This window comes from Phoenix dactylifera, chromosome 2, assembly GCF_051530095.1.
Source record: "Phoenix dactylifera cultivar Ajwa chromosome 2, Ajwa_hap1_PhDact_Kaust_v1.1, whole genome shotgun sequence".
NCBI classification, from domain to species: Eukaryota; Viridiplantae; Streptophyta; class Magnoliopsida; order Arecales; family Arecaceae; genus Phoenix; species Phoenix dactylifera.
Genome location: NC_143191.1, coordinates 16,608,207 through 16,752,385, shown reverse-complemented (window position 1 = coordinate 16,752,385; position 144,179 = coordinate 16,608,207). Strand labels below are relative to the sequence as shown.

Sequence of the window (144,179 nt, the reverse complement as noted above, 5' to 3'; positions counted from 1 at the left end):
AGGTCTGCAAACTGCAGAGGTCCTTCTATATACTAAAACAAGCATCTCGGAGTTGGAATACTCGTTTCAACTATGTAATCAAATCATTTGATTTTATCAAGAACGAGGAGGAACTATGTATTTTATAAGAAAGTTAGTGGGAGGGCTATTGCATTCTTCATATTGTACGTGGATGATATCCTTCAAATTGGGAATGATATTTCCATACTAACTTAGGTCAAGGTTTGGTGTCTAAGAAATTCTCCATGATAGACTTTGGGAAAGCATCCTATATTTTGGAAATTAAGGTCTATGAGATAGATCTAAGAGGATGCTTGTCCTGTCACAGAATATGTATATAGAGGGAGTGCTGAAGAGGTTCGGCATGGAAACCTCTAAAAGAGGATAATTACCTCTTAGGCATGGGATAAATCTCTCCAAGAAGATGTGCCTCAACACATCTGAAGAGATTCAGCGGATGAGCAAGATCCCTTATGCTTCGGCTATAGGGAGCCTCATGTATACCATGCTATGTACGTGACTTGATATAGTATATGCTGTGAGTGTCACGAGCATATATCAGTCAAATCCAGGCAAGAAGCGCTGGATAGCTGTGAAGAACAGTCTTAAGTACTTGAGAAGAACTAAGGATATGTTCTTAGTCTTTAGGAGAAGATCATAGTTGAGGGTAGAAGGATGCACATATATTGATGATAGAAAGTCTATATCAGAATATGTGCAATGGTGGTTTAGTAAATTGGAAGAGTTCCAAACTACCGATCATTGTAGATTCTACCTTAGAAGCTGAATGTTAAGCCATCTCTAAGGGTGCAGTTGAAACCTTTTGGTTTAAGAAGTTTATTGCAGAGTTAGGTGTAATGTCATCAGATGCCATAACACTCTACTGCGATAACAAAGGCACCATAGCACTAGCTAAGGAGCCAAAGGTCTTACCAAAAGTCTAAGCACATGGAGTGGCGATTTAACCTGGTAAGCGACTACCTCGAAAAAATAAGTAGAGGATCAGAGAGTAGACTCCACAGAAAATGTGGTGGACCCATTCACTAAGCAGCTAAGTCGACAGAAAACTGAAGCGCATCTTGAGAAGATGGGGCTTAGGTTTATGGTTGTTTGGCTTTAGTGCAAGTGGGAGATTGTTAGAAGTATGCCCTAGAAGCCAATTTGGCTGACACATTATTAATTCTGGGACATAATTTTGTACTTGACTTTATTATTATTGATTAATAAATGGGCATTCTTTTCATTCATATTGTTTATGTGTCTATGAATCGTCCAAGGAATTAATAAGATGATGATACATATTCTCAAGAGTTGAGAATTTGAGCCATGTATCATTGGTGATTAATTTCTAAATGCTCCTGATCAATGGATCATCACGAGGACGGTGATCGATCCGATAAGATCAGTGCACAGATCGCTTTCCTTATGGATGGACGAGACTCGAGTCCACAGTGTAGGGACACTGAAGTGATAGTGCAGGTGCTTGTTAGAGAACAAGGGTACTGAGCGTGACCAAGACAAGAAGTCACTTGGATGTCTATCCACTCGTCAGTGACTTGCTTGATGTTGCAGTAGTGTGACTAGTCCTTTGACCTGCGGTGCTTCGGCTATTCACAGTGAAGTTGCTGTAGTTTGACTGCACGCATACATGGTCTCTAGCCATATGGGTCCATGTAGTGTAGATTGGCTGCAGTAGGTTCACTGTAGGAGTAGGGTATACGCCTACAAGGAATCTATCGACCTTGATAGATAAGGAGAGATCCTATGTGATTTATAAGACTAAGTTCGTAAGACCTCGGCCGGGGCAGTACATACAGTGAAAAAAGAGTTTTTCACTCTCGAACTTAAGTCGAATAAATCTTGACATATGACAGACGATGGGGTTTGACGAGTTATCCATGACCTCCGTTCTGTAGGGATCCATGATAGAAGGACTGTATCATACGATAACTGCACCTAGAGGTTCATCATTCCATTCTGCTGGGTAGCCACTACATGCTGCTAGGTGTCACTGGTGGATGGTGAGACTCAAAGGGACTATCTTGATGATCGATGATCCCTGGTGAGTTGAGTTGGAATTGTTCTAATCCATTGAAAGAAGTTTCAATGATATTGTGATAGAGATCGCAATATATCTCACTACCAGACAGAATAGAACCTATGGGGTCACACACATTAGAGGTATTGACCGATCCGATGGTTGAATTGTGATTTGGAATCACAAATAATTTATAATTATCAATTTGATTGATAATTGGTAAACCCACTAAGAGTTAGTGAGTTGAAGAAGGAATAATTGCAATTAGATTGCAATTTAATTGAATTTAATTGAATTAATTGGATTTAATTAATTGGACTTGATCATATTAAATATGAGTCCTACTTGCAGTAGGATTCCTAGAATCCTAATTAGATTAGGACTTCAAATTAAATTAAAGTCCTACTTGGAGTAGGATTTCTAAAGTCCTAATTGGATTAGGATTGAAATTTAATAAGTCCTAATTAGATTAGGATTTCTTAAGTCCTAAGTAATTTTAATCTAATTAATTAAAAGACTCCTAATTGGATTAGGATTGAAGAGTTCAATTGAGTCATGGTTCAATTGAATCCTAATTAGATTAGGATTTGAAGGGAAAAGAAAATGGGTGCACTCAATCCTCTTTGGAAGATGATTAGACCCACCTTGTACATGGCCCCACACCCCACTTAATTGGATTAAGTGGGCGTGCGTGAAATAGGGAGAAGAGGGAGGGGCTACGCCCCTCCTTTTGGCTGATTATGTGAAGAAAAGAAGAGGGGCGTACGCCCCTCCTCTTTTCTTAGAGATAAGGTGGGAGCTCCTAAATTTTGGGAGCTCCACATGCCATATATAAGAGACAGAAAGGGGGCAGCACCCTAGGTTTTTCTCCCCCTCTCTTTTCAGCCGTGAAGAACTATCTCCTTTCCTTGGGTTCTCAGCCGTGAACCATCTTCTCTTCTCTTGGGTTTTGAGCCACAAGCAACAAGGGAAAATAAAGGAGCCGTGAACAGCACCCTCCTTTCCTTGGGTTTTCAGTCGTGAACCATCTTCTCTTCCCTTGGGTTTTGAGCCACAAGCAACAAGGGAAAATAAAGGAGCCGTGAACAGCACCCTCCTTTTCTTGGTTTTCAGCCGCCAACAAAGAAAAAAGATGGGTGGCGTTGGGCTTTCTTCTCCCTTCCTTCTTCCATAAAAATAAAAGGCTGCAAGGGGTTGCTTCTCTTTATTATACTTTCTTCTCTTCTTCTTCCCTAAGAGAGAGCAATCAAAGATTTGGTTGCTGCAAGAAGAAAGGATTTCAGCCATCAAAGTTTTCTCTGCAAGGGAGCTAGTACCCCGGGGAGATTCAAAGACTTAGATCGGTCCTCTGCCTCATGTGGATACCCGTAGAGGCCGGACGCGTGTGCGGCTTCAAGCGAACCTTCCAACAAATCCACGATCATCAGATTTGCGGTGATCATCTACCCGCACAAGGTGAAGATCTGATCTTCCTAATCATATAAAAAGTATTTAATCCTAATCTATCTACGAACGACGGTTTTAAAATATGTTCATGCGATGAACGAGATCTCGCGCATGTCTTCCGCTGCGTGCAGAATTTTTTTTGAAATTTTCTGCGGCGTGCGAGGGATTCCAACACACCTCTGCGAAGAATTTGCTGATTTGATGCAGAGTGAATTTGAAATGAGCATGATGGGAGAGCTGAATTACTTCCTTGGACTTCAAATCAAACAATCTGAAGAAGGCATCTTCATCAGTCAAGCCAAATACATCAAGGAGATGCTCAAGAAGTTTGATATGGAGGGAAACAAATCAATCAACACCCCCATGAGCTCATCATGCAAATTAGACCAAGATGAATCAGGTAAATCTGTAGATCAGAAGCTATATAGAGGTATGATAGGATCTTTGTTGTATTTAACTGCAAGTAGACCTGATATCATGTTTAGTGTTTGCATGTGTGCAAGATATCAGTCTAATCCTAAAGAATCTCATCTAATTGCAGTCAAAAGAATCTTTAAATACCTAATAGAAACCAAGAATATAGGTTTATGGTATTCTAAAGAATCTAGCCTAAAATTAATAGGATACACAGATTCAGACTTTGCTGGATGTAAACTTGATAGAAAAAGTACCAGCGGGTCTTGTCAATTTCTAGGAGAAAACCTAATCTCATGGTTTAGCAAGAAACAAAACTCGGTTGCTTTATCTACTGCTGAAGCTGAATATGTTGCAGCCGGGAGTTGTTGTGCTCAAATCTTGTGGATCAAACAACAATTAGAAGATTATGGCATTAAACAAGACAAAATTCCCATTAATTGTGATAATACAAGTGCCATTAATCTAACTAAAAATCCAATTCAGCATTCAAGAACTAAATATATTGAGATAAGACATCACTTCATAAGAGATCATGTACTGAATGGTGATGTGACACTTCAATTTGTTTGTACTGATGATCAATTAGCTGACATTTTTACAAAACCCTTAAGTGAAGAGAGATTTAGTGTGCTTAGGAGGGGATTAGGAGTGATTGATCCATCCTAGTGGTAGTTTCCACTAGATTCATTGATTTTGATGATTAGATTGTGGTTAAAATAGAGTTTCTTTTCAATGATCATCAAATCAGATCATAATTTAGTGATTTTCCCTCATTCGGCACGAACATAGCATGATTTTTAGGTGCGTGCCAAAGTTCGAGACGACTCGAGTAAGTTTCAGAGTCGGCTCGTAAGGGGGAGTCGACTCGCACATTTACGGGAGTCGACTCGAGATCAATGGCCGCAGAGGGTGAGTCGACTCGCATACAGTCGGGAGTCGACTCGAGGTCAATAGGCGCATAAGAAGAGTCGACTCGCGCATATTTTGGAGTCGACTCGAGGTCGAGTCGACTCGCGACTCAGTGGAGTCGACTCGCAGTCGGGATCCGACTTTTTAATCCTAACTTCATCGCTTAGAAAATATTTCTTTTCACCGCCGCCACTGTTCAAAACCCTAGAGTCGACTCGTAGATCGTCTCCGGCCGCCCCTAGGTCCTTTTCCCGTCGATTTTTCATCGCCCATTAGGTTTTCATCCCATTCTAGGTCAACCATGCCTCGCAAATCCGTTGTCTCAAGTCGGAAGAGGCCCCATTCCGCGACCGGTGCCGAGCGGCGTTCCAAGGCTCGGAACGACCCCGTGAGGCCACAACCTCCGGCTCGTTCCCCACCGAGGGCGGTTCCCGCAAGGCCGTGCGCCGGAAAGGCGGTCTCCACCGGGAGATACGTCGATTTCGACTATCTCTCCCGGGAGGGCTTCACCATAGGTGAGAGATTGCGTGTCCAGGGCTTAGAATATTTCCTTACGTTAGATCTCCCCACATACCCTGAATTAGTTAGAGAGTTTTACGGTACCGTCCATCGGGGAGATGGGGGTATAGAGGGCACGGTAGCCGGTGTCCCTTTGTTCATTTTGGAGGATATCATTGCCCACATCCTCCACCTTCCACAAGTAGGGGTGGCTCCCACACATCCCGAGGATAGGACTGAGGCCCTTACGGCCATTCTAGGATACCCACCTCAGTCCCCCTTAGATGAGGTGTCCGCTAGCTCACTTCCTGTTGAGGTGCAGATCCTCCTGAGCATCTTGTCTAGGTCCATCTTCCCGAAGACTGGCCGCTTCGATTTTGTTTCTGAGAGGGACCTCGCCCTTATGTTTTATATTCTTCAGGACACCCCAATCAACTTCCCCAAACTCATTTATAGGTATCTATGTGAGCCACTAGATAGACCTAGGCTCACCCTCCCCTATGGCATGTTGTTCACCCTTATCTTTAGGGAGGTCGAGCTCCCTATTCCTGAGGGGGAACCCTCTCGCGCATTGCGATGGACAGATCGCATGCGTCCGGGGACCCTACACAGGATGGGGTTTCGGAAGGTAGAGGGGACCTGGGTTAGGAAGTCTTCCACCTCCACACATACCACCAGACATTCCCCTAGTCCTGAGCCAGACTCAGATTATCCTGACTTTCCCTCCACTTCTGCTCCTACCACCTCAGCCGGACCCTCCTCCTCAGCTCCACCACCCATGGAGGTCCGGATCGCTCCTGAGCAGCTCCTGGAGTTGCGGCAGGAGATTGTCCGAGACTTGCGAGATGATCTGCTTCGGGAGCTCCGAGGTTCAGTGCCTGCTCCCACTCCTGCACCCACATCTTCTGAGTTGGTCCCTTCCTTGACAGCCGTGACTGACATGACGGCCCATGTACGGAAAGAGATCTACAATGTCCGGAGTTTGGTCCAGGCTCAGTTCTCCAGTATGAGTGAGGTCACGGGCATCACTCGGAAGATGCGCGATGACATCCGGAAGGACATGAGCACCACTAAGGGGGCCGAGCGCTTGTCGAATGTGCTCATCGACAAGTTGGACGCACTTCAGAAGTCGGTGACCGAGCTCGACACGATGCATAGCAGGGCCACCTCGGCCATCATCCAACAGCTAGAGCACGTCACCAATGCGGTCCAAGCACTTGCTGACCGCATGCCTCGGGGAGCCACATCCTCTTCGAGGAAGCCCTAGATATCATTTTGTATTTTGACATGTATTGTTTTGCTTTACTTATTGTATTCTCAAATGTATTTACATACAAATCAATACAATGAGTAGACATGTTCTCTTCAATTCCTGTGCAATTTGATCTATGATTGATTGTGTGTACTGCTTACCTCCTTTTTGATACGATGACAAAAAGGGGGAGAAATACTTAAATACAAAAGGAATCAAATGAAAATTAAAGAAAATTAAAACATAATTTGTTCTTAGTGGATTTGGTACCTCGAGGCTCATTATCTCTCTATTGGGGCTCCTAATGGAGTAATCTCCAGAATCTATTCAAGGGATATTCGGAGATTAGCTGAATCCAACTCAAGAACAAATTGACAGATTTTCCCTCTAAAAACCAAAAATTTAAAATCAAAAAATTCAATACATTAAAAGAAAATTCAGAGAATCAAATCATAAGTAGAATGCATATGTTGAGGGGGAGAATCTGAATGTTTTTAAGAAAGCTAAATCATTAAATATATATAAGCCAAACAATTGATTGCATGATATGAAGGCTTATATAATTCCAAATGAAAGGGGAAGCTTTAATTCCAAAATTTATTGCTTCACACCTTTCAAGCTTGGATATATTAAATTATCAGAGATTTGAATTCATTTATGGATTTTATTTCCTTGTTTATTGAGCAATTCACTTTACATATACTCAAAGTTTTGTCATCATCAAAAAGGGGGAGATTGTGGAGTGATTGATTAAAACTCCTATTTGATTTTGATGAGCTCAAAGCATTTGAGTATATCTTATGTTTACTAATGAATTCAATTAAGTGTTTCAGTGAAAATCGTGTCTAAGTGTTTCTAGACTTGGTTCAAGATATTTTGGATAAGGTATGAAGTCAGTTTGAACCAAAGTTTGAGACTCGAGTCGACTCCAGGATATTACGAGTCGACTCCAAGCGTATCAGAATCACTGGCACGGGCTCGAGTCGACTCCAGACCGGTACGAGTCGACTCCGACTGAGAACAGACAGACGAACAGAAAGCATCAACTTAAAACCTGTCAGCGAGTCGACTCCTGAAGTGCGCGAGTCGACTCCGATGCTTACCGAGTCGACTCCGGAGTAATATGAGTCGACTCCAAGAAGCTACAGATAGAAAAGTCAGAGAGCGTTATTTCGACCCTGAGATTCGAGTCGACTCCTGTGGAACGCGAGTCGACTCCGATGGTTGGCAGGTCGACTCCAAAGAAAGCGAGAGTCGACTCTCAGTGGTACACAAAGAAAAAGTCAGAGAGGAGTTTTCGGACTCTGAGATTCGAGTCGACTCCCGCAATACACGAGTCGACTCCAAGGCAGCGCTCCACCAAAAAGACAGAAGGCCAAGTTTCGGAAACTGAGAGCCGAGTCGACTCCAGAGAAGTTCGAGTCGACTCCAAGACTGGACGAGCCAAAAGACAGAAGATCGGGAGTTCGGGCTCTGAGCGCCGAGTCGACTCCCAGGATTATCGAGTCGACTCGAGTGGGCCAAGTTGAAAATTGGCTCCGTGGATTTCATGAGATGAGCCGACTCCGAAAATGCCAAGTCAGCTCCAGAAGTTGGCGAGTCGACTCCGGGTCAAGACGAGTCGACTCCCAATCGAAGAGGCTACTTTAATTCAAATCCGGAACAGTTGCCGAGTCGACTCCAGAAAAGCATGAGTCGACTCCCGCTACAGCCGAGTCGACTCCTGATCGCGCGAGTCGACTCCGACCCCCCAACGGACATATTGTCAGGTTGTGCAGAGTGTGCAGAACGGGCAGAAAAAGGTGTCTAACGGCTAGTTTCCGTGGGGGATGGCTTAAATAGCCACAGAGGACTGTAGCAAGGTAGAGAACTACCACTCCATTCAAAGAGATCAAGCTTTCATTCTCTGCAAGTTGGTTTTCAACGAAAAGAGGGAAGAGCGGCATTAACTCAATCCAACTTCCTCTTCCCAGCATTTAAAGAAGCCTCCTCCTGCATTCAAGTCGACCAGACATTCAAGAGGAGACCTGAAGCTCAAGAAGCCCTACTCAACTCCAACTCAAACGTGTTTGAGGGCTTCTAACCTCTCTTCAGTTTATATTGTTATTTATCTGCTTTTGAGAAGCTTTGTTTTCTGTTTGTCCCTTTTATTTACATCTTGTCTTTGCTTGGTTCAATCGGGGGATTGAATCAAGGGTATAGAGGTTGGTTGGTGAGCCGAGTGTAAAACCAACGTGTGTAAGGGTTCGATTGTGATCCCGGGAAAACAATCGGGGTGGTTCTAGTCGGTGAGCCAGGGAAAACCGACCGAGTTCGTTGTGAGCTCGTAAAACAACAAGTTTGGTTGTGAGCTTGGAAAACAACCGGCTGTAATCCAAGGGGTTATAGTGAATTCCCAAGTGAGGCTTGGGGAGTGGACGTAGGAGCAAGGGTTAGCTCCGAACCACTATAAACATCGTGTTTGTGATTGCTTGTCTCTCTTTCTCTCATTCTCATTTCACTCAAAACACATAGCAACTAATTAATCACCTTGCAAAAGTATTAATTAGTCATCTACAAAAGTTTTAATTGTAAAATTATTTTAAAACCCAATTCACCCCCCCTCTTGGGTTGTCTATCTGGGCAACAGAAACCCTAATCCAAATTAGGACATATATAATTTTAGTCCTAATCCAATTAGGACTCTATTTGAATCCGAAGTCCTAATCCGATTAGGACTCTATGAATCCTACTCCAAGTAGGAATACAATTTTGATTCAAAACTCCTAATCTCATTAGGATTGCAGGAATCCTATTCCAAGTAGGAATCCCAGTCCTACTCCAACTAGGATTTCCAGTCCTAATCCAATTAGGACTCTAGGAATCCTACTCGAAGTAGGACTCTTGTTTCAAGTCCAATTAATTAATTCCCTTTGTTCCTTCTTCAACTGAATATCAATCGAATTGATTACTTGTGATTCATAATCACTTTTCAACCATCGGATCGGTCAATACTTCTAGTGTGTGTGACCCCATAGGTTCTACTCTGACTGGTAGTGAGATATATTGTGATCTCTATCACTATATCATTGAAAACTCCTTTCAATGGGTTGGAACGATTCCAACTCAACTCATTAGGGTTTATCGATCATCGAGATAATCCCTGTGAGTCCCACCATCCACCAGTGACACCTAGCAGCATGTAGTGGCTACCCAGTAGAATAGAAAGATGAACCTCTAGGTGCAGTTACCATGTGATACAGTCCTACTATCGTGGATCCCTACAGGACGGAGGTCATGGATAACTCGTCAAACCCCTTCGTCTGTCATATGTCAAGATTTATTCGACTCGAGTTCGTTAGTGGAAAACTCTTTCTCCACTTTATATTACTGCCCTGGCCAAGGTCTTAGAACTCAGTCTAACAAATCACATAGGATCACTCCTCTTCTATCAAGGTCGATAGATTCCATGTAAGTGCATACCCTACTCCTACAGTGAACTTACTGCAGCCAATCTACACTACAAGGACCCATATGACTAGAGACCATGTATACGTGTAGTCAAACTACAATAACCTCACTGTGAGTAGCTGAAGCACCGCAGGTCAAAGGACCAGTCATACTACTGCAACATCAAGCAAGTCACTGACGAGTGGATAGACATCCAAGTGACTTCTTGTCTTGGTCACGCTCAATACCCTTGTTCTCTAACAAGCACCTGCACTATCACTTTAGTGTCCCTACACTGTGGACTCAAGTCTCGTCCATCCAGAAGGAAAGTGATCTGTGCACTGATCGGATCGATCACCATCCTCGTGATGATCCATTCATCAGGAGCATTTAGAAATTAATCACCAATGATACATGGCTCAAATTCTCAACTCTTGAGAATATGCATCATCATCTTATTAATTTCTTGGACGATTCATAGACACATAGATAATATGAATGAAAAGATGCCTTTTATTTATTCAATAATAAATAGTCAAGTACAAAATTATGTCCCTAGAATTAACAATGTGTCAGCCAGATTGGCTTCTAGGGCATACTTCTAACAATCTCCCACTTGCACTAAAGCCAATCAGCCATAAACCTAAGCCCCATCTTCTCAAGATACGCTTTAGTTTTTCTGCCGACTTAGCTGCTTAGTGAATGGGTCCGCCACATTTTCTGTGGAGTCTACTCTCTGATCCTCTACTTATTTTCTTTCGAGGTAGTCGCTTATTAGGTTAAACTGCCACTCTATGTGCTTCGATTTCTGGTGAGACCTTTGGCTCCTTAGCTAGTGCTATGGTGCCTTTGTTATCGCAGTAGAGTGTTATGACATCTGATGACATTACACCTAACTCTGCAATGAACTTTTAAACCAAAAGATTTCCACTGCACCCTTAGAGACGGCTTAACATTCAGCTTCTAAGGTAGAATCTATAATGATCGGTTGTTTGGAACTCTTCCAATTTACTGAACCACCATTGCACATATTCTGATGTAGACTTTCTATCATCAATATGTGTGCATCCTTCTACCTTCAACTCTGATCTTCTTCCAAAGACCAAGAACATGTCCTTAGTTCTTCTCAAGTACTTAAGACTGTTCTTCACAGCTATCCAGTGCTTTTTGCCCGGATCTGATTGACATATGCTCGTGACATTCACAGCATGTACTATATCAAGTTATGTACATAGCATGGCATACATGAGGCTCCCTATTGCTGATGCATAGGGGATCTTGCTCATGCGTTGAATCTCTTCAGATGTGTTAGGCACATCTTCTTGGAAAGATTAATTCCATGCCTTAGGGGTAAGCGACCCCTTTTAGAGTTTTTCATGCTGAACCTTTTCAGCACTTCCTCTATGTACATCTTCTGTGATAGGCCAAGCATCCTTTTAGATCTATCTCTATAGACCTTTATTCCCAAAATATAGGATGCTTCCCCAAGGTCTTTCATGGAGAACCTTTTTGACAACCAGACCTTGACCGAGGTTAGCATGGGAATATCATTCCCTATCAGGAGGATGTCGTCCACGTACAGTACGAGAAATACGACAGCGCTCCCACTAACCCTTTTGTAAACACACGGTTCCTCTTCATTTTTGATGAAATCAAACGTTTTGATTGCGTCATCGAAACGAGTGTTCCAACTCCGAGACACTTGCTTTAGTCCATAGATGGACCTTTGCAGCTTGCAGACCTTGTGATCTCCATTACTGAAAGTGAAACCCAAAGGCTGTTCCATATAGATATCTTCATCAAGATATCCATTCAGGAAAGAGTTTTCACATCCATCTGCCAGATTTCATAATCATGAAATGCTGCAATGGCAAGCAATGTTCGGATGGATTTTAGCATGGCTACAGGTGAAAAGGTCTCCTGATAGTCAATGCCTTCGCGCTGACTATACCCTTTCGCCACAAGCCTTGCCTTATAGGTCTCTACCTCTCCATCCGAACCTATCTTCCTTTTGTAGATCCATTTGCATCCAATAGGTACAATACCTTCTGGTGGGTCTACTAAGGTCCAGACTTGGTTGGAATGCATGGAGTCTAACTCTGACTTCATAGCTTCCAACCATTTCTCGGAATCGATATCAGATATCGCCTCGTTGTAGGTTTTGGGATCCTGTATGTGATCCCTATCTCCCACTAGGAACATTTCCTCGGTATCCTCTTCTATTATACCTAAGTATCTATCGGGAGGATGGAAGATCCTACTAGATCTACGAGGTGGTCGAGGGACATCGTGTACTGGCTCTGTATGAATGGGTTCGATAGGATCCATGACTCGTTGCTTTTCAGAGACTTTCTCTTCAAGCTCAATTTTCCTCCCACTGTCTCTATCAAGGATAAACTATTTTCATGAAGATAGCATGGCGTCTCACAAACACTTTGTGATCCTTTGGGATGGAAAAATCGTATCCTAATAACTCTTTCAGGATATTCAATAAAACGAGCATTAATTGTCCTATCCTCTAACTTGTCCGCCTGTTGTCGCTTGACGTGGGCCGGACATCCCCAAATCTTGAGATGACCAAGACTCGGCTTCTTACCATGTCATATCTCATATGGTGTGGTAGGAACGGACTTTAGAGGGAATTCTATTCAATAAGTAAATAGCTAAAAATAGGGCATCTATCTAAAGAAACAAGGGTAAATCAGTAAAGCTCATCATGGATCGGACTATATCCAATAGAGTCCGATTCCTCCTCTCCGACACTCCGTTGAACTGAGGTGTACCAGGAGAAGTCCATTATAAAACTATACCATTCTCCTTGAGATAATCACGGAACTCTCCACTAAGGTATTTATCTCTTCGATCTGATCGAAGAACCTTAGTGAGTTTTTCTATATGTTTTTCTACTTCATATTTAAACTCTTTGAACCTTTCAAAAGTTTCATATTTGTGTCTCATAAGATACACATACCCATACCGTGAGTAATCATCGGTAAAATGAAGTAAAAAATTACAACCCCTAGCCTGCACACCGAATGGGCCACACACATCAGTGTGTACTAGGGTAAGTATTTCAGTGGACCTCCCTGTGTCCTACAAAGGATAATTTGACCATCTTTCCTTGAAGGCAGAATTCACAAATCAAATATGACTCGAAAGTCAATGAGCCCAAAAACTCATGTTTCTCCAATTTGTTTATTCTGTCTTCTCCTATATGGCCAAGCCTGAGGTGCCTTAAATACTTTAGATTTATCTCATTTTTGGATCTATTAGATCCTATGGTATTCACTGTTTGCTCAGATATATTCACAGATACATCCATATGTATGTGATAGAGACTGTCAATCTTAAAACCATGTTGAATCAATTTAATTTTTCAAATAAATAAAAATCTTTCTGTGCTAAATAAAATACAGAAATCAAATTTCTGCTAGCAATAGGTAACAGTCCCTAAGTATCCTGAGCATATCTGACAAACCTTCTGAAGGTCTGTCACCCTTCATGTTCTTTATGCTTCCCATGTATGTAGGACAGTTCCTCTTCCAATGGCCGTCCATTATGCAATGGAAACACTTTTCCTTGCAATTGGCCTTTTTCTTGGAACTTCCTAACTTGGTGTTTTCTTAGTCTTCTGCTTCTTCACAGGCTTCTTCTTCTTCCAAATAGAATCTCTCTTGAAAGTAGAAACCAACTTGACAGCGAAAACGATGCCCCTTGAACTTCTTCAAGGTCCCTAATTTAGTTACCAATTTATTCAACAATTCTATTTTGGTGCATACAATCTTGTTCATATGGTAATTTACTATAAACTGTTCATATGAAGCTAGAAGGAATTGTGGGATCAAATCCGTTTGCAATTCCTTGTGCATGGTCATGCCGGGCTTCTCAAGCTTCTTCAAGTCCTTTATCATGGTCAAACCATGATCGTGGACAGACTGCCCCTCACGAATCTTTGTCTTAAAGAGCCTCTTGGACACTTCAAAACATGCTGCGCGACTCTGATCACCATACAACTCTTGTAGGTGATTTAATATGTCCCTGGCAGTCTCATGTTCTCATGCTAGCATTGTAATTCATTGGACATGGATGCCATTGTGCAGCACCTAACTTTATTGTCATTGTTCGTCCACTTAACAAGCGTCTTACGCTGATCAGTGATCGGACGGATTGGTAACACGGAGATTCCATGGTCTAGCATATACCCGAATTTCTCACAATTCAAAACTATTTTTGAAATTTGCTGAGGCAATCTTTATAATTGGGTTTGGTCAAACGGTTGTTCTATAGGTTATGAGTTAAGAGTCTAGAAGCTGACTTTATAATCCTCAGAGAGTAAAGATTCTAGTTAGACTTTTGTACTTGATCCTAATCTGTTCTAAGGTCTTTTAGAACAAATGTAACTCCCACTATTTTCTCGAATTCCTCACACTCCCCTGGTAGGAAAACGGAAGTCCCACACGACTAGGGTTTCTAGTGGGTACTGCGGTCCCACCGATTTACATGCCACCTCACCTAACAGTTATTGGTGACACATAGATTGATGAATGTACAACTCTTGTACAATGCTTCTCAAGCATGTTGCAGTGTAACTTGGTCTCTAAGCCATGAAAACCTCACCTAACAGTTATTGGTCCCATTTCTTAGTTAAGTCAGACCCACCGTATAACCGTAGAAATAAAGTTGTCATTGGGACCTCACCTAACAGTTATTGGTGCCCAACCCCACCTTTACCCTACAACATCTCATGTCTATAGAGAGGTCCAGCCCCCCGATGCAACTTGACCACTGTATCCAGCCGAGACAAATCAACATCAGAAAGGCTTTAGCAGCTCTACTACAGTGGAAGACCTATTGACTTAATATTAGTTAATCAGGTCTTAGTGTTTGCAACCTTGAGCTTCTCATAAGAGGTAATCGAACAATTGGCCAGGTAAGCAGGTGGGAGGCTCCCCTTACTCAGAGAGTAAGGTCCTAATTAAGTAACCACCTTTCATGCTTTCCTAGACACCAATTAGATCAATTAATCTAATATGACTTGCTCATGTTGGTTCACTCTCGACTTGATTGAGGAGGTTTTAATTTAGGTCTCAATTGGGTTTGCTACATCACATGTAAACCTATCTACCCGACTCTCATTCACATCACATGCAAACGGCACATTGCAGGCAGTTATAATCGCAGTAATAATTAAAGCTAAACTTTAAATAGGTGATGATCATGGATTCTAGTTAGGTCGTATTACAAGCACATGCACGTCAATCGATCAACTGGTCTTCAACTCTTGAATTGGTTCCAAACCTCCTTGATCCGATCCTTGATCAACTCTTGATCCAACCGCTTAGATCACCTGTTCATCTCATGCCTAGTCTTCAACTTGATCGTTGACGTACATCACATCACACAAATACAACCAGATTGTAAAATAAAAATAAAAATAAATTACATCTCCTTTTAGGAGGCACGCAGGCCTCTCAAAACATCAAATAAGATGCATGCAAGCATCTGAAAAATTACATGACATTGCAGATCACATCGCAGGTCATTACATTTGATACCAAAAGGGTTTGAATCCTATGATCATCACCATATGCAACAATTATAATTTTCAGATCTGAAAACTAACTGATTATATCATGACATAGGTTGCTGATCATGCTAATCATGTTGGGAACCCGCCCATGCCGCTGATATTTCAAAAATTTTTCAGATGGCAGCGGAATCGGCATACACGGGTTCGACGTTCATCGCATGAACGTTGTTTCGAGACCTTTCGTAATTAGGTAAGAATTAAAATTTTTAAAAACTATTAGGAAGATCAAATCTTCACCTTGCGCGGGTAGATGATCACCGCAAATCTGAATTCGTGGTTTTGGAAGAGGGTTCGCTTGAAGCCGTTCAAACGTCCGGCCTCTACGGGTATCCACACGAAGCAGGATCCGATCCAAGCTCTCTATCTCACCGGGGTGCTAGCTCCCTTGCAGAGATAGCTTTGATGGCTGATGTCCTTCCTCTCAATCAACTCTTGATTGTGCTTAGAAGGAGGAAGAAGAAGGATGAAGAAGAGGAAGAAGATCAAATCCCTTCGCAGCCTTCTTCTCTTCACACGCGCTGAAGCCAAGGAAGAAGACCAAGAGGAGGGAGACGCCTCCTCTTCTTTTCCCTTTGCTGATGGCGGCTGAACCAAGGGAGGAGAGGGAGAGGGTGGCCACGGCTTGGAGAAAGAGGGATCTACTTACTTGGGGCCGGCCCTAGTCCTCCTTTTATAAGGAGTGGAGCTCCTAACAATTAGGAGCTCCAAGACAATCTTCCAAAGAGGGAAGGGGGGCGCCGGCCCCTCTCTTCATGCCGCACACAAGGAGAGGAGGAGGGGCGTGATCCCTCCTTCTTGTGATGCCCTAATCCTCTTCCAAAGAGGATTGGGTGCCTCTCTTATGGTTTAATCCCAATCCAATTAGTATTAGCCAAATTGGGTTCAATCTATGCTAGTCCTAATCCAATTAGGACTTGAATGAACCATGACTCAATTGAACTCTTCAATCCTAATCCAATTAGGAGTCATGTTGATTCATTAGATTAATAATTAATTTAGACTTAAGGAATCCTAATCTAATTAGGATGTATTTAATTTTAGTCCTAATCCAATTAGGACTCTATTTGAATCCGAAGTCCTAATCCAATTAGGATTTCTAGGAATCCTACTCCAAGTAGGAATCCAATTTTAATTCAAAATTCCTAATCTCATTAGGATTGCAGGAATCCTATTCCAAGTAGTAATCCCAGTCCTACTCCAACTAGGATTCCCAGTCCTAATCCAATTAGGACTCTAGGAATCCTACCCGAAGTAGGACTCTTGTTTCAAGTCCAATTAATTAATTCCCTTGGTTCCTTCTTCAACTTCTTATCAATCAAATTGATTACTTGTGATTCCTAATCATGATTTCAACCATCGGATCGGTCAATACTTCTAGTGTGTGTAACCCCATAGGTTCTATTCTGACTGGTAGTGAGATATATTGTGATCTCTATCTCAATATCATTGAAAACTCCTTTCAATGGGTTGGAACGATTCCAACTCAACTCATTAGGATTTATCGATCATCGAGATAATCCCTGTGAGTCCCACCATCCACCAGTGACACCTAGCAGCATGTAGTGGCTACCCAGCAGAATGGAATGATGAACCTCTAGGTGCAGTTAACATGTGATACAGTCCTACTATCGTGGATCCCTACAGGACGGAGGTCATGGACAACTCGTCAAACCCCATCGTCTGTCATATGTCAAGATTTATTCGACTTGAGTTCGATAGCGGAAAACTCTTTTTCTACTTTATATTACTGCCCTGGCCAAGGTCTTAGAACTCAGTCTAACAAATCACATAGGATCACTCCTCTTCTATCAAGGTCGATAGATTCCTTATAGGTGCATACCCTACTCCTACAGTGAACCTACTGCAGCCAATCTACACTGCATGGACCCATATGGCTAGAGACCATGTATGTGTGCAGTCAAACTACAATAACCTCACTGTGAGTAGCCGAAGCACCGCAGGTCAAAGGACCAGTCACACTACTGCAACATCAAGCAAGTCACTGACGAGTGGATAGACATCCAAGTGACTTCTTGTCTTGGTCACGCTCAGTACCCTTGTTCTCTAACAAGCACCTGCACTATCACTTCAGTGTCCCTACACTGTGGACTCAAGTCTCGTCCATCCAGAAGGAAAGTGATCTGCGCACTGATCGGATCGATTACCGTCCTCGTGATGATCCATTGATCAGGAGCATTTAGAAATTAATCACCAATGATACATGGCTCAAATTCTCAACTCTTGAGAATATGTATCATCATCTTATTAATTCCTTGGACGATTCATAGACACATAAACAATATGAATGAAAAGATGCCTTTTATTTATTCAATAATAAATAGTCAAGTACAAAATTATGTCCCTAGAATTAATAATGTGTCAGTCAGATTGGCTTCTAGGGCATACATCTAACAATCTCCCACTTGCACTAAAGCCAATTGGTCATATATCTTAGGCCCATCTTCTCAAGGTGGGCTTCAGTCTTTTGCTGACTCAGCTGCTTAGTGAACGGGTCCGCCACGTTATCTGTGGAGTCTACTCTCTGCACCTCTATATCATAGTCGCGTATGAAATGGAAGCGCCGCTCTATGTGCTTGGATTTTTGATGAGACCATGGCTCCATAGCTTGTGCTATGGTGCCAATGTTATCGCAGTAAAGTGTTATGGCATCTAATGACATTACACCTAACTCTGCAATTAACTTTTAATTAGAAGGTTTCCACTGCACCCTTAGATACGGCTTAACATTCAGCTTCTAAGGTAGAATCTATAATGATCGGTTGTTTGGAACTCTTCCAATTTACTGAACCACAATTGCACATATTCTGATGTAGACTTTCTATCATCAATATGTGTGCATCCTTCTACCTTCAACTCTGATCTTCTCCTAAAAACCAAGAACATGTCCTTAGTTCTTCTCAAGTACTTAAGACTGTTCTTTCACAGCTATCCAGTGCTTCTTGCCTGGATCCGACTGATATCTGCTTGTGACACTCACAGCAAGAGCTATATCAGGTTGTGTACACAGCATGGCATACATGAGGCTTCCCATTGCCGATGCATAGGGAATCTTGCTCATGTGTTGAATCTCTTCAGCACCTCCTCTATGTACATCTTCTGTGAAAGGCCAAGCATTCTTTTAGATCTATCTCTATAGACCTTTATTTCCAAAATATAGGATGCTTCCCCAAGGTCTTTCATGGAGAATTCTTTTGACAACCAGACCTTGACCGAGGTTAGCATGGGAATATCATTTCCAATCAGGAGAATGTCATCTACGTACAGTACGAGAAAAACGACAGCACTCCTACTAACCTTTTTGTAAACACACGGTTCCTCTTCGTTTTTGATGAAATCAAACGTTTTGATTGCGTCATCGAAACGAGTGTTCCAACTCCGAGATGCTTGCTTTAGTCCATAGATGGACCTTTGCAGCTTGCAGACCTTGTGATCTCCATCACTGGAAGTGAAACCCAAAGGCTGTTCCATATAGATATCTTCATCAAGATATCCATTCAGGAAAGCAGTTTTCGCATCCATCTGCCAGATTTCATAATCATGAAATGCTGCAATGGCAAGCAATGTTCGGATGGATATGGCTACAGGTGAAAAGGTCTCCTGATAGTCAATGCCTTCGCGTTGACTATACCCTTTCGCCACAAGCCTTGCCTTATAGGTCTCTACCTCTCCATCCGAACCTATCTTCCTTTTGTAGATCCATTTGTATCCAATAGGTACAATACCTTCTGGTGGATTTACTAAGGTCCAGACTTGGTTGGAATGCATGGAGTCTAACTCTGACTTCATAGCTTCCAGCCATTTCTCGGAATCAGATATCGCCTCGTTGTAGGTTTTGGGATCCTGTATATGATCCCTATCTCCCACTAGGAACATTTTCTCGGTATCCTCTTCTAGTATACCTAAGTATCTATCGGGAGGATGGGAGACCCTACTAGATCTACGAGGTGGTCGAGGGACATCGTGTACTGGCTCTGTATGAATGGGTTCAATAGGATCCATGACTCGTTGCTTTTCAGAGACTTTCTCTTCAAGCTCAATTTTCCTCCCACTGCCTCTATCAAGGATAAACTGATTTTCCAAGAAGATGGCATGACGGCTCACAAACACATTGTGATCCTCTGAGACGTAAAAATTGTATCCTAATGACTCTTTAGGATATCCTATAAAACGAGCACTTATGGTCCTAGCCTCTAACTTGTCCGCCTGTAGTCTCTTGACGTGGGCCGGGCATCCCCAAATCTTGAGATGACCCAGACTTGGTTTCTTACCATGCCATATCTCATACGGTGTGGTAGGAACGGATTTAGAGGAAACTCTATTCAATAAATAAATCGCTGTGAGTAAGGCATCTCCCCAAAGGAACATAGGTAAATCAGTGAAGCTCATCATGGACCTGACCATATCCAATAGGGTCCGATTCCTCCTCTCTGACACCCCGTTGAGTTGAGGTGTACCCGGAGGTGTCCATTGTGAGACTATGCCGTTTTCTTTGAGATAGTCCCGGAATTCTCTACTAAGGTATTCTCCTCCTCGATCTGATCGAAGAGCCTTAAGAGGTTTTCCAGTTTGTTTTTCTACTTCATTCTTGAACTCTTTGAACTTTTCAAAAGAGTCAGACTTGTGTCTCATAAGATACACATACCCATACCGTGAATAATCATCGGTAAAGGTAATGAAGTAAGAATAACATCCTCTGGCTAGCACATCGAATGGGCCACATACATCTGTATGTATTAGGGTAAGTATTTCAGTGGTCCTCTCCCCATGTCCTACAAAGGGCAGTCTAGCCATTTTTCCTTGAAGACAGGACTCGCAAATTGGATATGACTCGGAAGTCAATGAGCCGAGAAGCCCATCTTTATCCATTTTGTTCATCCTATCCTCTCCAATATGGCCAAGTCTGAGGTGCCACAAATATCTTTGGTTTATCTCATCTCTGGATCTTTTGGATCCTTTGGCACTCACATCTTGCTCGGTAACATTCACAGATACATCCATATGTAAATGATAGAGACTGTCAATCATGAAACCATGTGCGACTATTTTATTTCTCAAATAAATAGAACAGCAGTCTTTGTCAAATGTAAAAACATGACCTTCCTGTGCTAGACATGAAACAGAAATCAAATTTCTGCTAGCAACAGGTACATAATAGCAGTCTCTAAGTATTAAACTAAATCCAAACGGTAGTCGCAGATGGTAGGTGCCCACAGCCACAGCAGCAACTTTTGCCCCGTTGCCAACCCGAAGGGTTACCGCACCTTCCGCCAGCCTTCTACTTTCCTTTAAACCCTGCATGGTAGTGCACAAATGAGCACTAGAACCAGAATCTATAACCCAACTAGAAGTAGAAGAAACCGTTAGATTAGTTTCAATTATGAGCAAGTCTATACCTTCTGAAGGTGTGTCACCTTTCTTGTTCTTCAGGCTCTCGAGGTATGAAGGACAGTTTCTCTTCCAGTGGCCTTCGACATTGCAGTGGAAACATTTTTCTTTGTCGTTAGCCTTTTTCTTTTGAACTTCCTTCTTTGGCTTCTTGTCTTTCTTCTGCTTCTTTGCAGGCTTCTTTTTCTTCCAAGTAGACTTTCTCTTGGAACCAGAAGTCAACTCAGCAGCAAGGACATTGCCCCTTGAACCTTTCAAGGCTCCCTCAGCAGTTACCAACATGTTGATTAGTTCAGTCTTAGTGCATTCAATCTTATTCATGTGGTAGTTTACTATAAACTGACCAAATGAATCAGGAAGTGACTGTAGAATCAAATCCACTTGTAATTCCTTGTGCATGTCCATACCGAGCTTCTCAAGCTCCTCTAGATCCTTGATCATAGTCAGACCGTGATCATGGACAGACTACCCTTCGCGCATCTTCGTCTTGAAGAGCCTCTTGGACACTTCAAAACGAGCTGTGCGACTCTGCTCACCATACAACTCTTGCAGGTGTGCCAGTATGTCCCTAGCAGTCTTCATATTTTCATGCTGGCATTGGAGTTCATTAGACATGGATGCCATCATATAGCATTTTACTCTAATGTCATCATCCAACCACTTTTTATGCATCTCACGCTGAACATCAGTAGGACGTGTTGGTAGTGTGGGGATATCTGAATCGAGTATGTAGCCTATTTTCTCACAATCCAAAATAATTTTGAGATTTCTAAGCCAGTCCTTGTAATTGGTTCCGGTCAGTCGGTTGGTCTCAAGAATACGGGTCAAAGGGTTTGAAGCTGACATTGTATCTGCAGAGAGTAAAGATTCTAGTTAGACTTTTGTACTTGATCCTAATCTGTTCTAAGGTCTTTTAGAACAAATGTAACTCCCACTATTTTCTCGAATCCCTCACACTCCCCTGGTAGGAAAACAGAAATCCCACACGACTAGGGTTTCTAGTGGGTACTGCAGTCCCACCAATTTACATGCCACCTCACCTAACAGTTATTGGTGATACATAGATGGATGAGTGTACAACTCTTGTACAATGCTTCTCAAGCATGTTGCAGTGTAACTTGGTCTCTAAGCTATGAAGACCTCACCTAACAGTTATTGGTCCCATTTCTTAGTTAAGTCAGACCCACCGTATAACCGTAGGAATAAAGTCGTCATTGGGTCCTCACCTAACAGTTATTGGTGCCCAACCCCACCTTTACCCTACAACATCTCATGTCTATAGAGAGGTCCAGCCCCCCGATGCAACTTGACCACTGTGTCCAGCCGAGACAAATCAACATCAGAAAGGCCTTAGCAGCTCTACTACAGTGGAAGACCTATTGACTTAATATTGGTTAATCAGGTCTTAGTGTTTGCAACTTGAGCCCTTCATAAGAGGTAATCGAACAATTGGCCAGGTAAGCAGGTGGGAGGCTCCCCTTACTCAGAGAGTAAGGTCCTAATTAAGTAACCACCTTTCATGCTTTCCTAGACACCAATTAGATCAATTAATCTAATATGACTTGCTCATGTCGGTTCACTCTCGACTTGATTGAGGAGGTTTTGATTTAGGTCTCAATTGGGTTTGCTACATCACATGTAAACCTATCTACCCGACTCGCATTCACATCACATGCAAACGGCACATCACAGGCAGTTATAATCGCAGCATCAAATTAAAGCTAAACTTTAACTAGGTGATGATCATGGATTCTAATTAGGTCGTATTACAAGCACATGCACATCAATCGATCAAGTGGTCTTCAACTCTTGAATTGGTTCCAAGCCTCCTTGATTCGATCCTTGATCAACTCTTGATCCCATCGCCATCAACCGCTTAGATCACCTTTCATCTCATGCCTTTGCTTCAACTTGACCGTTGATGTACATCACATCACAGAAATACAACTAGATGTAAAATAAAAATAAAAATAAATTACATCTCCTTTTAGGAGGCACGCAGGCCTCTCAAAACATCAAATAAGATGCATGCAAGCATCTGAAAAATTACATGACATCGCAGATCACATCGCAGGTCATTACATTTGATACCAAAAGGGTTTGAATCCTATGATCATCACCGTATGCAACAATTATAATTTTCAGATCTGAAAACTAACTGATTATATCATGACATAGGTCGCTGATCATGCTAATCATGATTCTAAACTTTGTAATCCCATTAACAATGCAATTAGAATCATCTTTTTATCACATAAAAATCAGCATGCAAAAAATCAGCACCCCTGAAAAATCTGCATGCAGAATTTTTCAGCATGCATGATCATTCAATTTTCAGATCTAATAAGCCTTTAGATATTTAATTCTTACCTTAATCTACGAAGCCTAGGCTCTGATACCACTGTTGGGAACCCGCCCATGCCGCTGATATTTCAAAAATTTTTCAGATGGCAGCGGAATCGGCATGCACGGGTTCGACGTTCATCGCATGAACGTTGTTTCGAGACCTTTCGTAATTAGGTAAGAATTAAAACTTTTAAAAACTATTAGGCAGATCAAATCTTCACCTTGCGCGGGTAGATGATCACCGCAAATCTGAATTCGTGGTTTTGGAAGAGGGTTCGCTTGAAGCCGTTCAAACGTCCGGCCTCTACGGGTATCCACACGAAGCAGGATCCGATCCAAGCTCTCTATCTCACCGGGGTGCTAGCTCCCTTGCAGAGATAGCTTTGATGGCTGATGTCCTTCCTCTCAATCAACTCTTGATTGTGCTTAGAAGGAGGAAGAAGAAGGATGAAGAAGAGGAAGAAGATCAAATCCCTTCGCAGCCTTCTTCTCTTCACACGCGCTGAAGCCAAGGAAGAAGACCAAGAGGAGGGAGACGCCTCCTCTTCTTTTCCCTTTGCTGATGGCGGCTGAACCAAGGGAGGAGAGGGAAAGGGTGGCCACGGCTTGGAGAAAGAGGGATCTACTTACTTGGGGCCGGCCCTAGTCCTCCTTTTATAAGGAGTGGAGCTCCTAACAATTAGGAGCTCCAAGACAATCTTCCAAAGAGGGAAGGGGGGCGCCGGCCCCTCTCTTCATGCCGCTGTTAGATGTATGCCCTAGAAGCCAATTTGGCTGACACATTGTTGATTCTAGGGACATAATTTTGTACTTGACTATTTATTATTGAATAAATAAAAGGCATCTTTTTCATTCATATTGTTTATGTGTCTATGAATCGTCCAAGAAATTAATAAGATGATGATACATATTCTCAAGAGTTGAGAATTTGAGCCATGTATCATTGGTGATTAATTTCTAAATGCTCCTGATCAAAGGATCATCACGAGGACGGTGATCGATCCGATCAGTGCACAGATCACTCTCCTTCTGGATGGACGAGACTTGAGTCCACAGTGTAGGGACACTGAAGTGATAGTGCAGGTGCTTGTTAGAGAACAAGGGTACTGAGCGTGACCAATACAAGAAGTCACTTGGATGTCTATCCACTCGTCAGTGACTTGCTTGATGTTGCAGTAGTGTGACTGGTCCTTTGACCTGCGGCGCTTCGGCTACTCACAGTGAGGTTATTGTAGTTTGACTGCACACATACATGGTCTCTAGCCATATGGGTCCATGCAGTGTAGATTGGCTGCAGTAAGTTCACTGTAGGAGTAGGGTATGCACCTATATGGAATCTATCGACCTTGATAGATAAGGAGAGATCCTATGTGATTTATAAGACTGAGTTCGTAAGACCTCGGCCGGGGCAGTATGCACAGTGGAGAAAGAGTTTTTCACTATCGAACTCGAGTCGAATAAATCTTGACATATGACAGACGATGGGGTTTGACGAGTTGTCCATGACCTCCGTCCTGTAGGGATCCACGATAGTAGGACTGTATCACATGTTAACTGCACCTAGAGGTTCATCATTCCATTCTGCTGGGTAGCCACTACATGCTGCTAGGTGTCACTGGTGGATGGTGGGACTCATAGGGATTATCTTGATGATCGATAAACCCTAATGAGTTGAGTTGGAATCGTTCCAACCCATTGAAAGGAGTTTTCAATGATATAGTGATAGAGATCACAATATATCTCACTACCAGTCAGAATAGAACCTATGGGGTCACACACACTAGAAGTATTGACCGATCCGATGGTTGAAATCGTGATTAGGAATCACAAGAAATCAATTTGATTGATAAGAAGTTGAAGAAGGAAAAAGGAATTAATTAATTGGACTTGAAACAAGAATCCTACTTCGGGTAGGATAACTAGAGTTCTAATTGGATTAGGACTGGGATTCCTACTTGGAATAGGATTCCTCAATCCTAATGAGATTAGGAGTTTTGAATTAAAAATTGGATTCCTACTTGGAGTAGGATTTCTAGAAATCCTAATTGGATTAGGACTTCGGATTCAAGTAGAGTCCTAATTGGATCAGGACTAAAATTAAACAAATCCTAATTGGATTAGGATTCCTTAAGTCCAAATTAATTATTAATCTAATGAATCAACATGACTCCTAATTGGATTAGGATTGAAGAGTTCAATTGAGTCATGGTTCATTCAAGTCCTAATTGGATTAGGACTAGTATAGATTGAACCCAATTTGGCCAATCCTAATTAGATTAGGATTAAACCATGAGAGAGGCACCTAATCCTCTTTGGAAGAGGATTAGGTTAACCAAGTAAGAGGGGCATCAGCCCCTCTCATCTTGGATGGTGCGGATTGAAGGAGAGAGAGGGGCCGGCGCACCCCCCCTTTCTTTCTTTGGAAAACCATCTAGGGCTCCTACTTTGGAGGAGCCCTTGATGGCTATAAGAAGCACCATGAGGCCGGCGCCCTAGGTATTGGAGCCATCCTCCTCTTGCTGCCGCCACCCTCCCCTCTCCTCTCTTGGTTCAGCCGCAAGCAAAGGAAGAGCAAGGTCCAAGCGTTGGCGTCTTCCTCTTCCTCCAATCCTTCTTCCAACGCAGGGAAAAGAAAGAAGGCTGCAGAAGCTGTGTTCTTCTTCCTTGAGTTCCTTCTTCTTCTTCCTCCTCTCAAGCACTTTCAAGAGTTGAAAGAAAGAGAAGAGATCAGCCATCAAAGGAGTCTTTGCAAGGGAGCTAGCACCCCGGGAAGACAAGAAAGCTTTGATCGGTTCTCTACTTCGTGTGGATACCCGTAGAGGCCGGACGTTTGAACGGCTTCAAACGAATCCTCTTCCAAAACCACGAATTCAGATTCGCGGTGATCATCTACCCGCGCAAGGTGAAGATTTGATCTTCCTATTAGTTCTAAAAGTTTTAATTCTTACCTAATTACGAAAGGTCTCGAAACAAGCGTTCATGCGATGAACGTCGAACCCGTGCATGCCGATTCCGCTGCCATCTGAAAATTTTTGAAATATCAGCGGCATGGGCGGGTTCCCAACAGTGGTATCAGAGCCTAGGCTTCGTAGATTAAGGTAAGAATTAAATATCTAAAGGCATATTAGATCTGAAAATTAAATGATCATGCATGCTGAAAAATTCTGCATGCAGATTTTTCAGGGGTGCTGATTTTTACATGCTGATTTTTATGTGATAAAAAGATGATTCTAATTGCATTGTTAATGGGATTACAAAGTTTAGAATCATGATTAGCATGATCAGCGACCTATGTCATGATATAATCAGTTAAGTTTCAGATCTGAAAATTATAATTGTAGCATACGGTGATGATCATAGGATTCAACCCCTTTTGGTATCAAATGTAATGACCTGCGATGTGATCTGCGATGTCATGTAATTTTTCAGATGCTTGCATGCATCTTATTTGATGTTTTGAGAGGCCTGCGTGCCTCCTAAAAGGAGATGTAAATTATTTTTATTTTTATTTTACATCTGGTTGTATTTCTGTGATGTGATGTACATCAACGATCAAGTTGAAGCAAAGGCATGAGATGAAAGGTGATCTAAGCGGTTGATGGCGATGGGATCAAGAGTTGATCAAGGATCGAATCAAGGAAGCTTGGATCCAATTCAAGAGTTGAAGACCACTTGATCGATTGATGTGCATGTGCTTGTAATACGACCTAATTAGAATCCATGATCATCACCTAGTTAAAGTTTAGCTTTAATTATTGCCGCGATTATAACTGCCTGCAATGCGCCGTTTGCATGTGATGTGAATGAGAGTCGGGTAGATAGGTCTACATGTGATGTAGCAAACCCAATTGAGACCTAAATCAAAACCTCCTCAATCAAGTCGAGAGTGAACCGACATGAGCAAGTCATATTAGATTAATTGATCTAATTGGTGTCTAGGAAAGCATGAAAGGTGGTTACTTAATTAGGACCTTACTCTCTGAGTAAGGGGAGCCTCCCACCTGCTTACCTGGCCAATTGTTCGATTACCTCTTATGAAAGGCTCAAGTTGCAAACACTAAGACCTGATTAACCAATATTAAGTCAATAGGTCTTCCACTGTAGTAGAGCTGCTAAGGCCTTTCTGATGTTGACTTGTCTCGGCTGGATACAGTGGTCAAGTTGCATTGGGGGGCTGGACCTCTCTATAGACATGAGATGTTGTAGGGTAAAGGTGGGGTTGGGCACCAATAACTGTTAGGTGAGGACCCAATGACGACTTTATTCCTACGGTTATACGGTGGGTCTGACTTAACTAAGAAATGAGACCAATAACTGTTAGGTGAGGTCTTCATGGCTTAGAGACCAAGTTGCACTGCAACATGCTTGAGAAGCATTGTACAAGAGTTGTACACTCATCCATCTATGTGTCACCAATAACTGTTAGGTGAGGTGGCATGTAAATTGGTGGGACCGCAGTACCCACTAGAAACCCTAGTCGTGTGGGATTTCCGTTTTCCTACCAGGGGAGTGTGAGGAATTCGAGAAAATAGTGGGAGTCACATTTGTTCTAAAAGACCTTAGGACAGATTAGGATCAAGTACAAAAGTCTAACTAGAATCTTTACTCTCTGCAGATACAATGTCGGCTTCAAACCCTTTGACCCGTATTCTTGAGACCAACCGACTGACCGGAACCAATTACAAGGACTGGCTTAGAAATCTCAAAATAGTTTTGGACTGTGAGAAGATAGGCTATATACTTGATTCAGATATCCCCACATTACCAGCACGTCCCACTGATGTTCAGCGTGAGATGCATAAAAAGTGGTTGGACGATGACATTAGAGTAAAATGCTATATGATGGCATCTATGTCTAATGAACTCCAATGCCAGCATGAAAATATAAAGACTGCTAGGGACATACTGGCACACCTACAAGAGTTGTATGGTGAGCAGAGTCGCACAGCTCGTTTTGAAGTGTCCAAGAGGCTTTTCAAAGCGAAGATGCGCGAAGGGCAGTCTGTCCATGATCACGGTCTGACCATGATCAAGGACCTAGAGGAGCTTGAGAAGCTCGGTATGGACATGCACAAGGAATTGCAAGTGGATTTGATCCTACAGTCACTTCCTGATTCATTTGGTCAGTTTATAGTAAACTACCACATGAATAAGATTGAATGCACTAAGACTGAACTAATCAACATGTTGGTAACTGCTGAGGGAGCCTTGAAAGGTTCAAGGGGCAATGTCCTCGCTGCTGAGTTGACTTCTGGTTCCAAGAGAAAGTCTACTTGGAAGAAAAGGAAGCCTACAAAGAAGCAGAAGAAAGACAAGAAGCCAAAGAAGGAAGTTCAAAAGAAAAAGGCTAACGACAAAGGAAAATGTTTCCACTGCAATGTCGAAGGCCACTGGAAGAGAAACTGTCCTTCATACCTCGAGAGCCTGAAGAACAAGAAAGGTGACACACCTTCAGAAGGTATAGACTTGCTCATAATTGAAACTAATCTAACGGTTTCTTCTACTTCTAGTTGGGTTATAGATTCTGGTTCTAGTGCTCATTTGTGCACTACCATGCAGGGTCTAAAGGAAAGTAGAAGGCTGGTGGAAGGTGCGGTAACCCTTCGGGTTGGCAACGGGGCAAAAGTTGCTGCTGTGGCTGTGGGCACCTACCATCTGCGACTACCGTCTGGATTTAGTTTAATACTTAGAGACTGCTATTATGTACCTGTTGCTAGCAGAAATTTGATTTCTATTTTATGTCTAGCACAGGAAGGTCATGTTTTTACATTTGACAAAGACTGCTGTTCTATTTATTTGAGAAATAAAATAGTCGCACGTGGTTTTATGATTGACAGTCTCTATCATTTACATATGGATGTATCTGTGAATGTTACCGAGCAAGATGTGAGTGCCAAAGGATCCAAAAGATCCAGAGATGAGATAAACCAAAGATATTTGTGGCACCTCAGACTTGGCCATATTGGAGAAGATAGAATGAACAAAATGGATAAAGATGGGCTCTTAGGCTCATTGACTTCCGAGTCATATCCAGTTTGCGAGTCCTGTCTTCAAGGAAAGATGGCCAGACTACCCTTTGTAGGACATGGGGAGAGGACCACTGAAATACTTACCCTAGTATATACAGATGTATGTGGCCCATTCGATGTGCTAGCCAGAGGACGTTATTCTTACTTCATTACCTTTACCGATGATTATTCACGGTATGGGTATGTGTATCTTATGAGACACAAGTCTGAATCCTTTGAAAAGTTCAAAGAGTTCAAAAATGAAGTAGAAAAACAAACTGGAAAACCTCTTAAGGCTCTTCGATCAGATCGGGGAGGAGAATACCTTAGTGGGAAATTCCGGGACTATCTCAAAGAAAACGGCATAGTCTCACAATGGACACCTCCGGGAACACCTCAACTCAACGGGGTGTCAGAGAGGAGAAATCGGACCCTATTGGATATGGTCAGGTCCATGATGAGCTTCACTGATTTACCTATGTTCCTTTGGGGAGATGCCTTACTCACAGCGATTTATTTATTGAATAGAGTTCCCTCTAAATCCGTTCCTACCACACCGTATGAGATATGGCATGGTAAGAAACCAAGTCTGGGTCATCTCAAGATTTGGGGATGTCCGGCCCACGTCAAGCGACTACAGGCGGACAAGTTAGAGGCTAGGACCATAAGTGCTCGTTTTATAGGATATCCTAAAGAGTCATTAGGATACAATTTTTACGTCTCAGAGGATCACAATGTGTTTGTGAGCCGTCATGCCATCTTCTTGGAAAATCAGTTTATCCTTGATAGAGGCAGTGGGAGGAAAATTGAGCTTGAAGAGAAAGTCTCTGAAAAGCAACGAGTCATGGATCCTATAGAACCTATTCATAAGGAGCCAGTACACGATGTCCCTCAACCACCTCGTAGATCTAGTAGAGTCTCCCATCCTCCCGATAGATACTTAGGTATACTTGAAGAGGATACTGAGGAAATGTTCCTAGTGGGAGATAGGGATCACATACAGGATCCCAAAACATACAACGAGGCGATATCTGATATCGATTCCGAGAAATGGCTGGAAGCTATGAAGTCAGAGATAGACTCCATGCATTCCAACCAAGTCTGGACCTTAGTAGATCCACCAGAAGGTATTGTACCTATTGGATGCAAATGGATCTACAAAAGGAAGATAGGTTCGGATGGAAAGGTAGAGACCTATAAGGCAAGGCTTGTGGCGAAAGGGTATAGTCAGCGCGAAGGCATTGACTATCAGGAGACCTTTTCACCTGTAGCCATGCTAAAATCCATCCGAACATTGCTTGCCATTGCAGCATTTCATGATTATGAAATCTGGCAGATGGATGTGAAAACTGCTTTCCTGAATGGATATCTTGATGAAGATATCTATATGGAACAGCCTTTGGGTTTCACTTCCAGTGATGGAGATCACAAGGTCTGCAAGCTGCAAAGATCCATCTATGGACTAAAGCAAGCCTCTCGGAGTTGGAACACTCGTTTCGATGATGCAATCAAAACGTTTGATTTCATCAAAAACGAGGAGGAACCATGTGTTTATAAAAAGGTTAGTGGGAGTGCTGTCGTTTTTCTCGTACTGTACGTAGATGACATTCTCCTGATTGGGAATGATATTCCCATGCTAACCTCGGTCAAGGTCTGGTTGTCAAAAGAATTCTCCATGAAAGACCTTGGGGAAGCATCCTATATTTTGGGAATAAAGGTCTATAGAGATAGATCTAAAAGGATGCTTGGCCTGTCACAGAAAATGTACATAGAGGAGGTGCTGAAGAGGTTCAGCATGGAAAACTCCAAGAGGGGTCTCTTACCCCTAAGGCATGGAATTCATCTCTCCAAGAAGATGTGCCCCAACACATCTGAGGAGATTCAACGCATGAGCAAGATTCCTTATGCATCGGCAATAGGAAGCCTCATGTATGCCATGCTATGTACACGACCTGATATAGCTCTTGCTGTGAGTGTCACAAGCAGATATCAGTCGAATCCAGGTGAAGAACACTGGACAGCTGTGAAGAATATTCTTAAGTACTTGAGAAGAACTAAAGATTTATTCTTGGTTTTTGGAGGATCATCAGAGTTAAAGGTAGAAGGGTACACAGATTCAGACTTCATGACTGATGTCGATGACAGGAAGTCAACATCTGGATACGTGTTCTTGTGCAATGGTGGTACGGTGAATTGGAAGAGTTCTAAACAACCGATCATTGCTGATTCGACTATGGAAGCCGAATACATCGCCGCCTCTGAAGCTGCTAAGGAAGGCTTCTGGTTCAAGAAATTCATTGCAGAGCTGGATGTGATGACATCAGATGCCATAACACTCTACTGCGATAACAATGGCGCCATAGCCCTTGCTAAGGAGCCAAGGTCTCATCAGAAGTCTAAGCATATAGAGCGGCGCTTTCACCTCATACGCGACTATGTGGAGAAGAAATATGTAGAGGTGCAGAGAGTAGACTCCGCGGATAACGTGGCAGACCCTTTCACTAAGCAGCTGAGTCAGCAAAAGACTGAAGCCCACCTTGAGAAGATGGGCCTAAGATATATGACTAATTGGCTTTAGTGCAAGTGGGAGATTGTTAGATGTATGCCCTAGAAGCCAATTTGGCTGACACATTGTTGATTCTAGGGACATAATTTTGTACTTGACTATTTATTATTGAATAAATAAAAGGCATCTTTTTCATTCATATTGTTTATGTGTCTATGAATCGTCCAAGAAATTAATAAGATGATGATACATATTCTCAAGAGTTGAGAATTTGAGCCATGTATCATTGGTGATTAATTTCTAAATGCTCCTGATCAAAGGATCATCACGAGGACGGTGATCGATCCGATCAGTGCACAGATCACTCTCCTTCTGGATGGACGAGACTTGAGTCCACAGTGTAGGGACACTGAAGTGATAGTGCAGGTGCTTGTTAGAGAACAAGGGTACTGAGCGTGACCAATACAAGAAGTCACTTGGATGTCTATCCACTCGTCAGTGACTTGCTTGATGTTGCAGTAGTGTGACTGGTCCTTTGACCTGCGGCGCTTCGGCTACTCACAGTGAGGTTATTGTAGTTTGACTGCACACATACATGGTCTCTAGCCATATGGGTCCATGCAGTGTAGATTGGCTGCAGTAAGTTCACTGTAGGAGTAGGGTATGCACCTATATGGAATCTATCGACCTTGATAGATAGGGAGAGATCCTATGTGATTTATAAGACTGAGTTCGTAAGACCTCGGCCGGGGCAGTATGCACAGTGGAGAAAGAGTTTTTCACTATCGAACTCGAGTCGAATAAATCTTGACATATGACAGACGATGGGGTTTGACGAGTTGTCCATGACCTCCGTCCTGTAGGGATCCACGATAGTAGGACTGTATCACATGTTAACTGCACCTAGAGGTTCATCATTCCATTCTGCTGGGTAGCCACTACATGCTGCTAGGTGTCACTGGTGGATGGTGGGACTCATAGGGATTATCTTGATGATCGATAAACCCTAATGAGTTGAGTTGGAATCGTTCCAACCCATTGAAAGGAGTTTTCAATGATATAGTGATAGAGATCACAATATATCTCACTACCAGTCAGAATAGAACCTATGGGGTCACACACACTAGAAGTATTGACCGATCCGATGGTTGAAATCGTGATTAGGAATCACAAGAAATCAATTTGATTGATAAGAAGTTGAAGAAGGAAAAAGGAATTAATTAATTGGACTTGAAACAAGAATCCTACTTCGGGTAGGATAACTAGAGTTCTAATTGGATTAGGACTGGGATTCCTACTTGGAATAGGATTCCTCAATCCTAATGAGATTAGGAGTTTTGAATTAAAAATTGGATTCCTACTTGGAGTAGGATTTCTAGAAATCCTAATTGGATTAGGACTTCGGATTCAAGTAGAGTCCTAATTGGATCAGGACTAAAATTAAACAAATCCTAATTGGATTAGGATTCCTTAAGTCCAAATTAATTATTAATCTAATGAATCAACATGACTCCTAATTGGATTAGGATTGAAGAGTTCAATTGAGTCATGGTTCATTCAAGTCCTAATTGGATTAGGACTAGTATAGATTGAACCCAATTTGGCCAATCCTAATTAGATTAGGATTAAACCATGAGAGAGGCGCCTAATCCTCTTTGGAAGAGGATTAGGTTAACCAAGTAAGAGGGGCATCAGCCCCTCTCATCTTGGATGGTGCGGATTGAAGGAGAGAGAGGGGCCGGCGCACCCCCCCTTTCTTTCTTTGGAAAACCATCTAGGGCTCCTACTTTGGAGGAGCCCTTGATGGCTATAAGAAGCACCATGAGGCCGGCGCCCTAGGTATTGGAGCCATCCTCCTCTTGCTGCCGCCACCCTCCCCTCTCCTCTCTTGGTTCAGCCGCAAGCAAAGGAAGAGCAAGGTCCAAGCGTTGGCGTCTTCCTCTTCCTCCAATCCTTCTTCCAACGCAGGGAAAAGAAAGAAGGCTGCAGAAGCTGTGTTTTTCTTCCTTGAGTTCCTTCTTCTTCTTCCTCCTCTCAAGCACTTTCAAGAGTTGAAAGAAAGAGAAGAGATCAGCCATCAAAGGAGTCTTTGCAAGGGAGCTAGCACCCCGGGAAGACAAGAAAGCTTTGATCGGTTCTCTACTTCGTGTGGATACCCGTAGAGGCCGGACGTTTGAACGGCTTCAAACGAACCCTCTTCCAAAACCACGAATTCAGATTCGCGGTGATCATCTACCCGCGCAAGGTGAAGATTTGATCTTCCTATTAGTTCTAAAAGTTTTAATTCTTACCTAATTACGAAAGGTCTCGAAACAAGCGTTCATGCGATGAACGTCGAACCCGTGCATGCCGATTCCGCTGCCATCTGAAAATTTTTGAAATATCAGCGGCATGGGCGGGTTCCCAACAGCCGCACACAAGGAGAGGAGGAGGGGCGTGATCCCTCCTTCTTGTGATGCCCTAATCCTCTTCCAAAGAGGATTGGGTGCCTCTCTTATGGTTTAATCCCAATCCAATTAGGATTAGCCAAATTGGGTTCAATCTATGCTAGTCCTAATCCAATTAGGACTTGAATGAACCATGACTCAATTGAACTCTTCAATCCTAATCCAATTAGGAGTCATGTTGATTCATTAGATTAATAATTAATTTAGACTTAAGGAATCCTAATCTAATTAGGATGTATTTAATTTTAGTCCTAATCCAATTAGGACTCTATTTGAATCCGAAGTCCTAATCCAATTAGGATTTCTAGGAATCCTACTCCAAGTAGGAATCCAATTTTAATTCAAAATTCCTAATCTCATTAGGATTGCAGGAATCCTATTCCAAGTAGGAATCCCAGTCCTACTCCAACTAGGATTCCCAGTCCTAATCCAATTAGGACTCTAGGAATCCTACCCGAAGTAGGACTCTTGTTTCAAGTCCAATTAATTAATTCCCTTGGTTCCTTCTTCAACTTCTTATCAATCAAATTGATTACTTGTGATTCCTAATCACGATTTCAACCATCGGATCGGTCAATACTTCTAGTGTGTGTGACCCCATAGGTTCTATTCTGACTGGTAGTGAGATATATTGTGATCTCTATCTCAATATCATTGAAAACTCCTTTCAATGGGTTGGAACGATTCCAACTCAACTCATTAGGGTTTATCGATCATCGAGATAATCCCTGTGAGTCCCACCATCCACCAGTGACACCTAGCAGCATGTAGTGGCTACCCAGCAGAATGGAATGATGAACCTCTAGGTGCAGTTAACATGTGATACAGTCCTACTATCGTGGATCCCTACAGGACGGAGGTCATGGACAACTCGTCAAACCCCATCGTCTGTCATATGTCAAGATTTATTCGACTTGAGTTCGATAGCGGAAAACTATTTTTCCACTTTATATTACTGCCCTGGCCAAGGTCTTAGAACTCAGTCTAACAAATCACATAGGATCACTCCTCTTCTATCAAGGTCGATAGATTTCTTATAGGTGCATACCCTACTCCTACAGTGAACCTACTGCAGCCAATCTACACTGCATGGACCCATATGGCTAGAGACCATGTATGTGTGCAGTCAAACTACAATAACCTCGCTGTGAGTAGCCGAAGCACCACAGGTCAAAGGACCAGTCACACTACTGCAACATCAAGCAAGTCACTGACGAGTGGATAGACATCCAAGTGACTTCTTGTCTTGGTCACGCTCAGTACCCTTGTTCTCTAACAAGCACCTGCACTATCACTTCAGTGTCCCTACACTGTGGACTCAAGTCTCGTCCATCCAGAAGGAAAGTGATCTGTGCACTGATCGGATCGATCACCGTCCTCGTGATGATCCATTGATCAGGAGCATTTAGAAATTAATCACCAATGATACATGGCTCAAATTCTCAACTCTTGAGAATATGTATCATCATCTTATTAATTCCTTGGACGATTCATAGACACATAAACAATATGAATGAAAAGATGCCTTTTATTTATTCAATAATAAATAGTCAAGTACAAAATTATGTCCCTAGAATTAATAATGTGTCAGTCAGATTGGCTTCTAGGGCATACATCTAACAAATCATGATTCTAAACTTTGTAATCTCATTAACAACGCAATTAGAATCATCATTTTATCACATAAAAATCAGCATGCAAAAATCACCACCCCTGAAAAATCTGCATGCAGAAATTTTCAGCATGCATGATCATTCAATTTTCAGATCTAATAAGCCTTTAGATAATTAATTCTTACCTAAATCTACGAAGCCTAGGCTCTGATACCACTGTTGGGAACCCGCCCATGCCGCTGATATTTCAAAAAAATTCAGATGGCAGCGGAATCGGCATAAGCGGGATCGACGTTCATCACATGAACGGTGTTTCATGAACCGTTCGTAGTTAGATAAGAATTAAAACTTTTAAATACATTAGAAGATCAGATCTTTACCTTGTGCGGGTAGATGATCACCGCAAACTGAAGTTCGTGGTCTAGGATGAAGGTTCGCTTGAAGCCGTTCAAGTGTCCGGCCTCTACGGGTATCCACACGAAGCAGGATCCGATCCAAGCTCTCTATCTCACCGGGGTGCTAGCTCCCTTGCAGAGATAGCTTTTGATGGCTGATCTCCTCTCTTTCTTTCAACTCTTGAATGCACTTGAGAGGAGGAAGAAGAAGGATGAAGAAGAGGAAGAAGAAGAATCCCCACGTAGCCTTCTTTTCTTCCTTGCGTTGGAACAAGGATGGAGCAGGGAAGAAGCCGCCAACACCTTTGATGTTCTTCCTTGCTTGCGGCTGAACCAAGGGGGAAGAGAGGGTGGGAGGCCACGGCTTGGAAGGAGGAAAAGTTCAATCTAGGGCGCCGGCCCTAGTGCCTCTCTTATAGACATGAAGGGCTCCTACAATTTAGGAACCCTTGACATCTTTCCAAGAGGGGGCGCCGGCCCCCTTCTCTTCTCCCTTCTCCACATGGAAAAGGGAGGGAAATATGCCCCTCCTCATGGTAAACCCTAATCCACATTAAGTAGGGTTTGAAATGCCCTAATGTGGTCAAGCCCTAATCCAATTAGGCTTAGCCCAAGGGTGAACCAATTTGGATCCAATCTAGGTAAGTCCTAATCCAATTAGAACTTAAATCAATTTTGACTCAATTGAACTCTTCAATCCTAATCCAATTAGGAGTCTTATTGATTCATTAGATTAATAATTAATTGTGACTTAAGAAACCCTAATCCAAATTAGGACATATATAATTTTAGTCCTAATCCAATTAGGACTCTATTTGAATCCGAAGTCCTAATCCGATTAGGACTCTATGAATCCTACTCCAAGTAGGAATACAATTTTGATTTAAAACTCCTAATCTCATTAGGATTGCCGGAATCCTATTCCAAGTAGGAATCCCAGTCCTACTCCAACTAGGATTCCCAGTCCTAATCCAATTAGGACTCTAGGAATCCTACTCGAAGTAGGACTCTTGTTTCAAGTCCAATTAATTAATTTCCTTTGTTCCTTCTTCAACTGAATATCAATCGAATTGATTACTTGTGATTCATAATCACTTTTCAACCATCGGATCGGTCAATACTTCTAGTGTGTGTGACCCCATAGGTTCTACTCTGACTGGTAGTGAGATATATTGTGATCTCTATCACTATATCATTGAAAACTCCTTTCAATGGGTTGGAACGATTCCAACTCAACTCATTAGGGTTTATCGATCATCGAGATAATCCCTGTGAGTCCCACCATCCACCAGTGACACCTAGCAGCATGTAGTGGCTACCCAGTAGAATAGAAAGATGAACCTCTAGGTGCAGTTACCATGTGATACAGTCCTACTATCGTGGATCCCTACAGGACGGAGGTCATGGATAACTCGTCAAACCCCTTCGTCTGTCATATGTCAAGATTTATTCGACTCGAGTTCGTTAGTGGAAAACTCTTTCTCCACTTTATATTACTGCCCTGGCCAAAGTCTTAGAACTCAGTCTAACAAATCACATAGGATCACTCCTCTTCTATCAAGGTCGATAGATTCCATGTAAGTGCATACCCTACTCCTACAGTGAACTTACTGCAGCCAATCTACACTACAAGGACCCATATGACTAGAGACCATGTATGCGTGTAGTCAAACTACAATAACCTCACTGTGAGTAGCTGAAGCACCGCAGGTCAAAGGACCAGTCATACTACTGCAACATCAAGCAAGTCACTGACGAGTGGATAGACATCCAAGTGACTTCTTGTCTTGGTCACGCTCAGTACCCTTGTTCTCTAACAAGCACCTGCACTATCACTTCAGTGTCCCTACACTGTGGACTCAAGTCTCGTCCATCCAGAAGGAAAGTGATCTGTGCACTGATCGGATCGATCACCGTCCTCGTGATGATCCATTGATTAGGAGCATTTAGAAATTAATCACCAATGATACATGGCTCAAATTCTCAACTCTTGAGAATTTGCATCATCATCTTATTAATTTCTTGGACGATTCATAGACACATAGATAATATGAATGAAAAGATGCTTTTTATTTATTCAATAATAAATAGTCAAGTACAAAATTATGTCCCTAGAATTAACAATGTGTCAGCCAGATTGGCTTCTAGGGCATACTTCTAACAGAATGTCCGGAACTCGGCGCAGGGCACCGGGAGATATTAGAGGCTCCCTTACTTCTCAACTTCATGACCGCAACTCGGGCCCTTCCTGTGTTGTGGGATAGGGTTCCGAACTTTAGTTCCACATCGGCTAATCAGCGGAAAGGTCTGTGCCTTATAATGAGGAGGCCTAAAACCTTTCCTCGCGAGGCGCCTTTTGAAGGGCAAAACCGTGAGGGTAGGGGCAGTACCTCCGCGGACCCCCGCGCCGTACGGTCCAGGGGCAGTACCTCCGCGGCCCCCCTGGCGTGCCGTCGGCAATCCCAGAGCGGACAATACCTCAGAAGGGACGCAGTCGCTTTCCCTGCTCAGCCGGTGTGCGGACTATTGCCGGGGTGAAACCCCGCAACAGATGGTGCTAGAAGGAGGGCCCCGACTGCGCACAGACCTTTCCGCTGGGGGGGGCTGTGTTGTGGGATAGGGTTCCGAACTTTAGTTCCACATTGGCTAATCAACGGAAAGGTCTGTGCCTTATAATGAGGAGGCCTAAAACCTTTCCTCGCGAGGCTCCTTTTGAAGGGCAAAACTGTGAGGGTAGGGGCAATACCTCCGCGGACCCCCGCGCCGTACGGTCCAGGGGCAGTACCTCCGCGGCCCCCCTGGCGTGCCGTCGGTAATCCCAGAGCGGACAATATCTCGGGAGGGACGCAGTCGCTTTCCCTGCTCGGCCGATGTGCGGGCTATTGCCGGAGTGAAACCCCGCAATAGATAGTGTTTCCAAAGTAGTCTTACCATCCTATATTGCTGTTGTTGTTGCTCAATTTCATTTCATGACTATTTACCCATATAACATTTCTTGATCGAGTAACATTATGCATGTTTTATTGTGACTTTGTTGCCAAGATGGATTGTCAAAATTCTTGTTTCATTGTTTAAAATGTATCCACTTTCAACAAGAAACCTCTTACACTAAAATCTCCTACTACATTTTGGTGTGCCCTTGGTGTATTTGTTTCTAGTATCATTTATCCTTTTCTATTGGTATGCGCCAAGAATGTGAAAACGATGGTAAAAAGTTTGCTTTGCAGTGATATGTATTTCTAGTACACTGCAAGAAAGCATATGGGACTTGTGATGATATCGTACGATGATATCCGAGCTGCTCCCCCAGTCTTGTATCTGAATATTCTGATGGTACAAAAAACTATTATTTTTCAAAGTATATTCTGTGTGGACGTGTATTTAGTCCCACTTTAGTTATTTGTTGGGTAGATCTTAGATACCTATACAGGATCAAAACAATCCAAATAATACCTTTCACCTAGCCATTTTGGGTGAGATAATGAGCTGTTACAAATTGTATAAGAGTAGACCTGACCCATAACCTTTGTAGACGAGGGGACACTGCAGCACGTATTCATTGGGACTTACCATAGGCCGATCGTGGTGTCTGTGATTAGATTTGAATGAATTTGAACTCTTAGCCTCACGAGAACGTCAAGGCCCAAACGGGAGAAGCATGTGAGGACTCGTGCGGGTGTGTGTTTAGTTCCACATCAGTTATTCGTTAGGTAGATTTTGGATATCTATACAGGATCAAAGAGCCTAAATAATACCTTCTGACTAGCCATTTTGTGTGAGGTCTTAGGTTGTTATAATCGACACGCAATATGTTGAGCTTTTCTATCAACCTTATGGATATTATAATAAACTTTTGCGTAAGTAGGGAGCCTTAGGAAACCCTTAGCCCATATGAGATCAAGGTAGCATAGCCAAAAAAAAAACAAAAAACAAAAAAAACAAACGAAAAAAAGCTCGATATAGATTAGAACTAGAAGCAGCAAAACAAACTAGGAACAGGAATAATTAAAACTTAGAAGGAGGATAAGAACTAGAAGTAAGAAAAAAATCAAAACGAAAACAAAAATCTATTCCGCTTCCGGTTCTGATTACTGAATGCACCCTAATTCTTACACGCAGAAGGATAAGATGTTAGATGTACCAATGGAACTGTTTACATAATGAAATAGTATATTCCAACCCTTTTGCTTAATTATTTACATACAAAAGTACATGATTGATATGTGGAATAGCACCGAGTCGAAATTATCCCTAATGTGCAGAACAAGTCTTTTTTCTATGGTTATGATAATCCGTCGTTGAATTTCAACTTGACATCGACAATGAGACACCGGTCCGGGTCGGTCCAGAGTCCAGACCGGTCTGGGAATGAGAAGACTTGGAGATCGAGGATTCAGTGGCCGTTCATCTCGGATCAGACGGTGCGTAATCACTACCGGTATCTTCACAAACCCTAGCCCTCTTTATATTCCCGGGCCTTGGCTGTTCCTCGGCCGAAGCACGCGAGTCCGAGCGCTTCAGGAGGAGCAGAGGGGAAGGCCGCGGCGCTTAGGAGGACAAAATGGTTCGATTTTTTTCAGTCCTTGTCTCGATCCAAATTATCCAACTTATAGTAGCAATATTAATTTGTGCTGTTTTTTTTTTCCCGATCGATCGGGGTTTAATAAAGTTTGCAAGCTTTGCCACTTGATCTAGATTTTTGTTCGCAAGGCTCTGAAAATTTTCTTTGCAACTAAAAGTTCTTTATTAGGTTTTATATGAAGTTTTTCTTATTGAAATCTTTTTGTTTTGGGTTGTGAGACATTCATTATCTATGGAGGATTATTTGGTTGGTTATTATCTTGGATCGATCACATAATGCTTTTGTTTTTTCTTTTCCTTTCTTTAAACCGAAGAAGAAAAATGAAGTAACTGAACAGCATGTATGCTTAAATCATTTGCTTTTTTGAATTGCTTGCAAAATCTTCAGGGCATTTGGAAGCAAAGATTTGTTGCTTTCAAAATAGAGTGAAAATAGAACCAGAGAATGGCAGAAGTTTTCTGCAAATGCTATCTTCCACATCAATTTCTAGTTAACCAGTTTGTCGAGAAAAAAAAAAAACAAAGACAGCTCTAATGCCACATAGGTCCTGAACATGGGTGGGATTCATGATTTTTTTTTTTTTTGATACATGCAACTGTAGTTGCTGTAGCTTGATTTGTGTGTGTACGTATGCATGTCTGTGTTTGGAGAGTTTCAATTGGGAATTGTAAGAACAAAGACCCTATTTAGTTCGATCCACTATAGGAGGTGATTTCACTTGTTGTTTTAACTATATCCTTATGCTTATTTCATTCTAAATATGCTGACATATTAAAAATGAATGAACATACAATTAACAAAAAAAAGCTATTGATAGAATTTTTTCTTACTTGTAACTTTGCAAACATACATGTATTGTTCGTACTTTCTCTCCTAACCCCCTCTCTTAGCTTCTCTTCCCTACTTCACATTCGTTGGACTAACATTAATAACAGAAGTCTTTTTTTTTTAATTATTGGTGGGGATACAGCTTAATTTTTATTAATATGGTTGATTTACAGCTTATAAATAGACCGTCCAAATCATGGGTAGGTCAATTATAGAAGGAAACTCAACATTGTCAATAATGAACTGAAATTTTAGATGAGGTATGACATCTAATGAAAACTAAAACCAGTTTATGGAAATAAGAAACCAAATATATGATAGAAACCAAATCCAACAGAAAATGACACAACATAGAAAATTTTATAATGATATGAAAGTATTAAAATCGCATAACATTTTTTTTTGGGGTGGGTGGGGGTTGAAAACTCTTGAGTATGATCGTAACGGGGGGCAGGGTTGAAAACACTGAGTATGATCGTAATGGTGAACTAAGCTGATGCAATTACATAACTTGAACATTTGCCACAGGCGGTAGCTATTGGCAGCTGTCATGTGTTTTAACCTCAAAGTCCACCAAGCATTTTTCAAGGAGTATCATAATCATGTGTATGCAAGAGCGTTCACCTAGTTCTAGCAAAGATAGAATAAGATATGCACAACCATAATACTTGCCAATTATTGAAGGCACACAAAATCAGCTTTCAGTGAAAAAAAGGTTCAAAACTATAGTAGATTCGGAGAAGGCCTGAACAACATAAAAGATTCAACCAACTAAAAGCCAAGGATGACACACCTTATAGCTTTAGATATGCATCGTAAAACCTAGACAAATTGCAGCTGTTAGCATTACACTTCCTGTTTCAAGCAAACCTGTGCAACTTAGGAAATGGATTGAAATAGAAATGATGACTCTGACAGTATCCAGATCTTAAAAATGAATCCCAAGTCACAATCCCTCTTGTTGATCTCAGCTCTATCATACACATTCTTCCTAATGCCCTGCTTAGGCCTACTACTAGCCCCAAGAACTCCCATGGCCCATACTTAATGAGAATCACCTTCACAAGCTACCTTCCTTCTTGCCTATCTAACAACCGCCAGAATTTGCGTATACTAGCTGAATTGAACTTCAACAATTATTTACACCATTATATGAGCATGCATTAATTTCAGAAGTCATATAAACTCCAATAATTTGTCAAGAGGCTGAGTTGAAGCATAGCTGAAGTATATCTAATTATCATCACAAATACCTAGACAGCTCAATATATTTAATCATAGAGACTGAAAATTGAGGCCACTTGGTATATAGACCCAATTTCACTATACAAAACCAAGTTTATCTCCAGATTGAAGTACATATAATTTCTACCATAGCTGAACTGACATGTTTTCATGCTTATATGATTTCTATTGTTTTTGCAAAATAAGTTAGATTCTTTACACATAGACATTGCTTTAAATATAGTCTGCTATACATGTCATGTATTCCTTTTACTATGTGCATCTAACTAAAATATTCAGACTGAAGAGCCAAACATATATCTTCTACTTAGATTTATTAGAATTCTCATATCTACCTAACCACGAGAAATGGATGTTGAGAACAAAATTATAATCTCTGGAAGGTTTGAAAACTCACCGTAATGTGAATTGATATCCCCTATACCGAGGCGTATTGAAGCCTATCCAGGTATATAGTACTGTACTGTACCACAGTATTTCAAACCTTCGTAAACCATGAGGAGATGCATAATGCAGTATGCACTGCACTGAGATTGTAACTGATAAGCTCCCATATTGCTGTATTTTAAACCTTGATCAATGGCTTTGCCAATTTGGGATCCTGCCAAACCAAACTCCTCTAAAGCACTGGGTGGTGGCTCAATTCTGGGACCTTCATCTGGATAATACGTCCAAAAGAAGACCAGAATATCAATAAGAAAATGTAATAAAGTACCCGAGTAATGCATTTCTTTTTCTAAGTTTGATTAGCAAAATTCCTTACTTCTTGTAGTATGTACCGACCCCAGTGCGCCATATACTATAAACTATACCTAAATCATAGCTAGCCAATGTTCAGCAGAAGAATATAGCAGAAACCTAGTGGAAGACACTTTGTGAAGGAAAAGAAACTACAATCTGCTCAGCCATCAGATAGAAGTGCCATTTTATAGGCAGTAAAATCATTTGGTTTCAAATGAAAGGCAATTTTATTTCTAATTTTCTACCATGAGAAGCATTAAAATTAAGGGAGAAAACTACAAAAACTTGCATAAAGCATATATTTAGATGATTTTTTTAAAACAGAGGACTATAGGAAAGAATACCATCCAGTAAGCACCAAAGTTGGCAAAACCAGTTGCCTTTGTAACATGTTTTTAATATTTCTTTTTTGAAAAATATTTTTATAGTGTTTAACAGGAACTAGATGTGTGAAGATAAATGTGTTGAGCATGTAATGCAAACATGGAAACACGAAGAACTGAACCATCACATCTCATACATGTATCTATTTAGGTTCCTTTCACCTACTCATTCTCTTCTCTGCCAATAACTTACAAGAACAAAGCAAAAAATTCTGAAAGGAAAAAGATTGTCTTTAAGAGGTAACAAATACTCATGGCACTAATACAATGATTTGAGCATGAAACCATATCCTTGCATCTACATGCGCATAAATTTTTTTTGACAAATCCATGACAGAAACCTAAGTATTTGTCATATAGTAAATGTAGATTCTGAAAAGAATATTTTCTATAACAGAATAAAAATAAGAAGTCTATGATCAAAGAATGTGTATCCACTTCACTAAGTACATGGATCTGAGGATGATTGATCAAGAAATAGTAGAAATAAATGGATGCATGAATCCAAGCATGTCTCTAACAAGTTAAAAGATATGAGCATAAATCCAAAAAGGAAGAAAAGACAAAGATCCAACCATTGGTAATTGACCATTCATGTTTTCATGATAGATTAATGTTAAGGGGTGCGCGGAGGAGGAGAGGAGGGGGTGGATTAGGGCTAGAACCGTGGAAATCCACTTCTATACTTAGGATAGTATTAGGGTTAGGGAGTAGGGTTCTGGAAGAGGGCTATGGTAGGTGGAGGGAATCTCATTGTTAGGTTTTCTGGATAAGGAAGTCTAAAGAGCTAAAGTAAAGGGTAAAAAAGGAGGAGGAAAGAATTGAAGAGCAAACCAGCGAAAATTGGGGCATCAAAGGGTTGCCGGAGTGCCAATCACAGTGTCAGAACCTAAGTGAGGAGAGCACAGGTGAGGAAAAGAAGAGGAGATAATGGTGAGAACTCGGGATTAGATTAGTATATCAGGAGGGAGTGAGAAAACTTGGGGCTTGAGTATTTGGGTGCAGTCAAACCACCCCAACCATGCCACTTGAGCCGCAGCATCTCATCCTGCAGCCAACTTGGGGACGACCTGAGTTGCTGCATCTCAGCGCATTCCAGCAAGTGTAGTTGTAGCGTACAGAGATATATGTCTCAGAATTTGATGCTACTGGACCATCTGTCCAGTTCCAGTCAAGCAAACAGAGATATATGTCTCAGAGTTTGATGCTAAAAATGTGATGGTTATTGCAATTTAGCAATAGCTGATTTTTCTGATTCAGAAAATGTATGATGGATTTAATTGTTAATCAGACTTGGCCTTATGCCTCCAAAAAATTAGCTAATAAGATGTCAAGGCTATACCATTTTACTAGCACCATCAAATGATCCTGGAACTTGCGTACTTCTTCCTTTGAGCATTGTATTGTGCCAATGTATTGATCTTATGTTAGAAGGGTAATATATCTCTTCAGTTCACCTTTTTGAAGTTCTTTTTGATCAGCTCTTGCAGCTAATTTAAAATAATATTAACAAGTGGAATTGTTGAGCTTTCATGTTCCATCTTCCACAATTATTTTATCCTTATTTATTTTTGTTTATGTTTAGTAATATTTGTATAGTGAATAGCGTTCTGCATTTGTCACTTTAGGGACCAAAAATTTTGGAAGCTAAGACTTCTCTCATAGTAATAATGCATTATGATTAGAATACAACTGGGGAATATATCCTTGTTAATGCCTTCATTTAGTTGTATATTGGTTGTCTTTCTGGAACCTAAAGCATTTGATTAGCTGCTATTGCTCGCTTCTTAAATGCCTTATGAGCTACTTAGGAATGCAATGAGCACAATATGGTGTCTTATTAGCATACAACCTCTTGTGTTCTGTAACCCCTTATTTCATTTTAGTTTTTCTTTATTTTCTAGTATTTGGCTGTAAAGTGGCCTTTTATTTGATGGTTCAGAAGTAGAGCTATGGGTTTTCCTCACTGTCTAGTTGAACAACAATAGGGATACTCCATAAGAATTATCAGAAATGAAGATTTTCTTGAAGCTTTAGGTCGTCACCGATGGCCAATCTATCATCATTTTCCTTCTTGTGCAGTTTGAATTGACAAATTAACTAGTAATTACTTCTAGAAAGCATATATTTTTCAAATCATACACCATACTCATATCAGGTACATATTAGATACTAATATTCGTCATATATTTCTGGGATACATGTCCGATACTTGTACAAGTTATCATATTTTTCAAAATTTAAGAAACACTCTGGGTACTTGGTGGACATATGCAGGATACTTCCCTGGTTCCTCCAAATATGAGGGTGAAGCTGTTTACTCTCTTTTCCAATGTTAGCCTTTTAATTGTGAATATTCCATTTTATAATTTTAAGACATTAAAATTGAAATATGGAGTATGGTTTGTTGTCTACAAACTTGAATGATAATTATATGATGAGCTTATTAAAGTTGATGTTATATTAAGTATGGACTGTCCTATTATGATAACCTACTGTGCTTTATGGATGCTTTTTTGCACACGTGCGTACAAACACACATACATACATACATTATATGTGTATGTATGTATACATGTATGCAGTTAATATATATCTATTAATGTATCCTAGCTATGTCTTATCCTATTTTTCAAGATTTGTTATACTGGCATATTTGTGGGGTGCCATGTTTGTATCCGTCTCCTTCATAGATTTTTTTTTCTGGTACTCTGTTGTGTTGCTGTCTAATTCACAGTTCCTTGGTTTGCTTTTCAGGCTAGGGGATTGAAGAAGCATTTGAAGAGGCTCAATGCCCCAAAGCATTGGATGCTGGACAAGCTTGGTGGTGCTTTTGTAAGTCTATAAAAGCTCAACCTGTCTTCTTCTTCTTCTTCTTCTTTAATCAAAAAAAAAATTACAGAATGCTCTCTTTCTGTGGGATACTTACTGAGTGAATTGACTATCTTTTAGGCCCCCAAACCATCTTCTGGCCCACACAAGGCTCGTGAATGTTTACCATTAATCCTTATCCTAAGAAACAGATTGAAATATGCTCTTACTTACCGTGAAGTCATTGCAATTCTAATGCAACGACATGTACTGGTTGATGGAAAGGTCAGGACTGACAAAACCTATCCATCTGGTTTCATGGGTATGCTTCTTATTCTTCAGTTGTCTTGTCACATACATAGATTTTTTTTGAGATAATATTGACTTTTTACTATTTATATGGAATTTTAATCTGTGATGTTTAGATGTTGTATCGATACCAAAAACAAATGAGAATTTTCGGCTTCTTTACGACACCAAGGGGCGTTTTCGTCTCCACTCCATCAGAGATGAGGAGGCTAAGGTCTGTATATGATTTCTTATGATTGTGCACTAATTCATTGTTACAATGGCTAGGATTTTCATGCTTTTCTTATATATGCAGAGGAACTTTTCTTTCCCCTTTCTCACAAGTTGTAGTTTAGAGTTAGCAAAGGGCCATTGGTCGGTGCAGTGGTAAAGGCTTGGGCTGACAAGTTTAATAGCATGAGTTCAAGTCCTGAGGCAGCCACTCCATGTAAAAAAAGAGCTAAAAGTTAGATCTGTCCCTAGTTCGCCCGTCGGAGAACCTCAGGCGTGGGAGTGATAGTGCTTAACTTGTTTAACTACAAGTGCAATCACATTGGCTAGGATTCAACCCATTGGCTGACAAGTGCAATCACATGAGTTCAAGTCCTGGGGTAGCCACTCCATGAAAAAAAAAGGCTAAAAGTTAGATCTCTCCCTAGTTCACCCATCGGAGAACCTCAGATGTAGGAGTGGCAGTGCTTAACTTATTTAATTTGATCCAACCCATTGTACGCCAGATTGGATTACTTGTTTTATAAATGGTCAGGATTGGGTCTGCATTTTTTGACCTGTTTAATAAACAGGTCGAGTTCAAGGTGATAGATTTTTGACTTATATATATCTGATCCAACCTGATTGCTACCCTTACCTAAGTATGTAGTTTTTATGTGTGTCCTTGCTTCCCAATTAACCTATAGTGTTTCAAAATGAAAATTGCCTGTGATCAGTGGCTCCCAGTATTAACTTTTCCATCGGCTATAATCATTTATTCGTCTTTGTATTTCTCATTGAAATGGCTTTCTGTGCTGTAGTTTTTGACCAATCAATACTTTTTTCAGATAAATTCATAAACTATCTAAAACTAGTGTTTAATGTTATATCCCATATCTTGTCTTTTTGAAACAACTAAGGGATGAATTGTTTCAGAGATTCATGCAGAGATATGTTGATGCTGAAATAATTTTAACTCAGACTACAATATAATACTTTTAATCAAGATATCTTTATTTAACATTGTCTTAGAAATCCATTTTTTTCCACTTTGCAGTTCAAGCTATGCAAGGTCCGGTCTGTTCAGTTTGGGCAGAAAGGCATTCCTTATCTGAATACTTATGATGGTCGTACAATTCGTTATCCTGACCCCCTTATCAAGGCAAATGACACCATTAAGCTGGATCTGGAGACTAACAAGATTGTAGATTTCATCAAGTTTGATGTTGGAAATGTTGTGATGGTAACCGGTGGAAGGAACAGGGGCCGTGTTGGTGTCATAAAGAACAGGGAGAAGCACAAGGGTAGTTTTGAGACTATCCACCTCCAAGACGCAACCGGTCATGAGTTTGCAACTCGCCTTGGCAATGTCTTCACCATTGGCAAGGGGACGAAGGCATGGGTTTCCCTTCCTAAAGGCAAAGGTATCAAGCTTAGCATCATTGAGGAGGCTAGGAAGCGACTTGCTGCCTCTGGTGCAGCTGCCACTGTCTGATCATATTGCTTGCTTTCATATTTTGTCTGGGATAGTTGGAGTTCTTTGTGGACGTGTGGGGGGATGTTGCAAATCCTTGCATCTGATTTTGGTAGCTAAACTTTAATTTAGTTTTCTTTGATTGGCAGCTAGTCTTTGGTTGTGTTTTATTACATCTGCTCTTACAATAGTTTTCATGACTTTTGGTTATTTGTGTTTATCTTATCCTTCAGCAATTTGGTGATGATTATATCAGTTAAAATTTGGTATCAAATGTGCTGTTGCTGTTTACGCTTCTAATTCTAGCTGTTTGTACCTTTTCATTTTTTGTAAACAAACGTGTGCTTGTAGTATGTGATAGCCATTGACTGGTGCTGCTTGCAAAATTCTGAGTCAACTGTGGTTGCTTTGTTCTACAAATTGCTATCATGGAAATTACTGTGTTCTTGGGGCATGTCTTCATGAAATTGTGCTTTATTTGTTACATGTATCCAAAAGCTTTGTGAGAAGGGAAGTTTGAAACAGATCTGGTAACTTCCTTGATGATTTAAAGTGCATTCAAATATGAATACATTTTGATTTAATGCTTTCCATAAAGTGCCGTAAATTTAGATGCTATCCTGTTTGTGTTCGATATTAGAAAATCAAATGTATGGAGCTGGCCAACAATCTTTAGCAAGGTTGTCAGCCATTAGTAATTTTTCCTAGATTGGCAACCAGGCAAACAACTGGATTTTCCTGGGCAGCGGCATCGATTACAACTGCTTAACCCAATAGGAAGAAGTGCCACATGAGTTTTAAGTACCAGGATTTGATCGAGCAGTTCGAACTTGAAGTGCCTCACAATTAATGTTATTATGGATTGGATGGAGAAGTTGGTCGGTTAATGCCTTCCATGTAGAAATAGTTTGAAGATGGCAGCTGTGCCCAATATGAGGGAAAAGTTTACGAACGGGTCCTGGCCATGGGTCAAGCCAAAATCTGAGCCTAGGCCAGTCCCAATGGTGATTGTTAAGCTAAAATTGTCTGTGCATTGCACAACAGAATTCTAGAAAGCAGAGGCAGATGCTTTGATATATCCAGATGTAGAGACAATGAGTTCCCTTTGGTAATGTTTTCGAGTTATGATTCGTTTTCAAGGAAAGGCAGAAGGCTGCAAAAGTCTCAATCTCCATTTCTCAAGGAGGGCAGATTCATTGATTTGAGATCTCTGATCTCGAGCACCTCTTTCGACTGTGTTGACAGCAATTTTTTCTAGTTGATGAGACAATGACCGCCTAAGATATCATGCGACTCATCTTCGGATGTGATCAAGGTGCTTGATGAACTAGGAGAGAAAGACAAAAGATAGGGACATGGAGTACTGCAAGATCACTGAGAGAATTGAGTTCGCTAGCACGAGACATCCTCCTAGGGTAGTTTGCCTTTTCATCCTGCAAGTTCTGGTCGACCTTGTTGATTAGAGAATGCCAATGGTCTTTGGAAAAGGGGCGACTATGACGACCCAACCCCAGATAATTATATGCAATTCCTCCAATTTGCTATGAAATATGTTTGATAAAAAATTCCTTGGCTATGGCCATTGCCAATCATAACTAACGCAGATTCAGAAATAGTTGTTAGTAAGACCATAGATAAGCTTGAAAGAATGAAGAAAAGTTCATCTGTTTTGAGACACTGTGTTGAGTCTATGCAAAATAGAGAGGTATCATCTGCAAATTGGAGCAAGAAAGTGCATTCACCAATAGTCCTGAGATCGAGACCAGTAATTAAGCTTACCAACTGCACCCTTCAAGAGGATGTGACTGAGCACATCAATGATGAAGGAATAGATAAGGTGATAGTGGGTCACCTTGATGCAAACCTCTTTTATGGCTAAAACCATCTCCCAAAAGCTTTTTCAAAGCCAAGCTTAAGAAGTACACTATTAAGGTTTCTCGACTTCGAATAGATCATCTCACGAGCTGAGACAAAACTATCCAGGATAAAAAACGTTATGGAGAAATGCTGATCGGGAAGTGCAGATAAGGTCCTTGCATTATATAGTTTTCAAACGTGTAGCAAGGACTCTACAGATGATTTTGAGAATACCATGAGCCAAGCCCATTAGCCTCAAGTCATATTCCAAGATGCTCCCCTTTTTGGCAGGCAAAGTGATAAAAGCGTAGTTGAATCTGTTAATTCCAACACCATTGCCATAGAAAAAATTGAAAAGAGCAAGGAGACCTTTCATTATGTCCCAAAAGATTTGGTAGAAGGAGAAGCAAAAACTACCAAAGGCTGGCACTTTCTGCTAGCCAAGGTCAAAATTTGCTTGTTTGATCGGCTTCAAGAAAAGAAAAGTGAAGGTTAAGCGGGTATAAGACCTGCTAGTTTAGGGAGAAGGGTTTATACCAGAAGGGTTAAAATAAAGCTCTAAGAAGAAAAAAAATAACTCTTTGGTGATGTCTAGGGCATTAGTAAGTGCTCCATGCTCAATTACCAAAGTAGTAAACCGGTTGCTACGAAGCCAACAAATTAGCCATCTTGTTAAAGAAAGTGGTATTTTGTCGCATGCTTGTAACCAAGTTATCCTTGAGACAGAGGTGGTAATCCGATTGGGCCGGAGCAGATACAGACCAGGTCGGATACAAGATATATAAAAAATTTATCAACCCAAATCTGATCAATCTATTAAACAGGTCAAAAACCAGACCCACATTCAACCATTTTATTAAACACATACCCTAATGCGACCTACGAGAGGTTGAATTAAGTTAAACAAGTAAAATAGTTAGGCATTGCCACTTGGAGCACTAATGCCAAAGAATCTCTCTTCATGTTGCACTAGACCCTTTAGGTGTTCCTCAAGGATGGCAATCCCTTGGATCCTATTAAGAATTTATTTCTCTTTATGCTGTTGCAAACATTTACATTGCTATAGTGTTTTGGGTCCAAGCGTAAGAGTGCTAATTTGTTAGTAAAGTTTGCTACTAGCTTAGATAGTCCAAAAGGTATCAAAAGCATGATAAGACCTAATAGTGCAAGATCCAAGGTAGGTTTTTGGAGTATTGGACATACAAAAGGGGCTTGTTAGATTCCCATTCATGCAATATTAGAAATCTATCCAAACTTGGCCGAAGTGGCTTCTTCGTGGTGATTTGACCATGTGAAGGGCCAGTTGTGAATTCGCAGGTCAAGTAGGTCTATATCCATGATAAAGTTGTTGAAAAGAATCATTTGGCTTTTGAAGGTGGATCAAGCGGTTAAGACGCATCTAGTTGAGCTATTGACATATAGGAAGGTCCAGGCATCTAGACTATGGCTAAGGATATAGCCCTAGAAGTGCATAGGGTATCAAGCTTGGTTTCTTGAAGGCAGCATACAGTACAGTGTAAAGAGAGTAAGGTATCTCTAACAGGACATTGCTTAGCAGGCATTCAGAGGCTTCTTACATTCCAAGATACTATTAACATGGTAGTAGCAGGCATGCATGCACACACGCATGCACATACAAACCTACATACATGCGTACATGTGTGTGTGCGAGCATAGAGCCCCTGGAAGGTCGACCAAATAGTAGGGCGAGCAGGCTAGATCAATGAAGCTTGCTTCACTGAAGGCCAGCCCGGCGTGCACCTTGTTAAGATTTGATTGGGTTAGTCTTGGTTTCTTGTGGTGGTGGAGCAGTAGACCTCCAGTACTGGCCAAGGCCTCAACATCATCCTCAGCAAGTGATGGGTCTGAAGGTGTGGCCCTGAGTTAGTCCAGACAACATACTTGAGGTGAGTGGTCTTTTATGAGTGGGGGATTGCATCCAGTCCCAAAAGGCCACTAAAGATGACTATTAGAAGCTTGATGTGAAACTAATAGTTAGTCAAGGAAACTGTTACTCTGACTATACCCTACCCTAAATTTAATGAGAGGCTCGGAGATGATGGCATTTGATATAGCAAATCAAGTTTCCAATAGTCTTACATATGTTAGCATTTTTTTAAGATGAAAATCATGTACCAGTTTCATCTCTGCCGAAAGGAATGCTTAAAAAAAAACTTAACCCATGCAAAAATATTTTCATTGTAATAATTACAGAGGTTGCTTTAAAAATTGTCCGATGACCTTTATGTTACCATATCTATAGCAGATCATATACCACTCCATTGTGTATGTCATTGCCATTATAACAATACAACAATTATATTGGTTGTTATTTAAGAATAGCTATATTTTTAAAATCTAAAATGGTGCCGTGGTGGACAAAATTCTCACCACTACAAGATCTGTGGAGGGTCAAATGTATGCAGCCTTATCCACACATGCAGAAGATTGTTTTCATGTTTTAAACTTATGAAACCTAAGTTTCAATAAAGCAATCTTATCATTGTGCAAAAGCCTTCCCTATATGTCTAGATCCTACCATGGCAAAATTTTGAAATATATGTATGATGCCATTGCTTGTACACCGAGAAACAAAAAAAATAAATAAATATTTGCAGCCATTGGATCACTATTACAAGCCATTATATGCCCACGATGTCCATTAGGACCGAACAATATTTTAAATAAAATAACAAGTACTTTCAAATATATACCTTCATGATGGTCCATAATAGCGATTATGATTATTCATAACCATTGCGGGGATAATCATTACATTGAAATATGTCACCATTATAGCAATTAATAAAGCTTAACTGATCAAATGATTTGAATCTTTACATGAATAATTTGTAACAGTTATTTGTTTATCCACTATCTCCATAATACAACGTACTCCCTGTAATACCCAAAAAAAAAAGTTATACTTTAAGAACACCATGATGCATTTCAGTGAAAACTGATATGCACATTTATAAACAGCCTGAAAGAGATGATCAGACAAAAGAATTACAGGAGTGGAATTCATGAACCTGTTAAGCTAATTGTTTTTTTATGACTGCTAGCGATCTTCCAGCCTCAATTGTTGTCCTTTCGTACTTTTGCCCTTTCGATTGATTCCATTGCTTCTTCAAATGATTTCTGAACACAAATGCCAGAGGGCCATTAGATTCTCAAACCACGATATTCCCAATGTGCACAAATGAGATGCCTTCAGGCATTCTATAAGAACTAAATCCCATCAACAACCACAAATATGTGAAAGTTAATGTTGCAGAATGGTTCTTTGAGATTAACATCAAATGAAGAATACTATGGGTTGTCTTAGATGTCAATAGCCACCCTTTCTTTAGCAACTGACTTGGAAAGGGGGATGCATGTAGTTTATCAATTCCAATCAACTCTGACAATTCAAATGGGTTGAATAATGCATGAACACCACATGAAGCATTATTTCATCCATTAACTTTGCAGAAAATCCACATGTTATTGTCTTGCAAAAAGCAAGCACTCATCAGTTTCAGCAGATTGAATCCAAGAAATCTGATTTCAAAGGATGAGCTAACTTGTGTATCAGGACTGAAAAATAAGTGGCCGGCATATGCTACAGGGCTGGCACTCAAGAAGTGAAGGCCATAGCAGATGGACATGACACAGAAATGGATGGATCTCAATTTGAAGATACAATTACTGAATACAGGTGGAAACATACATAAGAAAACACGGACCAAGAAGTGCAGCAAACATCAATCATAATGAAAATTCTCACTTTCATATTTGTAGGATTAACTTTAATTCTATGTAAGTTACTCTTCTATAAGAAGGTGCAATGTCTACCCAGAAAGGCCAATTGATAGTATATATCATAAGGAAACAGATGGTACACCCAGTCAATGAAAATGTTCTAGCTTCACAAAAGAATAGTCGATATTGCACAGCAATATAGTACCTGGTAGTTCTTTGGGCTATTTGAAAGTTTTTTATCAGAAAAGAAGATATCAACTACCAAGATCATCTCATTATTATGAGATTCAACTAAGGTAGCTTGAAACACTAAAAGATGGAGGAGGTTATATTGAGATTTTTGATCTCAGAGTATAGCATTAAAAGAACTATGCGTGCCAGAATCAAGCCCTCTTGATAGGCTGTTAAAAAGATCTGCATACTGTTTTTTGACCTATCAAAAGAAAGGGAAATCTTTGGATGCTCCATGAAGTAATGCTGCCTAAGCCACATCAAATTCCTGCACAATCGTTTGGATCTACCATAGTGAAACAGGTTCAGAAACTTTTCACAAAACAAGGCAGCAATCTTCATTAAGACAATAATTTGAAATACACCTGGGACTGGAGATGGATATCAGAACTGGAACAGGAAGCAATGTTCAGGCTTTTAAAAAAAGCAATTAACAGTGTCATCCAATTGATACCTTGAGCCCACAGATACGAACTCTACATTTCTTCTACTTCTTAATTACTATATAACTACTGCCAGAGGGGCATCAGCACAGCAGCTTGGCACCCTGATTCCCACAAAAGCAGTTCCCGCTCAAAACCCCATGGGTATCCTGTATCCCAAGGTTTCAATTTTCAAATGAGGGTAATGAGGCAGATACCAGCCAGGCCAGCTCACAGCAGTTTAAGCCTGCAAATAAGTCATGGTAACCTGTGACCTTATCAGATCCCCACACATTTGGGTGAGGTCTGACCCAATTTTTTAAACCAATGGGTCAGGTACAGGTCTAAAATATGACCCATCTCAGGTCAGGTCTGGGTAATATTTCTTTCTAACTGATGCAGAATGGCATGATCCATAGACTAACTAGGTCTGAAATGGGTCAAACATTTGATGACCGAACCTGACCTGGCCTGGTCCAATCTAATTTAAACCAAAACCCCATAATTTCTAAATCCCTAATCCCTCTGTTACTCATGCTGCTGCCATGTGGTCTGTAGGTTGGATATGAATGTTATTTATTTTGGGGGAGGGGTGGTGGTGGTGAAGGCTTGATTAGTATTGAAGCACATCATGGTTGATAATATCAGGGATAGAATTACACACCAACGACCATTTTTAAGTTCTCTTTCTACTTGTCATCCATTTTTCTCTGAATACACAGCATGTTTTTTTCTTCTTTAATCTTGCATTGGCCTTGAAGCTAGGCTTGGCTTGAGAAGGTCTGAAATGCAATCAAGTTGGATCTGCGACATGTTTGACCAAACTCAGCCTGAATGACCTAATTCAACCCAGAACCTTAGGACTTCTAAATCCCTGAAACCTCTTGTCATTCATGCTGTCATGAGATCTGTTGATATTAAGGTTATTTATTTGGTGGGCTGAAGACCTGATTAAGATTGAAGCGCATCATGGTCGATGATGTTAGGGATAGCATTATACACCAATTTTTTTTTAAAGTCCTCTCTCTACTTGTTATCCATGTACTTCCTTTTGTTGCAATAAACAGTGTGTTCCTATTTTCGTTAATCTTACAATGGCCTTGAAGCTAGACTCGGCCCAAGAAAGTCTCAAACATTAAGTTGGATCTGCTTACATTTGACTCAACTCAGCCTGAATGACCCAATGGGTCTAAAATGTTTTCCATAGACCTGATCTGACTGAACATGGTTAGCCAATGGGTTAGGTTTGAGTCTAAAGTCATGGCCCCAAGGGCAACCGAGTCAGTTGGACCTAGCCTTGTAGGAGGCGTACATCAATTCAAGGTCCAGTTTACGAGATGGTAATGTACAATTCAAGCATGATTGAGGGTGCTCAGGTTCGGGTTTACAAATGGTTTGTTGATGGATTCAGTAGGGGACCCCATCCGCCCCCCCAAAAAAAAGGAAAAAGAGGAAGGGAGTTTTTTTTTTGGGGGGGGGGGGGGGGGGGGGGGGGGGGGGGTTGTGGGGGGGTGTTGTGGAAGTTAGTCCACAAACCTGTAGGCTGAATTATATACACATAACCACCCACAGAGGCAAAACAAAACAAACAGCAGATAAACAGGCCCCTTGCATTATAACAGCAAGTCAATCAAGTGGCACCTATTAAGTTAACTTACTGAAATCTGTCAATAGGTTAAAAGATGAGAAGCATTAGAACTAAAACAAATAAAGTAAATAAGTAATATAACAATCATCAATCAGGAACTCATGTCGCAGGGAAAGTATTTGGAGCATAGTTATGTTTAATAGACCAAAGCTAATAAAAACCAAAAAAAGGGTACAGGAAAGATATGAGAAAAAGGCATGATCTCTTCACATCCAAGAGTCTTATGAAAGCCACATGGTTAGTCCAAGATGAATACATCTGGCATGGAATATGCCTAACTTCTGAAGGACAGTCTTGTGCAAGGAAATTAAATTATGACAACATGTTTGAGTGCATCTTAACCAGTAAATATGGTTCAGAAGGCTGATTATGATTTTTGGTGTCAAATAACACCAAAACCTATTCATTTTGAGTAAATGTAGGGGACCAAACTCTACATCTCTATATACACAAAGAACTTATACAATAAGGAAGATATGCTTATTCTTCAAACTAAGACCTGCAGGCATAACTTGATGACTGTCAGCTTTCCTATACAGCAGTGGATAAAAGCGCAATGAAGGGCTGGGCTTTCCTTGCACAAACAAGGCCTTCTGAAATGTTTTGTGGTAACATAAAAGTAGTAAGGCAAGGCAAGCGAATCCAGCCTAATGGAAAGTAATAACTATAATGCTTTGATGGAAGACGTAACATACGTACCCCAGAATTGATAAATTTCCAAAGACCTCCTGCACTTCTCTCAATAAAAATAGCTCCACCTAATATGGCACTGGAGAGAGAATTGTCAGTGCAACACCTTAAAAGTTTGACATTTGTTAACTGAATTGTCATCATTACATAGCAATATGTTAAAGAGGAATAAAAAACTGATTCTCAACAAACCTTAATATATTGTTACATTTTATTATTGTCACCCTTCTAAATGTTTGCATAGTTAGCTATATTACTGTACAATTGATTGTTAGTCAACCAAAAAAATGGAAAGACAAAATTTGCAAAATCATATACAATATGTAACATGATCATGAAAACCACATAGAACTGTTGACAAGCCAGTCCTTTGAAATTTTGTATTCAATCAAAAGACAGTTTCATAACAAAATGTTGATATTTTAATCTTTCAATTGTTGGGCATCCTATATAAACAACCCACTTTTGGAGAAAACAAAAGAGAACTTCATTGGCAGAGGAAGTTCATCATGTCTAAGGAGGCTATCAAGGAAATGGAAGCAGTCAATATCATCATGCAGCATTACTGCAGACATGAGTTCAAGAAAAAAGGGGTAGGGTAACCATTGAATTGCCGACCCACCATAAATTTTTGTAGGATGTTATCTAATCAAATCCAAAGATCATATGAAGACTACAGGGGCTGAACTGGATGTACATATGACAGTAAACCTAAAGACAAGAACCTCAGATTTGATGTGGCCAAGTCGTTGCTCCATTATTAATTATATTCTCTCCAGCTTTAGGCTAAAAACTATAATATTATATAGATGCCAATTGTTCTCAAACCTCTCGACCATAAATTGCCAATTAGCAACCTATACAATAAAGACAATATTTGAACATCAGGCAAATATCCCACAAGGGCTATACGACAGACTGGTGCACAGTCAACTGCACAGCAAAGAATGGTAGTAACACTGCAGATCCAGCAAAACAACTGTATAAAAAAATCAAGCACCGGTGAGGCTGATGGGTGTTTCATAACCAAAGAATGACCCAACATGGTGGGATAGTCTACTTTCTATATTACCTCCATTTTCATCACATCCCAATACACAACATCAACTACCAACTTGGTATTTCCCATCCTAATCGCCAAACAAACTATTGTTCCAATTTCTATAATATTCTTATACAATCAAGGCTTGAACAGAAAACTCTGATATAACCACCCATCAATCTTGTAGACTTGCACATTGTCAAACATTGAGTTTATCTCTTGGCTCACTGTTAAAGACACAAATACTCAGAAACCAGAATGGTTTAAGGCCCTGCAAATCCACTACAATGATTGAGAAAGGGGTATAATCTAAAATGGATCCAAAGAAACTTGAGCACAACATCAAAAATAACTTTCCATCTACCAATATTAGAAGCTTACCTACACTTTAACATGATATCTTAATCATTATTCGAGGTGAAATTAAAAGATAGGCATGTATCATAAACTTGAAAAGAGATCCAATGCCCAATGCTTTTGTCCCCCTGGTCCAAGGAGCTTATTTTGATGGTTTCACAAAGAACAAGAACCCTCCTCACTACAAACAAGGCATGCCAAATCTTCAATCAGTTCCCACCAGTTCTTCTAGACATAGCATAAAAGAAACTAATTATAAAATATGCTCCTCAAAACTCATTGCCACTTCTTCCATCAGTTCCTTCCAATTCAACTAGAAATAGCATAAGAGGAAAAGCTAGGTAAGTGAACCATTTGTGATCTTATTTGGTACATTATGTCTTCCAACTCAAAATATCTTTGTTCATCTTTTTAAGGGAAATGGCGGCCGAAGCCACCAAACTCAATATATCACTTATATTATCTTTCGGGCATGCTGCACATCTTGTATCAAAATGAGGGGATGTGCCCTTTTCCCTTCCCCTATTTCTCCCTAAAATTACTCTGTCAGCTGTACCTCTTTATCTATACCTAATGATAAACCCTAAAACTGAGAGATTGTTTCCTTTCTTCCTATTCAATCAGTATAAGTGCTATAAGGAATCATGGTGAAATCTATTACTAAAAGTCAGATATACACAAAAAAAAAAAATTAAAATCGAAGGGCTTTCTCTGCAATGCTGACAGCATTCCCCTCCAATAATCACCTGGTATAAGTAGCTGTTTTGAAGAATAGATAACAGTTATTCCTGGCAATATGGCGCATAGTCTGTTTCTTCTAAGATGAGTATTATTACCATGCTTAATGCATCTTATTGTCTTGTGACGAGTTTTCTTTGGCATGTCTGCACGTACCTGTCTGCATGATGAGATGTAAATTTAACCATCATGGAGAATAAATAGATTCTACTTTCCAAAAACCAGTAAAAATAGTGCCTCCCAAAAGCTGCACTCCCTGTTTATGGGGCATAATGATTTGGTTTGCACTTTTTAATTCAAGCCCACTAAAGGGGGAAACCTATGGAATAGCAAATATTCTACTAAATGGTTGGATGGGTGATCTATTAAAAAAGAACCTGAATCATCAAGGAGTTTACTTGTACTAGTTAGAAAGTAATACGTAAATAAGAACTTAAAAAAGCTACATAGTGTCTGATCCAAATCATTGAAAGTTGTTTAGTCCACATAGCCTCAAATAAACCACTCTTCTGTTGCTCAAGTGCATTCCAGTATGGTTGCCCAAGAGTTTCAAGAAAATGAATATAAAAGATATAGCACATACACTGTATAAGATAGTGAACATAGCAAATTTGACAAAGAGGAAGAGGAGATTGACCTCTTACAGATTACTCTTCTACTTTCCATAATTATTGTAAAAGATTACATTGGTAAAATTTAGATATTTCTTATTGTTAAAATGAAAAATATAGAAGACAGGGCATAATTTTAAGTTCAAGTTAGCATTTTAGTGGACTTGTTTACAAATTCTGATTCCAAATAATATGCCACTATTTAATTATGTTGTTTATTAGCACAATGGAATAGTACTTTAATATTCCACAGCATGTGCAATTGTAGGTAAATCAACATTTCTTCAGAATAGTAAAATTGATTTTCTAGACATTGGAAATATGAGGAAGCATAAGGAATAACTAAAATGTGATATATATTGGAGGTCATCCTATGCAAGAGGGAATTGTTTGGAGTTGGTTGACTGTCCTCCTAGTTTACCAATAGTTGAGTGCACACAGAGCCAGAAGTTAAAGTCTCTCATGTTGGTAAATTTTAGCACTGCTACTATCACAGTGCAATGCCTAAAATTACAAAGAACTGAATCTTTTCTTGACAGATGCAGTTAGTTCCAAGGAAGAAAAAAAACCTTTCTTCACATGTTTGTTTAAATGGAGAAATCATCTTCATCTAATGTTTCAATGTGTTCATACATCTAAGCATCAGGATTCATTTGCTATCTCAAACAACTTACATCATTTGACTCAAGAGTGTGTAACTGCAGAACTAGTATTTCTTCTTTCTTCGGCAGTTGCTTAGGTAAGATAAGGGTTCATAGTCATGTTCATAAGTTGCTTTCCATGACAATGTCGATATATCATTTATTTTATCATCTGTCTATCATCTTGCATGTTCTTTTATTTATTTTTTTAAGTAGTCTAACAAGCTTACTGAACATTCAATAGTCATGTTTGGTGCCCAGTGTAAAATGTCATTTGGGTTCTACATTGAAAAAAGAAAGAAGGTTGAGAAATTTGGCACTTTATATCCCTCACACTGCATTTTCAAGGGATAAGATAAATTAACTCAAAGAAGCAAACATGGTGACAGAATACAATTCTTATGTAGTAATGGTTCACATTCTGAAACTTTCTAGTTTGAAATTAATGGTTAATCTAGTGACAATGTTCACTCACTTCTATTCCAATCAAAATTTCTGTTATGCATCGGAAAGGGACATTATGAAACCTTGATTGCTTCTGATAGTAAACATTTACAGCTTATAACTTCATCAATGTCTGTGCCGAGGTGTGAATTACGGGCTATACCAAACTTAATGTGTCAGTACTGGTATTTATCAGTTGACAATAACTCACGCCACCTGGTGTACCCTTTGCAATTAAGGATCAAGTGCATTTAAACATTTCATAAGAATATCCATAGTGCTTAGATTTGATAATGACTGAGAATAATGCCAAAGTGCACTTGAAGAATATGAGCAAAGGCTTAATGCAGGATCCATCAAGTTATAAAATTAAAGCTTACAACAGAAGAGTTAGTTAACAAATACGCATAACCATACAAGTGGATCAAGAAATGCTACTTTATAAACTTGTTGCCCAAAAAGATTATGATGGGTGAACTGCTCGAACTATTAAATCCACCACATATTCAATTCCGTTCCTGATCTATGCTTCTTAATACCTCCTAAGAATTTTCATAGTGCATGTTTTATGCAAGTTTTCTTCATTACAGATACAAAATTACTATATGAACCCAAAAGTGTATGAATTCCTAAGTAACGAGAAATTACTCTTACAAACTAATGTGTATTTGCAGTCATCTTTTCTAAGTATTGCAGTGAGCTTCTAGCAGATGCAAGTTTATTAAGGGTAGCCCATAACAAAGAGGAACAATTTGTGGTAGAATGATTAAGTGCTAAAATGACTGCAAGTTAAACAACAATAACATATGAAACATTTCAGCTCCTTTTGTCGAAAAATCTTCAAACACTGTTCTGAAGCAAGGTTCATGAAGACCATTAAACAACAATGGTTATTGCACATAATCTAGTATGACATATTGAGGAAATTAGACAAAATGATTGAACTGCCATTTCATTGGAGAAAAAGTTGCTGGAAAAGATATCATCATCCATTTGTCAAAATCAAAGACCAAACACAAATACAGTGGGGGATGGGGGCGTGGTTGAGGGTAGGGTGGGGTCATGGTCCCCACTTAAATCCAGAAATTTCTTAACATAAGTATGGTCCCCCCTCTCAACCCCTCAATCTGATGGCCATCATTACTTTATTGCATTTTATAAATATTGTTTTTACCACGAATCTCAGCCTTATGAATCCCACAAAGTCACAGTTATTTCATAACAACCCTGTTTTTCCTTTTGGGATCCTAAGTATCATCATTTTAAGATTCTTTTTCCGATTCTAATTCTATGAAGACTTGGAGATAGGCAATGAGAATCCATTATTAACTAAGCTCCTAAATAAAATCTTTCTTATGAGTTTCCAATTCCAAAACCTATGGAAGCCTAGGCATAGAGATCAGCCAATTGTGGTTTTCTCAACTAAACACTATAGTGCCCCCTCCTTGCATTATCTCAACTCTCATCCTAGTCCAATGATCCATTGTTTCCCTCTTGACAGCTTGGTTAACCGAACCTTCTTTATTTCACCAAACAGCTCATAACTTGCTCTATCCTTTGCTTAAAGTTTGCCTCCAGCCTTCTCAAGTTCTTTAATGAGAACTTGCCAAGGAAGGTAAGTACCTCACCAACTACATTAATTTTTTAAGAAATCATACATTGACATTATCTTGGCTTAGTTCAGTAGCATCTGTCCTCATGCAGAAAGACATTTTCTTTCCATCTAATAGCTGAAAAATGGTTAGTGCTATAAATATGACTTTCTCCATTGGACTGTTTATTCCATCAATATCCTCAGGAATTTCTGATTTCTGATTTGATAATATTAATTTTTGTTCATGAAAAAAAAATAAAAATAAAATAAAAGCCTTCTAGTTGATTGTTACAGCAATGACACAGTTTACTCTAGAGATCTCAAAGCGGAATCTCCCCCCTCACCACCACCAACAAACCACCCCCCCCCCCCCCAACCAACACCCCAAATCGATGGATGCTGGCTCCACTGCTGCATACATAGCTTAAGGGTATGGCATAGAGTACATATCAAACAACAAAGAGCCTTCTTCTTGTCATTCCTTTCTACTCTCTTTATTGATGTTCTCTCTTATAAGTGTCATCCTTGCTAGTAAATCAGAAACTCCACTGGCTTTGTTTGTCCATGCACTTCAACTTTGTACGTTACTGCTGAAAGTCAGAATCTAAAACTAACCTCCCAATAATTGATCTAAATTAACAAATTAACAAACGCATCTAGCACCAGCAGAAAAAAATAGAGCTCCCCAATAAGCATCAAAAAACAATTCTGGAAATTATTTGTGAAACGCACACTAGAAACAGAAAGCCGTCATCTTTCTTTTCCCCAAAGATAAAACAGGGGGAATTTAAGTGACAATCACAACGATAGACTTGCAAACATGCATACATTTACACACGAAACTACCTATCAAAAGCAAAAAATTATATCATGAAAACGAACAATTCAATGATAAATTCTAAGAAAAAATTACCTTGCAAATGCAATATTCACAAGAAACCCGCGCCTCGTTAGAAACCGAAACACGGATTCCACATCAAATCCCAACCCACCATCCCTCGGCGGAGGGCGATGGTAGCCGTAGCCGCCGCCGCCGCCGCCATACCCATACTGGCGCCCTCCATGGTAGTAAGAGGAAGAAGAAGCCTGCCCGCTGCTCCACCGATCAAAAGACCCACCTCGACGCCAGTCATAGTCGGCGCGCTTCCGATCATCAATCAAGACCTCATACGCCTCGGATGCCTGCTTAAATCGAAGGGAGGCTCCGTCCCGGACCTCTTCGGAGGACTGGGCGTGCCTGTCCGGGTGGAATTTGAGGGCGGATCGCCTGAAGGCCCCCTTTATCTCCTCCTTGGTGGCGCTTCTACTCAATCCCAGGGTCTTGTAATAATCCATCTGCGAGGAAAAAAGAGCGATTTTGGGAGAGGGATTGGGGCCGGAGAGGATCTAGGAGCAAAACTCATATGAGGAGAGAGGAGGATCAAGCGACGAGGATTTTCGCGGGGTTTGTGCTGGAGAAGAAGGTTTCGGAGGGATCCATGAACGAAGAAAAAGAGGACTTCGCCAGGGTTTAGTTTGTGGTTTGATTTGATCTTCGTGTTTTGTGATTTTATTTTTAGAGTCCGAGATTACCGGAACACGCGTGGTTTGTCCCTTTGCCGTGACTTTAATTGGAAGGAATGGAGGGACGCAGTAGAATGACGACTCATATTTAAGCATCATAGCCACCGATATGTTTACAAATTTCTTCTCCTTCCATATCAAAATTTTAAATCTCAGTAATGTCATCATTTAACGATTTTAGTCATTTTTTAATGTATTTACAAAAATAATGCCCATACAATGCACGTGAAGATAATCAAACCAAAATATATTTTTATATAATAATAAAAATTTGAAAATAAAATAAAAAATGTATTATAAGTGAAATGTGTTTCATAATTATTAACTGTTTTACTTTCAACATCTTACTAATAAATAGATCAAAACTAATGAAAAAGATAAATTGTTTAACATGTGTCCTTGTGTGGAGATAATGAAAACTGCAATGTAATTTTGTGTAACATTCTTATGTGGTTTTTTTCCATAAATTTCAAATTATCTTTATTCCTTTTAACATATTATTTTCTTTCCAAACAAACCATATGACATGATGAAACAGTATTATGTGGGTAATTTTCCTACCAAAAAACATATGAGATGCGTAAATATTATTATTACCATAACGAGGAATACCGTTTCCAATTTTTTTTCGAATAAATTTGAAAAGTCTCACTAAAAATCTACTTTATTCTTTTTCGGAGAGTCCCACTAAAAACCAATTTTTTTTTGATGGATAAAAAATATGGGCAAAATTTTTCTTTTTTTACATAAGTACCAAAAATAATTAAGAAGATTTTTTTTATATTTTTTTAATTTTGGAGAGGGGTCGACTTTTCTCCCTCTTTTCTATTTAATAGATATTGAGATGTAATAACAAGCGAAGAAGTAACAGTAATTATAATTTTTGTAATGACCAGCTATAGCATAGTTATTACCTTCACTTGGATGTTTCTTTAAATAAAATACTAGCTTTCCTAAAATTTTAATTTTTGTCATTAATTTCTCTGAAAAAGTGATCAAGCTATCAAAAAATAGATTATTTTTATCTAAATAAAAAGTGAAGCGAAAGATAACTACCATTGGTTTCTTGTTATTATTTGTCATTTTTCATTATAATATTGTTATAAAAACAATTATGGTAATTATCATTTAAATATTAAAAATTTGAAATGTTATTTTTGAGACCAACAATGATGTTATAATCATTATAATGATCAATTACGAATATGGTGAGGAGTATATTTTAATAGTATAGCATGTTACTTAAAATCTCTTCTCATACGGTCATGCAATCTATCAATACTTCTCTTTTTAAGTCTAAAATCTACTTGGAATTTTGCAACTTGACCTACATGCAGATCAATTACGACTATGGTGGTCCAATGCGCATGTTTAGTGCGATGCATCCTAACCCCCTCCAATAACTCAAGAGCCAGACATGCTGCAGCTCAGGTTTATTGATACCTAACCATAGTATTAGTAGTTGCATTATTCACAAACTTGCAAGAATTCATCATATTTCTAAAATTATTTTACATTTGCGACAATTTTAAAAAAAGATCCTGCATCCGAGGGATTAATATGCTATCTCACCCTTCTTAACCTCTACATGGATCAAGAATATCTACACTTTATCTCCTTTGCTGAGCATTTGAATGTTGGAAGAAATGGTAGCCCACTGAAGAAATTACCTTCTTCAAGGCACCTCACTCCCACCCTTCTCACACACTCTTTCTTATCTTTTAGCATTCTTTTAATATTCAGCAAGTAAACTCTAGCAAGATTCAGGAATACAATTAGTAAACAAACCCAACATTCACATCTCCACTCTTTTCTTTTTTTTTTGGTGTGTGTGAACATCCCACTCGTAATCTATGTTTCCTATCCATTTGTCCCCTAATCACAAAGATTTCAAAGTTTTCTTGCCCATTAGGTTACAAATCAAGGTGGCAACTTCAAACTTTAGGATAAGCATAATAAACTACCAAAAAGTATAATGTTATAAACATGCTCCAACTTAGCAGAATGATAATATAAAAACATTAGTATTGTTGACCTAAAAAGTTTGATTTTAATAATACAAAATGTTTGAGTAAAAAGTTTACTAATTATTTGCTTGGAGTGTACTACAATGCTTACAAACAATCAAAAGGTTATCAATTTAGAAGTCTCAATGTGGAAGAATGAAACTCAAGTTTTTAAAGCTTTGAACTAAGAGGAGCCGACCTCATGAACATTACGAGCTAACCCTGGAATGTCCACAGGCAAAAATAGAAGACTTCAATTTTGGGCAGTTTCAAGAGTCGATCCTAGAAAAATACAAGTCGACCCCGACACATTAACAAAGACTCTTGACCCTTGGATCAGTTGAGTCGATCCCAGAACAGTCTTAGATGAAAGATAGAAAAATATAAAAGTCAGCATATTAGCAAATCGACCAATGAAGATTATGAGTTCACTTCTGTTGAACAAGAATCGACCCTAAAAACTAATAAGTCGACCCTAGAATGATCATAGACAAGACTGGAAAATAGCTAAAATCAGCATGTTAGCAAGTCGACCTCAGAGGACCACGAGTCGACCCCCAATTAGGAACGAGTCGACCCTAAAGAATAGAAGAGTCGACTCCACAATGACCACAGACGAAAGACAAAGCACAACAAAAATAAGAGCTATCTTGAATCAATCTCTAAAGATCACGAGTCAACCCCTAAAGAAGTCGAGTAGACCCATCTACACTTGACAACAATAACAACTAGTTTTCTGTAAATTATAGCGATCATTTTTACCTCACAACAGATATTTTAGATTACCTAACTGCTAGAAACATCCTCCAACCACTTTTTGAAGATATAAATGAATGAAAATACCTAAGGAACATATAGAGAAAAAGAAGCACAAAAAGAGAAAAATAAGAAATATTCAAGTGCATTCAGTGAGAGCTTAAAGATCATATCTTCTACCGTAAATGAGAGTTCGTACAGAGCGGTCCATTCAAGGCCAACTAACTGCTTCTAAGAGCTCCATCAATTTCTTGTTAATTTTCTTTTTAGGAAGCTTTACTTTGTTTTTATTACATATTCTAATACTTTGTTCTAGCAAGTTTCAGATATTGAAACTTGGAGAAAAGGTCCATCCAAACCATAAATTAGATTGTATTAAGCCTAGAGAAAGCTTGATGGTGGTTTTGATTGGTTTTTTCCATATAAAAAATGCATGCTAAAAATATTGATATAAAAATTAAAAAAAATGATGCAACTCAAAATATTGATATGAAAAATATGTTGACCTAAAGGATTAATTTTGATAATCACAAAACATTAGAGTATAGTACTAATGATTGCGTGTTTTTGGAGAAATTAGATTCATTTCTACAGGAAGCTTGATGCAATTGAAAGCTTTGAGATGTATAGAAAAGCATAAGAGAATAAATTTCAAGTTTGGAAAAGAGTTTGAAGTGTTTCAAGAGCTTTTGCAATAGAGGAGCCGACTTGCGATTCATAGGAGTCAACTCCTAGATGTCCATAGGCCAAGATAAAAAGGTATAATTCTATAGGACTTTAAGACTCAACCCTAGGTCTAGAAAAGTCGACCCTAGTATTTTAGAAGTTGACCCCAACATGTAGGAGTCAACTGGCATAGACTCAGGAGTCGACCCTAAGATGGCCATAGGGTGTAAAACAGAAGATTTCATTTCTAAGATAATTCAGGAGTCAACCCCATCGAGGGAGGAGTCGATCCTTGATGCTCAGGAGTTGACCTCAAGAGCCAAGAGTTGACCCCTTTATATTTGCTATAACAGCTAGTTTTCCAGCAGGTGTAGAGTGCATTAAATGGTCTCCAGCGACTCTCTAATGCACTCCAACAGTAAAGAGATCTCCAACCCTTTCTCTCGATATAAAAGCATCAAAAATCAATTGAAACACATCTCTCAAGTGCTTAACATTGAATAGTATTCAATACAAGAGAAACCACCAACACAAAGAGCATTAACTTGAAAATATAAGCAGAAAGAAGCTTCAAGAGCACATTTCAAGCTTCCCTCATTCAAAAGGTATTTGAAGGGATCCATCTTGCTCACAACAAGGAGCAACTTATTTGTAAGACCTTTTTTTTCTCTTTATTGATTTGTGTAACATGTTTCAAGGGAACATTGAAACTTGGTGATACGCTTGATCATGCCTTGAAACGGGTTGGTTCTACGAGTTTGATGATAAGCTTGGGATTAGTTGTTGGTGGGGAACTAATGGTTTGTGTAATCATCGTGAATGATTAGTGGATTCAATTCTCAAGGAGGGGATATTGGAGAAAGAACTGATAAGCTGAATTTAGCTCCGAACCTTTATAAATTTTATATATATGGTATATATTTACTCTTTCTCTATTGCCCTCTTACTCTCTTAACTTAATTGCTTGATATTTATTTTAATTTTATTTGTGAATTACTATTCTTGCATTTATTTAGAGTTTTCTTCACCATTTCACTACACAATTTATTTTCACTGCATATTTTGTGAAGGAATTTTAAAAGAACTCAATCCTCCCCCCCCCCCCCCCTCCCTCTTGGATTGCATATCTAAACAATAAGTGGTATCTGAATAGGTGTTCTTGCCCCTCTAAGACTTAACCATCAAAGAGTAAAAAGATCATGGCAACCCCAACTAGATCATCTTTTTTCGAGGGACAACCCATAAATTGACCATCTTTGTTTAATGGCACAAACTATACATATTGGAAAGTATATATGAAAATTTTCGTTCAAGTACTTAATCATGATATGTGGAATAATGGCCCACACATACCTACCAAATTAATTGATGGTATTGTCTCTCCCAAACAGTGGCTTAGCTGAATGGGATGAGCTTGATAAAAAAATGGCTTAGCTGAATGCAAAAGTCAAGAATGTGTTGTATTATGCATTAAATAATAGTGAAAGTAATAGAATTTCTACTTGTATTTCTACTAAAAAAAATCTGGGATAGGCTAAAGGTCATTCATGAAGGCATTAACCACGTTAAAGAATTAAAATAAATATGTTTGTACATAAATATGAGCTATTTAGAATGGAATCTAATGAAACTATCACTGATATGTTCACTAGATTCAAAGATATTATTAATGGTTTAAAAATCTTAGGAAAATGTTAAACTAACAGTGAAACAACATGAAAAAATCTCAGATCTTTGACTAGAGTTTGAAAAGTAAAGGTGACTGCTATTCAAAAGGCCAAGGACCTAAACAAGCTACCATTGGAAGAGCTACTTGGTTCACTCATGACTTATAAGCTTACCATGAGACTAAATGATGAGAAAGAGTCAGGAAAAAAGAAGATCATAGATCTCAAATTCATAGCTTAAGAAGATGATGAGAGTTACGAATCTGATGATGGTGAGGATGATGAAGAGCTGGCCTTTATTACAAAAAAATTCAAGAGATTCATAAGAAAAAAGAGGCAAGATAGAAGAAAGCCTATGATAAGGGGGAACCAAGCAACAATGAAAAAGAACTCCTAATTTGCTACAAGTGCAAAAGAACAAGACACATCAAATCTGATTGCCCTTAGTTGAAGAAAGGATCAGAGAAATTGAAAAAGAAGGCCATAGTTGCAACTTAAAGTGCTTACGAAGAGAATAGCTTCCATAAAGAAGTGCAAGAATAGCCTAATTTATACCTCATAGTATATGAGGTTGACATAAAATTTATACGTAATTGGAACACAGAATCTTGGTTCATGGTATTCAAAACAATCTTCTATTAATTCGATTAGATTTTTAGATGTTGATTTTGGTGGATATAAAATAGATAGAAAGAGCACGAGTGGAACTTGCGAATTTTTCGGAGTTAACTTAATCTTATGGTTTAGAAAACAAAATTCGGTAGCTCTATCTATAGCCAAGGTTGAATATATAAGGGGAGCTAGGAGTTGACTCCAAGTTATTTGAAGTCAACCCTAGAGATTAGCTTGAAAGGAGCGGATCCTTCTCTTAGAGGAGTTGACTCCTGGTCAGGTGGAGTTGACTCCTAATTGATAGGCTTTATAAGCTAAGCCAACCCTTCGGTTTCTCCCACTTTCTCCTTTCATCCCAAAGTCGTTCCACTGCCTCTTGCATCCAAACTCCAAATATTCTCTTGTCCATTGCTATCCAGGATGCAAATCGTCCATCAGAAAAGGAAGGCCCAATCGGCTGAAACCTTTTGAGAGAAGAAAGATATGGGGAGCCGAGCAAACTGTTCCTTATCAAGCCAAGCCCTCTCCCTCTCCAAGAACTCCAAGTAAGGTTCCTTTGTCTACTTGGACTATGACTACTGGGTTTGTAGAAAGTGAGGGTTTTTCAATTGTTGAGAAAATAGAGGCTTGGATGGAAATTCATGTGTAATTTGAGGAGCCTATTTACCCCGACTTAGTGAGAAAATTCTACCATAACATCAAGATCAAGGTGGGTAATGTAGAATCTTTGATGAAAGGTGTGAAGTCGGTCCTAAATGTAAGGGACCTAGGCTGGATTTTACACATGCTCAGTGATGAGATTGCTGCAGACAGGTTGGATGAGCGTAGGGTTGGCCTAGAGTGCGTTCTTGGTAGGAGAATGTCTCCAAAATTGAAAAAGTGGAGGCCAAACAGCTTAGTATGAATATGAGACTGTTGCATCATATAGTGAGCAGGATTTTCTTTCTAAAGATTGGCAGATTTGAGTTCATTTCTGAGAAGGACATCTGCATCATATTTCATATCATCAATGGAACCCCATTGAACATGCCAGCTTTGATGTTATAGTAGATGCTTGAGGTCGTAAGCAAGTCCAAGGCCTCATTGCCTTACGGGATAGTGCTCACCTTGGTCTTTAGAGAGTTCGGGATTGAGTTGGATGGTGAGAGTTATTTCATTTTAACACCTACAATGATCAGACTCTACATTGGATGGTTTATTCGAAGCTTGGAAGTCAATGGGTGAAGATTAGAAATGGAGGCAAGGAGGAAAGAGTTGATGATGAGGACAGAACAGCGCTAGAGGCACATTTTGGACCTAGTCAGGAGCCTTTACCTCCATCACGTCAAGGTGTTGGACCTTCTACTTTAGAGGCAACAGAGGCTAGACCCTCTGCTTCCACCATTGGAGCAATACTAGACTACCCATATGAGGAAAGTAGTACTTCGAGGACTTTGGAGGCGAATTTGCAGCATCCTTTGAGTTTGAGCCTCAGACTCACTAGCCCAGCATTAGAGGTTTACTACAATTAGACCAGATGAGTAGCAACTCCGCATGATGGTTGAGTAGGCGATCTTAGAGCTCACAGTAGCCAAAGCATTACTTAGGGGAAGAGTTCAGTTTGAGAGGAGCATCAACCATTTGCCCCCACTCCGGCACTGCCCCAAGCATCGTATCATGCACCATAGGGTCCTTCTTTGGCAAAGCAGATAGATATGACTTTAGTACCTCATATAGCTACTTCTCAAAATATTGATCGAGCCTCAATTTATGTTGTCCGACATTCGCACTTTGTCACCAATTTGCATAGAAGAGTAGCAGACATTAAGGGTAGATGAGGACTTTGAGGTTGTCAATACAGTCGGACAACCTAGCAACGGCTACAGAGATAGAGAGGCTCGGATATCAGATTAAGTCGAGTCTCAAGCAGGTGAGAAAGGAGGCCAGGGGCTTAAATGAGTCTTTCATAACCGTGACTACCTCACTTGTGCAAACTTTGGGCAGACTTGGGACCATTTCAGTTTTAGCCCAACCTTCTTCAGCTCCTAGATGGTTATGGTCAAGGTTGTTGGGACCATTTTATGAACAGAATGTTAAGGTTGTTGGTCAAGGTGAGGTGGGAAGATAGATGGTTATGCTAGCTATCTTCATGCTGCCACATTTGCCACGACTCATCTCTACCTCGACACTACATGCTAGGCGAGAGCTGTGGCAACATCTTGCCTTAACACGCTACACTCGATTAACTCGTCAACATCTACTCCCCTTACTCATCAAGTTTGATAAAAACTTAGCTAGTTGTAGTAGTTGATGCCTCGGCATCTACCGCCAACAAATATCAATGTATCTCAAAGGATAATGACGAGGGTTATCCTAATAGCTCTTTCATCTCGATCTTTAGTTAAAGCCCTTCCTTTTTAAGCCAACTTTGAGGGCAAAGAGCTGCACTTGCTCTCATGCTTCCTTCCTCTATTGACCTCACCACTCTCATTTATTTCCTTCCACTCTCAAGCTCTTGAGATTTCTAGCCTTCTCTTTCCACAATCTCTCTTCACTTCCTACAAAGATGATTGTCCAAAGGCAAAGCTACGGCCTTCACCTAGGCTCATCAGACATCTCCACTTCAGTGCTAGAAGCCCTTCGGCTACAGTCAATTGTCAGCAGGGTGAAAAAACTAGCCAATTAGTATCAAGATATGATTCACTAAGGCAGTTTCATCATGTTGGCAGTGGATGAGGGTTCACCGTCCTCCTTTGCATGTACATGCTTGGTCCAGTATTCATCTCAACTATCCTCTCGAAGTTTTCTCCTCTCTTTCCCTTCTATTGGCCATAAAATCCTTTGCTAGGGAGGATGGATGGCATGGGCATCTCCTTTGGCATGTTCGTTCGTATGCATAGGCATGCCACAACATCAATAGCAAGAAAGAAGATAGGATGCAAGGTTGGTAATGTGGATCCTAGTACCTTGACCTTCAAGGATTTTCACAACCAATACACCATCTACTTGAAAGATAATGAGGTAAGTTCTAGCCAGGGCTATGTTTCTACTCTAAGAACTATGGATAAACTAAGAAAAGTAAAGCAAAAAAACTAAAGGTAAATGCAAGGGTAAACTTTGGTAAATAGTACAGTAACCAACCATTTCCAATTTCGATATCTATCCACGTCCAAGCTCCACTTTTCTAACAAATTCAACAACTGATATTAACTATTCACTACTCCACATTCTAGTAACAATTGGATCTTGTACCATCTACCAGCTAATAAAGGCCTCCTACAAATTCTCATAAATGATCGGCCTCAAACTTGCCATAGCTGGTCTTCATTCGACCTACCCTTGCTCAACTTACCATGGCAGAAACCCTCCTTACTTAGCCTATAAAGCGACAAATTCCATGTTGGGCCATCTTCAAGCTTACTCGATCTGTTAACGCTTTAGCCCTTGACTTATCATAGTTCGGGATGTTTGGCTTGGGGCTTATCATTATCCTGCCTTGACCTTCCCATGCTCGTGTCCTTCGAGCGCCCTCATTGGTTAAACTGCGGTGTAAACAATGCCCCACACATCCCATCAGCTATAGGTTAGAAAGAGTGAAGGGATGTATTGAATAAATTCGTATTTCGTTCAAAATGCCGGGGTCCAAAAGGATTTTCAAAAAACTCTACCTATCAAGATTCCCACCCTTTCTTATATTTGTCTCTATTATCATATGGGAACTATGCAACATCATTTTCTCTCCCTTATTGAGGTGACCAGATACCCATGTAACATAGGTTGCCTCTCAGAAATCACTGCAACCTAATCTCTAAAGATCTCATAATCAGCATGAATATCTTTAGATCATTCCTCGGTATGGAATGCTATTTCGCTACAAATCAAATGATTTCTACCACAACCCTTAGCCTCTCGGATCCTTATTACTATCCATTTTCTTGTAGACAATTTTCACAGACTGCCTAGTAGCCATAATTTAGTTAGCTATTTTCTAAACTATTGCTCAATGGTGACTTGGCTCGTGCTGGTATTCTCAGGTGAGTGAACCCATAGGTACTCATCGAGCATCCCTCAGACTTCCTCATTCTCGCCCTAACCTTCATTCCAAGATCCTTAGAGTTCTTTCTTCTTTCTTTCTTCGCTCTTCTAAACAAACCTTTCTATATGCAAGGAAGGCCTTCAGGACTTCGATCTAAAAGCACCCAAATTGCCATCGTCCATGACCAACCAATATTTGCTTTTAGGATCTTTGGTTTGACTAGGTTTCATATATAGGAAAAGGCCACCATTCGAGAAGCTAGTGACATCCTAGATATTCTTTCTTTTTTAAAATCTCCTCCTATTGTCAACCGCTCTTTGGTCCCAACTGCTTTATGCTTTTGGTCTCCCACGACCAACTCTTTTCACTTCAACTTCAGTATGTCCAATCCTAGATCTAGGATTCCTTTTAAACATTAGACCCAATGGTGAGGTATTAAATGCAAACATGTTGGTTAATATCCCTTAAGACAACTTCAACCTTGATTTCAGCAAAACAGACAACTATACATCTTACAAGAAGGCCTTTTGCTATAAGGACAAACCTATCTGCAAGAAGGAATATGTTGTCCTCTTCCTTGTTTGGATTTGTAAGTTTTTTATTTATTATTGGTCGGTAAAAATTGAAAAGGATCATCTCCGACTAGCCACTGCCCTGGCCAAAAATCGGCCTATATCTTTAGAATCTTTAGTCTTAGGCTGCCTCTATCAAAGCCTAAAGGACTTATCCTTGAGTATTTGAAGCTGTGGGGTCCTCTCTAGATCCTCCAACTTTGGCGCTATACCTATTTTCCAGAGATCCGTCCTTTGATGGAGATGCTTGAAGCCTCTCTCCTTGGTCTTCGCTTCACTCATGTGACGAGACCAATTCTTTTGCTGAGTACTTCAAAAAGTATTATGAAAGCTCTGCTTGTTGCACCAACTCTCTCCTTTGTCCATTCATGCATGCCCTGAAACCTTACTGGCTTCTTTTGCCCAAGGCCAATATGTCCCCTAGGGAGGCTGAAGTGGTGGGTAAACAATGGAAATATTTTCTCATCCCTCAGGATTTTCATGTCGGTTCCACCATCGAATGGTCGGCAATAACAAATGTGCAGTAGAGCAATATTGCCCAAACTATTTTGCCCGTTAATTCGGTCTTACTCCGGCAATCCCATGTCCACCCTGTATTGATTGAGTGAAACTTATGATAATCAGCGTTCTATTTCTGATCCAAAGCTATAACCTTAGCTGATTATTTTTACCAACAATCTTGTTCAATGTGCACCTTCATCCTTTTCATGCCCACGCCTACCGTGGCCGAAGATTGCATAGGTTGGTGGGATGACTACATTCTACAGATCCAATGAGTCAGCGACCTCTATCCTTTCTCGGATTGATGAGTGCAAGTCAGAGGGTGAACCATCTTCTATTGCTGTTAACCCGACAAATGACCCTCCCATTTCTTAGCCTGCAGGTAAAGCGGCTTCGATCTTCCCCAAGGATGAAGGTTTGCCTTGAGACTTCGTTGATGCTATTAAGGAATAATAAAGGTTTTATGAGATCAAATATGCTAGGTCTCTAGAATATGTTTAGGAAGAGTAGAGAAAAAATGCTTAACTTCATTTGAGGGCAAAATTTAATGGTCAAGGTGGCGTATAGATTGGTCAACCTGTGGTAGATAGTTCTATGCACAGTTGAACAAACATCATCTCAAAAAACCAATGGCTAAATTTGGAATTGCCAACTTGGTAGCTCCAATGGAGTCCATAATGAATGGCTCGATCACCCTAAATAAGTATTATTGCCCATATTGGCAATAGCATCCTTTCCAAAAAGTGTCTAGTGCTCCCAGCTGCAGGGGTGAGTTCATAATGATTTAGTCTATATCATTTCTTCACTAACATAACCTTTTTATTTTGATTGGCAACTCCTCTTGTGGGCTGTGGCACTCCCAATTTGGCCAATTCAGCCCGAGGCCAAACCATCAGCCTCAAAATGGAAGAAGCCCGTGGCTAGCAAGCCTAGGCCCACTGCCTCGTTAGGCTCTCCGAAGCGAGGACGAACGCATAGCCTAAGCGAAAGCACCCTCTGACCCATGGTGATTTGGGAGGATAGTGAAAGATCAAACCGATCCCCTCTCAGAGTCAATCCAATCGACATCACTTCCTCCCTACTGTTTTAAAAACCTTGGAAGACCAATTCAGAGAGAGTATTTGTGCTGAGCTACCTTCAGCATTGTGGTACCAAAAAAAAACAACAGGTAAGTCTACCTTATATCCTCAAATTTGATGAACAAAAAATTCCAACTAAAGGCTACGCCTATACAATTGAATAAAAGTTTTAAAAATATGCAAAGATGAAATTCAATCCCTGCTTGAGAAAAACCTAATTAGGAAAAGCTCTTCCCCTCAGAGCTGTGCTACATTCTATGTCGAAAATGCTACTGAAAAAGAAAGCGGAATAATCAACTATAAGCCTTTAAACAAAGTATTACAAGGGATAAGATATCCAATCCCTAACACACAATACCTCATAAGAAGAATCCAAGGATCTCATATATACTCCAATTTTGATATGAAATCAAAATTCCGGCGGATCCAAATAAAAGAGGATCACTATAAAACGTCGTTCACCACCCTTTTTGGACATTACAAATGGAACATAATGTCATTCAGTTTAAAAAACGCACCCTTTGATTTTAAAAGATCATAAATGAAATATTTCTTCCATATAGTTTCATTATAGTACATATTGATAATGTACTAATTTTTTTCAAAAAATATAACCAGCATTGGAAGCATCTCAACATATTTCATAAGGTAATAATAAATAATGGATTAGCCATTTCTGCGAGAAAAATAAAATTATTTCAAACAGAAATACAATTCTTAGGATTTAAGATCAAGGATTATCAAATTGGTCCAGTAAATCGAGTTAAACAATTTACGGATAAATTTCGTAATGAAATCAAAGATAAAAAACAATTTCAAAGATTTCTAGGATACCTTAATTATATGTCCAACTTTCATGACTCCCTTGCAAGAGACAGAAAAATATTAACAGATCGATGGAGAAAAAATCCAGCCGCATGAAGCAACAAAAGCAGCGAGACAAATAAAGGAGAAAGTCAAACACCTTCCCCGCCTAAATATAGTACATCAAGATGCATTTAAAATCGTTGAAACAAATTCATCTGACCAATGATATGGAGGTATACTGAAACAAAGAATGAACAACAAAGAACAGCCGGTAAGGTTCATCTCAGGCACTTGGAATAGTACTCAAAAATTATTCGAAAATTAAAAAGAAAATACTTGCCACCGTCAAAGTCGTCTCAAAATTTCAAAGAGATTTTCTAAACCAACAATTTCTCCTACACATCAACTGTAAAACAGCAAAGGATGTTTTACAGAAAGATGTTGAAAATCTAATGTCTAAACAAGTCTTTTCTAGATGAAAGCAATACTTTCATGCTTTGATTTTAGCATCGCATAGGAGAAACAAATTCTCTTCTTGACTTTCTTTCTCGTGAATTTTTGCAGGGTAATGGGAAACAAGAAAGGGCATATCACCTCAAACCAAAAAGCATGGAGAAAACCACCCCAAAGGGAGACTGAAGAGAACCTTCTTAGCTGAAACCCAGCCAATACCTCCCTTTTTTAACCTAGGTGTTTCTTTTGGAACTTATTCCATAATAAATGGATTATAGGAAAATCATATACTAAGCAAAACGAAAGACTTCAGAAGGGATATGAAGGCCCTAGCCTACCATGTAGCAGAAAAGAAAGAAACACTCGAAACTATTAAACATGTCAAAGTGTTGCGTGAACAATCGCCCAAGGCAAATCCTGAACTAATCACTCTTTATGGTCTTTGTAACCTAAAAGAGACGCCCTCGATGGTCAAGTTCAAAAGGCTAGACTATTCGGAAAAGGCTCAAGAGGTTCTAACGAAGAACTCCTAAAAAATTTTCATGATCCGGCAACATAGCCTCATGAAATCAAAACACTGTTCATGGAACTAAACATGTTACTAATGAACAACCTCAATTTTCCTAAACTGGCTATACATTCTTTAAATACCTTTGCCAATAAGAATGAGATCAAACCAATGGATAAAGGACTGGTTAGATTAATCTCGATAGATTGCTATGCTGCCCTTCAGATGTTTCCTGCAATAGTAGTTAACCTGTTGTATGAAGTAAAAAAGGATGAAAATTTCTTGAACGTAGAAATATATAGTGGGATAGAAGAAAAAGAGATAGCGGAAGGCACCCTTATCAGATCTACCACATCACATTACCTGGCCATGGTGAAGATATGCCCAGCAAAAATTTGGTAGACAAAAAAAAACCTCTTAAAAGCCCTGGAAACATTTGACCTCAAGAACTAAAAAATCTCTTCTTATATAGAAGTGTATTATAAAGCAAAAGAACTGAAAGATCAAAGGTGTTCGTCAGATGGCAGGATCTGGGTAACCACGGAATTAGCAGTAAATGTTTAGACCAAAGAAAGTTCATGGGAGCCCCTGTTAAACATCAACAACTGTCCAGAAGAAGTCCAGTATGAACTACTAATTCAAGAAAACGTTAGGGAGTGTCTCGCCCAAGCAAACAATGATATTGAAGATCGCCTCTATGCCCAGCATCTTGAGTATATTGATCATCTTCAAGAATTTAAAAAAAGAAATCAATCAAATCAATCAAAAGAAGATCGGGAGAAAATCTCCTACAGTGAAAGATGTCCACAATAAAAGGACTGAAGTGACATCTACAGTAAAAAATCCTTCAGATATCCACAGTAAAAAGCTAAAGCGACAGTTCTCCAGATGGCCACAGTAAACAGCTAAAGCGACATCAATAATAAATATTCTCTTCAAACAAGACGACCAGAATACCCTTTGAATTTCAGAAAGAGTTAATTCTCGGACTTCAACAAGACTCAAGTCCAGGAGGTCATTCGCCTATAAACAGGGACGAGAGGCTCATTTGGGGACTCTATAAATCCCTAAGACTGTGTTTAGTGTACAGTTTATGTCCTAGAGTAAGGTTGTTTATATAATCTCCCTACTGGTGTGTATAAGGAAACTCTTGTAAATATCTCTTTATCTTAATGGCAGTTATTCTATGAACATTTATGTTGTTCATATGTCTCTTTTCTAATTTAAAGCCAAAGACAGATCTGATATAAAATATTATAGCAGAACACTACGATAATACTATAACAGAGCTGTAGCAAACAGTTGTAGCAGTACTGTAGCACATAATATTCTAATAGTATTATCTTTGGATTATACTGCAACCATCAGTTAATCCAGATTGAACTGTAACATACAGTTAATCTATCTAGAATAATTATAAATGCTTATGTTTCATTATATGCTCATCATCTGCCTAGCTTCTAAGCTTATAATTAAATGATTAGTTAATAATTAGGTGTTTAGATTTTCAACATCATTATTATTCTATAACAATAATCATATTATAATATATAATATTATTATACTATAATATATATTACAGCATACTAAAATAATAATATCATTATTACTATATTATAATATTATTATAATAATAACATAATAATATGACAAAATTATCATAATTTAACAATTTTGATATTACAAACAATTAGATAACAAAAGCACCATATAATGTCTTTTATTATTATTTCTTGACATTAAAGCACTTTTTCAATTTGATTCCCAAGCAAATGTTAAAATTCCACAATACTTGAAAAATATAGTTACCAAACAGTAAACAACTTTTATTAAAAACTCTACTAGCAAAAGCTCTACTGTCCAAAGCTCTATAAACAAAAACTCTATTGCGTACATCATGCAAAATAGAGCTTCAAGCCCTTGGTCTAACTTGAAAGCATCTTTTTTTTACTTTGAAGATGAATACCATGTTGCACAAGAATTGGTGAAGAATCGGGAAGAAACTATTGGGTAATTTATTGTTACATTTAGCAGAAACCACAATGCATCTCTAAAAATAATGGAGTCGAAGCACAGTCACCAAGTACAGCATTCATACATGGTTCTCATAAAAGTATCAACGATGGAGAACTGGGAACAATCAATGTAGGAACTAAGAAAATTCAAAATAAAAAGTGTAGACATAAGATATTTAAAATATTCGAATGCAGATGCAAACTCTAAAACTAAAATACTGTAATATGAAAGATTATTGATACAAATGCACAAAAGTAAATGCAAATGCCAGAATGCAAGAGGAAAGGACAAATAATTGATCCAGCGAATAGGAGGTGCTCAAGATTATAAATGCTCAACCAGCAAACCATTTGGGTTGACAATGATAGAATGTTGGAAACAGGTGGGAGTACATTCATATGATATCTTTCCAAGTGCAATACATCCCCCATGTATCCATAATCTAATATAGTTCATCAAAACAGCACAAGGGCCCCTCATCTCTTGTAAAGTGATGGAAAGAAATGAACTGCTCAGACTTCAGAAACCCAAAATGATCATGTAGAAAGGGGGAAACAAAGGGATCACTTCTGCTGTAGATATATTTTCTTTTAAGTAACTTGACAAATACTACTCACAGACATAATGACATTGAAAGGAGTACCAAACTTAACAATGGGGCGTCAGCTTAATCTCAAGGTTTTAGCTTCATTACCCCGATGCCAACTGCTTCTGCACTTTCTGATTGTATCTCATTGAATGATTCAAAATGTCATCCTAAAGGCTGGAATACTAGAATATATCTCCTTAGCCCCTAGTAAATCACCTATGCTTACCGAGCTCCATCTTCTTCTTGATCACCCGATGGCCATGATAGAGAAAAGCATCAACAATTCCAGCTACTGTGAAAACACCTGAATTTTCAATTCTCGACTTCAGATATATCTCCAATTCATTTAATATTTATTTGTCTTTCAAAGAGAAGTTACTTGTCAGCAAATATTATTCCCATAGAAATAGAGATGCATGAAACGAAGTGATTGATTTGTCCTTAACCTTAGTTTACATATTTTAAGATAGAACTGATGCCATTTTCACTCTTCTAGTGGTACAGCATGGTGTGTGTGCAGGTGTTTGTTGTCAGCCTAGCATAAAATCTAGTATCTTGTGGATGATATATCATTGCAAGGGTTTGAAAAAGATGGAAAAGACAGCAATACAACCTCCGATTATAGCGCAGATATTTGTCAAGACATGCAGGAGTGATTTATTTTCTTCAGTAAAAATCACCTGCAACACAAGTAAGAACCAATAATCATGTTACATGAATGTACTGAAATGCTTAATCATATCAAAGTTTGACAAGAGATGGTCTATAAGAGAAAGTTGTTTAAAAGTGGCTAAGAGAATAGAATCTTGTTCACAGTATTGTAATTCTTCTGGTTATTACCAGGAGAGGGCCTTTATGCTATAGGAACCTTGAACAAACTGGCCATCTCGACACATGCTCATCCCACAATGTATCTTTAGGATTGAAAATTGAAGTCAGAACTACAGGTGTTTGACCACAAGAGGAAGAAGAGATGGAGATCGAGAAGGAGAAAGTAAAAAGAGGACATATTGAATGGCAACCACCACTAAAATGATCATTAACTCAAATTTCATGCCAAATCTTAATCGCCCTTCTTTCTGTATTACATGCCTTTTATAGACAGTAAATGTCTCCTCATATCCATTAAGTCAATAAATTACAACTTTCAAAAAGATGAATATAAATAAATACTTCTATAAATTCAAAGAAACACATGCATGAATCATTAGTAAGAAAGCCGAGAAACTCTAAAAGCCAGATTCAGGAACTAAGACAAGTACTTAAGCACCAGCTATTGCTATCTAATTGATACTAGATATTGACATAGATTAAAAGATTGCCTATCCAAAGTGGGTTAACCCAGAATATGGTCCATTGCTCCTATATTGGAGCCTTCTCCTATGTGGAACTCATCCTAGAGTTCTTTGATCATCAATGCTTTTGAATCTCCTTATCTTCGACCAAATAATCTTGCATTTTGCAAGAAGTTGATAGTGCAATAAAATATTGAACAGCCTTCATGTTTTATGGAGAAATACTTATCTCAAAAATGATATTAAATGATTCTTTAGATCCAAACAAAAGTTTTTATCCAAAAATTACTTTTTTGATCATGGTACGCTGTACCGGCCCGAACTAGATAGTACGGGGCATACTGTGCCGGTTTGGTACCGGTACCCGATACGGGTGGCGTACCGACACTCGGTACACAAAAAAAATTTCGTACCATACCGTACTGATATTGTGCTAGTGTGGCACCAGTACAGGGTCTAATACTGAGATAGCGAATTTTGTTCTTGATACTTAGGCACAAAATCCAATTTTGAAAAGCTTGATAGTCCATCATCCTACAAGAATTTTGAACTTCAAGTTTTACTCTTTCTGATTAAACTCTAAAGATATAAAGTTGATAAAACCGACAATTCCAAGGCATAACTAGATCTTCCAACTACACAGGATTTAAGAATTAAGAGGGTTTGCTAAAGTTTAAGGAGAACTAGGAGTATGTGTTGTTACCATATCATCCAAGCCTTCGAATTGAATTTCTAAGTTCAGTCATCTTCTCATTTGATGCTTGATCTTATGTTAGATGAACTTCAGAAGATGATGACCTATCATTTGAAGAAGTTCTAGTTGTCATGATTTAAGATCAAATGGACCTTGGATCCTTCTTCTATACTGCTATTCAAGACAAACATTTGTCATGCTGACAAAATAACGTGTTCTAATGTTAAAGAAATTGATCACACTCATTGTTTTAAAACATAACTTGAGAAAAGAGAGATTTTCTTCAGGAGGACAAGAGATGGTGGTTAAGACATCAAATTAATACTATGATACAAACTGATGCCACAGTCATTGGAGTTTAACCACAAGAGGAAGATATTAAGATACAGGAGAAGAGAGGATGAGGAAAGTATTACGAACCCACCACTAAATTCAAACATACATAAAGTCAAATTTCCTACCAATTCTTCATTATTGCCTTCTTTCCCCACTAAATGCCTCTATGTAGATATTAAATGAGTTTTCACATCCCCTGCATTAATGCATTATTAACTTTTTCCAAAAGCATGTACAGTAAGTACTTTTATGAACTTGAAGAGGCATGTCCATGAACCATAATAAATGAAAACTAAGATAAAAGACAAAATCAAGAACCAAAACATAATTTAAAACTTACCCTTCAGCTATTACCTATCTAATAAATACTATTTGACGAAACTGTTAGCTAAGATTTTGAGTATTGACTATTCCAAAGTGGGCTGATCCAGAATGGTCAGTCCATCAATCCTGCAACAAAGATGGTAGCAGTGGGCGAAAAACAATGGTGTAGCACTAGATAGGCGCATGAGACTAACTACAGATATTTAAAAAAAAACTGCACAAAAATGCACAATTTATTTATCAGTACCAACACTAGGTATGGTACGGAGTTTTTTTGGCATACCGAGTGTTGGTAAGTCACCCACACCGCGTACCAGTATCAAACCGATATGGTACAGTATGCTCCGCACCACCCGGTTCGGGCCGGTACAGCATACCATGAATTCAGCATTTTTCTTGAATATTCAAGAAATGCCTTTCATTTCAAGAGGTATTTTCCACTTTCTATGTGAAATTCTTATATAATGTATTGGGAGAAAGCACTATCCCTGTCTAGGCAAGAATTTTTCTTTATACCAATCATGAACATTTATTCTTAATTCGAGCATTTTATTCTTTTAAACTTCACAAAATAGAGAATGAAAAATCATATAATATTGTTACTCTTCCAATAGATGATCACAAAACTGAAAATGTTCCACACTTACCTATAGATTTGACAGTTAAATGATTCTAAAAGGAAAAATTCACGGATAACATGTCACTTCAGTTTGATTAACCTAAACAAACTTTAGATTTATTAAATGTACGCTAGATTATTGCTCAAAGCATTTGAGAGGCTAGTGGCAAGTTTACCTTCAATCCATAATACCTGCACATTTGGTTGTAAATTAGTAATAGGATCAATTCACAAGATAGTTGACTATACTAGGTTCAATAACTAGTTCAAGACATTATTTACTATTAACTTCCATGTTATTATGCTCCATTTTTTATTTACGATTCTGTTACTCTTTTTCCTAAAGTAAGTTCGTTCACTTAAAAGTTATTATTTCCCAGAAAAATAGGGGAAATTTCTGAAGGCTTTCATTTCAAGTTCACATATGAGCTTGAATACACATACTTTGTCATGTTTATGCACATATATTCTAGTTTATGTTAAATTATGTCTATACCTCAATACGGTAACATCTAACTCAAATGGCCTTCACTATAGGAATATATAGTGCACATGTATTTCAAGTAATAATGGTTAATGCTATACTGTTATTAAAAACAAAGTTCTAGATTTACCAATGAGTTTCCTAAGTTTATCTTCTTCTTTTTTTGGTTCAGTCAGGGTGAGTTCACAGTGCATTACAATGTACACTTCCTAGTCTGTATTTTGTGTCTTTGCATTTATCAGCCCTCCCCAGAGAACAAAAGGTACTTTTTTTCTTTCTTGGTGTTAAAAGCCCACAGGCATGAGGCTGACCAGTATAAGTTATTTAAACCATTGGAAAAAAGCACGTGGAACTATGGCCTATCTTCTTCACTCACCATAATTGATAAGAAGTCATGAAGAAAGTATACCTTGGTTTGTTGCTGCTGTTATTGTTAAAAGCCCGTAGGCATAAGGTCAGCTAATATAAGTTACTTAAACCCAAGATACACCATCTCGATATCGGACGTTGTACTGGTGTCACTCTATTACTGTGTCGGTATGCCCGATACTAGAGCCGATTCGGCATACTGAGTGTCGGTACACTCTCCCATATCATGCACCAGTACCAAACCGGCATCATACAGTACATCATGTACTGTCCGGTTCGGTACAGTATCGTGTACCATGCTTAAAGCTTTGGAAACAAGAACGTGAAACCACGGTTCATCTTCTTCACGCACCTTAATTGGTGAGAAGTCATAAATAAAGTATACTCCTGAAGGGGGCTTAGGATAAACATCTGCATCTCTGAAGTGCTCTGTTACTGAAAACTGCAATAGGACAACAAATTTAAGTATGCATTTCTCTATGTAAACAAGAAGAAAGACGGTACAAGCTTTCAAGGTCTACTTTACCTGGTTTGAGTAAATTTTGCGTCCTCTAATGTCAGTATAGATTGTAGGAACAACCTGAGAAATAGAAAAGTGTAGATTGTGTAATTGCATACAATGCCAAAAAAGAAAGCTTAAAGCATAAACATGTCTATATGTATTACTTCATTCACACACAGATGTATGTATGTGCAAGTATGTGTATATGTTGTATATATAAGGCTACAAAGTACAATTTCTTTCCAAATGATAAAAGCTACTGCTATCGTTTGTACATTGAAATTGCAATGAAGAAAGGAAGATGTTAGCAGAAATAAAGTAAGAATATTGATGACCAAGAATGCAGAGTTGATTGCATATTCTATTAGAGGGAAGAAATCAAATTTCTACTCACTTTGATAAAATATTGATACATCCCAAATGGAGTTTGATGTGTCCACTGTGCTCTGGGTTCATTATAACCAATTGGCTTCCGAAAATATAAATAATTAAATCAAAAGCGGCAACAAAAATGTGAGATAACCTGTAAAACTTACCCATCAAGTGGATTTACAACACCAGGGAACTCTTTCCCAAAGGATAGTTTGTTTATTTTATGGCTTATCTGGTTTTGTCAAAGAGAAGAAGATTTAGCATACTACTCCAGCATAGAGTAACAGATAGTTTACTGAAACTTGTTTGAAAAAAAAAAATCCTGAAACCAGGAATAAGGCATCATACTAGGTCATTCTACTCACATTATAATTTTCTGTTTGAAAGCCTAATAAATTTTGCAGAAAAATGTTAGACTGGTGGAAGCTTTTTCCAGGGGCAAAGTGAAAATTTCCAGCTACTTTATTGACTTCCAGGAGCCCATTCATGTTGCATCCTTCACCTTCTTCATCTTTAATCCTCTGGATGAAGCCCTCTCTCTTGCACTGAATTGATGATTAACATCAAAATGTGAATAAAAAAAAAATCAACATAGAATCAAATAGGGAACAATAAGTTAATGCTTTGGCCAGTTAACTACATAGTCTTCGTGATGATAGATGGGAACAGAACACCAAAGTTACAAGCAAAATATAATTGTAAAATTATAGCATAAGAAAACTCTTCAAGGAAGGGCACAAGTTAAGGGAAATAAAGAAAAGAAGAAGATAGAGAAAGTAGGAATTTAAAGGTCAAAAGCAAGGTCTGCAATCTCGATATATGGTACCATACCAGTACATTATAAGTTTTGTACGGTACGGTACGGTATGCAGCCAATACCAAGACAACTTCCAACCTCTTTTTCTCATTTTTTTATCACGGTACTACCTAAAACTCGGGGGTTATGGGCCAGTGGTGTACGGTATGCACCATGGTATAGGGTGGTACCACTCGCTTCAGACTGGTATAGACAGGTATGGGTCAGTTCAAGTTGGTCTGGCCCCGTCTTGTCCCTGTCTTGGGCTTGTACCAAGACGAAACCCCGTCTTGTCTCTGGTCTGACCCAGTAAAGGTCAAGTATGCCCTGAATCGGGCGGTTCGAAACAAGACGGCAATCATTGGTCAGAAGCAATATAGGTTAATATTTTTACTATATTGTATTTGATCTACAAAAGAATGGGGAGAAAGGAATTCTATGCATTACATAAATAGAACAAGGTAGCTGGAAAGAATTATATGCCTTTTAAGAAAAGGAAAAATCATAAGAAAGAAAAGGGAACATACAGTTATGTGGATTAGATATTGAGGAGAAAGAAGCAGACCATATGGAACAGGCTATCAAGGAATGTAGAAGTTCTAGATAGATAATATGAACATCAAAATTATAAAATTGATGACCGAAAACCAAGAAGGATAGAATTAGGTAAGAATAAGCATTGAAGTTATACGTCAAACCTAGGATAGATGATGCAATCATGATTTTGAAGACTAGGACTGCAAAAGGTTTATCTTCCGGTTCACATCACCAAGTTAGTTGTGGAGCCAATTACTGAGCCAGCTGACTTAAAATTAGAGAGAAAAAGGGGAGGGGCACCCACCCTCTGGGCATCCATACACCCCATTCCACCTCCATTTTCTCTTATCTCTTACAGTCCATAGGCAGGCTGCTAATTTGGAAGGTAATTTGGGATTTTTTTTGTTCAATTAGTTTTTCTTACTTAAGGTTCCATATTTAATAGTTCATAGAAAATTGAAAAGCAACTTAAGAGCATAATCAAAATTAGTTTTTTTTTCTCTTTTCCTCCTGGAGCCTTGTTTGGTAAATGTTCCAAATCTCCTTTCCTCTAAACTTCTCACAGTTCTTTCTCCTCTCTACATCTTTCTTCACTCTCAAACCTGGAGGTAATTTGCAAAGCTTTTACCCATAAATTAATTCAAATCATATTTTAATTAATTCAGCTCTAAAATAAAGAAGTATTAAACTACTTTAGATTATATACTAAAGCTGTGGACTGAAATACTATGGGTATACGCAACAATGATCAGAAAATAATCCACTAATGTGCAGGCCTATCTGTCAAAAGATTAGGAAAAAGGAATAGAGAAAAAAGTATTATTTCGATTGATATTGTGCATAAGGATCTGAAAAGTATTGTTAAAGGAAATAGTCCTTCATACGTATAAACGATAAAGGATAATGACAAAGCAGTAGAGTTGGAATAAGGAGGGGAGGGCCAAAAATAATTTGACTGCAAGGGGCGACAGATTTTGATTGAACTTCCATTGATAAAGGAGATGTAGATTTTGATTGAACTTCCATTGATAAAGGAGATGCCCTTCCATAGGTTCGCATATCACTTCTTGGTCATGACTATGGTTAATCCTCTGTCCTTGAAATAATGGAAACACTCCAGCTTCACAACAAACTATAGTTTGTAGTTTTGTACCTTCCAGCATATACCTTAATGAACTTTCTCAGCTAAAATTATCGGATTAATTGACCAAAGAAGAAAGTAATATTTTATAGACTCAAGAAATTATGGATCATGCTTTATTCCAAGGTAATAAACAAAATTAAACACAAAGATGATGTAAATGGGCATAGAGATGGACCTTAACATATTGCTATATGGTTTTAAGGGTATCAACTGAAGGACACATATACAAAAAGGTGTAAGGCATATAGTATCACAAAACATCACAAAGGTCATTAATGACAAGATCAGTGGTTCGAGCATGAACTATAAATCTTAACTCCATCATGAAGAAAAGAGTCAGACAATATAATAAATTTACAAGTTATTGCAAACCCACCAATATTATAACTTATAACCAAACTGTTAGATTTATGTACCAGTTGGAAAAACTAATGTAAATAACCATATGTACTTATTGCAACCTCCAATTCAACAGAGAGATAGTGTGAGATAGAAAGAGAAGCAAAATAGTGTCTCGCACTACATCAGGACTGCTTATGTTGTCATCAGCATTTATAGATGTATGTATGTCAAAAACAGATTTAAGTTGCTCACTGACGAGAGTTCAGTAAAACGATGCATTCCATTATCAACTACCACTTCACAATATTAACCTCATTATTGATGCTAATTCGTAAAGAAAATAAAAGAGCATAAAGGCTCCAATAAATGACATCAAATCTATGGCCTATTCGACATAATATTGCATTAAGATGAAAAAATTTGACAGTCATCAGGAAGAGACAAGAAGGATGAAGAAATTTGGTCAAAGGTTCTATGGACCTGGTCAATTTGATCCAGATTAGTCAAGCCCCACCCTTTCTTTCGATAAGCTTCACGAACATCTTCACAAGAGTTGCAGCAAGCATCATCTAACTGGAAAAGAAAATGCACTATGACATCTTAGTATGTTTAGACAGCAGACACTCATTAACACCTGCCTCAGAAAAGAAAATTATCGGGTACTGCAGAAAATTATTGGGTACAAGGTTGAATTTGATTGTATACATACCACCTCTGCACCATAGCATGAACCACAATAAGTCTCATTATGATCAAGCCTGCCGCCATGCCGCTGTAATGGCTTTTCAATCTGAAGAAACAAATAGAAACCCACAATTCTTAAAATAATGGCTTCTATTATGATGCAGAAAAAACATATAGGTTATCAAACAAGCAAAATAAACATACAATATTGTGGAAATAAACTCAATATGCTCAAAATTGAGAAAATATCGATTTCCTTTTTTTATCGAAAAGGAGGAGCCAGAGCTCCTCCTATCTTCAATAAGACTATGAAGTGAAGTAAAGAAAGACCCCTCATTGAAGATTGTCAAAATACAACAACCCTCTCACAGCTCTCTTAAGAGTATCCCTTAGCAGAGAAAAATAAGTCAATAATTGGGAAGGCATTATCAGTTCCCATCTTCAAAACAATTCTATAGCTTTAAGGAGAGTCTGCTGGACAGTGGACTCTTTGTTTAGGAATATTTGATTTTTTCTCTCTAGTCATGGTATCCAAAACATAGGAATAAAAATGAAGTAAGAATTTTTGCACATAAGAGCTTACAAAATGATTTTGTAGATATTAAAAGAGTAGGAGATACAATAATATGATAAAATTAGCACTTATGCTCCTCAACATGATCAGTGGAAACATCCGAACCGTCCGGTTCGGGACATACCGAGCCATACCGGCGGCAAACCACAACAGTTCCAGCAACCAAAACAAAAAACCAGCGACGGAGGAGGAGAAAAAGAAAGAAAGAAAGAAAAAGAGAGATAGAGCAGAAAGAGAGGGAGAGGGAGAGAAAGGAGAGGGAGGGAGGGTGGCAGCCGGCCAGCGGAGAGCCCTAGAGGGCCAGAGAGCCGCCCGGAGGGGCTCTACTTTGGGGACCCCTGTTTCGTTCAAAATAGGGTTCGAAACAAGGATCCAGGAGGTGGAGCCCCTCCTCCGCCCCTCTGCCCGGCTCACTGGCCCTCCGCCGGATGTCCACCACGCTCCTTTCTCCCCCTTCTCTCTCTCTCTTCCTCTCTCTGGTTCTCCCTCTCCCCCGCCTCCTCTGCTGTGTTGGTACGAGCCCGGCATGGAACGGCATGGGGGCATACCGACCCATACTGCCGGACAACTAGTTTGGTCCCCGGTTCCGGCACAGCAATCCTTGCTCCTCAAGAAGGATCGGATGATGCAACAAAGCAGCATTTTTTTTGAGGACTAATTCAAGAGATTCGTAGTAGAGAACAGATATTTACCAAAAGAATGTGGATAGACACATAGAAAAAATATAACGTAAGTTTTGAAGGGTGCATGGAAGCTACGATTTTGGAGATAGATATGAAGACAAAAATACTATTTTAGAGTTTGTAATGGCATATAACCTAATATTAGCTAACACTTACTTTAAAAAGGACTCTTACTTGATAACTTTAAAAGTGGCATAAGATTAGTCAAATAGATCTCTTCCTTGCTAGAATGATTGTTCGAGTTCTATAAAAAGATTGTAAAGTTATATTGAGTGAGAGTTTAACCACCCAACATAGATTGGTGGCAGAAAATGGAAGAGGACTAAAAAAACCCAAGAACTAGATGGTGGAATTTGAGAGGAGAAAAATAGATGGCTTTTAAGGATAGAATGTTGAAGAAAGAAAAATAGGATATAGACGGAAAAATCAATATATTGTGGGAAGAGATGGCTAATAATATTAAAGAAAAAAAAGTAGAAACAAATACATTAGAAAAAACAGAGGGAAAATAACCTCCAAAAAGAAAACTTGGTAACGTAATGAGAAAGATCAGTTACCAGTTAAGGCAAAAAAGAGTGCTATAGAAGACTACTTCAATGTGGGAATAGAGAAGTGTGTGAAAGCTATAAGGTAATTAAGAAGCAAATTGAAAAGGCGGTATTAGAAGTTAGATTCAAAGCATATAAAAAGTTATATAACAAGTTAGAAATTAAGGATGGAAAGAAAGATATCTATAAGATTGCAAGACTAAGAGAAAGAAAAACGAAAGATTTCGCTCAGGTTGAATGCATCAAAGATGAAAATCAAAAAGTTTCAATTAAGAAGGACAAGATCAAAGAAACATGGAGGAACTATTTTGATAAGGTAGTTAATCAAAATCATGTAAATGACTTATGATGCCTTACTAGTTTTATTGAGGACAAAATGTTATATATACATGTAGAATTATAGTATAAAGGAGGCTATCAAAAGATGAGAATAGAAAAGGCGATTGGACCTGACAGAATCTCTATTAAGGTTTAGAAATATTTAGATCAAGTAGGCACAACTTGGTTAACTAATTTGTTTAATAAGATTTAAAAGATCACTAAAATGCCTAATGAATAAAAGAAGAGTACTATAATACCAATTTATAAGAATAGAGGTGGCATTCAAAATAGCGCCAATACTGTGATATGAAACTCATGAGCTGAACTATGAAACTCTGAAAGAAGGAAATTGAACACAAATTGAGATGTGATACAAAAATATCATATAATCAATTTGGTTTTATGCCAAGAAGGTCGACTATGGAAGCTATTTTTCTCCTTTGAAGGTTAACAGAAAAGTTTAGAGAAAAGAGAGAGCATCTTCATATAGCTTTTATTAATTTAGAGAAAGTATAGGATAGAATCCCTAGAGAAGTCTTATGGTAGGTATTACGAAAAAAAAGAGTTTCTATTAGATATATTAATGTAATTAAGGACATGTACAATGGAAGGGTTACAAGTGTCAGAATTACTAATAGTAATACTCATGAGTTTCCAATCACAATTGGTTTGCACCAAGATTCTGCTCTAAATTCTTACCTTTCTGCACTAGTTATGGATGAGCTTACTAGGTATATTCAAAACAATACTTCTTGATGCATGCTATTTGCGGATAATTTAGTCTTAATGAATAAAGCTAGTGTTAATTGTAAGTTGGAATGATAGAGGAGTTCATTAGGGTCTAAGGATTTTAGGTTAAGACTAATACGAAATACATGGAATATAGTTTTAGTAAAATTAGAGATAGATGAAAGTGAAGTGAAAATTAAGAGTGATCATTTTTGGTATTTAAGATCAACTATTCATAAGGAATGAGAGATTAAAGAGGATGTTATTTATACGATTAAAGTACGTTGAATAAAATGGAGAAGTGTAACTAGGATATTATATGACTATAGGGTACTTGACAAGTTGTAGAGAAAATTTTATAGGACAATAGCAACATATATTCATAGATATTGTGAATTTATTAAATTAGTACGTCATAGAATCAATCTGTGTCCAACAAGTCATTCATGAAGTGGTATATATAGAGAGTCATGTAATCATATTTCAAATCATAGCCCATCGTGCATTCAACCATGAGAGCCACATATTCAGTTCTCAGAAAATCAAAAGGTCAATGACACGTGCATATTTGATAATTGCAAATCAAAGTGCAGAAAAGCAAGTTATTCTTGTAAAAATATATTGTCCTAAGCTAGTTTCTTATAAGTGAAAAAACATGTTTTGCAGCCGGTGTGATGCCATAGCACCCAAGGATCATTTCCAGTTATTCCATTTACATGTGCAAACCATTCAACCATGAATTTTTTAATCTGGTATTACACCTTTGAATACACCCTTTCCAGTTATAGTATAAACTCAGACTCTGTTAGATACAGCTTGACATCAGTCAATAATAATATACTAGGGACATAGGAACTGAAATTTTAAATTATGTACAAAGCATCTTAAAAGTCAAATTAATTTAAAGACTGAATAGTTCATATTGACATCATCAACAAAAGCAATCTCTTGACTTAAAAAAAAAAATAAAAGGATAATTTTAGGGGAAAAACAAATTTGAAAAAAAAAGAGCAAAACCTTAGGAAAGAATATAATTAAGAAGATTTGTATTTAGAATAACAAAAGATATAATTACCATTGAAGGTCTGGCTATATGAAATTGACAAGCATTCTGCAAACTGTTTCATATTTCACAATGGTGCATGTTTAAGTTTTCTGGTTAAAAACAGTAAGTTAGACACAAAAGAAGGGTGTCCCAGAGCACGAAGCTGCCACCACTGCAGAGTGTAAACGAGACAATTAAAACAAAAATGAGTTACAAATAAAAAGAGAGGGAAGTTAAGAAGGATAAATATAGGGACTTGTGTTTGTATGTAACGAACAGAATACAATGAACTTCTAAAGCCTACCATATGCCACTAAAGAATACAAAGTATATGGAACTTAAAAAATCACAGAAGGCAACAAACCAGCCCAAGACACAATTTTCCTTTGATGCTATCAACATAAAACCACTCTCATAGAAGTCTCCCGATAATTCATTTTTTGGAATTTTTCCCATATCAATAGCCCTGAAGGAACCAAGCCTTTCCTCAGCAATACAGAAACTGCTTTGGACAATTTTCCTGTTTTATGCTAAAGGGGATTGCAGTTTTTCTTTAATAGATGTCAATAATGGGTTTGTTAGAATGTTCTCTATTTTCCAATATCCCAGTAAATGCTCCAACACTTACATATGAATGATGTTCTCCTATCATGACTTTAGACACCCTTGTCGGTTGGATGGATGGGAAATAACCCTAACCCGTACTATTAGAAATCTTGCACCATTTTAGCAGTTACTATTCCTTGGGATGGTTCTAGCAATGAGAACTTTGAAAAGGACTGCAGCAGCTGCTTGGAATGTTCGTTGCTTCCTAGAAAGCATGCAACACATTCACTAATTTTAAGTTAGTTTCATAAACGTCTGGCATCTTATTAACAAAACTACGATTCAAAGCTTCAGATAGCAGAAGTTCAGAATTCTCATCATGACAAGTTCCTCAAGAAATCCGATGTATCGAGGAAGCAGTAATAGCCAAAGTTGCATGGGAAGACTGAAGATAGATGAACAAAGAATATAACGACAAAGCCTACATAGCACATACACATCACGTAGGAGGGCCAACCGAGCGAAGCTCTTTCTTTTTTTTGGCCGGGCCGTGAAGTGAAATTGTATCGTATGCTAGTTAGAGAGGTTGGCGAACTACTACAAATAAATGCCAAAATATTTTGCAAAACATACCTTGGGTGCGCCAACGCCATCCTGTCTCGATTCAATTACATTACCAAGATGATCAATCCTTTTCTTTATTATGTCATGTCTCTATAAGAAAAATAGACATTTTAGATTAAAAAAAATATGTAGCATACAGACAATCTGCAAGATTAACTTGCTAGGATATTTTGTCCAAGAAAAAGCAACCTGCATGTACGTACTATATCATAATGACGCTCTCCACTGATATCCATGGTATCAACACTAAGAAGTGAACAAGCAAGGGATGGGAATGTAACATCAAACTGCAAAGCAACCAGTATGTGCCATTAAATTGTGATAATGAAATTAGAAAATATAATGTATCTTCTAAGATTTTTAATAAAACTATATCATGTTTGAGGAAATGCACTCTTCAACTTAATGTTAGTGTAATGCGCTATTATCCTTTAAAGAGAAAAAAGGCATAAATCCCCAAAGCCAAAGAAGAAGAATTTAAGTATGATATGATCAAATCAAGAAATCTGAACCTTGTCCAACTATATGTAGACAAAACAACCTTTCCAACCATAAAATCAGAGATACAACAAGTCAAAGTCTGAAATCTAGGTAATACAGATACTTCAAATCACGTGTTGTGTTCATATCAGATATGTATTAAGATACCACTACTCGTTGGTTGCTTTTGCTATATTTATCCAATATTTTTTCAGATACACTCGAGATAGCTCCTGGATGCCTCTAAGAACGAGGATGTAACAACTCAGGACCTAATGCAAAAAAAGGCTAGCCATAAGGTATTATTTGGATTTCTTGGCCTTGTATTAATACCCAAGATCTACTCAGTGCATAGCCTATGAAGAATTAAACACATGCCCACACAGTCCCCACATATTAAGCCCCAACATCCTTGCTAGGCTAAGAGTCCAAATCTATTCAAATTCCAATCACGATCAGCACATAGTCTACCCAAATAGACCCGTGCTATAATATCGCCTAGTACACATGAACCATCGGCTAGGTCTGCTCTCATACCATTTGCAACAATTTAGGACCTCATCCAAAAAGACTAAGCCGGAAGGTACTAGTTTGGATTCTTTAGTCCTATCTAAGTATAGAATATCTAACCGGTGCATAGCCAATGTAGGACTAAACACATGTCTACAAGGGCCTTTACAGAAGAGAAGGGGCTTTTTCTTTCTTTTCTTTTCTTATGAATGTTAACCTTTAGTGATGAATGATTAATTATGGAGTTTGTGATGTTGATATTCATGTATAGAGTATGAGCTATGGTCTACGAATTTTAATAATGACTAGATGTGAGTTCATAGAAGTTTCTGCTAATATACAGAGTATAAACTATGTCGGCCTACTATGCTTTACGGATTTCTAGATATACATATATAGAGAGACACACATATATAATACATATATTTATTGTTGTTATACTATTTTTTTCAAAACGTATTGTATTTGCATATCCATATAATGTCATATCCATATCATGTATCCATATCCATGCTTCCTCGTCTAAAACATAACTAGCAATTCCAAACTTGAGCAAATGTTTAACAGAAAACAATCTGCCACAACAAACAAAACATACAAAGAGCAACGAACTCTAAGAACAGGAGGTGGATGAAAAAGAAAAAGTGAAAAGATATAAGGGTCAAATACTAACATTGATATGTAGTCTTTCACCTCTTGAAGTATCTACTGTCAGCTTAGTCTCGGTAGCAGCATAAAGATATAATCCTGCATGCATGTATAAATGGACATGCCATCAAAATGTTGCATATGCTCTAAATATCTGCCAACACCTAATAGCAAATTATTCTTTTGATGTAACTGCAAAGTGATTAATCTAGAAAATTAACATGATAATAACTGCAGATGGTCAATACATAATGTACAAGTTCTTCCTGAGGAGCAAGTCATACAATGATATCATAATGTGATGGATCCATTAGGATAGAGCAAATATATGCATTTACTTGACTCACCCTCACATACAGTACACAATACAGTACAGGAGTGTATTTACATATACATCAAAACTACATCTAGCCACTGATTGTAATCACAGATCTCACGACCATAAGTCTACAATAAGAGTTTGGATTTATTAGATGGGCCATTAGGTTTCTTATATATTTATGTAGTCAAGTGTTGCATATATTGGTGAAATTCAAATAGAATGACTTGCATGGGTGGCCAGCAAACTTGGTGAACTCTCACCATGAGTGGAAGTCTAATGGAAGAAGAATAAGGGGCTGGTCATGTTCGAGACCTTAGTAGCAACCAGAAACTTGAGAGCTTCCTTCCTCAAGTAGTAACTTATGAAAATATACATATATATATATATATAAGGGTGACAAAATTGCTTGAGAAACCAATGACCAATTTGCAATGTTTCAGTTGGCATAACTAAATCCCCCATGCAGTAATATTTTTTTCTTTTTTTAGAAAGTTTTGGTGGACATTAGAAATTTAGCGTTCTACTCTAGGAACTCAAGGTTTGTAAAGTTTTACTTTTTAAATTATATTATGCTTTTTATTTATGGACCCACATAGACTTTAAAAGCCATCAGTCCGAGCTATAACCTAGACGCCTGCACTCTTTTAAGTGGAAGCCTCTCTTTTCTGCCCTGGTTTTTACTGTCAATCTCAATATGTTGGGCTGTATTGGTTAGTCGTGAAACCCATTATTGAAAATAGGAAATATATAGTCAAAAAGACTATTTTAGTTGCCTCTGCTTTGTTGAATTGCTTTAAAAATGGCCCCATTGTTCGAGCACTTGCTGTAAATAAAAAAGGCCACAATATGAAGAGAACCACCACAGTGTGAAGGGAAACATAAATCTTCAACCTGCCATAGTTCATACAATGATGGATGGTGGGACAGCAGTTGATAACTGATAATACAATTCACTGTTCCAAACAAGGTTAGTTTGAATCCACTTCCTTCAGTGGTTGCTCAATATCAAAAATGATATTGTGACACAAGCAACAGGGAGGTCATCGAATTACAAAAGTCCCATTTAAGTGTTAGATAGGACCATTAGTTGATTAGAAAATCAGCATAAAATATACAAGAGTTACAAGTAGTTGCACCATGATGCAAGTAAACACAATATATGCAGAAAAATAAACATCCTTCTCTTTGTTTTTATTTTTCATTCTCAGTGACTGAGCTAGGATTCAAGCTTCGCTGAAGAAGGAAATCTCAATTCAACGGATGAAGAATACATTATGGACAGAGTGCTAGACATATGTATGCCATGAAAATATAATCATTGTAAAGGCACTTTCTATCTCCCTGTCTATCTCTAATAAAGAGGGTCCTCCAATGCTTCAATAACTTGTTATCCAGTTATCAACAATTCAATGTAAACCTTGTCTAGAAGTGATACTTACAATGAGATCATGGTTCTTGAAGTAGACTTTGTAAGAAAAAATATAAAATATATAAATAAATCTATCTCATCCTATCAGCTTAAGTTTTTAGGACAAGTGGTGATTTCAACATAGTATCAGAGCAGAGGTCCTGAGTTCGAACCCTGTCTCTGCACTCTTTAACTTCATTATTAAATAATTTCACATGTTGGGCTCGCCCATTAAAAGAAAAGTCCGGCCTACATGTGAGGAAGAGTGTAAGAAAATATAATATATATATATATATAAATCTACCTCATCCTATTAGCTTAAGCTTTTAGGACAAGTAGTGATTTCAACAGACTTAACTTGGTAATAAGCAATTTAATCACTAAGATCAAACAAAGAAATAGATTGAATGAAACACCAAATAAATAAACAAATAAAAGGAAGAATACAACTTGGTCTTTGGCTTGTGCAACAAAGGCTTGGTATCGCTTGATACCTAGTCTGCTAGTGAGAGTTATACTATTCATCTCATATTTTGTGCTACAGTCTTTTAGTTGGTTTTCTTTTGGCAGACTTTTAGTTGGCATTGCCGTGTCTCTGCAGTTCTTTTTTGCCATGAAAGCATACATTAGAAGTTATTATACTCTTTTACCTGGCATTGCCAATTTTATCCCAAAATCCAAGACAAACCAAAACACAATCAGCGACAAGCAAGGATAGAATAAACCACTAAATTCAGCGAGAAAAGGAAATCATATAACACTCCATCTATCAGCCTCAAAGAAATCCAAAAATTTTACAGCCCAAAGATTCACTACCCTCTCCACATTTCCAGTTAAACCGTTAGCCTCAAAAAACATACAATCCTAAAATCGTAAACACTAAATAAAACTAAAAATCCAATCTTCCAAAATGCAACAGTTTATTTCAACCTTCCGTCCAATCACCAAACAAACAAACACAAGGAAATTGAAGCACACTAAGCAACATACACGAAACCAAAGAAAATGGGGGAACTCACTGATCTCGGATAAGAACAATAAGAGCATAATAATGGACGAGACGATAGTGATGAGGCCTCCCGACAGGCTCCGGCTGTAAAAATCCTCGTTGATCTTGGGATACGCGTCCAGATTCCTGAGCCTGTTCAAGATCTCCATCCCGAGACCAAGAATCTCCAATATAAACACTAGAATCGGAGCCCTACAACTCGCAAGTTTTCTTAACGAAATCTAGGGTTTTTTCCTCCTCGGCCAAGGATCCAAAAGCTATAAGCGAACCGAGGGGGACTCTGCTTGCTTTGAGGATCGTTTTGTAATTTTACGTGTGACGGGCGTTTCTGACAGAAGTTATTTTGACTTTCGAGCTAGGTGCGGACTGCGGAGACGAGAACGGCAGTTGACGGGTTCAATTTGAATGACTGAAATACCCTCACATTAGGACACTTATTGGGCAAGCTCGATGCCAGCAAAGGGCACCGATTTGGTTATGCGTTATGGGTAATTTTGTCATACAGGTATCAGAGGAAGAACCGGATTACGGTGACAGATGCCTCCGTTAAGACGGCTTCGGACATTAATCCGTATTTACTGTTATTTATTCATTACCAAATTATGTTGAGGAAAAAAAATCTAATAAATTGATTAATCTGATTCCCACTCTTGCAAAACCGATAACTCAATGGATCTTTTATGCAAAATCTATATTTATTATCAAAACAAGCTTTTTAACTTTCTTAAACAAGTATTTGTATTAATAAGTTTCAAAATCAGTGCTTGCAGGTTTCTGAAATATTGGGTGAGATTTTAAAGATTCATATATTTTTTCAAGTTCTCTATCTTGGTTAAGATAATTTAATGTTTTGCTTTATCTCAATCTTAATAGCAAATCAAGATGACATTGATACAGATTTTTTTTTTTTTTTTTTTTATGAAGCAGTAGTAGTTTACACCACTCTCGTGTAAGTACATCTAGAAGAATCTACGAGTAAAATATCTTAAGGCAGCATCGAACTAGGGACAAGTTCTTCTAAACAACCTTTATAGAATGATTGGCCACATAAAATGCTGTTCAATTTTGCAGTACCATTTGCCTCATGACACACATGGTTGGCTTTAAATCTTGCAAGTGAGCCAAAACAATATGAAACTTCAATATAACTAGTTTTACGTAAGTGAGCCAAAATGATAGGACATTATAAAAAGGGGGAAAACTATGCATGTGCTAAAGTCTATGGGAGTAACAAAAAGTGCAATCTCACAAGCTACATTCTACAATAATATAAGAATGTGTCAAAAGATGGAATTATTAGTGGTGGACTCAAATGCTCGAATTTTCATATTTCTAAAAGTAGAAATATAAATCAAATACTAAAGAGTTGTAGAAGTATGAAGGAAACTCTAATAGTTGTAGAAATGTAAAGCAAACTCTATGAAAAATCTTCATATAATCAAAGTGAATATTCAACAAGATTCTTATCCAACAAGATCTCTCATGTTCTTATCCAACAAGAAAAGTTGAAAGTGTTTACTAATCACAAAACAAGAATTTTGTTTCTTAAAGAAAAGTTCAATCTATATGTATATAGATGTGTAAGCGTGCCATTTTGGCATCCAGTTTCCTACTTTGGTAGTTCTCCATGAATTCATAATAATAGATACTTACTCTGATGTGCAGCTGAACTGGAAAGTTATAATACAAGAAAGAGTGCTATTATATGGAAGCAAGCTTGACAAAAATCTATTATTAGGAAGCAAGCTCCCCCTCTACCTATTTCATTCTAAATTTATTGTTTTCTAGTAAAAAAAGGTAAAAAAATAATATAAACTAGAACAATAATTTATCTATTAAACTAACTCCTAAGATTTTTGGTTGATTGTATCAACGCTATCCATCAAATGCTCCTTGTAATAAATGATGTGCATTACATGACAAAATTAATATTCCATTAGCATACATTCGCATAATATTTCATAGATGACAAAATCATGTAAGCCTTCAGTTTGACTAAAAAGCTAAGAAAGTTGAGGATATGCAGTAAAGAAACTTATTTAATAATTAATAGTAGTAATAATGTGAATAAATATGAATTTTATTTGACAACTATATCTCATTCATGTTTCTTCTTACGTGTAGCACATGTCCTATGGTCGCTCTATTGACTACATTCTCACCAAATTAAAATGCTCTCGCCTCAAATTCAACCATCAAATCCATCTCTCATCCACCTGGACATATCTCATTGAACCACTATTGGATCACCAACGGCACAGATCTCAAAACAATCCAAACTCCGTCTACCATCCACATTCATAGATCTCGAAGCGACCAGTGGATGATCCAAAAGTGGATTCATGCAAAATAGGCACATCTTTCTTTCGTACGAAAGGTACACCCTCAACCTATGAAGCACACCCTTTTTGGAATCAAAAGAGGGATCCTCAAATGGGAAGAGACTCTACTGCATTGAGAATAGAAAGGCAAGCCCAATTGAGGTCTGAGCCTGCAATTTCTACTAGGGTTGAGCAGAGGCCTAGGATATGCTCCATCTCATCATGGTGTACTTCAAACAACAAGCTACACAAATATGTACTCTTGATCTTTGAGGGAGTTCTAGGGTCTTCCAAGCACTTTTTTTTTGCTAAAACAAGTGATTCACAATAATCTAGTATGAATATATCTAAAGAAATCAAAAGACAATATCTTCCGAAAAGCCCTTGGGGCAAGAGAACTATCAGTCCATAGCATCCCGTTAGAATGATGGACGACAAAAGAAGTCATCCAGTCTGCAGCTCCATTAGTTTCTTGATATATATGCCTAGCAATAAAAGAGGGATCTTCTCTTAAAAGGCTCTAGATGTCCTGTAGCAAAGGATGGGCACCCACCTCCCTAGCTTGGCCTTGAATCCACTAGATCATCGTGGCAGAGTCACCTTCCACAATGAAGGATCTGGCTCCCAACTTGTGTTGAGCATAACTAATCCCTAGCCATGCAGCTCTCAGTTCTGCACCAAAAATTGAGGTATCAAAAATCGGACTGTGGCTGGCAAGAACCAACCTTGCATCCTAAACCTTGATCACAAAGCTCGCTCCATCTCTGGAGCCGTCCTCCAAAACATAGGCATTGAAGTTTACCTTGAGAAAACTCGGAGGTGGGGGCTCCCAAGTAATGAACACCATCCTAGACACTATATGAGCTAAGGAGGAGTCCCAAGTATCTCGAGCTATCAAAGGTACTCCATCAGTGTGTGATAGGATGATCTTTGTGGCCTGAGCAAGGGCCCTTTCCAAGGTAAGTCTAAGAGGTGGACTTCCCTCTCTAAAGGTTCAGGCAATCCGAGCCAGCTAGATATGATAGATGGCAACGACGCTAATAGGTTTGGACTTTGGCCTGGTGGAGCTTCTCTGAACATATGCCAAAAAAGTATCGACCAAGGTCGCCGATTGATTCACCTCCAGAGCGGCGCTGGCTAGTCTCTACACTCAGGTTGCCCACTCACACTAAAACAAGGCATGGTCAATGAACTCCTCTACCTCGCAATTAGGGCAAATCAAAGGGATGTTTAGGCCCCTTATTCTCAGAATTCTCTTGGTCGAGATGCGGCCCCTAGAGAGATTCCAAGTGAGAAGAGCAACCCTCGGATGAACTTGAGGCCTCCAGATCCAACCGTTATCATGCCAGCCAAATTCCTTAGAGATTTAGCAAAAGAATGAAAAGGGGAAGCATTAATTACTTGATCTTATGATTGCAATGGCTAGTCAAATATCCTATCCCTCTATATTTAAAGCCAACAACTCTATTTGAATATTCATTATTGAAGTGGCCCTTCTCAATACACTAATTATAGGAGCCTTCACTAAGGGTCCAAAAGAGGTGGAGAAATGTTGGTAGGAAATAAATAGAACCCTTTTAGTTTGTTTGGTTAGAGGTAATCTAGCATAGAAAATAAATTCTATATTAAATTATCATATTTGGTACAAAAATAAATGAAAGAGATGGTAAAATAAATAGCGGATTTTATGTATATTTTTCTTAGAGAGAAGGTAAAATAAATACTACCAGAGAGGTGGAATTTATTTTCTCACGTTGGATTACTAAGCGAAGATAATCTGAAATTATTATTTCTTATTGGAAATGCCCTCACTTATATCATAAATATCATAAATAATGTATTTAATGTATTGATCTATTGATTCATAAATATTAATTATTAATAAATAATAATTAAATATTTATTAATTATCAAATAAATCTAACATAGGGTTTATTAAAAATTAATATTTGATTTATATACCAAAACATCCTAAGATTTTTTTATATAACAAAAAATATTTTTTAATATATAACTAATTTAAAAATATGAATTAACTCATATAAATATATTTTAATATTTGAAATAGCCAATATTTACAGCATTTATGTAAGTGGACCATAAATAGCCAGCAAATGGGCTAAGAAAAAAAATTATTATTTAAATTATTTATTCAAAGGTGTTGTTGAAAATTTGATAGTAGTCCCATATAAGATTATCTCCAACCAAATATAGTAATCTTTTTCTAATATCATTTTTTGTAGTAATTTTTTTACCAATTAACACACCTTCGACCTGAATTCGCAATCGAGGGATGTGGTAACTACCGCATACTTATAAAAAACTCTCTTCATAAGTATGCAAAGCTTCTCATCACGGTATCATAAAGCAAGCAATAAAATAAATAATCAATTAATTAAGTCCAAAATTTAAATAACTAAAATCTAAACTTAATATCATAAGATTCCAAAAAATATTCAATAGTCTTATATGAAATTTTAATAGAATGCTAATCTAAAATATAGAACCAAAACTCTACTTCTAATCACTCCTTCTCGAAGAATATCCCTGTATCATCTTAATTCTCAAGATCTATAAAAATAGTAAAATATTGAATAATGAGCAAGACGGCCCAATAAGCAATAAAACAGTTTAACTAGATAAATCAGGTAACAAAATAAATAATAATTTACTGAAAATAAGCATGTGGAATTAATGAGTTCAAAGGCCAGTGCAAATGAAATCCTTTTCAAATTCAAATTTAGTTCATAAAAATCTAATATTTTTCAAAACATCAAGTTTATCTCATCAACTATGAACTATAACCATACTTTTACCCTATGGTTGATCCAGATAATGAGCTCAGTAATAGTCAAAATGTTAATGTAAAATCTCCACTAGTACGGTATCACTGTGCTAACATATAATCTCTACTGGCAGAGTATCGATATGTCAACATATAATCTCCACTAGCAGCATATCGATGTGCCAACATATAATACTTATTGGCAAAGTATCGATGTACCAGTGCATAATTTCTACTAGCAGGGTATCATTGTACCAATGCATAACCCCTATTGTCAAGGTATCGATGTATTGACATATAACCCTGCTTGTAGGGTATCAATATACTAGCATCTAACCTCCATTGGCGAGGTATCAATATATAGTCAGGTTATGAGTCCAAATCCATTTTCAATCACAATTCTTTATACTCAAAAATATGTTTTATATTTTAAATTGAAAGATACATAAAATCATACGATAGCAAAAAACAATTAAGAGCAATTCACATCAAAATCAATATGTTCTATCATGCATCATACGATATTTCAAAAAAAGGCATTTTCAAAATAAAGCACCATGCATCAAGTTCATAAATCATAAATAATATATTTTCAAAATTTATTAATATTTCATAAATTACTGATAAATATAGAAAAAGGGTTGTATTACTTACCTTGTAGGTGGAATTAAGTGACAAATCCAATTGACTCTAAAAATCCTCTTCAAAGCCTAATATTCAAAAATTATATTTTTTTATCAAAAATTTAGCAATGATTGTTTTTAAGAATAAAAATTCTAATTTTCAAGCAGCTGGTCAGGCGGGAGTGCCCTACATCCTAATCGGTCTAATTAAGGTAATTTCATCTGATTATAGTCGGGTTAGCGTACAGGTGACTCAATAAAAATCGAGGATGTCCAAATCTAGCAATGTCCAACAAGAGCCAAGATGGAGACCGATAGGCTATAGACGACCAAGGGTCAAGGCCCCCTCCAATAGGGTTGATCAAGATCATTGAGAATGGACCCTATTCTGGAGTCCAAAAAAACCTCAGAGAAACAATAGAGAGAGAAATCATGTAGAGAAAGAGAAACAAGAGAGTGTGAGACAGAATTGAGAGAAATAGAGAGAAAGAAGGCCTTTCTCTGTCCAACAGAGGAAGAAGAGGGCTGCTGATAGTACTACCGACCGGAGGACCGATCAACCACCGTGAGCGGCAGTTGGCGACAGCAAGTGGCCAGCATCGAAGAAACAAACCGAAAAAGGGTCAGTCTGAACAAGGGGTATGATGAATTTTCTAGCTCCAGTCGCTCACTGGTGACTAAGGCTTTGGTAGTGAACATGACCGGCACGAGGAAACTGGCCACAAGCATCAACAATGAGCATCGACAATAAGGATGACTGGAAAAGAAAGGAGGACCGAAATCAATTAAAACAAGGGAACCGAAACAAAACCCCCCTCTCGACCAGAATCTGGAGATTAGCTAGCTAGAGATCAAGATCCAAGAGCCAAGGAGGGATGGATTAGATGATTCCAATCTTGATTAACTGATTTTGGACAAACTCACGTCAAAAGTCTTTTTAAAATATATTGTTATGATGACACCATTTTGCCATCGCTTTTATAGCACATTTAGACCAATTGGGATCAATGACAACCATCTGTAATACTCCTTGCCTTTATCAAAGGAGATTGAGGGGACACCAAGGAGCCCATCCAATTCTTCAATCTATTAGGCAACACCTTGAAAATTATTTTTTGAATACAATTAGTGAGGACGATGGGTTTAAGCTCCTTGATCTTGCTTGCACCTTCAATTTTTGGAACAAGAGAAACACAGGCATAACCGAGAGCATTAAGATTAGCAGACTCCTCTTGTAAGGTTCGTCAAAGTTCTTTTCAAATTATCCTTGATAGAAACACAAAATGTTGGAATAAAAGGATTTAAGATCCATTACATTTCGAGGGATTTATCAGAACCCATCTCAAAAATTACCTGGAGATTAGAAAAAAAATCCTCAAGATTAGATTGAAAATTGCTTTCAAAAGAAAGCAGAGAGTTGTAGTCAAGCTGATCACAGAATTAGGATGTGATCCCAAATAGATTCTCCATGCGTCGGGAAAAAAAAAATCTTAGTAATATAACCTGTTTGTTAAATATAAATTATAAACACTGCAGCTTTGACAGGAAATCAATCAGTTGGATTACCAATTTGAGATGCAGGCAGTCTGCTTAGATATCTGGGGTGTACAGTTCACGGCTAATCCAGTGGGCGGGCGGCCATGCAAACGTGGATATCCATGCAAAACTTAAAGCCGGATTTTTAATACCGTTTCCTTCCGGCTCCTGTCAGAGTTTAACCCAATAGATTAGAGAGAAAAAAAATGAGAAATGGAAGCAAGAGAAAAAAAAAAATAGAGCTGGATAGAAGAGGACATGGAGATATCCCATCGCCTTCCTCTTTTCTTTTTTTTTTTTGGTGCAACGATGTCTCACTACATGCAGCTGTGAGTATGCCCAGAAAAGTCACAGTACAGAATGTGCTCTAGTGCCAATGGCACGTGCTCTAGTGCCCCCCATGTGACAGGTCCAGAGTAGTGTGCTGCAAAGAAGGCGACCCAGTGTGCCGCACTGTTCGCCTTCCGAAATACCTCTCCTTTGCTATTTACCATTGTTGAGCCCGGCACCAGCACCCTTGTGCACTGCCACCAATTTGTTAATTAACTTTCACCTTTCAAAAGAGAGGAAAACATTTGAATTCTGCTTGCAATCTCTTGAAATGAATCTAGGAGCAGCTTTGCAGATCACATCATCTCGCGGCCAAATTTGTTCATGCAAATGATGTTAAAAGTTTGAACTTCTGTTTGAGATAGGAGGTGTCCAATAGATCGTGAAATCTTTGTAACTTTTTTTTTTGGGGAGTGATTGTTCAGAATTTGAGAGGTAATATGGGGAGTTCCAGGACTCGTGGAGGGGTAGCTCTAAATACACCCCCCCGATTGCTCAGGACACCCCCCAAAAATTAAAAAAAAATTAAATACTCTCTACACCCCCCCATTTGCTAAGGACACCCCTAAAAAATTGAAAAATCCTAAATTACCCTTCACCCTCCCCACCCCCTCACCTAAATTGCTCTCTACACCCCCCAAACCCCCCCCCCCCCCCCCAACCCCGCTCTTCCCCTCCAAAACTCCACTCCAGCCGGCTTCTCCCTTCCGCCCAAAAAACTTCGCCTCAAGCACCTCAAGCACCTCGCCGGCGGCCAAACCCCCTCCGTCTCCCCCTTCTCCCTCGCCCAAAACCCCCCCGTTCCCCCTTCTCCCTCTCGTCGCCGGCATTCTCCCCTTCTCCCTCTCGTCGCCGGCATTCTCCCGGAACCACCTCCCCGGCCATCTCCCGAGCAACGAGCACCTCGCCGGCGCCTCCACGACCACGTCGAGGTAGCTCCCCGCCCCCCCGCCTCCAGTGCTCCGTTCGGCACTGGATCGCCGAACAGAACCCTTCTGTTCGGCTGAACAGTGCCGAACAGAAGCCCTCTGTTCGGCAACACTCAACCGAACAGAAGCCTTCTGTTCGGCTGCACGGTGCCGAACAGAAGCCTTCTGTTCGGCTGCACCGTGCCGAACAGAATGGTTGTGTCCGGCTCTGAGCAGCCGAACAGAATGGTTCTGTCCGGCTCTGAGCAGCCGAACAGAAGCCTTCTGTTCGGCTCTGTGCAGCCGAACAGAAGCCTTTTGTTCGGCTGCACAGAGCCGAACAGAAGCCTTCTGTTCGGCACTGTGCAGCCGAACAGAAGGGTTCTGGTGCCAAATCGCGTGCCGTGCTGAATTTTGTGCCGAACATTTATGTATGCAATTGAATTATTTTCTTTGATATAGCCTAACATTGAATTTCTATATTTTCAGACATGGATCCCCGTCCCGCCAGAGTTAGACCTACGGCGTCAGCTAGGAGACGTCGTGCTAGGATTGCTTCTCCCGAGCCTGCTCATATGCCATCGGACTCTCCTGAGTCAGAGCATGATGATATGCCCGCTAGGGGCGAAGACGATGAGTCCGTTGGACCATGTCCAGGAGGTCCAGAGGATGAGTCCGTCCTGATCAGTTTCAGGACGCATATAGCAGCTTCCATCTGGAGGCAACAGGTATTGTTTATTTGTTATAGCATTATATTTTGTTTATTGATGTTTTATAAAGTAGTAGTAATTATACATTTATATTACAGGAACGAGCTCCACTAAAGTGCATGAACCATACTGCCAAGGTTGGTGAATGGAAGTGGTGGTCTTCAAACCAACCAAATACCAGATTCAGAGCACTATTGAGGCAGTCGGGCCTCGTAGAGTTAGTACAGTGCTCTTATCGATTCATCGATAAGATTCTGATTTCGGGCTTCGTAGAGAGATGGCAGCCCGAGACGAACACCTTCCATATACCATTTGGCGAGATCACTATCACGTTGGATGATGTATCCGCCATTTTAGGGATTCCTGTCGCAGGTTCCTCAGTATCAGTTTCTCCTGAGAGGATGAGTGATCGGGATGCTGAGGAGCTACTTGTGGAGTTGTTGGGGGTGTCAGCTGGAGACGCGCGTCAGGAGGTACTGTCATCGCGCGGTCAGTCTGTGAGGATGGAGTGGCTGAGGACTCAGTTTCACTCTGTATCTGATAGAGACAAAAAGCAGAGGATAGAGTGTGCAGCACGAGCCTATTTGTTATTTTTGTTAGGCTGCACACTCTTTGCTGATAAGAGTGGGACCAGGGTGCCTATAGCGTATCTGTGTTTACTGCGGGATCTGGATAGGGTGAGCACATATGCCTGGGGTACAGCTGCCTTAGCATATTTGTATCGGCAGTTGGGGATTGCGTCGAGGTCATCAGTGAGGCAGATCAGTGGTTATATGACGCTTCTGCAGGCATGGATTTATGAGCATTTTCCAGCACTCAGTCCTCACCCGTCGCTCGAGTATACTGATGCCAGTCCCCGCGTGCACCGCTGGATGCCCGGTACTCCATCCCGTACCACGATGGACCATTTAGTGGTTCTACGTGAGTCATTGGACCTTTTGAGCATCGATGAGGTACGTATCATATTACCATTTGCTTGTGTTTGTCAGTACTTTTAATATGCGATATAGTATTAAACTGAAATGGACCTTTTGTTTTACAGGTTATTTGGGATCCCCATCATCGGCTTCGGGGAGATCGCCCATATATACCCGTCGCATTTTTTAGTGGCTCCATCAAGTGCCTTGATATCGTAGAACCCTATCATCCAGAAAGGGTTCTTAGACAGTTTGGTCGTATTCAGACCATCCCTCGAGCGCCACTAGCCCCTACGCGAGCCAACAGAGGTTCCACAGCAGGCTCGTACCGGATACATTACTTCTATATGGATCAGCTTTGGGAGCGGTGGGAGGACCACGTGCTGAGCCAGGCGAGCAGGAGCCACCCAGTTACCCGGCCATCAGACAGCGTACCGGGATACATGGAGTGGTATCTCCGTATCACGCACGTTGCAGTTCAGCCTCCTCATCTGCGCTCGAGTACTCATTCTGGAGCTAGGGGAGGTCATGATGATGCTGACATGCACCGGCGGCGTATTGCAGATGCACTCGGTATCAGTACCGACATTGTACGGATGGGTCCCTCAGAGGCTACGTCACTAGGTGCCGGGCACCTATTTCATGCTATTTGTCAGATGCATCAGTTACTTCTGGGTGATGAGCCTGGCCCGAGTACAGCACCCTCTCATTCGGATCCAGCACCCTCTCATTCGGACGTACAGCAGTACACGCGTCGACGACGGCGTCATAGGGATTGATGATGGAGCCTTTATTTTGATTATGTAGCTTCGACTTTTTTTTTGGGTAATTTGAAACTGTTGATATTAATGAAAAATATATATTTTTGGTACATTTACGTGTAATCTTTGTAAAGCCTGGCCCGTTCTATTTTACACAAATATAACAGTGCACATAACAATCAATCTAACAATGCGAAGACAGATATTTTTTGATTTATATTGATGATGGAGTTTCACAGTACATGACTCTAAGAGGCCAAAAAAATTTACAACTTTCAAAAATTGTACATATATAAATAATCAATCTAACTCTACTGTCTCGCTAATTATAACATTAGGTGAGATGCTCTCTTTGAACTGTTGAATCCGTGCTTCATATGAATTTTCCCATCCGGTAGCACAAGGAAGATGATATTTTCGCCAGTTGGTCGCTACTGGCGGAACGGGATGTCCCGGCAACAAGACCACCTTCAAAATTAGAAATAAAAAAATATTAATAGCTACAAAATTATAAATAAGCAAAATTAAATAAGCAAAATTAAATATTCGCAAGTGTTGTGAACGTAGTACCTCAACAAAATGATTTCCATTTACGAATCCGATAGCGATATCTTTGCGGGATAGAAGAGGTACTGGCACAGAACGGAGAGGTAGGAAGGTCAGACATTGTTGCAACGAGAGATGGTATAGGACAACATTATAGCAGGATGCTATAAGATGACCCATGTCCGGCATAGTCATCCATCTGTCATATGGTGGACAATCATCATAATATGATAATGCATGAGTGATCTCAGCAATCGTCCCTTCCACACCATATAATGTGCGATAGTGGTCCGAATGACATTGCAACTCTTGCAATAAATCCTTCCTAACACGCACCCAGTCATCTTCTCCAAATCCCAGTAAGTCAGCTATTGCCCTAAATCCGCAATTCCCATCAGCTTTTACATCCTTGATATGCTGGATGTATGGTCTCAAGGCAGAAGGAATAGCATCAATATAGATAATGGGCGTATGTGACTGGGCTCTAGTACGAAAAACCTGCAAATAATATCAAATGATAGAAAATATGTAACAATGGCAGAACATGTCCCGTATCGGCACATCTCGGCACGGCACATCCCGTATCGGCACATCTCGGCACGGCACATCCCGTATCGGCACATCTCGGCACGGCACGTCCCGACATGTCCCGTATCGGCACATCTCGGCACGGCACGTCCCGACATGTCCCGTATCGGCACATGACATACCGGCACGGCACGGACCGTCCCGTAGACATTGTGATACCTATTGTAAGGAAATAAATATTTGGTACTTACCTTTTGCTTGGGCCGTCTCTTTTGAATCTGAGTAGATGGATTGCGGATGGTAACTTTCTCAACACCAGGTGAATAACTATCCTGTCCAGATAGAACCAACTCAAACGCAGACGGGTCACGTCGAGTAGACGTATCAACCTTCAGTGAAGCGCGCCCACGTGAACCGGTCTTCCGTTTTGCAGGCTCTAAAAGAGGTGTACTATCTGGACTTGCAATCTCTCGTAACTTCTTGATCATCTGCAATTGAGAAGCCCCATCTAACTTCTTGAATCGTAGCGCAATCAAATCTAACTCTGCATCACAACTCAACTGAATTGGCTGCACGGGGGGGGGGGGGGGGTAGGCAGAATATCAAGTTTCCTCCAATGAGGATCTATGCAGTCGAGAGGAATGGGCCGACCTTCCACCCTGTACCGCGCAATCTGGTGAGCACATGGTATACCATGTGTGCGTCGAATAGCGCACCCACAATTTGAATCATCAAACCCAACTGAATTGGCTCGTTTCGATTGGGCGAGGACATGATTTAACGCACTTATAGATATGAAACCTCGCAACTCTTTGAATTCAGCTGGCTTGAAGTTGTGCTGCACTACCAATAAACTCTTCTCCAATGAGGCTTTAACGGAGCTGTGCTGCAACTCAATCAATCCATGTATTCTAGTCCAAGATGACTCGAAACTTCCTTGGCTTGATCCAAGCTGCTTTTTGAGCTTTGCATGTGCACTCTCGACCCTAGTAAACAAATAAAAGTTAGATATAAGAATTGAGGCAAATTAAAATTAAATGAGTCTTTATTTGTGATACCTATTTGTCGTCACATTTCCGTAGTGCCTGCATGTATCAGTCCACGCCGTAACAAATCTTTCCTTGTATTTGCTCAGCCAAGTATCTGACACATACTGTAGTGCATCTGGATAGGTACCGAACTCTCTCTGCAGTGCACTCCAGCGATCATTATACTCGTCTTCCGTGGAGGACAGCACTAGTACATTCCAACTCATAATAAATTTATCCCATTTCTCCTTCAATTCGAAAATTTTTTTGCACTTGGCCAAAACATTCCTACTAATATGCCATCTACATAATAAATGTCTAGCAGTAGGAAATACTCTATGAATTGCATTCATCAAAGCCAAGTCTCTATCTGTAACAATCAACTCAGGCAAAACATCATCAGCTATGACACTGCGCAATCTCTCTAATGCCCAAGTATAGCTTTCTTCCCCCTCAGAATTTAAGTATACAAAAGCAACTGAAAATGTCATGTCAGTAGATGTCACCCCCACAATCTCTAAGAGCGGAAGACGATACCTATTCGTCTTGTACGTGCAATCCATTATCAACACACGGGGAAATGCACGGAACAAATCAATGCTGCCAGGGTGTGCCCAAAATAAGTCATGCACAACATCCGTATTAGTACAATTCCTATGCCACTCAATATATTTAGCCTCTGATAATTTACCTAATAGATGTTGCATTTCAGACCTCCCGGCTTTCTCTGCAACCTTAAACCGTTGACGTACATTGTAGATAGTCTTGATAGTCGTAACATTGAGGGCATCTCTTTCCTTCAATGTGGATAATATGTCCTTTGGACGAACCAAACTCTTCGACATATCCACTAACAATTCCGTCTCCTGCTCAGATAATCTCCCTGCATATGAGTGCCCCTCCAGATTCTCTGCAGCGGGATGATTGTGCACTCCACATACGACCAGTAATATCCAATCATCCGCAGTATCCAATTTCTTTTCTCTTAATGCAAAAGGGCATCCACACTTCTTTGTCCCACAGGCAGTCTTTATTCGCTTTTCTTTTGTGGTTCGGTACGTCCCACCCCTCTCACAACCTAACGTAATTCTGGGTTTCTTAGAAATGGTACCTGCATCGGATGATTTGATTACAACAACAAAACCATTTCGCCTCCCAGCTTCACGACACCAATTACACAAGTCCTCTCTACTCTTGAAGATCTATACATTAAACAATTTATGTAAGTACACAGTTGTAAAAATAGCTCGCTAAACTAATACAAAATTGCACAATATATTATAATACCTCGTAAGTTGTAAATTCGCTTGTGTAATCCAGTACAAATTCTGATCCAATTATACTCGATTCGGTTGTAGCATAGCCCTACATATAAAATAATTTATCACCAAGAATTAATGAATCAGAGGATCTGTTCGGCACAAAATTCAGCACGGCACGCGATTTGGCACGAGAAGGCTTCTGTTCGGCTGCAGAGTGCCGGACAGAAGCCTTATGTTCGGCACTGTGCAGCCGAACAGAAGCCTTCTGTTCGGTAGAGCGTTGCCGAACAGAAGGCTTCTGTTCGGCACTATGCAGCCGAACAGAAGCCTTTTGTTCGGCGATCCAGTGCCGAACGGAGCACGAACCGTGAAAAAAAAAAACTTTCGAAACAAGGTGGAACACGTACCTTTGCGGCCGATTCTTCGTCCCAAATCACTAGTTGCTTGTCCATGCTTCGAATGGGGCTTAAATCTCCTTCAAAGATCGCCTAAACGATGTAAATGGATCGAGGGGTTTAAGGGGGGTTTGAGGGGTGGTTTTTTTTTTCCTTTTCAAAACGAAACGGAGGAGGAGACGGAGGAGGAGGAAGGGGGGTGTACTGAGAAAATTTCAAGGGCAATATGGTAATTACACTAAAGGTTAGTTTGGGTATTTTCTTTTTGGTTTTTGGGGGGTGTCCTGAGCAATCGGGGGGGTGTATTTAGAACTACCCCTCGTGGAGCAAAGCAAACAAATCCTGCCGAGCAGCAGGTTTCTTTTTGTCAAGCCAACCACTCAACAGACTAATGAATAAAATACTATTATTTCCCTCACTTATTTTGTTAATTTGACCCACAAACAGTTCCATTTGGCAACACCAAGACGATTGAGAATACTATATTTTTTTCATTAATATTCACTAAAAAAATTCAAAAGCCAATAAGTTGCACCATAGTCATGATGAAGGACAAAAAAAATGCACATATTATTGAAGATCTAGGTATTTGAGTTTCTGAACATGTATACAATGCAGGATCTAATAACATCGCACAAGTTCCATGTTTTATCACCCACTCATTAATGCACCCTCTGGATGATAATCAAAAAAAAGAAACAGGAAAAATACACCTTCTAAATAAACCTGAAAGCCCATCCTTTCCTCCTACATCTAACTAGACTAGTCTGCAGCATCTACTTGCATCCAAAACATAAATTCGCCTCACTAGTGTTTATTTTCAAACTCCACAAATCACCAACCAAAAGACCATTTATTTCCCAAGTAAATTTACAAAGGGAGCAGTTCAGTGGGTCCCCCTCTCCAATATCTTCATTGGCTTACACCTGCAATCAACTTATTGAACCATAATTAACCAGCTGTCTTTTTTTATTTTCATTCCTTGGGGTTCTCAAGTACTTTCGGAAACAGAGGACACTCACATCCTCAACCCACTGTTCTCATATCTAAGATGAGCTGCGCTGATGAACTTCTGGAGATTTTCATACTCCTGCACTGATGACTCAGCAAAAGTTTTCAACCGATTCAAGAAGCCCGCCAAACCTGACAGCAAGCTGTCATAATTCAGACTCCAATCCACAGGGGATTCATTTCTGTCAATGTCTCCTTCGAGGCCAACACTTTGCCCTGTCTTCCGGGAGAATGTTAAGGATAATTTTGAGTTCTCATGGCCTTTCTCTTGGCGAGGCAAGAAACGGGTTGTCACTGTCACCAGATCTTTTAGAGAATTCGCTACTTCTTCCATTGGCAACTCATTCAGTAGGGCCAACCAGTTTTGGCAAGTAACAAATATTGGTGGGGCGATATCTCTTTTTGGATCGAACTCTATTGGCTTTCTCTTCGAGTACTTTTGTTTTCGGGGGAATACACATTTGTGAATCCACCCGTTTATGGCTTCTATGTAAGATTTTTGTGCGGAGATCCACTTTGTGAAGTTTGAACACAAAGAACTCAGCTCACGCTCAAGAAGCATAGTGGCCTGACGATGAGATTCTGACCTAGTTGAGACTTTGGTGCTGCCATTATTGCATGAGCCTGAGATGATGCTATACTGATTCTTGTGGCAGTCAAGCATCATTACCCACATCTGTGTTAAGCTGCATTGAGACATGGATTAAGACTTGCAGTATACTGAATGCAATAGACAAACAAAATTGAGGTGAAGCATCAGAGTCATATTATTCACAGCATTTGTTCTAAAAGCATTAAATAAATTCGGGATCCAACTGATGCATGTAAACTAAAGTATACGAATACATGAAATGGGTCTAGTTGCTATGCATTTAATGCATGGAGATCAGGGATGCCAAATTCATAGGTTGCATCAATAAAAGATGTAGCATTCCTTTCTCCACACAACAATTGCAATCTCTACAAATAACTACAGAAGCATAAAATTTAGAGGTGGCAATGCTTAACCATTTAACCTGTTTAACATGTTTCAACCCATTGTAGATCGAGCTAGATTACCTATTTAATAAAATGGTCAGGTTCAGATCTATATTTTTGAGCTATTTAATAAATAGCTTGGGTTTAAGCTGACAAATTTTTCATCTATCATGTATCCAACCCGACCCGATTGCCGCCCCTAATAAAATTTAATATATTCAAGGAGCATTTGGTCCATGAAAGTCATAACTAATAAAGAAACCCAGTGATGTAGAGGCTGAGGGGGCGACCATAAATTTATGCATATTCAAGTGGCTTAAAATGTTTACATGTAGTTTACACCTAGAATGATGACTTGCTTTTAAATATTCAAAAATATAGGTTTTTACAAAAAAAAAAAACAAAAAATTATTTTTCAATATCCAAAGGAAAAAGGAAGCGAAGTTTTTCTACAACCATTAGATTAGCCAAATAAGTATAAAATATCATAACAACTAGCAGGATCAATACCATCCTTTCTATCATCATGAGATATAAATTTAATAGCTTGAACAACAAAAAGCTCCACCATTTCCCCAGTTATTCCAGGTATGCATGCATGACTACTCTACGCTGCAAAATAATATGCCATACATGCATATAGGGCATGGACAAGCTGGCCAGTGCCAACAATTTATACCAACTGTATGCCAACTAGAGTAACATGACATATTTCAAACTATTCAACGATCCTTTTTTTCCCCTTGTGAACTGTTTTCTGCATTACTGCATTAGGGGTCACTTTGTTTAAAGGTTTTCTCGCGATTTAAATTGATAATGTGCACATACAAACATGGTTGTCCTGATTAAATAACAAATTGATATAATACTGCTAAATGATGTCCTGGACAGGCTGAATTCTGTGATTTTTGAACTTACATTTGCTTCCATAAGGAAAAAAGAACTCCAATTTTCAATAATAATTATTAAGAAGATGAAAACCTTGTCAAGGAACAGAACAATATATTGAGGGGATGCATCTATGGAAAACAAAAACACATGCAAGAAGAATAATTTGCTCAGGACATTGCTTCTCAATCACAAGAGGCCTAATCAGAAAAATGTTTCTATGATTTCTGGAAATATTTAAATTTTGCATTACATATCTTCTTACTTCTCAGTTACTTTAGGCACAGAGCAACTATCAGCTCATGTAGACGGCAATACAATGGAAAAGAAGATAGTTAACAAAATGTAGAACCAACTAAATTTACAGTAGAAATTGGACAATCTAAGTGGGTTTATATGTTGACGTTTCCCGCAAAGCCACTGTGCAATGAGATGAATTGACAATTATTTTCCAAAGGATACGGCAATCCTTTCAATAACTGTGAGACCACTCCTATCACCAAGCCAAACTATATCCATGGATCAACATCACTCCTTGCTACCATGCTAATCAGCACAAGTGACTTCATCAAATAGAACTAAAAATGCATTTCTCTATAATTTGAAGGCAGCAGTATAAATGAAGCGTAAAGCTATGCAAATTAATAAGATTTTGTCCATGGATCGTGCCAATCTCAAAGGACTTCACTTCAGATGTAAAGTGAATTAATAGCTTCTATCTTGAAACAAAACAAGGTTGTTTATCAATGCCTAGTGATTCTTAATTTTTATTACAATGATGGTACTTGACCAAATGTTAATGGCATAGTGCATTTGGATGATGATGAACCAAGGAAGTGAGATATTCTTATTTTAATCCCAAACAATTGGGAAGTTAAACAATTAAAGATCAAAAATTGATAGAAGTGAGCATATGATTGATTTGCTTTAGGAAAGGGACAATTTGATTGAATGCTAAGCCAAGCCAGTTGGATGGAATGCAATAATTGTTTAGTTAGTGTTGCTTATTTAATTGTCAACTCTGATATTTTATCATTCTATAAGTAAACTCGTCTGAATTATGATCACTCTAGTTGACATCACATTGCTAATGAGAGCCACAATTTATAATATGAATCCTCCAACTTAACATGCATCTTACCTGCAGGGAGTTGTTTGAAGCTCCTGAAAATCAGCAGAATAGAGCATCAATCCAGCGAGCTCTTTTTTTTTCTGAGAACTGATTTACAGCCCACAATTTTCACATAGCACAATGTACGCTGGAACTTTTTTTTTTTAAAGTCTACTGCCCTTCAAAGAAATAATCTAAATATGTTAGTCAGCTGAAACTTCTCCAAAGGCCAACCCAACCTTAGTCTAACCATTGGAAACCTTCCCCAGACTTTGTGTAAACGTCAGCTTATTTTGGCCTTACACTAGTTCAGAGCACCTTTGACCTAGGTCTTTGTCCTAGTAAAATGTATTATGAAAATACCAGAACTACCCTCCTATTCCTAAAGCAAACCCCAAAGTCCTCAATTAGACAGTCACTAGATCTATCACGTAAGATTTGTTTTTTATTAGACCATGGAAATTTTGCTTCTATCTGCGCTAATCTCACATCCAATTTATCCCCACATTAACACACATTGAACACTCAATTTGGTGTCTGATGCTTTTGTCATGCACCTAATGTGAGGGTAGGAAAGATCCTAACTCCAAACCAACTTTTATTCCCTTTTATTATCTGACACCACCAACTATTCTTTTTGAAGCATATCCAGTCCCAAGGGAGAAAAGGATTACAGACAATTCTTCTCATGCAACCTTAACCCTCTTCTGATGTGAAAAGCTTGGCATACATACAGACAATGAGATTTTTCATCTTTTATCCCTACCACATTCATATATTTTACCCATTACTACACATTTTTCTTGACTGCTGTGATACTCAACCTTCATTCCCTCCTTTTATGTCTATATATCCAAAATTCCATCTATGTCAATCTCATCTTAGCCTTAGGTTAATCACCACCCTGCAACTCTTTCAACTTAAGGCTCAACCTAATCCACCAATCAAGTTCCCCCGTACCTAGGATTAATACCTACCATAGCGAGAAACATGTTGAAAAATCATTATAACCATCTAATCACCCATCTGACCTCTATATAAACTCTCCACTCGAAGGAAAGAAAGCTAGTGCACACTTCCCTTATTTTTCTAATTCAAAGTCTTATAAAACTCTAGGAGCCAGCCAATCTCCATCCTCTAAAAAGTAACCATGGGCATACCAAGAAGAACACTGAGGCCAAAGCATTTCATTCTGTTTTACTTTCAAATTGCAAACCCCTCATGCTGGAGAAGCCCCTTCTTCCAGCCCTTTTGAGAAGTCCAAAAAGGAGCCAATGATGGGAGATCAAGAACAAGAGCTAGAGCTCAAGGGCATGCCCTTTAAAATATCTGATTAGAATTTCCACCCAAGCATGGGTAGGCACTCCACCGAATACTGATTATGGCTTACTACATCATCTTTGCTTTTCTTTATTTCCATTTTTCAGCATATTTTTGAAAGTTTACTTTAACGAACATTTTCTTTGATTTGTCTTGCTTACATTTCAAGGCATGCTTCTTTTATCTTCATGTTATTGCAATTCATCTAGCCATCTAGAAAAGCAAGGCACGCCCATTTCACTGCAATGCAAGCTCCCCAGAAAGCAATAAATGCATCAGTAGTTGCAAGCGTAAATAGGAGTGTCATTACTTGGAGTTCTATGTATCTGCCTCTAAGACAGAAAAAGCCTACTCGGTCAGTCTTCACCCATCAAATAGACAAATAGTGTATGGAACAATAGCACAATTTTTCTAGATAGCGAATAAAAATAGCAAACGTTGCATCCTTTATATGGCTTGCCTTCAGGTTTGATCTCTTACCAGTCACAGAAACCTTTCCTCAGCAACACCAATTATGTTATTTACTTTTCATTTTTATTTTTATTTTTTTGGGTACTAGTGACACAAATACCTATACAATAGGCATTCGACATTGTCGAAGTTCTAGATTAGGAAAACGAAGACCCATTCACCAATTTGGCTCTTAGGGGCATCCCTTCCCCATTCATTACCATAGACCTTACGCATCACTAATTTTCAAGCCAATTTAGGCCATATGCCATTCATGCATATCTTCTATGGTTTCCTATTTTTTCCCATAAAAAAAAGGCAACACATATACTTCTTCCTCCCTCAGGTCACTGGGACTTGTGTGGCTGGCCCATGGTTGCCATGAAGTACACATTTCTATGATAATTTTTCTCCCTTGAAGAATATGATAATTTGGTTGCGTTAATTAATTTGATATTTCAAACCATTTAAGAAATGGGCAAGATTTACCAAAATAGTATAAAACATGTGCAATATTAGAGTTTTTTTAACGTTATTTAACAACTTGCATGGGTGACATAAATTTAATTTCCTATATTTATGAGCCAAGAATGAGAGCTTTCAAAAGAAAAAATACTTGTTATGGAGCCCTAAAAATAACTTCTAAGACATTAAGCATATATTTATATAAAACTCTCAAGGGGAATTCATCACTAGCAGCAATTAACTATTTCTTAGTCACAAAATTTTAAACTTAAATAATTATAATTTATTTGTCACTACTTGGTTCCTGATATGACACTAAATGTCATATCAAATTCATATTTATATGCAGTTTTATGCTTGTGTATTCTACTCTTGCAAACATTTACAGAGTCACGTATTAGATAAGTATATTTACCAAACAACTGAACAATATATCATAATGTACATTGATGACTAACATGAATTTTAGCATTCCTATTGGTTTCAATATAATTTTGAAATTTATCATCTCGGACTCACAATTCAAGATGATGAAACAGTGTATTCAATGATTCCAAACAATAAAAGTTATTCTAAATTTTTAAAATATGTTTCATTTACTGAATCTATTTTTTTTATTTCTCTTATTTTATCTTATATTTTATGGAAACTAAAATAAATGGTTTGAGAGTACCGAAAACACCAAAACTCTCTAATTGAAAAGCTCAAATGAAACTGACACTGAGCTTTCAACCTTTGCTTAAACAAAATAACAATGTCACTGTTGTCAGATCCTCTAAACGCTGTCCTATCAAACTCCTTCAGATAACTTCACATGTGTCATCAGTCTAGACTTGTCAACAACTCCTAATTAAATATGAAAAAAACATACATATGCTTGTACATGGAAACATATATCCAAGACTCTGGCACTTGTCACAGATCCATTAAGAAACAGTTAACAAGCACTCTTGAAAGACAATCCTCAGCTAACATTATCATCATTTAAAACTTCAACATTAACATAAGAATAACATGTTAACTGTTAGTATTATCCAATAACAAGATTCTAATTAATTTCATGTCTAATTCATGTCAATTGGATGTTGCTAACATCTTTTAGGAAGTTGCCGTATCCAAAGAAATTTGACACAGGAACCATTAAAAAATTTATTAAACAAACTCGTTTGTATTGTAAATAAGCATGTCTCTATGCAAAAAATTATGTACATATAATAAATAGTTAGATGGCCGAAGTGTCTTATAGCACGATAGCTTAGGCATAATCTCTTCTCAAATGTAATGTCAGGTATATCACCTCTATGCAGCAGCTAGGAATTGATATGGAATGGTATTATCATCATGTTTTAATGATTTCAAGTGTCAATAGTGTTGTTTCAGAATACAAGTATCCAACATGTAAGAATTTTAAAAATAATAATATTCTAGATTGCATTAGTATACTAGTTTGTTCATTAATCTCACTCTCACTTGTTTTGTAGACTAGAATATTTTAATTAAATGAGTAAATAAGGATTGTTCGACTAGATACACGCTTTACAACAGAAAGCATTAATATGGTGGGGACATGTATATAGAATTATCATTCTTAAATAGAATTAACTCATTCGTCTATATTCATGCCTTCTTCACTTCCATTCTTTTTAATTGTATTGCATCTTTCCAGATTTATTCTGCCCTTCAAAGATCCAAAACTCATCAACATTTATAATCCTCTTCTCATGGTTTGGGTCTATTCCTACTGAAGTAAAAGATTCTTGTTGAACATGAACTTATGCAAAGGTAGAATAGACTTGTTGGCAAGGAAATCCTCCGTAGAGGGGATCGGACGGCGCGGGCGTCCCCCAGCAAGTTTGAGCAAGTGCTCGGGCATGCCACCAACGTCGAATAACCAGAAACAAAATACGGTGAAGGGTTGGTAGTGCAGACCTTAGTGCTTTGATCTTTAGAACTTTCACTACCGTAATACTGCCGGCCCAAAAAAGGAGGAGGTGGGATGCAGTTAGGGCTACAACACTACAACTACGGCAAAACTAGAGCGGAACTAGGCAACTAAAGCAAGAAAATTAAAGATAAACACAAGTATAAATTAAAGGTAAAGGTAAAGATAAGGATGAGTTATTGAGTTGTTTGATCGCAAAAGGGTCTATTTGTCAAGTTACATCCCATTATTTATACTTAACATGACAAACAATAAGCAGTGATAGTAGTCCACATCCAGCCTCCACTCTTCTGATAGTTTTGATAACTAGCACTAACCGTCCTCCATTATCCAGATTATAGCAACCTCCAGGTCTCGTGGTATAGGTAACTAAAGCAAGAAAATTAAAAATAAATACAAGGATAAATTAAAGATAAAGATAAAGACACTAATGAGTTATTTGATAGGTAGAAGGGTCCAAGTTTCAGGTTACATCCCATTAGTTATACTTAACATGACAAACAATAAGGTAACTGCTCATTTCCAGTGACAGCAGTCCCCATCCAGCCTCCACTCTTTTGATAGTTCTAGTAACTGGCACTAACAGTCCTCCACTATCCACATTCTAGTAACCTCCGGGCCTCATACCATCTACAAGATTGATAGATGGCTCCAGTAAATAATCATAATTGATCGGTCTCAAACTTGCATAGCTGGTCTTCATTCAACCTGCCCTTAAAAGTTATTCAACTTACCCTAGCTAACGCTCTCCTTACTCAGCCTATGAAGCGACAAATCCCATGCTGAGCTACCTTCAAACTGACTCGGGCAGTTTTTCTAGACGGTGTTAGTACTTTAGCCTCCGACTTATCACTAGCTCAAGAGGTTCGGCTCAAGGCCCCTCATCATTATCGTGCCTTGGCCTTGCTATGTGGTTGAATATGCACGTGTGCCTCAGGTGTCATCATGAGCTAAGATGCAGTGTATACAAGACTTAAGTAGCACAAAAAATGTAACTGGGGACCGAGGCAAGAGATATCCAACCAATGCAACTAATGCTTGACAAAAGGACTTCGAGCAAGCAGTCCCCTCTTTTCAACTTATAGAAGACTGTGTTGTCATTGTGGACTGATGAAAGGGTTTTTTCCAGAAACACCACTCATGAAGGTAAATCTTACAATTATCTTAGGGAAAAACAAAACTAGAAAGACGAAGAACTCCATCACTCCATATTCCATTCGTATATCAAATTACCCCCGTGCTATTGCTATATGCTCTACAATTGTCTAGTGTATTTGATGTAGAATTTTGGCTTTTTAACCAACATCGTCATGGTTGAAGAGTCAACAGTGATGGATAACTGCAGGTGATTCATTTTGATGCTTAGTCATCACAAATTAAGTTTAAAAATGATTAGGCATAGGTTGATCATTATAGACCATAATTTCCTGATGAAGTTTAGTTTTTTTCACTTTAGCTCTCGTAAGGATCATTCTCATTGGAGCACATAGATTAACATACGTTTGCACAGCTCAGAAACTTATTTAATTTATTTATGAAGTCATGAATATTTAGTCTGTGGTCGCTGTTCATATATTTTATAGAAGGGCATAAATATAAGGTATAAATCAGAACCCAGAAACTTCTATTCTAGAATAAAATTCTGAGGAATGCTCAAAACCCATCTCAAGATACTTCTTGCAGGCTCCATCTCTAGTGGAAGGCCCTGACAAACAGGGTACAGGCGTGACTCATGGAGCATGTAGATTTTCACAATCACTACCATGCAGGAATATCACCCTTGAATAAACTTTCTTTCAACTACCACTTACTTCCTGAAAATTCAAGCTTCCTAGATTAATTCTACCTAGTTGCAGTACTGATACTGGACTTATCGACTTCCTTCTGGTATATTAAGATTCTTTTGGGTTCACTAAGATGATGAAATTTATGGTAAGAAAATCTCAAAAATCTAGAAATCAGATCTTAAAGAGTTCAAGACTGTCCATTATCCACATACTTTTGATAGCTTAACTCAGTATAATACGATTACGAAGGTACCTAATAAATTTAAAACCTAGAAACAGTAATCATGAGACAATGCTTAGGATGATTGCTTATAAGACATAGCAATATGAAAACAGATAGTTTTTTTTTATTTAATCATAATTTATGTCCCCTAATGGATTTGTTACTCAGAATCTATTTCAATGTGTTTACATGAAAATAACTCCAAATCTTCCTTATGTTCAACTTGAAAGTAGATAAATGCATGTGTACGTGCACATCCAAATCTATATCATTGTTCTCACTTTATTTCTAGGAGTTTTGAGAATCTAATAATAAAATGGACAACCAAACCAGTATTCAAGCAACATAACCATAAAGTTAATTCTTTTGTCTAGGTTGCCACTCACACAGCAATTTATAAAGTAGCCAAAAAAACTGAGGAACTTTGGTGATCAAGAAGATGACGTGTGCAATTAAACATGCATATCTGAATGCACGAGTGTATGCACAAGGGTCTTTCTTTCATGTTAGTGTACAAATAAATATGTAATTACATTGATAAGTGGCAACAGAATCATACCCTCCAATTAACTCCTCCAGTTGTGGTTGGAGCTCTTTGTCCCTTAATTCCTGGATTCTCTTTGATATGGAGTCAATTCTCTGAATTCCAACCCGAATTCTAGAGTGCAGGTCCTTAACAGCAGCACGGGTTTTATCAATACTATCGGGCTTCTCTGCTCTGGATTCTTGATGTCTAAGTAGTCTACACTTCATGTCATATTCCCTTCGAATGATACTACTTGCCTGACATAGAATAATGATGTATAAGTTTCAGAGTTTCTAAATGAGTAGCCATACTATAATATAAGAAGGCAGCATTTTTATCCCATAATTGCTCCATAGATTAAAAAAAAAAAAAATTGTACAAAACATGAAAAAATAAATTTATAAGCAGCATGATAATGGTTCTGACACAAGACATTTGGAAGCCCCATCGAATAAACATGAACTAGCACAAGACTAAGTTGATCTTCAAGACTTCCAGATCAAATAATGAGCTAAGTGCTACACTCTTGTGGAACATTTCAAGGAGTAGAAACAGCAGAACAAAATCTGATCAATGTGCCTGAGCATGACTACCAACCAACAATCGACTCTTTTAGAACAAATAGTAGATGCCGTGCAGTGTGAATTTGGATACAAGATTCAAAAATGCATATTTATTGATTAAAACTGAGATGCTCCAAAGAACCTTTATGCATCTACTCATTCTTCCAGTTTCTTTGCCTCTGCATATACATAGATATTGCACTGCCAATACAAAAGTACTTGTAGCAATTCATCAAATCATCTTATGTTTATTAACATTAATAAATTAACTGCCAGCATTCAAGTATACAAAGTTATGTTAAATGAATGGAACCAATTGGACCAGATATATGAATATGAGCACCAAAGAACCTCCAATTTAGCTTAATGGCTTGTTTCAATTTTACAGTGTGAAAAAGGATTGGTACAAAGAAAACCTGTTGGCAGCTGACTGAATCAACAACAATTTGTTAGTAAGACAACTGTCATTCAGCAGGCTATATTTCTACTGCAGAAAGAAGACACTTCATATAAAACTTTCACAGTTATACCTTGCTCTTCTGTTATTTTTGGTATTTATGATTAAAAGATGTAAAATGAATAAATAAAATGGAAGATCCATAAAACACTAAGAGAAGGGTCAGAATATGATAACATGTTAGTAAAGGCAATTCAACAATAATTTGAAAGTTTACCTTAATTTCATCATAGAGCTTCCTCTCCCAGGCATACAACCTATCTAATGTTGATGCATGACTGCCTGAATTCATATATCTGCTGCTGAAGAGATTACTGCTCAGGTCCTCAATATCCTCTTTTGATGTTGCACCAAGAGGGTTTCTGGAGGATGAAGAGAGTGATGATACAGACTTATGCCACGTTAAGTACTTTATCTCATTTGAAGAAGACACTGCATATGACCTCAAGATATTAAAACAATGATCAGGACTTGTGATATTTTATGTTAAACCATTGCCAGAAATTTCTAGCACAAAAACAGACAACTGCAGTATGCATAAAGCACCAAACTGCTGAAATTAGGACACAATTTGCAAGTACAGATCCCAACTCTTCTCTGATGCAGAAATAGGACATAACTGATTAAAAAAGGTAAAAGAAAAAAGAAAAAATGAAAAAAAAAATCAATATTCAAATGAGAGGACCATGGTCCAATAAAGGAGAAGAAAAGCCTACCCTGAGATCGAGGGACTTCTTCCTTGCAGCAAGCAAAACAAGCTGTGAGAAATATAGATGCCTTTGATCTGTGTGCTGTTTCAGGAAATTCATGTTAGAAGCCCTACGCCAATAACAACAACAATGCCAGGTTTCATGAAGAAGTGAAACTTATTTTTAGCCACTTGCTACAATGCTGACAAGTGCATAAACGTTTATGTAACACTCTACAATACTGACCTATTTCTTCAGGAAACAGAGGGCGGAAGTTCACTTCGTTTGCCTCCAGCATCCTTGGAACTTCTGTTCCAGAGTCAAAAGCTTTAAAAAATAGATCTTCAAGTTCTTTCATGCATGACAATAAGTCCTTTGACCCAAATTTAATTTCTGGACCTGGTTCCTTCACCTTCCCATTAATATGAAGTGCAACTGCAGAAGATGCCATCTTCGATGGCGTCAATTCTGGAGTTTCATCGGTCTCATGCTTCCCATTGGTGAGCAAGTTCTTCTCCCCATTTTGCTTCTCAGTTTCTGAAGCAACCCTTTCCACAGATAGAATGGCAGGAGAATCATTTGTTAAATGGTGATCCTGAATCACATTTCTGTTTCTAAACATTCTTACTAATGGTTCAGATGATTGTTGGTCAAAATCGTCTTCTGAATCCACAAAATCATCCCTTCCATTCGTAGAGGCTTTTTCACCTTCCTCTTCCAATTCTGGAATTCCCTCCTCTTCCCTAAGACGTCTGATATCATCACCATTGTCCAAACCAAAATTTAACCCCCTCCCATCTTGAAATGAGAACTGGTTATCAATAGGATGAAAGAGACCAAAATAATCCCATGGAGGAGTACCAGGTGGTGGCGATGGAGATTCAAGCAATGAATTCTCATCTGACTGAGATGTAAGGTGTTTTGGAGTTGTGGAGGACTGCAGGGTTGCTATGACAGGGATGGGCAGTTTTTCCTCAACAGTAGTTGAAAAGCTCCTGCCCGCTTTCATATGATTAACATGAAACCGTCCTGAAGAACGAGGCGAAGGAACTGGAGAAAAAGATTCACCTACATCCACATGCTGTGAGGGAGATGGAGATGAGTTTGAAAATTGAAAAATAGACTTATCAGTTAAAGCAAGAGGCTTCGGTGTTGCAGATGTTGACGTGTACAAGGAAGACTCTGTAGGTACTTCAGGCTCTACAAATTTTCTAAAAGCAGTTCCGGTATTTTTGAGAGACTGAATATAAGAAACATGTGCAGCTGCAAGTGAGCATCTTCCATCAATGGCTTGTTTAACAAGATGTTTCCTTTCTCGACACAACTGAAGGGCCTTCTCATCTTCAATTTTAGAGCTTGAAACTCCCATTTCTAGAAAAAACACCGAGAACTCTGTACCAGGTTTCCAGAATGTGGCAATTCAATTTTCAAACTTAGCACAGAGATATATCTGCAGATTTCAGAAAAGAGCATTGCTGGACTCACAGCTTAGAATCATATATTTACGGCTTAAACCATGAAGATAGTATGGATCCAGTGAAACACAAGCAGTAAAACCTACAGCAGGGTTTAATCAGATGCAAAAGTTAACAAATATAGTCCATATTTACAACAAATCACATCACTGTTTATGAAGCAGACCATAATTCATAGAATCATGATAGTATTAACAAAAGATACACTTTACATTAAAACAAAAAAGAAGAAGATAGAAGGTGGGGAGGGGTGTTACGTAACACCAAGATTCTTAATTTAATGTAGATAATAAAAAATCAGACACAGCTTTATACCCAAGAAACCTGAATTTCCCAACTTTTGGCTCTACAAAGCAACTGAAGCTAAAGAAAATAGAAATCATATACACAACATGGGAAATCAGTAGAATTTAAATGAGAACTCTAAATAACAAAAATTTCCAAAATTTAATCACCTACTCCACTACCTCGAGTCACATAGAACAACTCAGCAAGCCAACAGATGAGTGCTGAGCGAAAAAATTAATGTGAAGTAAGCAATAAAAACTTACTCATAAATCTCGTGCGCATATATTCAAAAACCAACACCTAAACAATGCTGCACGAATAACTCGCCCGATGCATAAAAAAATATCCCACCTCCAAAATCTAGATTCTATAATTAAGAAATTAAACTAGCAAGATACATCTCATATGAGAACAATGAAAAATGCTTGCAATTTTCAGAAACAGAACTCTGAAAAATCAACAGTTCTAGCACCCTCAAATTGTCAAATAATTTTCTTCATCCCTCGCAAAAGGAGCAAAAATCCGAAACAAAAAACAACTTAAAAACCGGATTGGAAATCAAAAGAAACTTAAAAAACAAGGCCAACAAGTGTGATCTTAATCCGCCGCATGGTAAAGTGAACAGATCAACATACTAAATCCACCTGAAAATTTAACTCACACTCCATCTCCTCTCATAATATTAATTTCCAAAAACAACTTCCCAACTCTAACTCTCGAATTATTCCCCCAAAAAAAAGAAAATCTTACAGAGATCAAAAATTGAACCGTCACAAGAAAAAACTAAATAAAAACCACAGAATAAATTAATAGCTAAACACAAATCACCTCAGTCCATCAGAACTATTCAGCTTGCCCATGAATCTAATAAAAAGATAGAAATATAAAACAAACTAAAAATTGGGGGGAAAATTCATTCCTCGGAGGAAAACAAGAAATTCAATTGCTCGTGGGCCCAATTCACAAAAATTCGGACCGACAAAACAAAAGAAATAAATAAAAAATACCTTTTTTCTTCCCTCAACTTCTCGTCACCGGATGAAAGACTCCGAGCGTCAGATTGTAAACACTAATCATAGAAAACTAGTAAACAGCAACAAAAACACCACTTAAACGGGAACTAACACGGGAAGAAACAGCTTGACAACTTCTGAAACAATTAAAACAAATCGATCCAAATCAGTAGTAGATGCTATCTACCTGAGGCCGAACTACAGAGTAACAGATTCCTCTCTAGAAGAGATCTCGTCGAGACAGAGTGAGAGAATTTGGGGACGGTGAAAAGCGAGTTTTCCAGCGATGGAGATGGATTTCATGCAGCGGAGGAGGAATTGGAAGGGTCGCGAAAAAGAAGGGAAAAGAGAGAGAGCGTGTATGGATTCCTCTCTTTCTCCCTCCGCTAGAATAAAGCTTTTTAGGCTGGAAGAGGATGCTCTCTCCGCCCCTAGAATAAGACTGGAATGATCCTATGCATGCCCATGAGAATGTTTCATGGTGCCCTTGGGATTGCTTAAATGCCGCATATGCCCTCATCATTTCTTTCTCCTTTCTTCTTTTTCTTGTTTTTGGAAAATACGTGAGGATGGGTGTATTTATAATTTTTTATTGCTCGCTAAAGAAAACCTCCATGATGGACATTGTGATTTTAAATATAAACACGTCATATGTTATCCAAGTTTATGTATAGATAGATAACATTTGGTGTGGTATCACTTCAATTTCAGGTTTTATATATAAAGGCCTACATCATTGTACACAAAGAGATTTATGAGTGCTAGCTTCATGTTTTCGATATATAGGAGGTATAATGAAATTATATTTACAATAATATACCATGAATTGATTGTTGCTCTGCTCATTTTTATTTTTAGAGTTGGTTATTTTATCTCTTACAAGCGGTGCTCGGTGCTCAATCACTTACAAGATAGTAGCTTGTCATGGTGTACATGGTATAATATATGCAACTATGTCGTCTAATAGAATTGTCAAACAATACGGCTCGTATGATTTATGTGGATCGGTAACGAGTAGCATTCAGCTTTCTTTAATAAAGAATATTGTTTGTGATATGCAATATTTTAGGTTTTTAAAAATTTAGATTATCCATTTACATTTAAGATATACAAAAACCTACTAAAATAGGACATTTTATGATATAACTTTTGTATGATTTCATTTAAATTACCAAAATTTTGATATTGAATTTTTTACGATCTCAAAATTAGATTGCCAACATCCATGATAAATAAATGTTGTTTTAATTGTATTAGCATTATATTAGTGGATAATCACATGATATACAAAATTATTCAGCATAAAGTTAGTACTAATATCCAAGATTCTTGCACTAGACTAAAAATATATTATGTTGATATTAGTACAAGGCACTCCAGAATACCATTAAAGTCAATATCATGCATTGCATATGATCTTTATGCAAAGTGTAGAAATGGTAAGACACATAATAAGCCCTTTAGTAACTTTGAATTGCATGACTAACTTGCGACTCATGAATTTGGAATGGCGAGCAACTAACGTTCTCATGAATTTGTAATTTAATTCCATAGCAACATAGCTAGGCAATACAAGTTAGAGGAAGATAGTATCTTATTGAAGTTCCTATTGTCATCTCTGCTCTATTTTCTTGTTAAATAAGTTTAATCATTGTAGTTCCTATTGCAACAAGTTATTGTAGTTCGTATTGTCATCTCTACTCCACTTTCTTTGTTGATTTTAAATTAGGAAAAAAAAATCATTGCTCTACAATGATTAAATTTGCCATGATTAGTAAGGCAACATAATGATTAATGAGAGCAAATGAGGGCAGTTAGGGGATTACCAGCTACCATGATTGCTCGAGAGATGGTGGGCAAGCTTAAAAAGCATGTTACCACGGTTGGCCACCCTTCGTATAGTCCATACGGAATCCCCGACTTTATGAAAGGTTTGCAAAGTGCGATGCTTTATCTTGTCCTTCACGGCTGCGGCATAACGTTTTGGACAAACTCATTTTTTTTTCATAAGAAAAACTACTTACAAGGGAATCAAAAAAAAAAAATTCTAATACTATTTGAAGAGACGGGTGTGACCTTAAGAAAGAAGACCATATGCGTGAACAATTTACACGTTTCACATTCTTTCGACTTTCCATTTTTATTTTTTAATTATTTTTTATTATTTTTATCAATTTATTTAAGAGTTATTTGGATTGTGTTTATAGGGACAATTATAATGATGGAAACAATAATAGCAGCAATAACAGCCAGCGACGGGCAATGTGTTCAATGATGTAATCGGCAAATAGAAAGGAGCTACAAACTGTTTTGTTTAAAAAATTTAAAACACTAAATTTTTATATTTATATTTTTAAAAATTGAAAATAAAATTAGATTATTAAATATTATTTTTTTAACCTTGGTTTTATGTTGCCAAAAAATAAATATGGATGGTATATATAGATATTTTGCTGGCAAACATATTTATTCAAGATTATTTCTTGGCATCAAATAAATTTATTTGTCTTTTACTTCGTACGCATACTAGGCTAATGTAGCACATGCAAGTGCACGGAAATGACCTTAGCATGTTCCTTACACAGTAAAGCAGTACAATGGTCATGTAAACAATGCCAATTTATCTCATTATGGTGCTAGATGGGGTAGAACAGTGTAAATTTTGTCCCAGGCAAGCAAAATAATATGTATTGGACTCCAAAAGCAACGGTATTATTTAATCAAAAGATGATAGAAAGAAAATTAATATTTGACATGATATTATACGAAATTTTCTAACTAAAATAAATTACCAAGAGAAATAACTTCACATCTTGATTGTAATGAAATTTTGCTCCTTATTCCAACGAGGATGATGTCGTTTTTGAGACTCTTCTGCAGGTGTCTAAAGCTCTTGACCATCAATGTTATATCTCAATTTTGTAGGCTTATATTCATCTTCACTTCATAAACAAAACTAGAGGTGGCAATGGTCAAGCCATGCTAAGCTACAAGTTGGATCGGGTTAGGTTAAACCAGTAGATGGACATGAGAAACCTTGACTGATATGAAATGAACCAGGATCAACTTGGGAACCTTCAGTCTTGACTAACTGGTAACTTGCACCACAATTCTTGGTAGCTCAATTCCAAGATGAGTTGAAGATATTTACGAAAACAGGCTAATCTCCCTTAAAATCCTTATTTTTTTTTATTATTAGCCATGCCAACTCAAGTCTGGCTTGATCCAAATAAAACAGTACTCTCATGACTAGTATAGGGTCAAAACTTTGACTCATATCTGATTCTTTTAAAACTAAGGTCAGGAAGAATTTACTCATATCTGATCTACAATAAAAATTCCCCTCACTGGACCCAGCCTAAACTGGGTCAGGTTTCTGGGTTGGACAAATTTTTGCCCCTCCTCACTGTTGTTTCTAGTTCAAGTACTTCTTACCAAAATTAACATCATAAAATACATTTTTCTTTATGTTAAAAATTAGTACCTCATATTTAAAATTCACACCCTGCAACTTATCAAGATGCAGAGTTCAATATATTCAGCAGGGACCCTCCCTTTGGAATAAATTTATTGGATCTACCTTTTCCTGTTGGCTATTAATAATGAGGATATTGAATGATATTTAAAATTCACACCCTGCAACCCCACGCCCACCCCCATCAAAATAAAAGTTGGCTGCTTTGGCCTTTATTTCTGTCACAAAAGAACATTGGGATTTTGGATTTATGTGCTGTGGGGATACAGACCTCAAGTTTCTCGCTGTGGCTCTACAGGGAATCTAAGTGAGTCAGCAACACATGGGCTGACCCAAGCTGCAGTAAAAAAGATAACAAAGTACTTTGATCATATCTTGGAAAGTAAAGCAGGATATGGTGGATGAGATATTCATGAATATACCGCAGGTGGTAGGGTTTTTTTTGGTACTCCAATGTACTTTTAGTCTTTAGGCTTCAGATATTACTGCACTGGCATGTAACTTTTTTTTTTTTTTTCAGCCCACTTTGCCGATATGGTACAAATCTCTTCCAATTTTCTCAAGCAACAAAGGCTAGGTCCCAGCTAATGCATCGGCCAGAGCACCCAACAGCCATTGACCCAGATATATCCAAATTTCGTAGCAACAACGTTCATACCCACCCCCACTCGTCTGACCAATCCAACAATTTGGGTCATCTTTGAGGGCCCTTGATTTCAGCTAGATCTTGTCGGGTCAGAAACACGTTATGGATGGTTTGACAAGAGCCAATGGAGTGGGATAGTGATATAGAATGCTACCCTCCATATCCCCAAAAGTTAAGAGTAAATCTTATGATAGAAATATAGTGTGGTACATTCATTTTTGAAGTTTTATGTTCATTTCATTGTTGGTACCGAATGCAAAGTTCTCGCAAAAATCAATTCACGGTCCTGTTTTGTCGATTCTTTGTTGTCTATGATTGACTACACAGTAACAGCAATTTTTGGTGTGTTTGAGGAGAATTAGATGTTCATCTTAACAACATATATAAGGATTCATGCGGATGTATATTTAGTCTCATATCGGTTGTACATTAGCTAGATCTTAGGTGCTCGTACAGGGCTAACGAACTCAAATAATAATAGCTAGTTTTTTTAGACGAGTTCCTGCGTTGTTACAAATGATATCAGAGCAGACTTGATCTATGGTCTATATAGACTAGACGACACTATAGCACGGGGCCAATTAAGTTGACCATGGACTGGTTGTGGTGTTTGTGATTAAATATATGGTATTAAGAATGGATTTGAATAGATTTGGACCTTTAGCTTTGTGAGGTCATGAGGGCTTAAACAGGAAAAGTATGTGAGATTATGTACTAAAAAATTCAAATAATATCTTCTAACTAACTTTTTTAGATAAGATCCTAGATTATTACAATATTATTAATTATCAATTTAAATTTTTTGGATCAACTAGCTAGTTAACATGGTATTAGAGCTCAAGCTTATTAAAAGTCAATAATTTAAATTTTTTAGCACTATATCATGAACTAGGGCATATCCCGAAGGTTATGTCATTCTATTACTAGGGGTTTGGGTGGTTATAGTATGGGTTCTCTCTCCCTTCAAATTCCTGGCTACATCCTGCTCCTATGTCAAATTCCTGGGCCATGCATGAGAGGTGCAGTCAAAGTCATGGAACTAAACACCTGTACTTTTCCCAATTACGCCCAACCACATCGTAGAAGAGATATAGAATTGCTTGTTTTGTTATTATATGAAATTCAAAAGATCTTACAGCTGTCATATTGGAAACAACAAAATCATCAATATGGGATAAATGAAATATAATTTTATATTATATTTCTCGCCAAATCAAAACAACCATCGTCATACTTGAAACAACCAAAATCATCAATATTAGATAAATGTTTACAATAAAGAAACACATATTTATATATACAAATCAGTAATCAATCAGTAATCATACTACAAACGATGCAAAACTAAAGTCATTGATATAAGTTACCAAAATACATGCGTCCCTAGAATTGATTGTGTATAGGAATTCTTACTTTTACCAGTGATATACTCAAATACAACAAATACTGATCTATTTCTCGATTTATAAACTTGAGGGTAAAGTGTTTTGCTCAACACCGTCTTGCCCGGACAATTGCTCATCTATAGAGCCGGGCTTCATTATCAAAACAATTGTAATCATCCAAAATCAATGGTGGAAAATTACATAATAATAGTGTAGATGGTTGCACATTGCTCGCTCGGGACCTTCAGTCATACAACACTGATCTGGGACCCCTTCCAGGATTGACCAAAACCCACGTAACTACCTAGACCCTCCATTGGTCTAGAAGATATCTAAAGAGAGAAGAGAAAAAGTAGAGAGAAAAGAGGGAAGAAGAGAGAGAAAGAGAAAAGAGGGAGAGCAACATAGAAAGCAAGAGGGGGAGAGAGAGACCCACAATGTCTCTTCTCAAAAGAGAGGAAGAAGGAGAGTTCTAGGGCTGGCCACACCCATGAGGGTGACCCATAGCAGCATTGGCTGCAACAATGTCCCACGGTGGCATTGGTTAGCCAAATGGGAAGAAAAAGAAAAACAAAGGTGGCCCTCGTTGAAATATGATGACTAATGGCTTAATTAGGCCATCAATGGTTGTCTTAGGATTGGAAAAGTGAAGGAGAAGAATCAAAGATCAATGCCTCAACCCCGGTGACAAATCAATGGTAGCACATCGAAGCTTTTGAGCGGAAACTCATGGGGAAAAACTTTACAAAAATCTTAGAAATCGGTAACAATCAAGGTTAGCTTTGATAGTGAGATGCCTAAAAAGAGAGGGGAAATCCTTTATAGAAGGGCCTTAGAGCTCCGCCCAAATTCAACGGCCCTATTTCTATCAGAATTGGAAAAGAGAAAGACTCCCCGCTGCGCATACAAAGCAAGTGTGTGAGGCCAACAAGAGTCTTGCTCCCTACTGTGTGTGAAAAGCATGTGCGTGAGGCCCAATGGCTGGTCCAGACCAACCGAGGCTAGACCAAGCCCAAAATAAAAAAAAAATAAGTTTTCACATTCTCCCTCCTTAAAATATTTCATCCTCAAAATTAATATACCTCGAAGCCAAAACTTTGAGGGTACATGATCCTTATCTTATCCTCGAGCTCCTAGATAGCCTCTTCCACTAGGAGAAGAAATTCAAGTCCTCTATTATGACGCCCTTTGAATTAGAGTTAATATTTTCAACCAAATTCAAATGATTTCAACCACCACATTTTTGCTACACACTTTGATCTAAACCTATCAAAATGTGTTGGGTTCACTATATAATTTTTGCGGAAAAATACTCTCTATAGAGGCTCCAATTTTGTCAAACCCCACTAATTATAACTTGAGATGCAAATTATCCAAGCCTTCTATACTCATTGTATACCAAACCCTGCAAAATATTTTTGTCATAATCCTTAACGATCTTAAATCTATGCTCTAATACCATTTCTATCATGCCCGAAACAGTCACCTAGGTGGTGGGGTGCATTGGTCGGCTGCGCCCACACCACTGGGGTTCCTTTGCTCCTTGGCGTCCGCCCTTGGAGTTGGTAGTGCCACCTCGACCGAAGGTAGACAATGCCGAGTTGGTTTGGATGTTCAGCACAGTTAAATTTCTTTGTCTAAAATCAAGATTACTGGCTGCAGCTTATCTCGATGTTTATACAAGAAGGATGGTTGTCTCTTCCTCGAAATTCTTGAACCAACCAAGGGATTATTGGCTGCAGCTTATCCCTTGGTTTGTCCAAATTGAATCAACACACGCACAAGATGCACAATGAGAGGAAAGCTTGCTGATTTGATTCCAAAAGAAAGAAAGAAAAGAACAATCTAGTGGGAGATTGATTTATTCCGACACTAGCCCAATCTAGCGAAGATTGGTTTATCCCAATGCTAGCCCAAGCCTTAGATAAACCTAAGGCCGAAATACATAGACACAAGGCCTCCCAAGCCAATAGGCCGACACACACTTAGGTGGAAATACAAATGCCAAAAGATATCCTCACTAGCCCTATCCTATCTTTTATATGAACCTAATACAAAAGCAATTCAAAATTCAATTTCAAATATTCAAATAGAAAAGACATAAATTCAAATGATGTAGCCTTGAATCATGCCCTCATGAAGAGTCCTCGTTGGATGACACTTGGCCTCTCTAGAGTGCTCCATTCGGTGCACATAAAGGCTGCAATTTTGGGCGTCCATGATTGTCGCCCTTGAATGGAGTGGTCCATGCACACGGTTGATGACGTGGCTTGTGTGCATGATGGCCATTGGAATTTGAATGGTGGCCATTTGAATTCGAATGGCGCTCGTGATTGTCGTCCGTGAATGGGGTGGTCTATGCACATGGTTGATGACGTGTCATGCGCGCATGACAACCATTTGAATTTGAATAGCACCTGTAATTGTCGTCCTTGAATGGAGTGGTTCATGTACACAGTTGATGACGTGGCTTGCATGCATGGCGGCCATTTGAATTTGAATGGTGGCCAAGGGTGGATCTCCATGGGTGTGAAAGGGCTGAAATGCTAGCTGTCCAATGGAATGATGGGCGTAATTGGCGCGCACGTGGGTGCACGTGGATGACACGCATGGCAAATGCATGCGGGCGTGCGCGCGTACAGGTTGGCTTGTCGGTACAGGTGGGTGCGTTGGGGCCGTGCTTGCTGGGGCTGCCCTCAGTTTGGCTGGGCTTAGGCTAGCCTCCAAGGAACTCAACTATCCAAAATCAGTTCGTCCGCCGAAGATATACTCGTCCAAGCCTCCGTGCATGCAATGAATCTCGCTTGAGTTGGTGCCTTCATGGTGGAATTTGATGGGGTCCTCATCACTCCCCCTCCCTTGAAAAATATCCTTGTCCTCAAGGATATGGTTAAGGTACCGTTGGGCCACATCTTCATTATGGCTCTCCCCCATGGCTTCTATCTTCGACATGCTGCTCCAATAGATCAACCCTTGCCAAGTCTTCATCCTTCTCCTATAGGAAAGGTGCTTCACTTGGATGTAGGAGCGAAGCTGTCCTAGATGTCCTCCTTCTTTGCAGTTGGAAAAGTGCCCAAATATGACCCTACTGAAGTTAGAAATAAAAGACATATGGACAAACCGCATGAAGAAGATTAGCCCTTCTTGTATTCTGAATGGTGCAACCCCATCAGCAGTTGCTTCAATTCTTTTGCAGATTTCTTGTGCCCGGACATCAAGGTTGTTGCCTCTTGGTCATGGTCACAAGCCTGCAAGTTGTTGTTGCTAAGTGTTGCACCAACATGATCTTCCATCTTCATGGTGACCTTCTATTTCAAGCCTCCTGCATCAGCCACCCCACATCGCTGGACTTCTTCATGGCTTGTTGTTGCAGGTTCTGTTGTAGCATCCTCCTCTTTGCTGCAATCGTCCGGCATGTTTTCTTGGCCAGTGGCTTGATGCTCTTCCTGAGAGAGTTTCTCAACCTCCATGGGCTGCTAGTTGCAGATGTGTCCAGCACCTTCTATGCCACTCGATGTTGCTTGTGATTGCAAGGATTTGATGTCCTTACTGCCGTAGCTTGGGAAGTCCAGTGTGGGTTTCCTTGGCCCCCTCTCCTGAAGCCGTGAACCCCTAAAATCACCCTCACCATCATTAACCATCCGACTTCTCCTTCACCTCTCCATGTAGTCTCTTTGGCCATAAGGCCTTCGAGCATGGAGAGGCTCCTCCTCCTACTCGGTCTTCTCATCATAGTAACCTCTATCTCTCCTCCTATCCATGTGGTCTCTTCAGCCAGAAGGCCTTCGAGCATAGAAAGGCTCCTCCTCTGACTCGATCTCCTCATCATAGTAAACTCTATCTCTCCTTCTATCCATGTGGTCTATTCGGCCATAAGGCCTTCGAGCATGGAAAGGCTCCTTCTCGGACTTGGACTCTTCTATCCATCTTTCTAACACCACTTTTCTTCCTTTTATTCTTCCTCGCCTCATGATCTCCCTTGTGTTTTTTCTCATGTTTTTTCTTTCATCCCTTGCCTAGCCCTGCCGTGAGGCATGCAACCTAGGCCTCTCGCCATGAGTCCTCCTAAGCTCCCACTCTTTGTCTTTTTTACTCCACCAACTCTCTATCTTCTCTTCTCTTCTCTTCTCTACCTCTCCTTATATCATCCCTCAAATTGGGTAGAGTCTCCCTTGCTCTATCGAAACGGGCTGTACTTTTCTTTATGAAGTCAAACCTCCATTTGCGAGCATTGGAGTTTGCACTGAACTCCATCTTCAAACTGGACTATTGAAAACTTTAGATTGCTAGAAGGTTCTGTCCTTGCTGAAATCAGTCCTTATGTGCCACCCAATCTGACTTAATTAAGATATCTTAGATTGTTGTAGGTCTGCCCCCCTCTTGCAGTTAACCAGCCACTAAGTTAACACCAGCCGGACCCAACCCAAATCGGCTCACAAGTGTGCTGAATTTTAAGTAACCGCAGGCTCCAACACATGCAGAATTTTAGGAAATAATAGACCCAGCAGATTCAAATTCAAAATTCAAATGAAGGATGTGCAGAAATTAAAGTCCAGTAGTTCCTTAATTTGCGGAGGTTAATCTCCAACCATCCCTCTTAATTTCAAATTTCAAATCCCCCTTATGTTGCAGAATTTTTTCAAACTCCGACAAGTTTTCAAATTTCAAAATTCAAAATTTAAATTTCCTTCAATTTGAGGGATTTCCAAATTTGGATCACAAGGTGTCGATCTGGTATAAATGCAAAATTTCAAACTTCTGCGGAATTTTAAATTTCAAATTTCAAACACTAAATGCTGAGATGGATTTTGAAATTTGAATTTTCAAACTTAGATCTGGTTGCTCACCAAAACTTCCGACCTGCGGTCGTCACCCAATGGATGAGCCGACCTTGCCTTATGCTTCAACCCACAATCAGCCTCCAATCCCCCAAGGTATGGGTTTTACAAATCAGAAAAAAATTACAACTTGCAAATCACTCACCCCAAGGCCTTACATACAATGTTTGTTTTCTGAATCATTGTAGTTGAAAAAGGGCATAAGGTACTATCAGTAGCCTCCTTTTATATTGTCTCTAATGTACCCTACAGCAAAACAGTTAGGAAGAAGCACAAGGTACTACCAGTAGCCTTCCTTTGTGTTATCCCTAACTAAACAAAACAAGGATCGAGGACTCTTTACAAGTTTCTCCCTTCTCACAATACAATATTCAGATCTCACAATCAACTCTAAATACTTAGCAACATATTCCCACAAAATCGATAATGATGCTGAATTTTAAAGATAACCATTCTACACTAAAGATATGCATGTACGGCTCTTTTGATAATGTAGATCTAGTAGTGTAGGTGTGGCGTTACCTCTGGAGATCCTCCTCTCAAGGATCTCAATAAAAGCACCAAATTGGTGTGGTGCGTCGGTCGGCCGCGCCCACACCACTGGAGTTCCTTTACTCCTTGGCGTCCGCCCTTAGATTTGGTAGTGCCGCCTCAACCGAGGGTAGGCAACACCGAGTTGATTTGGATGTTCGGCACACTTAAAATCCTTTTGTCCAAGATCAAGATTACTGGCTGCAGCTTATCTCGATGTTTGCACAAGAAGGATGGTTGTCTCTTCCTCGGAATTCTTGAACCAACCAAGGGACTACTGGCTGCAGCTTATCCCTTGGTTTGTCCAAGTAGAATCAACAAACACACACGAGATGCACAATGAGAGAAAAGTTTGCTGATTTGATTCCAAAAGAAAGGAAGACAAGAACAATCTAGTGGGGGATTGATTTATCCCGACACTAGCCCAATCTAGCAGAGATAGGTTTATCCCAATGCTAGCCCAAGCATTAGACAAACCTAAGGCCGAAATACATAGGCACAAGGCCTCCCAAGCCAATAGGCCAACTGTCACGACCCCCGCCCCGTTCCCGGCGGGTGGTTACGACGGTCCTAGGGTGCGGGTAGGCATAAGGCCACCAGCCACCGCGTAGAACCCTACTACCTATCAATCATCAATAAATCCTGAAAATTTTGGCATGATGCATGCACAAAATGATCACCTTTTCTATATTGACCTGTCAGGATTATCTCAATACATACAACAATACTACCTGTCAGAGCAGCAATCACATAATCTGTCACATAATGAACCTGGACAATATATCAATACATCATCACAGGCATATAACTCATCTGTATAAAAATCTGGTTTCCATTCCATCCATGGTCAAACCCATATCCACAACAGGATCTATTTCTATAACTGTACACTATATATAATAGAAGGTTTATAATATACCAAAATATATAAACCTCTATCGACATTATGCTATGGAGCGGCACAGCTAGCAGGCAATCTCTAACCCTGCTCCTCTCTATACAACACCAGCCCTGTAATCAAAAACACCAAACTGGGGAGTGAGTATATGAATACTCAGTGAGTGGAGTAGAGAGTACTATGCATATGAGACAGAATATAATCATGGCTCGAGATGAAATCTCAAGAGCATATGAATGGTGATCAATAGCAAGATAAACATGAACTCAACATAAAGAATATGGAGTAAATCATCAATATCACCATAATCAATATCAACTCATCTGAAGCGTATATGGAATAATCAGGTAAACATATATGCTACTCATGAATATGCTCAACGGATCATAATGCTGGAACATACAAATCGGGTGTCAATATGCGAAGTCATCACTAGACAGCTGTCGGAAGGTGGGTCTTACGCCCTAGGCGAACCACAACAACTCCCTACTATCACATGCATATGCAGGATAAGACACCATACTGATAATGTAAATGCTGGCCAGTATCCAGAATAGAAATTCATAGAAACATCTCACATCTGTATACTAAACGGCACCTTGCAGGGTCTTACTTTACCCGGCGGCAAGCCATATATAAGTCGCAGGACCGGCCGATCCTACGCCTAGGGCCGTGTCTCCCCTAGAAAGGGACTAGGCTCCGCCCACTCAGAAGGCTACTATATGCACACAGGCTGATGTCTAACCCCATCGACTATAGGTGTCCTGTAGATACTGCCAAGCCATGCATAAATGTCATAATGCACCCTCCCAATACTCTACTGAAAAGGATTATAATCAAGACTACCACTCACTCGACCATGACCCAATAATGACTAGACATCAGGGTTGGGAGTGAGGAGTCAGAGGATGCAATGTAACTCAACATATTACTCTTTTTCCTCCTGTAATTTCTCTCAATTTCTCCCATGCATGTACAGAATAATCAAGCATGAAGAACAAAACATAGAGGAATCTACCACAATAATCAATCAATAAGCTCAGGTAGAATCAAGTCAAACTTGGCAACATTCATAAAAATGAATAAGAAATGTGCTCATGGTGCAAAGTACAAACTCCCACTCACCTACCAATCCGGCACGGTCCTGATACGCGTCCGAAACTCTATGGAAGGTAGTAGGGGACTTCTTCCTCTTGATCCTTAGTTCCTTGCCAACTGAAACATGCATTAATAATACATTTATTCTTGTATCAAGGACTCATAATCTATGCATCAACCATAAATATAGAAAACTTTAATTGACTCAACTCTCTCCTTCCCTAAATCTTTTTTTCCTTCTTTTTTATTTTTTTATTAATTAACTCACCATTTATATGTATTAGGGACTTCCTTGCATGAGTACAAGGTCCCCCTTAGCCTAATCTAGGCTTAATACCCTATTATGGCATGAAATTCCTTATTTTCCCACCCGTTACTTCATCCCAGTTTTGGTCCACTTTCCAAACTCCAAATTTTATGAAATTTTTACCTAACATTCTACACTCATGGAGGATTCCAAAGAGGTAAGATGCATTGCTATCGGAGGCTGATTGACCCTCAAAACAATTCGCCAAAATTTAAACTTCGACACAATTTTTCCGCAGTGCCGGAAAAACTTATCGAAATCTGATTCTTCCTCTTTTAACCACCTCTACAACCCTTATCCAACCTCTCTAGACCACATCCACCCTTTATATAGCCTAATTTCATTAGAAGACTAGGTAGGGACAGGTATTTACCTTTTTGTTTTCGGAAAATCGAGGTTTTTGCGTAGAAGGGAAGGAGACCTACATTTTTTCCTTCAGCTGACAGCGCAACCGGGACTCCCTTCCACTTCGAATCCCCTTTTCTTCTTCTTTCTTCTTCTTCTTCTTCTTCTCTTTTCCATCTCTCTGTGTTTCTCCTTCTCTGTTTCATTCCACCGTCTCACCAACCCACCGCCAGACCAAACCCCCCTTAATTAAGTCACATCAAGCGCTATTCATCCTTTGTTTAATATTATTAAATATCCATTTTGCCCCTAACACTTCAACATATCTACTGTTATGCCATTAACTTTTGATTCCTTTCAATTTTACCCCTTATATCAATTTTAAAGGACTATTCTATCCTTTTTATATATATATATATAAAATAGGGTTATTACACCAACACACACTTAGGTGGAAATAACAATGCCAAAAGATATCCTCACTAGCCCTATCCTATCTTTTATATAGACCTAGTACAAAAGTAATTCAAAATTCAAATTCAAATATTCAAATGGAAAAGATATAAATTCAAATGATGTAGCCTTGAATCATGCCCTCATGAAGAGTCCTCGTTGGATGACACTTGGCCTCTCCGGAGTGCTCCATCCGGTGCACATAAAGGCTACAATTTTGGGCGCCCATGATTGTCGCCCCTGAATAGAGTGGTCCATGTGCGCGGTTGATGACGTGGCTTGCGCGAATGGTGGCCAAGGGTGGATAACCATGGGCGTGAAAGGGTTGAAATGCTGGCTGTCCAACGGAATGATGGGTGTGATTGGCGCATGAGTGGGCACACGCAGATGACGCGCACGACAAATGCGTGCACGTGTATGGGCTGATTTGTCGGTGCGGGCGGGCGCGTTGGGGCCGTGCTCGCTGGGGCTGCCCTCAGTTCGGCTGGGCTTGGGCTAGCCTCAAAGGAATTCAACTGTCCGAAATCAGTTCGTCCACCGAAGATGTACTCGTCTAAGCCTCCGTGCAGGCAATGAATCTCGCTTGACTTGTTGCCTTCATGGTGGAATTTGATGGGGTCCTCCTCACTAGGTCGGCCACTGATATAGCCATATGAACCCTAGTGCGATGCCCTAAAGATCATGCAAGGATATAAGAAGAACAAAATTAATCATAAAAGTTAACTATAATGGTCTAACTAAATAAATCCATCATTATGAGTTTACTCATTTACAAAATTTAAATATTCATCTGGTATTAGAAAGGAAAATCAACTTTCTAGTTAATAACTTCAATGCTAAAACTCTAGACCCAATTCATCTAAGATTAAGCATCAACTCTAAAAAAAAAAGTAAACATGCGGTGTGAGCTTTACAGCCTAGTAAGAAAACTCACATTAATATAAATAAAGTAAATTTTAAAACAAAAGTTAGCTATAAACTACATCACAATGCAAATAAAAATCATAAAATCTCATCTTGATTATTCAGCATAGCTCATAAATCCATATAGATATGCATACATAAATGAATGTCATCAACTATATATCTCATTCATGAAAATATATCAGGTATATCATCAATCTAAAAGTTTTGTTTAACATTTGTCTCATATATGTTATCTTTCGTTACTATTTATATTTCAACCAATAATTATCTTTTTGATTTGGACTATATACGATCCTGCTTTAGCCCATGATTGCCAAACCATAATTCTATGCTTCAACATGTGGCGGCACACCATAATATCCATGCTTCGGCTTATGGTGGCAAACTAAGATGTCATGATTCGGCCTATGAATGGCAATCCATAATACCTATGCTTTGGCCCATGGTGGCAAGCCAAGGTGTCACAGTTCAACCTATGACTAGCAATCCATAATGTAACTTGTCCAAATCCTCTTTACATAATCTTATAGTCAATCATTTTTCTAAATAAAATATAAGTCCATATTATATTTCTAGCCGAAACAAAACAACCAGCACATACTTGAAGCAACCAAAATCATCAATATCGAATAAATGCTTATAATAAATAAACATATATTTATATATCCAAATCGGCAATCAATTGATAATCATACTACAAACAATGCAAAACCAAAATCATCAATATACATTATAAAAATACATATATCTATAGAAGTGATTAGATTCAGAAATTCTTACTTCTATCGGTGACAGACTCAAGTA

The 144,179-nt window shown here is 38.9% G+C and overlaps 5 protein-coding genes across 17 annotated transcripts; 1 reads left to right on the top strand and 4 right to left on the bottom strand.

The window, feature by feature from the left end:
* Positions 1-40,730: 40,730 nt before the first annotated feature.
* Positions 40,731-49,248, top strand: LOC103722283 (small ribosomal subunit protein eS4x-like). Its single transcript, XM_039130799.3, has 5 exons — positions 40,731-40,864; positions 46,837-46,914; positions 47,032-47,212; positions 47,316-47,413; positions 48,446-49,248. Exons 1-5 carry the CDS (start codon positions 40,862-40,864, stop codon positions 48,881-48,883), a joined length of 798 nt encoding a protein of 265 aa, XP_038986727.1. The 5' UTR covers positions 40,731-40,861; the 3' UTR covers positions 48,884-49,248.
* A 4,149-nt stretch (positions 49,249-53,397) lies between these two features.
* LOC103722284 (Chaperone DnaJ-domain superfamily protein) lies at positions 53,398-64,461 on the bottom strand. Of its 2 annotated transcripts, XM_008812773.5 has the most exons (4): positions 63,795-64,461; positions 57,464-57,533; positions 53,752-53,860; positions 53,398-53,618 (listed from the first exon to the last, which is right to left on the bottom strand). In XM_008812773.5, exons 1-3 carry the CDS (start codon positions 64,214-64,216, stop codon positions 53,798-53,800), a joined length of 555 nt encoding a protein of 184 aa, XP_008810995.3. In that variant the 5' UTR covers positions 64,217-64,461; the 3' UTR covers positions 53,398-53,618; positions 53,752-53,797. The 2 variants fall into 2 exon arrangements, with proteins under 2 accessions (XP_008810995.3, XP_008810996.1); XM_008812774.5 differs by lacking the exon at positions 57,464-57,533 and having other exon boundaries at positions 63,795-64,352.
* A 16,182-nt stretch (positions 64,462-80,643) lies between these two features.
* LOC103722285 (uncharacterized) lies at positions 80,644-98,953 on the bottom strand. Of its 6 annotated transcripts, none has more exons than XR_015975161.2 (14): positions 98,647-98,926; positions 95,923-95,996; positions 94,463-94,546; positions 94,269-94,349; positions 89,215-89,295; positions 88,986-89,078; positions 86,052-86,231; positions 85,851-85,918; positions 85,709-85,760; positions 85,339-85,392; positions 85,165-85,254; positions 83,357-83,466; positions 81,305-81,371; positions 80,644-80,995 (listed from the first exon to the last, which is right to left on the bottom strand). XR_015975161.2 is itself a non-coding variant. In XM_088715504.2 (13 exons), the coding sequence occupies exons 1-13, from the start codon at positions 98,783-98,785 to the stop codon at positions 80,904-80,906; spliced, it is 1,155 nt and encodes a 384-aa protein (XP_088571630.1). In that variant the 5' UTR covers positions 98,786-98,953; the 3' UTR covers positions 80,644-80,903. The 6 variants fall into 6 exon arrangements, 3 of the variants coding, with proteins under 3 accessions (XP_088571630.1, XP_088571631.1, XP_088571632.1); XR_015975160.2 differs by lacking the exon at positions 83,357-83,466 and adding an exon at positions 81,532-81,605; XR_015975162.2 differs by having other exon boundaries at positions 80,941-80,995; positions 83,371-83,466.
* Positions 98,954-109,622: 10,669 nt separating this feature from the next.
* Positions 109,623-111,422, bottom strand: LOC149768228 (uncharacterized). Its single transcript, XM_089928770.1, has 2 exons — positions 110,853-111,422; positions 109,623-110,571 (listed from the first exon to the last, which is right to left on the bottom strand). Exons 1-2 carry the CDS (start codon positions 111,087-111,089, stop codon positions 109,828-109,830), a joined length of 981 nt encoding a protein of 326 aa, XP_089784896.1. The 5' UTR covers positions 111,090-111,422; the 3' UTR covers positions 109,623-109,827.
* A 2,407-nt stretch (positions 111,423-113,829) lies between these two features.
* Positions 113,830-128,935, bottom strand: LOC103722286 (nitrate regulatory gene2 protein-like). 7 transcript variants are annotated; one of them, XM_008812778.5, is made up of 8 exons: positions 128,660-128,935; positions 128,467-128,542; positions 127,182-127,253; positions 125,943-127,088; positions 125,724-125,798; positions 125,225-125,439; positions 124,021-124,244; positions 113,830-114,983 (listed from the first exon to the last, which is right to left on the bottom strand). In XM_008812778.5, exons 4-8 carry the CDS (start codon positions 127,063-127,065, stop codon positions 114,305-114,307), a joined length of 2,316 nt encoding a protein of 771 aa, XP_008811000.3. In that variant the 5' UTR covers positions 127,066-127,088; positions 127,182-127,253; positions 128,467-128,542; positions 128,660-128,935; the 3' UTR covers positions 113,830-114,304. The 7 variants fall into 7 exon arrangements, with proteins under 7 accessions (XP_008811000.3, XP_038986766.3, XP_008811003.3 ...); XM_039130838.3 differs by having other exon boundaries at positions 128,467-128,528; XM_008812781.5 differs by lacking the exon at positions 127,182-127,253.
* Positions 128,936-144,179: the final 15,244 nt, after the last annotated feature.

What these genes read in the sequence shown, in the direction of transcription:
- LOC103722283 (XM_039130799.3), top strand. An exon ending in ACAAGCTTGGTGGTGCTTTT is followed by an intron (nt 46,915 to 47,031) that starts GTAAGTCTATAA and finishes ACTATCTTTTAG; the next exon opens with GCCCCCAAACCATCTTCTGG. An exon ending in TCAGAGATGAGGAGGCTAAG is followed by an intron (nt 47,414 to 48,445) that starts GTCTGTATATGA and finishes TCCACTTTGCAG; the next exon opens with TTCAAGCTATGCAAGGTCCG.
- LOC103722284 (XM_008812773.5), bottom strand. Translation starts at nt 64,216, where the DNA reads ATGGATTATTACAAGACCCTGGGATTGAGTAGAAGCGCCACCAAGGAG. An exon ending in GTGAATATTGCATTTGCAAG is followed by an intron (nt 57,534 to 63,794) that starts GTAATTTTTTCT and finishes TTCTCTCTCCAG; the next exon opens with TGCCATATTAGGTGGAGCTA. An exon ending in GGAAATTTATCAATTCTGGG is followed by an intron (nt 53,861 to 57,463) that starts GTACGTATGTTA and finishes ATTTGTGTTCAG; the next exon opens with AAATCATTTGAAGAAGCAAT.
- LOC103722285 (XM_088715504.2), bottom strand. Translation starts at nt 98,785, where the DNA reads ATGGAGATCTTGAACAGGCTCAGGAATCTGGACGCGTATCCCAAGATC. An exon ending in GAGAGCGTCATTATGATATA is followed by an intron (nt 94,350 to 94,462) that starts GTACGTACATGC and finishes TTTTTCTTATAG; the next exon opens with AGACATGACATAATAAAGAA. An exon ending in GTTGTAAATCCACTTGATGG is followed by an intron (nt 85,761 to 85,850) that starts GTAAGTTTTACA and finishes TAATGAACCCAG; the next exon opens with AGCACAGTGGACACATCAAA.
- LOC149768228 (XM_089928770.1), bottom strand. Translation starts at nt 111,089, where the DNA reads ATGATCAAGAAGTTACGAGAGATTGCAAGTCCAGATAGTACACCTCTT. An exon ending in AGAGACGGCCCAAGCAAAAG is followed by an intron (nt 110,572 to 110,852) that starts GTAAGTACCAAA and finishes TATTATTTGCAG; the next exon opens with GTTTTTCGTACTAGAGCCCA.
- LOC103722286 (XM_008812778.5), bottom strand. Translation starts at nt 127,065, where the DNA reads ATGGGAGTTTCAAGCTCTAAAATTGAAGATGAGAAGGCCCTTCAGTTG. An exon ending in AGAAGTCCCTCGATCTCAGG is followed by an intron (nt 125,440 to 125,723) that starts GTAGGCTTTTCT and finishes GGTCATATGCAG; the next exon opens with TGTCTTCTTCAAATGAGATA. An exon ending in CTGGAGGAGTTAATTGGAGG is followed by an intron (nt 114,984 to 124,020) that starts GTATGATTCTGT and finishes GTCTCAATGCAG; the next exon opens with CTTAACACAGATGTGGGTAA.